This window comes from Bidens hawaiensis, unplaced genomic scaffold, assembly GCF_021521415.1.
Source record: "Bidens hawaiensis isolate Kalapana, Puna unplaced genomic scaffold, B.hawaiensis_p1.1 tig00018221_1, whole genome shotgun sequence".
NCBI classification, from domain to species: domain Eukaryota; kingdom Viridiplantae; phylum Streptophyta; class Magnoliopsida; order Asterales; family Asteraceae; genus Bidens; species Bidens hawaiensis.
The window spans coordinates 99529-243707 of NW_027492756.1; the positions used below are offsets into that span (position 1 = coordinate 99529).

A 144179-nucleotide genomic window follows, 5' to 3' on the forward strand; every position below is an offset into this window, starting at 1 on the left:
ATCAATGTCAAAAGGATCGTCATCCTGTCTGGGCCTCTTGTTGTACATTTGGTGACCCACTAAAGCTCCTGCCGCCTTTTATCTTTTTGAAAGTTTTCCTCTTATTTTTACTACTAACGTCCAACTCATCCCTTCCATGTTGAGAGACACTCCCAAAAATAGTCTCCTCGTAATTGGAAACATTCCCTGCCAATACGGGATTTCAAACTAGAATTAGATTCCAAACGTGGCTCACCGTCCCTACCGGAGAATCCTCCGGTACCATTTACGTTCGGATTACGACCACTATCCCCATTCCGATCAACTTCCATATTCAACGAAGTCTCCTCCTTACTCTCAGATTCAACGTCAAAATCAGCGATGCAGTCTGGTATCCATTCACCACATTCTTCCTCTACCCAAACACGATACATCGAATCATTCCACCTCAATTTCAACATTGCATCAATTCTGGTCGAGTTATTGCAAAGAATCGCAATGGTAGTAAAAGAGAAATCTTCCACAGTGTCATCAATTTGAGCCTCTAAGACCACCTTACCAAACTTCCTGCCTACGTCATTAAAAACCGAATTAAGAGCTAAATGTAATGGAACACCATGAATTTTAAGCCACGCAATGCGTTCATAATCAATAAATTGACCCTCCCATCTACTCAACTGATCGAACCACCCTTTCCAAGCGTCCTCCGTATCTTTAAAGTGTGCCATTTGCTCCAAATCATCAAATGATAAGAGAACATGAAATCCTCCAAGATATTTGATGCCAACTCTACAATAACCATACTCATTTAACAGTCTTCTAAGAGATGTCAAAGTCTTGAAATCCACCACCCTACCCACCAGTGCATTCTCGTACCAATGCGTAAATGCCCGAACATTGCTATCAATCTTAATCGTCTCTATTACTTCAACCTATTTCTTGTTATTAACTACATCGGAGAACGACTGTTTCCCAACATACCCCGCGCTCACCGGAACTGAAACCCCCTTGACTCCCCCCCCCCTCTCTTTTCAACATACTTTGTCTTCTTCTTCATATTATCCATCTTTGTATCCACCTTTTCTCCATCGAAAAATCTCGCAATAGCAATGAACAACTTATAAGAGTCAATCCAACATCTCGCATCTCATTCTCCAACCTCTTAGGATCTGAAACATTACGGAATGTAACGAATCTGAACCTCTTCCCCAGTTTATCTAATTTACGCGCTATATACGTATCCTCGATGTCCCCATACTCCTTTAACAGTCGGATCAGGTCTCTTGATGAGCATTTCCCCGGCAAATTAGAGACAAAAAACTTTGTGACCATGTCTTTCTTCTTCGCCGCATTCCCGTTACTCATGTCTCTGCCTTTCTTGAACGGAACATCATACCAGGCATTCTCCTTCATACGTGATTTCGGTGGCGGCATTCCGAAAATTTAGGAGAGGAAACCTATTCGCCTTTTGTAGAGAGAAAACCTTATTAGATGCAAGATTGAAGTGATGTTTATAAAATATTTATGAAAGTATAATATCTTAAAACGTTAAAAGATGAAACATTTTGATATCATCATGTCACATGTGTTTTATCTTTAAACTTACAAATATATATCGCTTTCACATTACGCCAAAAACCCAAATAGTCACGGATGGATGATTCTATTCTTTGCCCCAGCTTGAGAAATCGGATTTTAAACTTTCTAAAATAATAATAATAATAATAATAATAATAATAATAATAACATTAATAATAATAATAGTAAATTAAAGTAAAAGTGGTTTTATGTGAAGAAAAACAAGCGACAGTTTTGTCAGATTAGGGTTCTTATTATGTATTCAAACCCACCCAGAGAGATTTGTTGTGATTATTTAAGCTAAAATTTATTCCTTCACAACCATTTGTTTATCATTACACAGGTATGGAACCTTCACTTTCACATTCTTTATTCAATTTGCTCATAAATTCAAAGCAAAACCCAAAACCCCATCTGGGTTTTGAAGTCCATAGCTAATGTGATCTGGGTTTTGTTTCAGTTTAAGAGATTTAACAGAATTAGATCTGAAATTTGATGGGTTTGTGTAGATTTTACTAAATGGAGGATACTATTCACTCTGAATTTGAAGATGAGTTCCGAAGCTGTTGTGGAGATGAGGATGAATTGGAAGAAATTGATGAGTTTTCGGTTCGATTGCTGTTCAAGGGTATATCGGTTTTAGGGGTATCTGGAATTGGGGTCATGATGGAAGGACCTGGCAAGGATCATGTGATTCAGGTTCAGAAAAAGCTTGATTTTTTTGTTGAAGAAGATGTGGCTGATTATCTAGCTTTAATGGATGGTTTATTCGAGGCGTTTCGGAATAATATCAGAAGGGTATATGCATTTACCAATTCCCAAATCTTATTTGATCAGGCGAGTCAAGTTTTTATTGATTCTTGTATAATTGTAACATCTTTACATTCAAGATTTTAAGCATATGAAATCTTTATATTTTGCAGATTACGAATAAAGAAACGCTCGAGAGTCCGCTTCTCATGGCATTGAAGCAAAGAATACTAGAACATGTTGTAAATCTTGAACATTTTGTGCTAAAACATGTTCTTGATGTCAATCTCGACCCTCCATTGCATCTGGCGCGAGTGGCAATTGGGGTCGTTTGTGATACCAGTGTCGATCCAGCGGTTGAGAAGTGTTTAATATGCTGTGAAGATAAACCGACATTCATGATGGTCACATTGAAATGCTCACACAAATGTTGTTCTCATTGTATTAAGGATTATGTTAATGAAAAAGTTGGGTTATCCGAGGTCCCCATTAGGTGCCCGAGCCCGAAATGCAGATATTACATTTCTACCCCTGAACATAAGGTGTTTCTTCCTGTTGGATCTTTTATGTTGTTAGAGGAAGCTCTTTTGGAACCGATTGCGCGTGTGTGTCACAACTTTTACTGTCCTTTTGATAATTGTGCGGTTCTTCTTGATCCTAGTGCTGATGTGGACTCGACTGATAATTGTGTTAAGTGTCCTGTTTGTAGAAGGTTTGTGTGCGTGAAATGTGGGGTCCGTTGGCATTCTTCGGTTAGTTGTGATGAGTTTCAGAAGGGCTTAACGGAAGAGATGGATGCCATTGATGCTGATCTTGCTTTTGACTGTCTTATTGAGAGTCGAAGATGGAAACGTTGTCAAATGTGTGAAAGGATGATTGAATTAACCCATGGTTGCTATGATTTGACTTGCTGGTATGATCTTTTTGACTTTTTTTATTTTGAAATTATCGGTTATTCGCTAAAATTAAGTAAAATCATATTATGATTGAAAATGTTTGACTTTGAAAGTCAAAAGTTTGGCAATTGACAATTAACAGAGATAAAGGTGTCAATGAAGATGATTTTACTTGTTTAATTTAGGCGTGGCAACTCTTGACACGACCCGAAACACAACACGGAAATAATCAAGTTTTGGTTTGTCGTATCTAACCCATTTAGTGTCTGGGTTGACCTGATTAGCCGTTCAATCAAACAGGTTGACCTGTCAACCCGTCTAAAAATTTTTTAACACAGTTTTTTTAATCCCAATAGCCCTTTTATGACCTGTTTACACCTTGATTAGAACCCATTTATATCCAGTCAACTTGTTTGACTCGCTTAGATAAACAAGTTAAATGGTTTGTGTTCTACATGATTGTAAGCATGTCCGCATAGGAGGATTCTTTGACACAAATCAATACATGGGCCGTGCACAAGTTCAGATTTTGTTTTATAAAGCAGAATAATTTAACAAACTCATTATCCCACTTTTTCTTGAAAAAAATCATATTTTTCTTAAGAATTCAATATTCATACAAGAAACTGGTGCATATGCTACGCAGGTGTGGACACGAGTTCTGCTATTCTTGCGGTGCCGAATATCTTAACGCTCAAAAGACATGCGAATGTGCATCGCGGGTCGACGAAGAAGAAGAAAATGACCAAATCACCCTTACGTCCACCACTCCTTCCGAACCTGGCCAGCAGTTTGAGGAATGGGCATGGGAGTCATTCGGGTCTCTTTCAAACATAATGGATGCTTACTCTGATCAAGAAAGATCACAACTTGCATTGATTCAAAGATTTCTTGCAGGTGGGTTTAGCCTCAGCGACCACCACACGAACCCTTGTGAATCACCACCATCATCATCATCATCATCATCATCATCATCATCTTCAGGTGCAGATGATGATACTTCGTATATTGACAACACAATTAAGGACCTGCACCAGCTTCCTTGGCTTGAGCGGTTTGTTTCTGTTATAAGTGATAATTACTATGATGAATGCAGTCAATGAAGCTGTTTTCGCGCTTTTGACTATTGAAAAAAAAGTCAAAGTGTGATTTCAGATGCTTTAGGTTCTTATTTTGCCTATATGTGAGGTGTTTCCTTGTCTGTTGTTTTGAATAAAAAGGAGGACAAGGATGATGGTGAAAATGACACTGATTATTGCATTGTTGTTGAATTTTTATATAATGTATTTTAAAGGGCATATAATTTTTAAAAATCTATTATTATATGACTAAATTTGTTGATAAAGGAAGTTTTTTTATTTTGTTTCTTGATCATTTTTAGAACTCTTTAGTTGGTTTAGTATGGATCACTAACTACATGTTTTATGTTTAAACTTTAAACAGGGTGAAAAGTCTTCACTTTTCAAAAGTAAACAAAACACTCCACTAAACAAAACCTCCATGGATGACAGACATGTTCACCTTTCGCATGACGACAGAAACGGCGCAAAAAATGAAACATGGAACTTCTTTTTAAAATGGAATTAGTATTTGCGACTCGGTGTTGTGGTGAAGCCGTTAAAACAGTACCAAAAACAGGCATTAAGCGAACAAAAAAGTGTTACAAAATGTTAACTAGCATAATTAGACCTAAACGTAAAACATTATAGTAAAAAGGAATAACGAGTCAAAATGAAAAAAAAAACATCCTTCAAGTAGCCTTGAATAAATATAGAATAATATTTTACTTTTACTAATGCTCTAAGGTGAAGAAAAGTAAAAATTATCATCATGCAACTAAGGGTTACATAGAGCTTAAAGAGTTAAAGGCTTATACATATATATTAAAAAATAAAAGTATATGATTTATTAAAACTCAAAACAAAATCATGAGAGTTATTTTGTGCATTTACTAATAGGAAAGAAAACTTAAATATATAATAACACTTATAATGCTTTAAGACGCCACGTTAGCCGCCCAAATGGTGTTTTTGTGTATTAAGGGCATGTTTGGCTAAGCTTATAGAGAGCTCCTTATGACTTATGAAGAGGTAAAAATTGTAACTTATAGTGACTTATGGAGGGGCATTTTTGTCTTTTTTACAAATTTGTAACTTATAGTGACTTATAGAGGGGCATTTTTATCTTTTTACCCCTCCATAAATCATAAGAAGCTCTCCATAAGCTTAGCCAAACATGCCTTAAGTATATACACTTTAAAGACTTTACATATAGAATAAAAAAAAAACTAATAGTGGAATGTGGATATCACGTGACATCCACAAAGAAAAAAAACCAAATGATGTTTTTTATTAAACCAAAGTTGCTAAATAATAAATTATAAATATTTTAACTAACAAAAGTCCTTGGGTTTTAAATTTGAATCAAATGAAACAAATATCATGTTTGAATATTTTAAAATACTTGTCGCCTGTCAATAGTAGTAAACCTATAAAAATGACAGATTTTCAATAGTAATCAACCTATAAAAGTGGTAGAGAGAGGAGAGAGAGGGTAGGAAAATCCTCGGCTAAGGCCGTTCTTTGTGGTTAACGCCAACCGACGTTATTCAACATCCATGCCACCATAGTGCCTCACATTTTTCCCCTTATGCGGCCATCCATATGGCACCTTCTTCTTTAAAGCCTATGAAAGTGACGCCACGTTAGCCGCCCACGTTCCCCATGACGCCTTTTTCTTCCTCCCCACAACGCACAACCTAAGTGCATGCATTTGTGATGTTGTGAGAAAGAAAAAAGATAGAAAATAAAGTAAGAGAGAGAGAGAGAGAGTCTAGAAAGATGATATGGCATACATATTTTGCATCGGAGATGATGCAAGAATTACATATAACATGAAAATAGACCAATAGAAAGAAAGGACTAGTGAATATGGATCAATAAGAAGCCAAAACAATAGTAAATGTGGTTGTCTTGTAGGGGCCGACCCTATCACCTTATATGCTCCAACAAAATATGTTTCATCAAATCACACTCCAACATCATCAACGGGGTATCAACCCAATAACGTTGAAATTGTTTCAATCACACTTTTTCTAGTTTTTTTTTTCCTTTTATTTAATTTCTTTAGGTTAAACCACGATAAGCTTGTTAAAGGATGAGTTAGTTAAAACTCACTGCGTACGTGATAGGGTTATGCACTTTTTAGTTAAACCATAATGCATAGTCAGAGGTCATGGCATCAAGTTTGGTCGAATATGGTTGTCTACATAAATAAATGCTTGAATATGGTTGTAATGGTGTCAAGTTTGTTGGTCATGGCTTGTATATGTACAAGCGAAACCTGAGAATTGTGGAACCGAAGGATTCGTTTCATATAGGAGGGTTAAGAAGCTAGTATCGCATGAACTGATGAGGAGGTTCGTTAGTGATATGGATTGGTGGATAGCATTAACAAAATGCACTTGTTGAACATTTTGAAATCATATCATCCTCGTTAATTGCAAGGCCAGGTCAATATCCATCCATCTTTCTTTTGGTATGTAAATAATTTGCCGGTAAGAGTGTCCATGGTCTAGTTTTATGGGTGTTGAAGAAAAATCTTGGTAAAATTGTTAACTTTGGTTTACAACGAATCAAATTGACTTAGTTAATTTTGTCGGCCAGGCGGTCCAAAATGGTTTGATTCAACGGTTTAATAGCCTTTTCAATTTCTTTATATTAATGCTTTTCATCCGATAAATCATGAACGTCATACATAAACATAACATCATATTTCAAAACTGGAAAAAGCAATAAAAGGTATACATATAAATGTTAGAATATGTTATGCAAAAGCTTGATTCATTACAAAGATACAAAGGCTTTAAATAGCCTGCTACAAGAGCTATAACAGGAGAAAAGAATGGAAACGAGAGAAATAAGGCTAGGACTATGGCTAGGACTATGGAAACCTATTGACTAGAAATTATTGTCTAAATATAGACTGATCATATAAACGGAAATATACATTGAATATACAATTACGAATTGGTATCCTTGATATCCTTAATATGCCCCCGCAAGATGGAGGATCCATCGGAGACTCCGATCTTGGACCGTAGTTGTTGAAACGGACTCCGACCAAGAGGTTTAGTTAACATATCAGCAAGTTGATCAGCTGAGTGAATGTGAAGAACCTTTAATGAGCCATTAGCTACCTTTTCCCGAACAAAGTGATAGTCGAGTGCCACATGTTTCATGCGCGAGTGGTATACTGGATTGGCACATAGATAAGTAGCTCCAGCATTGTCACAAAATAATGTAGGAGGCTTAGTTGGTGATAGACCAAGTTCCAATAGTAGGTTCTGGACCCAAGATAGTTCGGCAGCTCCATTTGCTAATGCTTTATACTCCGCCTCGGTTGAAGATCGAGAGACCGATTTTTGACGCGCTGAGCGCCAGGAGAGAACGTTTGAGCCAAGATAGATGGTGCCTTTCATCTGCAATAGGTTTCCATAGTAATACCACCCCATCTGCAATACCACCCCAGTCAGAGTCGGTAAATGCGGTTAGATTAATGGGAGACCCACGGTTAAGAAACAAACCGTGATGGATGGTGCCTTTCAGATAGCGGAGAACACGTTTTAAGGCTTGCCAATGAAGTTGAGTTGGGGAATGCATGTATTGTGAGAGCTTGTTGACAGCATAGGAGACATCAGGTCTAGTGAAGGCAAGGTATTGGAGAGAACCCACCAGTTGACGATATGGTGTAGGGTCAATCTGAGATGAGCCATCAACGGGAGAAAGAGACTCAGTGGAACTGAGTGGTGTGGCAACGGGTTTAGCGCCATCCATTTTGAACTTGGTGAGGAGATTTTGCACATGAGCATGTTGAGATAAAAACAAACCATCGGTGGTGGAAATGACTTCAACACCAAGGAAGTGGTGTAGCATACCGAGATCTTTAATAGAAATTTTTTCAGATAATGCACGAATGGTATGTTGGAGAAAAGTATCATTGTTGCCGGTCAAGACAATATCATCAACATATACCAAAATGTACGAGACAATGCCATCCCGATTGTAGATGAACAAAGAGGGGTCCGCGAAGGATTTTCGAAAACAAGTTCAAGGAGGAACGTTGCAAGCTCAATATACCATGCACGCGGTGCTTGTTTGAGCCCATAGAGAGATTTCCGTAGGCGACAAAGGTAGTGTGGAAGATCCGGATTGACATATCCCGGGGGTTGAGTCATGTAAACCTCTTCATGCAAGGTGCCATGTAAGAAGGCGTTGTTGACATCGAGTTGTCGAATGGACCAATTTTGAGATAAGGAAATGGCAAGGACGGTACGGATAGTCACAGGCTTGGTAACTAGACTAAACGTTTCAAAGTAATCCTTCCCATATTCTTGTAGGAAACCTTTGGCAACTAAGCGAGCCTTATATTTTTCAATAGACCCATCGGGAAGCCGTTTGATACGAAAGACCCATTTACAACCGATAGGTGTGCGTTGGGTAGGAGGGACAAGTTCCCATGTGGCATTTTTTAATAGGGCATTAAATTCATTGTCCATTTCTTTACGCCATTATGGATCTTTTAGAGCTTGAGTATGTGTTGTTGGTACAAGGGTAGGAGAGATTGGATGAAGTGTGATTTGATTAACAAAGGCAGAGTTATAGTATTTAGGGTTTGGCTTACGGTTACGTGTAGGTAAGGTGGAGGTCGTTGGGCTGGTGGTGGTTGAGTTCAAAGGAGGAGATGACTGGGCAGTGGAGGTGGAGGGTGATGGGAGGGGTGTAGATGGGGAATTATTGTGAAATTCGGTGGATGATTGAGAAAAATCAGATGTATGGTCAGTAGAAGTGTGAGCCACGGATGGTGTGGTGAAGTGTGTGGAATGCAAAGGGTGGGCCTGGTTGTCGGTTGAAGTTTGGGCCAGGTTATGGGTTGTGTGGTGATAGATTGGGTGTTGTTCTTGCTAGGTTACAGGTGGGCTGAGAGGACTGGAAGGAAAATTAGGTTGAGGGTTTGATTGTGGTAGTGGGCCAGGAGAGTGGACCTGTGTTGTGGGGTTAGATATAGGAGAAATGGGTTGTTTAGGTAAGGGAGTGGAGTGGGTCTGTGGACAACCAAGGAATTCATCAACAGAGGAGGTGGTCAAAGATTTGGTTGGAGATTTGAATGGAAATTTTGACTCAATGAACTCCACATGTTTTGAGTGGTATAAACGTCGGTTGGTGTAATCATAACATTTGTAGGCTGATTTTGATGGTGAGTAGCCTAAGAATACACACTTTTCCGAGCGTGGATGAAGCTTGGATTTTGCATACGGGCGAAGCCATGGATAGCATAAACTTCCAAATGGTTTGAGTTTGGTGTAAGTTGGTTCTCTCTCGTAGAGGATAGAGTATGGACTTTGAAAATTTAGAACTGTGGTAGGTAGACGATTGATGAGGTAAACAACGGTTTGAAAAGCATGTGTCCAAAACGAAAGAGGGAGTTGAGCGTAATGAAGAAGAGCTAAACCGGTCTCAACAATGTGACGATAACGGCGTTCGGCCACGCCATTTTGCTCCGGGGTATGCGGGGGAGTGGTGAAGTGTGATATGCCTTGAGATTGAAGGTAGGAGGTAAGACCGATGTATTCTCCACCATTGTCAGTGAAAAGAGAAATTAATGGGGTTTGAAAATATTTTTCTACTAACAATTTAAATTGTGGGAATAATATTGAGACATCAGATTTGTGTTTCATTGGATATAGCCAAGCATACTTAGTGTGAAAATCAACAAAAATCACATAATAGGTGAAGCCATCAATGGACTTTTCCACCGGACCCTAAACATCAGAATAGATTAGTTGTAGAGGTTTGGTAGTATTAAATGAGTTCATACCAAAAGGCTCTTTGTGACTTTTATTAATCGAACACTAGGTACAATGAAAATTTAGAAGATTAAACTTTAACCCTAAGCATTTGGCTATTTTCTTGAGAATCCAAATGGAAGGATGCCCAAGTTTATGATGTCAATCAATCAGCGATGTGGTTGAGACCGCATTTATTTGAGGTGAGGAAGGAAAGTTGGCATAGTAGACATCAAGGTAGTTCTCACCCCGCATTAGACGTGCCCCCGTGTGAAGATCCTTGACAAAGAAATGGGTTGGAAAAAATTCCACAGAAACATGATTAGTTTTACACAATTTAGCAACAGATATTAATTTATTTTTGAAGGAAGGAACACACAAAACATCTTTTAAGGCAAGTGAGCCATTAGACGTGTGAAGGTGTGTTTGACCAATGTGAGTAATAGAGAGAGAGTTACCATTGCCAAGGACAATCTCATCCGGTCCACCATATTCGGATATAGAGTGAAAGGACGTGCGATCCGGGTCGACATGATGAGAGGCCCCGGTGTAAAACATATAGGACGAGGAAGAAGTAGCATTAGCAATTGGAGAAGCTTTATGTTGAGTCATAGAACTTCCTGTTGTAACTTGATTATCACGAAGAAAGCGAGCCAGTTTCCTGCATTCTTTTGCTTCATGTCCTGCAAAGTTACAATATTGACAATAAACATTGTTACGATTACCGCCATGATTTTGATTAACGTTGTGAGACCACTGATTGCGAGCAGGTCTGTTGCTGTTGTTGTTTGGGTTGCGTCGATCAGATCGGACGCCAGACCGCGGTTGTCTCTGGGTGTAATTAACAGTAGCCATGAGTGGTGGTGGTGATATTATGGTGTTGTTTAGTTCCCGTTCGAAATCAACGAGTTTTTCGAAGAGTTCCGAAAACGTGAGCTTTGTGTTAAAGTGACGTAGTGTTGTTCCAATGTTCTTGTAATCATCCCCCAACTGACAGAGAATATGAACCATCAAGTCTTCTTCTTTTACCGGTTCTTGAACAAGGGCGAGTTCGTCCGCGATAGATTTCATGTCGCGAAGATATTCGGTAATGGTTCGGGTGCCTCTAGGGTTTGACGCCAGCTTAGACTTCAGAGAAATAACTCGGGAACGTGACGAGTTCGCGTAGCTTGTCACGAGAAGATCCCAAGCTTCACGAGCGGTGTCGGCCGATGCGATTAAGGGCTGAACAGCCGGTGAGCAACTGCCCAGAAGAGCAGCCGAGATGCTTTGATCTTGTCGATACCGTGTATGGTATTCCGGGTTGGATTTAGTTGCTTCTTTGTCGGTGAATTCTGGTGGGGGAGCTTTGGTTCCGGTGATGAATTGAACAAGATCCAAACCGATTAAGGTGGAATAAACATGTTTGCGCCATATGGAGAAGTCATCACTGGTTAGGGTGATGTTGAAATGAGTTGAAGCTGTGAGTTGAATGACTGTTTGTGATACCATATAAATGTTAGAGTATGTTATGCAAAAGCTTGATTCATTACAAAGATACAAAGGCTTTAAATAGCCTGCTACAAGAGCTATAACAGGAGACAAGAATGGAAACGAGAGAAATAAGGCTAGGACTATGGAAACCTATTGACTAGAAATTATTGTCTAAATATAGACTGATCATATAAACGGAAATATACATTGAATATACAATTATGAATTGGTATCCTTGATATCCTTAATAATACATGCAACTCGATTAATAGGTTTACTTGGTAAGTTTCATGTATCAACGAAAAGCATAATTGTTAAACCATAAAACTAACTGTATAACTCTCAAACCGGTCAATTTCCTTCAACCTAAAAGGTTTAGTCGGTTACAACAGTTTAGTTCTTCTAGACACGTTAAAAAAAAAAACAAAAAAACTTCCGGGTCATTATGAAAGTAGCCATAATATAAAGGGTATATTCGCACTTAATCATTAATGTAAGCCCAAAACCCTAAAATCAGGGCTTTACAGTTTAGACGAACCCTCCATCTCAGGCTTCACCTTCAACAGATGAGGTTACACAATCAAACCTTCTAGATTCAAAATGTCCTGTAAGTCATAATGTTGATTCGTATGCATTCATGCTTTCTTTCAATTATTTTTTCTTGTTTAATTAATATCAATTTGGTCGAAAAACCATATGAGAATGATTAAAGCAACGATTTTTATCAACACCCTCTTAATATTTAGCAGAATCCATATCTGGGTATCGTCAATTTTGCTATGCTGATTCGTGGGATCAATAATAACAGGCTATTTTGGATCTCTAACATGATTTCTGAACTTCATTATGTGCTCTGCCCACCAACTGTTTGTAAAAATGCCTGTACCGGAAATGGACCGTCTTTTGTATCGGTTAAAAGGAGAAACTTTTGCACTTCAGAGCCTACAAATCAAGTAAAAACCAGAGTCGTTTATTCCCATCAAACACAAGGTAGTGTCAACGGTAATCGAGTTTCACGCCTTGTGCGAACCGAGGCACAAACTGCACTTTTTGACTATTTGCATTTTACCAGAGGCTTCCATTTCACTGATGCTGAGTACATGAGCAAGAACTCGCCTCATTTTATTCAAAACTTGTTGTCTGTGGTTGATAACGAGCAAGATGTGTCACGGGCTTTGTCTAAGTACTTTCGTTACAATCCGATTAATGAGTATGAACCGTTCTTGGAGAGTTTAGGTTTGAATCCTGTTGAGTTCCCGTCACTGCTTCCTAAATCATTGATATTTTTGGGTGATGACAACCTCTTGCTTGATAATTTTCATGCTTTGTGCGGTTACGGGGTCCCGAGAACAAAGATTGGCAAGATGTATAAGGAAGCAAAGGAGATATTTGGATATGATCATGGTGTTTTATCTATGAAACTTAAGGCTTATGAGAAATTAGGGTTAAGTAAATCAACAGTAATCAAACTAGTAACATGTTGCCCGTCACTCTTGACCCACATTGATGATAAGTTTCTCACGGTTCTTGATAAGCTGAAAGGTTTCGGGTTTGGAAACGAATGGATCGGTAGTTACATACCTGAGAGAACCACTTTGAATTGGGATAGAATGTTGGACACCATGAGTTTTCTCGTGCAAGTCGGTTACAAAAATAAACAGATGAAAACTCTGTTTCTTGATAACCCCACGTTACTGTTTGAAGGCTCGGGCAAACAGATATACGTGCTGGTCGGTCAATTGCTAAAGCTAGGGCTCGAAATGAACCAAATTTACAAACTCTTTTCAAGAAACCCCCAAATTTTATCATCAAAGAGTGCAAAGAATCTTTCGACAGCAGTGAGTTTCATGGTTGAAATCAAGATGGAAATGGAAGTAATTGCAAGCGTTGTTACTACCCACATGGAAGTTCTTGGTTCTAATTCATTAAAAGGGCCGTTAACCGTTATGAACAGTTTGAAAATCAAAGAAGATGAGCTACGTGGCGCTATAAAGAAAGACCCTTTAATGTTGATCAATTTGGCTACTAAATCCGACACTAAAACAACCGATAATCAAGATTCAAATACATTTGTTGAAAGAAAAAACTTTTTGCTAAGATTGGGTTATATTGAAAACTCTGATGAGTTATCAAAAGCTCTAAAAAAGTTTCGTGGCAGAGGAGACCAGCTGCAAGAAAGATTTGATTGTTTAGTGCAGGCAGGACTCGATTATAATGTGGTTTCAGGTATGATTAAGCGGGCCCCGTCTGTGTTAAACCAGACGAAAGATCTTCTTGAGAAAAAGCTTGATTGTTTGCAGAATCGGTTAGGTTATCCACTGGAAGCGGTTGTGGTGTTTCCGTCATACTTGTGTTATGATATTCAGAGGATTAATTTAAGGTTTTCTATGTATTTGTGGTTATTGGAGAGAGGTGCAGCAAAGCCTAAGTTATCATTGAGCACCATTCTTGCATGTTCCGATGCCAAGTTTGTGAAATATTTTGTTCATATTCATCCCGAAGGTGTTTCCTCATGGGAGAGTTTGAAAAGTACATTTAATTCGAATTAATATCTGATACCTAATTTTAGTTTCTCATGTTATATACAATTATATTGCTTATTTTCTCATAGCTTGTTGTACAATTTATCCCTTTAGTTCATTTTCCTTGGTGTTAGTGTGTGTGCGCGCGCGAGCTCGAGAATTACAGGTTTCAAAATCACGCTTAACATACGTTATTTTAACGTAATAATGACTGCCGTTAAGCACTTCAGTTACTTTATAAAATTACAATTTTACCCTTACCCCTAAAGAACCAATTCTGTCTTTTTTATAGTTTTATTATTTTTATTGTAGTTAGTGTAAAATTACAAATCTGTTTTTTGAATAAGTTTCGATAGAGACTTGGATACTTGATATAAATTCAGCTTGGTTCGAGTTTTTAGCGAAATTGGCTCACTAGCAGCTCCGTTGTTTACAATGCTATTTGGAAGTGAAGTTTCGGTAGGAGAGGATGTGAGGTGGGTTAGGCCTTAGAGCCCGGACCGCATCTAGGCTCAAGCCCAAGCACTACACACGTCATTAATATACATCTTGTCTTGTAGTCTAGGCTTCAACTTATCAATCTATCACACTTTTTGAACATACGAGTATTTTTTTGATTCATCTTCAAGTAACATAACTTCACTTTTGAATATTAAATTGACATACATGGCTTCTGTGTTACTTGCAAATTTGCGATTTTGACCATCAATTTGAATGCTTAATGAGAACGAGGGCATTGGAATAAAAAGTTTATTCTCTTGTTTGTTTTGCTGCTTTTGGAATGGAATCTTAAGTTGATGGATCTGGAATCTATTTATATTTTATAAACTTTTAATAGCGTGTCGAACTACCCATTATTACTACTCATTACCGGAGTGAGTCTTTCTGTGATAGTATGTCAACCGTCCGTTTGAAAAAGAAATACACTGCTACACCCATTGAATCATATTTCAAATATGAGACCACAAAATTCTCAAGCATTAGCCGGTAACTCATGCCATTGGACTAATTGACTATTTATGTGTATGTGGCTTTTTTCTGAAGTGAGAAACCGTGAATGGCATGCGGCTTTTTTCTGAAGTGTAAACCTTTATATAATGAATAATGTAAATCTTTAATCTATTTAATTATTTTTAATGTTCTTTTTTTTTTCTCTAATAATTTACGTTTGTTAAGTAATACCTTTAATTAATTTTTTATTTCTTAACATCCCCACATAAACTAAACTATAAACCCCATATATTTAGTATCATATATTATACTAAGTATCATTACTGTACTCATATCATGGCGAACCGAATTGATACCGAACGAATAACATCAGTACCAGTGTTTTTATCGAAACCAACATTGTTGTTTGTTTCTATGGTATTCAATTGATGTGAAGTACATGTTGATATTCCACCGTTAGAATCTTCTAACGAGGAGGAAAATGATTCGCCTAAGCCAAAATTCATGAAAAAGGATTATGTGGAATCATCATTGAGGTTTAATAAAGAAGTGTTAGGGTGCGGAGCCCGAAGTCAATGAAAGGTAGAAAGAAGAAAGTGAATACGATAAATGCCTCATAAGATAGAGGGGAAGGTAAAATTAAAGAAGCAGTTTCACTTGATTATTTGGTCCAACGACATGGGGAATGAAAGGTAGAGCTTGGACCTTTTAAGGTCATAGGTTTGATCTTGACTCCGGGGGTTTTACCACAATTGTGTGGGTTCTTCTAGAACTAGGTGATGCGATGGTGGTCAATGCACTGATGTACGAGCTTCCCTTATGGGGACGTCCGGTGTATACCCCTTCGTTGTGGTGGTGTAACTTCAGTCGATCTACTTCGCCGTTAAAAAAAAATCAAAGAAGATATCATGTTCTATCGTAGCAAAACAAGTCCTATGAAACATTACAATTTACAACACCGAACTCTTAACCTTCTATGATCCTACAAAGAGTATACTCACAAAGAATATTAAAATAATAAGTTTATCAAACCAACCTAAATATTTTATTCACAATGTGTGGTTACATATACTAGAGAAAAGACTAAGATCAAGACATAATAATAGGCCAAGATCAAGCAAAATAAAGACAAGCATTAACATGTAAGTTACAAAATTCAAAATATATTACATGGGAAACCGATTCTTAATATGCTCTCTAATATAAAATACTATAAAAAATGTTTGTAAAGATCAAATGAAGCATGGAGATTTGAAAGATCAAAACAAGTTTTAAGTTTAGGTGAAAGTATTGGAAAAACCACCAAAAGAGGTTTGATATTGAGTTTATCTAATCTAATTAATTAAGGCATAAACAATCCGAGTTGTTTGTGTCAAACTTAGACCTTCAGGTGTGTTTTTAAACCATCACTAGTTTTACCAATATACTTGTGTTAAATAAGACTTTGTCAAATTATACTTGAAATATATCTAATATATAATAATATACTAGCTACGTGCCCGCGTGATGCGGCGCGGTATGCATGCAAATATGTTATTGGATGCGTAACCGGTGTTACCGTTTCTGTATGTGCGTGGCTTCAAATAATATGTGCGTAACCCGAAGATAGTATGCTCGCATTGCGGCATTGGAATCTTAGCCGATATTAGTAAGCACGTCACACAACGATTGTACGCGTGCAATCAGGTGTTGATGCGCACTTAACGCTGCATTGAACTCGTCTTGACCCGCAACCAGTTCCGTTTGACACTGTTCTAACCCGAAATTCGTTATGACTTGACCCCTTTCAACCCAAACCCGTCCCAAACCAAATTAACATTTTTGTATCGACTCATTCCAACCTTAACCTTGTAGACCAATAACCTGAACTCGCCCGATTTGTTTGCCGGTCTTTAATTGTAATTACGTAACACGTTAAGTGTTTAAAATAGAAAAAGTATAGCAATACCATACTCAATTAAAGATAATAAAATACTCGTTTTTATGGTATAATGTTTTTTAAAAAATATTAGCGTGTGAAAAAGTTATAAACGTTTAAACGTCGTCGGGGTAGTTGGTTTAAAATAAGGGGTATGTATGTAACTATTATATAAGTTAACAAAATATGGTTAAAGTTAAATGACTAAACTTGTAGTTCATTTTGAATAACTTAAAAACCAACCGTATGATTTTACTTTTCCTAAAAGACAAAATTGTTAAAATACAAAATTGTCCCTAAAATGTCTTAATTTTATGCAATGTAGTTTGTAGTAAAAGCAACAAGTTTGGTACCTCTTAAAAATTAAGAGGTTCCTCACTCATGCTTTATATATAGTATAGATTTTTAATACTAAATAATTACAAAACTAAAATGAATGCAACATTTATGCTCCGGTACGGTTTCATTAGGTATAAACCGCAAAGCGCAGCGCTTGCTCTGGTTTGAAAAGTTTTGAAGCCAACCGACTAAAAGTTAAGTGAGTATAAAATACGAATGTTTGGGCGTCCAAATTTAATTACTAGTTTTATAAAATACATTATGAGTAAATAAAACACTATAATGTTTAAATTATAAACTTGTGTCGATGAAATTAAGCCAAGAGTTAAAATATGTTATATTCCACTCAAGCTTTTAAAAATAAAATGTATGGTAAAACTAGTGATGGCTGTGTAACTTTTTAATGCTCATATGTACCGGATTCCCCTAATTTTGGAAGTTCGTTGAACCTTATATTTTGTATTTATGAGATTTTGTTTGATGCATGAATACTTTAAATATTCAAGGTCTTGCAAATTGCAATACCATAAATTTAGTCATTAAAATATTAGAAATCACTTTGATTGTTTCTTTGTATACTCGAATTGTTAACGTTCCGTACATTCCCATCCAATGCACGAGTCCCATACGTACGTACCGTTTTGATTTATAATGCATTTCTAGAGCAATGAATCTATATTTCTAAAAGCATGCATCTTGAACATATATCAAGTATTACGAACAAGAAATTAAATAATGTAAATGAAATTATCAAGCTTTCCGTAAAAATGTTAAATCCGAAAATAGGGGTTATCATATTCTCCCCGTGTCCAAGAAATATCGTCTCAAAATTCAAGTTACGTTATATAAAAATTGAGGCCAGTCATATACAGATCATGATCATAAAGATTGTGAAGATAGATAGTCAATACTATAGATCTAAAAAGCACATATACAAATTAATTATAACAAGTAGCTAGGATTATAGCATTTAACTAGGCAAGTTTCCTATAGTTAAGCGGATTCTTAAGGGAAGAAACAAATGAACTACTGTTGCTAATTAATAGATCGTTGATCATGAACCAAATTATAAATACATGTCGATTGCCTATATACGAAAGATGTTTTAGCCGGTCAAAAGAATTAGAGTGTTCTGAAGGGGTACGGCCATAATAAAGAATCTATATACTATGATCTTAAAGTTGCAGGATAGCTAGGATAACGTTATAGATATGAAGCGATACTATATATAGTCAAGGAAACAATGTATGAATTTACAAAGCTTATATTACGAAGAAATGATGCAAGTACACGGATTCTTGGAAGAACAAGCTCATGAAAACATGAGAGTATGCACAACCGTTTTAGGATAATGATGCAGATTGAGTATGTTAGAATATCATAGTGAAATTTGTACACATATGATTAATCTGCAAATAACGCATACTTAGTGTACTGGTTCAAGATGGGAGCGATATCCCGATACTGGAACTAAGGTTTGGATCGAGATTCAAGCAGTAGGCTCATGGGGTGACATATTATTATTCATTCCATGATCCGAGGTTAGTTTGTTGATCAGTTTCTTCTATTTGATGATATAATGGAAACGAGTAAGGATGTAATACCTGATAATCCAGTGATGTTGGAAATCGACATCTTCTTAATCTGATTCGGTTCCCCTTTAGGGTGTATCGGTTAGGATGGAGTTATGTGTTCTTGATGAACACGATTTGAGAGAGAGAGTTGTGGGGTGACTCTGAGGTGTTATGATTAGCCAATTAACCAACCTTAGACTCTCTAATTATCTCTCTATATATATACACCCAAGGGGAAACCTTTTAATTAGTCTTAAGGGTAAAAGCGTCCATCAAGCTTTTACCTATTATCTAATAAGGCTTATGATATTATTTGATCAATTATAATAATATAAATAATCATAAGGGCCATAAATAAATATATAAATATATTTATTCTAACATTCTCCCACTTGGCCGAGTGATTATTTATTATGAGCATTAGGTAAGCCTGCGCAGGAATTAATACTCATTTTAGTTCTAAACCCAAATGTAGCAGAGAAATACAGTCATTGAATCAGTAATCGAAACAAGACCCCCATTAATCATACTACAATCCAAATTTAAAACTTAACATTAGGATCAAATCATTCCCTTAATTTTGACTTACATATTAGTGTCTATATGTCATTAGGCTAGCGTGAACATATTAAGAGACAAGTAAATCAAGTAAGTGAGGAAACTTTTATTAATAAACGTAAGTAAGTACAATATGCCATTAAATAAGATTTTAAATAAGCCCATTCTCGAAACAAATTCTTCGAATACTTTAGATGGGAGACCTTTTGTCATCGGATCCGCAAGCATATCTTTAGTACTTATATACTCAATACAAAGATTATTTTCCTCAATTCGTTCACGTACGAACAAAAACTTTGTATCAAGAAATAGTCCAGCGCCAGTCGAACTGTTACTGTTCGAGAAACTAACGGCAGCTGAGTTATCACAGTAAAGCTTCAATGGTCTAGAAATGGAATTGACAATTTTGAGTCCAGTGACAAGATTCCTAAGCAACATTCCCTGACAGGTAGCGTTGTAAACAGCTATGTATTCTGCCATCATGGTAGAAGTTGCAGTCAACTGTTGTTTATGACTCTTCCATGAAATAGGTCCGCCTGCTAACATAAAGATATACCCTGAAGTGGATTTCTTATCATCTTTGCATTTAGCAAAGTCAGAGTCAGAATAACCCACCACTTCCAAATGATCACTTCTTCTATAAGTCAAATTATAGTCTTTCGTCCCTTGCAGATATCTTAAGACCTTCTTAGCTGCTTTCCAATGAGCCAGACCAGGATTAGTCTGATAACGCCCAAGCATTCCAGTGATGTAGGCGATATCTGGACGAGTACAGACCTGAGCATACATAAGGCTTCCAACTACTGATGCATAAGGTATCATTCTCATTTGCGCCTTTTCAGCCTCTGTTTTCGGACTTTGGAATGAGCCAAAAACATCTCCTTTAACTACTGGAGCTGCAGAGGGGTTGCAATCTTTCATGTTGTAACGGGTTAGGACACGCTCAATGTAGGCCCTTTGGGATAGACCTAAGATCCCATTGTGTCTATCTCGGTGTATTTCGATGCCAATAACGTAAGAAGCCTCTCCGAGATCCTTCATGTCAAAATTTCGCGAAAGTAAGCGCTTCGACTCACACAACATGTCTAAGCTATTACTTGCCAGTAGAATGTCATCTACGTAAAGGACAAGAATAGTAAAATTGCTCCCACTCATCTTGAGGTAGGTGCATTGATCCACTTGATTTTTTTCGAAACCCTGTTTCTTCATGACTTTATCAAACTTTAGATACCATTGACGCGATGCTTGCTTTAGCCCGTATATAGATTTCTTTAACTTGCAGACTAAGTGTTCTTGCCCTTTGGGTTTGAAACCTTCAGGCTGTGTCATGAACACGTCCTCATCCAAGTCACCATTAAGGAAAGCAGTTTTGACATCCATCTGATGTAGCTCCAAATCATTATGAGCTACTAGAGCCATGACAATCCTTAAAGAATCTTTTCGAGAAACTGGAGAAAAGGTCTCTTGATAATCGATTCCCTCTTTCTGAGTATAGCCTTTTGCAACCAATCTCGCCTTATAGCGTTCAACGTTTCCATTCGGATCCAGTTTTGTTTTGAAGACCCATTTACATCCTACGGGTTTGACACCGCTGGGTAATTCAACCAAATCCCAAACGTCATTTTGCTTCATGGATTCAAGCTCGTCAGTCATAGCTTTATTCCAATTAGAAGATTGATCACTGTTAATGGCTTCATGATAAGAGGTAGGATCATTAAGCTTTCCATCATCCATTTCTTCAGCTACAGCCAGAAAGGTTACATAATCACCAAAATTAGTAGGCTTTTTGGGCCTAGATGACCTTCTGGGTTGATTATCGGGTTCAGCATTGTGTTGATATTGATCGTTTAATGTGACTTCATTTTCTGGTATGATAAGTTCTGTAGAATTTTGTGCAGTGACATGCGGTGCAACATTGAGTACAAGAGGAGTAATCGGAGTTAATGTGAGCGAGGAATCCCTCTCCCCCGCGTCTTGTGCTTCTTGCAAATCAGCATTAGGATTTTCACTGCTCCCACTGACCTTAAAATCCTCAAGGAATGCGGCACGCCTGGTTTCTACAATTCTAGTAATGTGAGAAGGACAATAGAAGCGATAACCCTTTGAGTGATCAGGATAGCCGATAAAGAAACAGCTGATCGTTTTCGGGTCAAGTTTCTTTAGAAAAGGATTATAAAGCTTTGCTTCAGCAAGACAGCCCCATACTTTCATATATCTTAGATTCGGTTTCCTCCCTGTCCAAAGTTCATAAGGAGTTTTAGGGACAGATTTGGAAGGAACCCTATTTAGTATATGAACAGCTGTCTTTAAGGCCTCAGTCCAAAGAAATTGAGGTAAATTAGAGTTGGCCAACATACTGCGAACCATGTTCATTAGGGTTCTATTTCTTCTCTCAGCAACACCGTTCTGCTGAGGAGTACCGGGCATGGTATATTGGTTCACAATCCCCTGGCTTTTACAAAATTCATAAAATGGGCCAGGAGCTTGTCCAATGTCAGTATGTCTACCATAATACTCACCTCCTCTATCTGATCGAACAACTTTAATTTGAAGACCTAATTGTTTTTCAACTTCAGTTTTATAGTCTTTAAAAGTTGTTAATGATTCAGATTTTTCCTTAATGAGATACAAGTACATGTAGCGTGAATAATCATCAATGAAAGTGATAAATGAATTATGTCCAGTTATTCCAGCGATAGTGTAAGGACCACTGATATCAATGTGAATAATTTCTAATAAATTAGAACTCCTTGTAGCACCTTTCTTATTCGCTGATGTCATTTTACCTTTAAGGCATTTGACACAAGTTCCAAAATCAGTGAAATCGAGAGATGGTAAGACTTCATCCTTCACGAGTCGAGATAATCGTTCTCGTGAAATGTGGCCTAAACGTTCATGCCACAACTTAGATGAGGTTTCTAAGTCTTGTTTTCGTTTATTCTTTGTTAGTGATTCATTAAGATTATATGATAACAAAGACTTGGTAAAATCATCATCCAATTCTAATTTATAGAGACCATCCAGATAGCCAAAACCAACAACTTTAGATTCAAAACTAATAGTAAGTTTGCCATGACCATGAGAAATTACATAACCGTCATTGTCTAACTTTATTCCTGATACAAGATTCCTGGTAATTTCAGGAATATATAAGGTATCATAAAGTTTAATACAAAACCCAGTTCTCATGCGTAATTCAAAAGTTCCCACAGCCTTGACTACTAGAGGCTTTCCATTAGGCATCTTTAGTGTTCTTCGGTTTCCCTCCAGCTTCTGGATTGTAAGGAATCCCTGTAAAGAATTGGATACATGAACAGTTGAACCGTTATCAACCCACCAAGTATTAGATGGAACTTCTAAATTAAAGGACTCAAGTATCATAAAGAGATCATTACCTTTCTTAGCCAGCCATTCCTTAAATTTTGGGCAGTCCTTCTGCTTATGATCTGTCAGACGACAGAACTTGCAGAAAAACTTCCCTGAAGGATTCTTAGAGCTGGAGGCAGTGCTTGTACTTGGATTGTTTTTCTGGAACTTAGAAGCAGCTTTCTTTTTGAAACTTCCTTTCCGCTTCTTGGAATTATCGGTAGTCATAAGGTAAGCCATCTCAGGTTTGTCCACTTTCTGACGTTCCTCTTCTTGGACACACATAACGATCAACTCACTCATTGACCATTTTTCTTTCTGTGTGTTGTAATTGACTTTAAAAGTCTCATAAGAAGCAGGAAGAGAAGTCATAATGAATTGGACTAAGAAACCCTCACTGATTGACATGTCCAAGTCTTTAAGCTTGTTCGACGTGTCTTGCATCATCATGATGTGCTCACGAATACCGCTCCTTCCATCATACTTTGTAGTCACCAACTTAAGCATAAGAGTGCAAGCATGTGCCTTAGACGTTCCCTTGAATTGTTCCTCCACAGAAGCCAGATAAGTCTTGGCGATAGTTGATTCAGGAATGGCTCCTCTGATGGTAGCAGTAATAGAGTTCTTGATCAGCATAAGTGACATCCTGTTACACTTCTCCCACCTTTCATGAGCAAGTTTTTGTTCAGCTGTGCTCTTATCAGTAAGAGCAGGAGGAGCTTCATGTCTGAACGCGTGATCATAGTCCAGCATACCAAGTGTCAGCGTAAGGGAGTCTTTCCAAGCATTAAAGTTAGCGCCAGTCAAGGTTTCAATCCCACAGTTGGGAGCTGGTGGAAATAAGATGAGAAAATAAGATACTAATCTAAATAAGGCATCTAGTTGGAAACTTAAGGAAGAATTTAGAGTGATCTAAGGGCACTTAATCTAAAGCAGGCAAACAAGTAAGGACCATTATATAAGGAAGCTGTGATATAGTCTATTATAAAACACCAAAATAACAGACTTAAATTAAGTTCTACTTAAATAAAAACACATCACCGTTGGGCAAAAGTGAATATATTCAAGCAATTATGAAAATTAAAGTTTTGTGCAAAATTAATTGTAACACATCACCGTTGGGCAGAAATGAGACAATTAAGATTTTAGGCACTAAGTAGGTTCGCAATGCACCAAGTATAACACATCACCGTTGGGCAGAAGTGAAAACTTTTGTGTATTTAAGGCAAAACTAAAATCACGCGAATGTCTGATAATGTTAGGACATACACTTTTAAGTGACATACTTAATTAGACTTAAATAACAATATTAGGTTACACATCACCGTTGGGCAGAAGTGAACTAGAAGTGTTATTTAAGTTAAGTAATTTAACGGGGGGTGCGGGGGGCAGCGCCCCCTGCTTGGGTTCGGGTGCATAAGGGTCCCTTAATCAGTTAGGTTATCATAAGGGTTTCTGATCATCTCGCAACATCTAAGATATAAGAGAAGTTGCGATTACTTCGAAATAATGTTGCGAATTTGGTTAGGGGATTTTAGATGTTGCGGATAGTGAGGTCATAAGTAATGTTGCGATTGATGCTTTATAAGAGATGTTGCGAATGATGTTGTTGCGATGTAATCAGCATTGTTGCGATTTGAAGTACTCGCAACATAATTGTTGCGATTAAGAGTACTCGCAACATAAGGTAATACTCGCAACATCTCAAGGCTGATCGCAACATCCATAGGTAATACTCGCAACATCTTAAGCACTCGCAACATTAGTAACCTTTCACAACATGTGTCCCTTTCGCAACATTTTGTGATGCCAGGTTCTGATTCGCAACATAATTAGTGGATAATCGCAACATGTTACTCGCAAGATTTAAAGCACTCGCAACATAGTTGTTGCGATTAAGAGTACTCGCAACATAATGCGATTTCGCAACATCTTGTTTGTTGCGATTGGAGTCCATTTGTTGCGAATGGATGCCTTGATTCGCAACATTAGCAGAATTCGAAAAATTAATTTTAATCAACCTGATAACCTATTTCCTAATTTTAAGGGATTTGGGAGATTCTGTTAAAATTTTAGATTATCTCAAAATTTAATAAGATTTCAAAATAATATCTTTTATTTTATTTAAAAGATTTTGAAATTAAATTTAGAGATAACATTATCTCTTTAACAGATTTCAGTTTCCCAAGTTAATCCAAATTAGTGTTAGTTTTTTCGAAAATTATGATGTTCATCAAGAACATCTTCGAAAATAAGAACAGTTTCAAAAAAAAAATGAAACTGATAATTCGATTATTTTATCAGATTAATAACACTGGAATCGAAATCTTAACGTTTTGTAAAACAGATTTCGAAAATAATCAGGTTTTGATAATAAACAGGTTTTAATCAGACCTGACAATTCGTTGGAAGTAATACGAACATCAAATCCAATCAATTTTATGATGATGATCAAAACCGTAAACATAAGGGTTTTAAACAAAAATTCGTTTCCGATTTTAATTCCAGTTTTATGGACATCGAAGAAACTGATTAATCAACATCATGCTCTGATACCACATGTTAATCAGTTTCTTCTATTTGATGATATAATGGAAACGAGTAAGGATGTAATACCTGATAATCCAGTGATGTTGGAGATCGACATCTTCTTAATCTGATTCGGTTCCCCTTTAGGGTGTATCGGTTAGGATGGAGTTATGTGTTCTTGATGAACACGATTTGAGAGAGAGAGTTGTGGGGTGACTCTGAGGTGTTATGATTAGCCAATTAACCAACCTTAGACTCTCTAATTATCTCTCTATATATATACACCCAAGGGGAAACCTTTTAATTAGTCTTAAGGGTAAAAGCGTCCATCAAGCTTTTACCTATTATCTAATAAGGCTTATGATATTATTTGATCAATTATAATAATATAAATAATCATAAGGGCCATAAATAAATATATAAATATATTTATTCTAACATAGTTCCATCAACCTGGTTTTTTTTTTGTCTTTTTTATGTATTTAATTGATATGGAATCGGCATCTTCTTTTTATGATGTGCAGCATGCTTTACATAAAGGAAGTACATAGAGAAAAGTAAAAACATTTATGAAAAAGAAAAAAAAGGAATGAACAACATCGAAAGCTAATGAAGGAAAGATAGAAAGTGAGCATTTAATTTCCTTATTTGTGTGTGGTGTGGTCTGACACGTGGAAGCGGTTTAACGTAACAAATCCAGGGTTTGGCCGTTGGCCTTTTGGTCAATTGGACGGGGTGATGCTTAAAGCTTGCGATATTAAGGTCTTAGTTTTGAAACTTAACACAAGGGGGTTTCTACAATGGTGTGGGCTTTTTTCCTTGATGGTGTTTGAAAGTGAGTAAGGTCTACAATGTTAAAAACGGTATAGATAGTTGACATTCCGTCTTAGAAATGCTCACCTAAGTATCGAGGATGGTTCTAAACATTGTTTTAACAAATGAAAAAAAAAACAGGGGTTTAAAATCCGGAAAGTACCATTCGTAAAAGCATAAAAAGTATAAAACCAAAATGAAAGACATGTGCTTAGCACCAATTTAGAAAAAAAGAAAAAACTCCATTCTCACCGGTCTATATTTAATTAATAAACCCATAATACACATGTGTATTATACATAAACAGAATCATTTAAAGCTGACAATATATTGGGTATAAATGTATAATTTGATTCTCCACTATCTCACAAAGCAGCTGTAGAAATTAAGCGTTCTTTTTAAGTTGATTAATTCATAATAACCGAGCAATAAATTTTAGAAGTGAGTTTGGGTAGTAGCTGAATTGGGTTTCTATTTGCAGTTCAAAAACACATGGCTGACAGTGAGTTTAAGAGACCACTTTTGGACAAAGTATACTACAAAGACTGTCCTGGATGCATTGTTGATCAGAAGAAACAGCTGCAAACCGGGTTACCGATTAAGCAAGTGTTTTGTATATGGATTATGGCGCTCTCCGTTAGTAAGCAACTCTTATTGATCATATTCATTTTCTACTAAATTTATCTTGATCATTTAACACGCCTTTCCGTTTTCTTCTCAGCACTGCCGATATCATGCCTCTATCCGTTCCTATATTTCATGGTAAGTATGTTCATTTCTGCATTTGCTTATTTTGATTTTATACCTATATATATATATATATATATTGACATGTGAAAGTCTTTATCTTGATTCTACGGTAGATAAGGGATTTCAACATTGCGGAGAAAGAGGAGGACATTAGTTATTATGCAGGCTATGTTGGTAAGGAAAATGTTGATTGATTGTGTACTGAAAGCATATCTCATATGATGCTTAATTAATTTTATCAAGGGTCTGCATATATGATTGGAAGGGCACTGACCGCTGTCTTATGGGGAGTGGTTGCTGATCGATATGGTCGAAAACCAGTTATTCTTTTAGGCACTTCATCAGTGTACGTTCGTAACTACTTAATTCCTCAGTAGTTATTATATTGGCGACTATGTTTCATACATATAATACTTATGTTCTTATTTATCATCTTCAGGGTTATTTTCAACACACTTTTCGGTTTTAGTGGCAACTATTGGATGGCTATCATTACAAGGTTTTTTCTTGGCTTTTTGAATGGGCTACTTGGAACTCTAAAGGTAATCCTTTTCTTACATCTCAATACTGATTTTAGATTTTGTTTATTCATTTAACGTTTCTGCTGATTCGGTACATTCCTATAAACAGGCATATGCATGTGAACTGTTCCGTGAGGAACATCAAGCTTTAGCGTTGTCATCTGTAAGTAATCATGCACTTTTCTTTTCTATAATTTCCAATGACATCAGCTTCAAGTTGTTTCTTTTCAAAATAGTTATTGTTTAATATTAGTATATTACAACCCATCTCATATTTTCTATAGTTTTCTTACATGGAATTTTTATAAACTGATTGAGTGATATATATTTCAGATTAGTACATCATGGGGGATAGGACTGATCATTGGTCCGGCTTTGGGAGGTTTTCTTGCACAGGTTTATACCTCCAAATGTATCTTGATAGGCGATATGCATTAATTATATATATGATCTTCATATAAGATCTTGAAATTTGATTAAAAGAATAGTATTTTTCTAAATGAGTAAATAAACGATTTAACCCTCGGTTTAGAGCAATCCTTACTTGAAAAAATGACTGATTGATAGCTATGACTTATCTAAACAATTTAACAAACAAGTTATCATAAAATAATTACAACTTAAATTGTAATGAAAGATGCATTCATGATGACACTGATTGGGAAAAAAGGTGATTGTTTTGCTGCTTTATAGTTTATTCTGTTGAGAGTCCGATGAACAGTTTTGTCTTTTACTCGCGTCTTTTAATTTTTGTGCTTGTTTTGATATTCAGCCTGCAGAGAAATTTCCAAGTCTAGTATCTTCAGATTCTCTATTTGGGAGGTAGTTTACCCCTTTCTTAACTTCTTTATTTTTTAGATAGTGATGACGGTGTTCGCAATTACTGTTATAGTTATGAAAGTTCAGATTTGGGTGACAACAAATATGATTTGTGATGCAGATTTCAATACGCATTGCCTTGCCTTTGCATCTCCACTTTTGCACTTTTTGTGACCATCATTGTAATTTGGCTTCCGGTACAGTTTTATGCAGTTAACTTTTTTTTGGGTCTAATTACTTAAGATGCATCTTAACATGATATTTGTTCAATATTTTGAGTCAGATACTACTTAAGTCTTAAAGTCTCCATTTTCTATGAAGAAAAAAATAAGTAGAAATTATGACTTATGAGCTGTTAATGAAATATAAGTTTATTTGGTAATACCTGAATAACCATGGACTAACAAAAACCGAAGATTAACATGTCATAAGAATCATACTTGGGTCCTTACATTTTACCAACCAGGATATATATAATTGACTTGAAGCATCATTTTTGACATTCTAACTAGTGCATTCTCATTCTTTTTTGGTACTGTTTAATACTCCTAGCTAGAAATAACAAATACAATTAAATATTACTGAAGCTCATACCATATTTTATTTATGTAGTCTCTCTTGATTTTAAACCTGCAGGAAACTTTACACTTTCATAAACAAAGTGAGCTGGAGTCCGCTTCCGAGGCACCTGATGCTGAGGAAAAAACAGATGAGAAAAAAGATTCTAGTTTGATTACCCTTCTCAAGAACTGGCCATTAATGTCTTCTATCATTGTCTATTGTGTTTTCTCTCTTCATAACATGGCTTATGCTGAGGTAGACTTTATTATCCGTACTTCCAAATTACGGAGTCTTTAAAAAAACTAAACGATTCTAATTCGTGATGAACCGTTAAGTACTATATATGGCTTAGAAAGTGATCACTCTGCAAATGTTTGAATACTATTTTGCAAAACGATTTCTTTTTTATTGTTGACAGATTTTCTCATTATGGGCTGTGAGTCCTAAGAGTTTGGGAGGACTCAACTACACTACTAAGGATGTTGGCACAGTTTTATCCATCACAGGTGATAAGTACTTATGTTACCAAATTAAAATGTTAATTAAGTACTATTAAACGGGGCTAGCTATATATTGACTCATAACTTGTTGTAGGGGCGGGCCTTCTTCTATTTCAAACTCCATTGTATCCTGTTGCAGAGAGGATGTGTGGGCCCATTATGGTAGCTCGCATCTCAGGAGTAAGCACTTTATTATTCATTTTTTTTTTACCATTTTTCTTCCTTTTTTACTTTGAAAGTCAACTTATGTTTAACAAAATTTTAATTAACTATCATTTGTTTTTTCTGAATTTATAATTCAGATTCTTCTTCGTTTAAGATAGTTTTTAATTTCATTGTATATATTTCCAAAGTAGAATAAATATATTCAAATAAATTAGACTAAGTTAGAGCGTCCACAATGCAAGGTTTGTGGGTGTCGTCCGTGTTAGGATTAAACACACACACACGAACCGAACACAAACACGAAAGCAATAAACGAACACGAGGATTTAACGTGGTTCGGTCTAAATTGACCTACGTCCACGGGTGGCAACTAGATATTCTTTATTGAGTGACAAAAGATTACAAATACATAACGTCAAATATATAGAGATACGACTAGGGTTTGTATCTTATTAAACAAGAAACCCAAATTGGGTCGGGCTTCGGTCTGGCCACCATACACCCGTCTGCCCTTTGGACTTCAAATAATAAACCGGGCCAACAAGGCCTACGAACCCAACAGTCCGTCCCATGTAGCAACACAACAAACGAGCATCGACAAACTTCCATGTTGTGGTCCAGCAAGTGGGGTTTGTGCATGCAAACATGTCCATGGACGGGACTGGTGACCCCCCTCTCTTTCACTCTCTCTCGATGTGTGTGTATATATATATATATATATAACACATTATATATATAGTTTTAATAATTTTTAATGGGGTTTGTATAGTTTTGGTGTTGTGAAAAAAATAAAGGTTTATGAGAGAAGTTTGAAATATGATGTGGCGTTGATATGATAGTTTATGGACGTTTAGGGTGTTCTTACTTGTCGTATTTTGGATTTTCGGTCAAGTGTATAACTATTTGTTGTTGTGTAGGTTTTGACTATACTTCTACTCACAAGTTATCCATACATAGCGATGTTATCTGGCTTCATGCTCTCCTTTACGTTAAGTTGTGCATCGATAATGAAGAGCATCTTATCAGTAAGTTTTATAGTGACTATATATCTTTTACTTCATTAACTGATATTTATCACTTAAATTATGATATGAGTGCGTTAATAGTGCTTGATAAGAATAGGAGGTACTATCATCACACGCGCACACATACACATATAAAAGATGGACTAAATCCCTTGCCTCTTCTCATTAACCAATGTCAATATATATACATAGAATCTCCTATTTTAGAGATATATATACGTATATTTGAATTATGAATAACAAGATAATTATCATCTATTACACCCCCGCAGTCGAAGCGGGAGGTGATCGAATGCTGAGACTGGCTCGGAAGTCATCAAAAAGAATTTTCGGGAGTCCCTTCGTGAAGATATCTGCAATCTGATAGTGTGTCGGTACATGTACGATTCGAACCTTTCCTCGTTGAACCTGCTCGCAAACAAAGTGTATATCTAGCTCGATGTGTTTCGTTCTTTGGTGTTGCACTGGATTACCCGATAAATATATTGCACTTATATTGTCACAGTACACTAAGGTCGCTATCAATAGTGGGCGATGTAGTTCGAAAAGTAAGTTCCGTAACCAACAAATTTCCGCCACGACATTGGCTACACCCCTATACTCAGCCTCTGCACTAGAACGCGATACGGTCGACTGACGTTTTGACGACCAAGATAAAAGATTATCCCCCAGGTAAACACAATAGCCGGATGTCGATCGTCGAGTGTCTGACCAGCCCAGTCCGCGTCAGTATATGCCCGTAGTGCAAGTGTCCGTGTCGGACCGAGTGTGAGTCCGAAATCCGAGGACCCTCGGAGGTACCGCAAAATCCGAAGTAACGCATTCCAGTGAGAGACCTTGGGTGAGTGCATATGAATGCACACCTGCTGGAAGGCGTAAGAGGTAAATGTGAGATATTGTAGAGCCCCGGCCAAACTTCGGTAGAAAGTTGGATCTTTGAAGTCGTACCCGTCATTATCACTCAACTTCGGTTTTGTATCAACAGACGTGGGTACCGATTTACATGTAGACATACATGCTCTTTCCAAGATTTCATTCACATAATTACGTTGAGATAAGAACATAGAATCACCGTCTCGTTTGACCGAAATCCCCATAAAGAAACTAAGCGGACCAAGGTCTTTCATTGCAAATTCAGAAGCAAGTTTGGCCATGATGTGAAGTCTTAGAGCTTCTGAGGAGGTGGTGAGAATTATGTCGTCAACGTAAATAAGAATATAGGCTGTCTCGGATCCATGCTGATACACAAAAAGTGAGTTATCACACCGGCTTTAGGTGAATCTGAGTGTGACAACAAAATCTGTAAATCTTTGGTACCACGCCCTCGGTGCCTGTTTTAACCCGTATAAAGATTTCTTTAGTCGACATACATGGCCCGGATAATCGCGGTGACGAAACCCCATGGGTTGACGCATATATACTGTCTCATGAAGCGTTCCGTGTAGAAACGCATTCGTCACATCGAGTTGATGAATCGACCAAGACTGTGAAAGTGCCAACGATATTACCGTGCGAATAGTGGCTGGCTTTACGACTGGACTAAACGTTTCCCCACAGTCGATACCCAGTTGTTGGTTTCTACCGTCACAAACCAACCGCGCCTTGTATCTTTCTAAGGACCCGTCCGACCGAAATTTATGTCGGAATAACCACATACTTCGTATTACATTCATCTGTGGTTGGCGCGGGACTAATTCCCATGTTCCATTTTTAATAAGGGCATTAAATTCCATATTCATTGCTTGGCGCCATTCAGGTGTAGACAAGGCAACAGTCGGGTTACGGGGAAATGGAGCGATAGCGGTGGTATTTAGGTTAAATTGTTGTTTCGGCTTCGAAATTCCGTCCATGGATCTGGTACGGATGGTGCGGGTAGTAGGAAGTGGGGTTTGCACGGTGGGTGGGTTTGGATTGTTCTCCACAGTAGGGATAAGATCAATTGTTGGGTTTGGGTTCTGGTTAGTTTGGGTCGTAGTAAGTGTGGTGTTAGTATGGGTGGGTTTGGCTATAAAGGTATTAGGTGTTCGGACTGAGTTTTGAGTGGTGTTAGGTGGTCGGCGACTATAAACTCGCAAAGGAGTTGGTACAGTAACCGTAGGAGGTGGGGGAGCCGATCGGGTAGGTGGATTGTTAATGTGGGGATTAGGTGAGGGAGTGTGGTCTGTGGTTAAGTGCCAATATTGTGGGCGTATTGGGTCGGTTAGAAAAGTGTAAGTTTGAAGTGTGGGTTTGTTTAATGTTTTGAATGGGAATACGGTTTCGTCGAATTTTACGTGTATACAAATAATTATTTTGTGTGTCGAGAGGTCAAGACACTTGTAACCACGATGTTGGGTAGGATAACCAAGAAATACACAAGGTTTTGAGCGAAGCTCAAGTTTATGAATCTGGGTGTAAGGAATGAGCGGGTAGCATAGACAGCCGAACACTCGAAGGTGGTCATAGGAAGGTGTCCGTTTGTAAAGTAAGTAAGTGGGGGTTTGAAAATTATGATTTTTACTTGGAAGAATGTTGATTAAATAGGTAGCCACTTCTAGCGCATGGTGCCAAAGGTTATTTGGTATGTTGGAGTGGGCTAGAAGGGTGCGAATGATGTTGTTGATCGAGCGGATTTTGCGTTCCGCTTTACCGTTTTGAGAAGAGGTGTACGGGCATGAAAAACGAAAGGTCATGCCGTGTTGGTTGCAAAATGATTGAAAGGAATTGTTAGAGAATTCCTTTCCGTTATCACACTGAAACTGCTTAATTTTGCGTTCAAACTGAGTTTCAATTAGTTTATAAAACGTTTGAAAAATAGTGTAAACTTGTGATTTGTTGCAAATGGGATAGTTCCATAGAAAATTTGTCACGTCATCAACAAACTATATATAATAACGATGACCACCGGTGCTAATTACCGGTGATGTCCATAAATCACTGTGTATCAAATCAAACGGTAAATAAACATTAAAAGTAGATTGAACAAAAGGTAGTCTAGTACTTTTTCCCAAAACCAAGATAATTATCATCTATTAACATATATATGAGATAGTTTAGATAAAAATCATTAAGATAGTTGAAACTCGTGAAAACTATTTTAAAGATATTTAAGTTTTCAATTTCTAACTTTTTCATTATTTCTATATGTTGTTAATCTTTGACAAAATCAAAAAAGAAATAATAAATATATAGGTAGTTCGTGAAAGTAGATATGTAGTTCGTAATCTACATATATTTACTTTGTATGAGATACATATATTTACTTTGTGAGCTACTTAAGTTTTTTTTAATTCCTTTTTAGTTTGGGTAAAGATTAATAATATAAAAAGAATTAAAATAAACTTTTTAAAAAATATAGTAATATTTAAAAGTGGTTTTCACGAATTTTCAAGTTAAATGCGGTTTTTGTTGAGCACTCCCGTGTATATTAGATACACCAAATTCACAAAATGGTAAAAATATGTATGCAGTTCTACCAAACCGTTTTAAGCATCCTAATTTAGATTCTGAACTTCATCAGGTGTCGAGAATAACTGGGACCTTCATATTGCAAAATAAAGCTGTGGTAATGTTCATACTTACTATATTTTTTTAGTTTTATCTTTCAAAAGTGTTTTAGAAGGCATATGCGTTAGCTTTTATATTGATGCAAATGTACATGAATAACAGGATCAACATCAAAGAGGCACGGCTAATGGTATCGCCATGACTATGATGTCAGTTTTTCAAGCAATTGGTCCCGCATGTGGAGGTGCACTGTGAGTACTCGTTTGTTAATTGTTTGTATTTTTTTTTGTTAGTGTTTCATATCGCGATTTTTCTCTTTATGTAGTTTATCATGGTCACAAAAGAGACAAAATGCCGCATTTCTTCCTGGTACATGCTTTCACTAGATTTCCATTTTATGCAAATGAGTTGTTTTGGTTATTTTTGTTTCTAACTGGTGCAAATAGTTTGGCCTAAAATAAATAAAGAACGGGTGAAACAAGTTGAAAGAAATCACAACTTATTCAAGTGATGTCATATTCCTTGTAAATTTAATTGCAGGCGATCAAATGATATTTTTCATCTTGAACGTGGTCGAGGGAGTTGGAATTCTGCTAACATTCAAACCATTTTTGACTACAAATCATCACTAATTGGGAGAACCAGAAATCTGTAGGTTCGGTTAAGATCCCCTATGTAACGAAAATGCAAACTGCAAGTCGAATGATTTCTGTACCAACCGATTGTTAGACTTTGAATTCGAATTTATATAAATTACACATATATTTTTTATTCTACAAAATTAAATTCATCTACAAAATATAGGGTAATTATTATTACTCAATAGTTTTAAACATGATTTTAAAATTTTTGTTTTGAACAGCTAACGAATCCTTCAAATGAGCTACGTACTGGCAAATTCACCACATCGGGATACACTCGTATTTCGACCCAGTGAAAACCCTTACCTAAGTCCAACGCCCAGCACGACATTGTGGTGAGGTAAAACTCGTCTAGTTCAAGGATACAAATAGTGAGTGCCACTAACTCGTATAGTCTCCCATCATCACTCGGTGCTACCAAAACTACATGATGGGTGACAGGAATCGAACATGGGTCACATAAAACACTAAAAATTGTAGAATAAGAACAATTAATCAAGTGTTAGCATAATTATTCTTGTTATCTGTACGTTCTCTACATTAAGAGTTGTTTTTATCTTATCATAACACTATATATGCTATATTATAATACATATAAATAGAAAGATAAAAAAAATAACTTGACATGATTTTAAGGGTTCAAATAATTACAACTTTTAAAACTTATGCTACTATCATTTTAAACATACTCTATGAAGAGGTATGTACCCGCTTCAACAACGAGCGAGGCGGGTCAACCCACAAGATATAGACAAGAGGCTTGAAATCAAGACATTATGAAGGCACAAGGCCAAAACCTATGCGCATGGCGCATATCACATATGCTCACGCATATCACATATGCTCATGCATCACATGCTCAGGCATCATATGCCCAGGCACCACAGATGCTCAGGCATCACATATGCTCACGCATCACATATGCTCACGCATATCACATATGCGCGTGGCGCATCAGCGCGCGGCGCATATCACATGCTCGTGCATATCACATCTGCGCATGAAACATCTGCGCGTGAGAATAAAGAGAAGACCTCGCGCATCCTCAGGATTGGCGCATATCACACATGCACATAATCAACCTCGTCCTTATCCAAATCAGGATTAGGGCAACCTTGATTGTGCACGTCAGACAACCTTTTAGAAGGTATCTTTTTAAGGAATAAGAATATGCTGATGTTGACAGCTGCCAATGAAAGGTGGACAACTCAGCATAAACCATGTGCTACCACGTGATTATAACCAATGAAAAAGCACCAGGTGTCCCCAAGGACACGCGGCGCAAAGCAACTGGAAGAGGCCAACAAAACCCTAATTGGGTCTGAGCCCAATCAGTGGAAACCCTAGCACTATAAATACCACATCAACTCCACAAGGAAGAACATCAAATAATATGCAATATCATCCAACTACACAGTATTCAGCTATATCAAGCAATACTCTCCAAATTTCCTTACTATCATATTATTATCTTCTCCTACAAACACTTATTCTCACACCGGAGGGTTACCCCAAAGAGGACCCCTCTGTCCCTTTCTGAGGGGTAAGTTTACGGTGCTGTTCATTTTGTAGGTGGAAGAACCCAGATCCCAGTGAACCATCGGTGGAATAGCATAATCACACCCGAGGAAAGTAGATCGTCTACCAGTGAGTCGATCCACGTTTCTTCATTGGCGCCATCCGTGGGACAACGGCAACAAGATCTCATCAGATCTATAAAAAAAAAAAAACAATTTTCACCATGGTTTCTGGCGTTCGTAACGTTGATCAAGTTCTGGAGGATATTGAACGTGAGGATGTTAATGGGGGACAGCAGTTTCTGAGGGTGCCGCGTGATTCTACGCGCACCACCAGTAACCGTCCCTTCATCACAACTCCTCATGACCAGACTGAAACTCCTCCAGACGATCTTACGTTACAAAATCTTGCCGGCGCGAAACAAAAAGGACCAATGGGTCCAGAAGATGAAACCAATGACCCCAAAGAATGGCTCATAAACGAGCAACGACGTCTAATGGACAAGTACAATGAGATGGTCAAACACAAAAAGACAGCCGACTTAACACAAAGGTTAGCGTTTGACAAGCAAATCGTCCATGGAACAAAAAGGGCGCGCGTGCCGGAAGATGGTCATTCCGTTCACACTGCACACACTGAGTTTAGTGATGAAGAAGTGCACAGCATGAGGAAGACGCGAGATACTCATTCAGGAGGCTCACAGCCCTGCGCGCACGTGAACATGGCGCCTGGAGCCAAAGCCGATCTGGATCTGCACATACCGTACAGCCCACCAGTTAGAGGGCAAGTGGACGTAACCACACCGTACAGACCAGCCATCTTGGTGAAACATTCAAAGTTCACCGAGCGCATCGCGAAGGCCCCTATTCAGCACAAAACCAAGATGCCAAGTGGTTTGGGCAAATATGACGGCACAACAGATCCAGACGATTTCTTACAAGGTTTTTACAACACTGGAAACCTAGAAAGCTGGACGATGCCAACATGGTGTCACATGTTTGCTCGCTGCCTCACGGGCGCGGCGCGTGTCTGGTTCGAGAGCTTGCCGACTGGGCAAATCGATGGGTTCGAGGAACTGTTGGAAAAATTCTAAGCCCACTTCGTACAGCAGCGCAGACACACGCGCGACCCTTACGACATCATGCACTGCGTGCGCAAGAATGATGAAACGATTGAAGACTACATAACTCGTTTCAATCAGGAGTCTCTGGCAATCGGAGGTATCACTGAGCAACTCTTGCGCGTGGCCTTTATACAAGGCGCGCGCAGTGATCAACTCCGCCGAGCTCTCGTAAGCAGAGATGGCATGCCAACCACTTGGGCCAAACTAATGGAAGCATCGCGAGTCTTCGCGAGAAATGAAAAACAAATTGCCCAAGATAGGGCAAGAGAAAGAGCGCATCAAGCTGAGACACCGCGCAGCAACGAAAGAAGGGGCAAACAGAACTCTGTATGGTCCAGGTTGCAACCAACCAGTTTTTCTTCAGCAGAAAAGCAGGCGCAACCAAGCTCACCCCAGCCTCAAAAAGACCTTCGTAATCGCGGGGAGGGTGACAAGAGGGAGGGCGGCAGAGATCCTAACAGACCTCTGCCAAGAATATGGACTCCCCTCACTAAAACGCCTTCACAGGTGTTAAGCACTGAGAATGTCCAATTCAAAAGCCCCAAGCCACTACACTACAAGGGACCATCAGACAGTGGCAAATACTGTGAGTTTCACAAGTCCACAGGACACAATACTGATGCATGCCACCACTTGAAGGATTCAATTGAAAAAGATGTGAAATCAGGCAAGCTGGCTCACCTGGTAAAAAACTCAAGACCAGAAAATGAACAATCAGGAGCCTCAGCCAGCAAAAAGTACAAAAGAATCTGTGTAGCCGAGGGAGGAAGGCAAGGGCAAATATCAAGAAAGAGAAGCGCGCAAATCCAAGGAGATTGGCGCGAGCAACAAGTCATCTTCCCAAGAATCAGGGGAGGCCCTTCCATCAGCAGTCCTCTTGTCATCACTACACACATTGCTCATTATGAAGTGTCAAAAGTCCTGGTGGACACTGGCAGCGAATCAGACATCATGTATGAGCAATGTTTCAGGAAACTGGATCCGGCAGACCAAGCAAGGCTTGAAATTGTGAATGCACCAATCTCTGGTGTTTCAAATGAAATCATTCATCCCCTAGGTCAAATACAATTTGAACTAACCATGGGGGATGAGAAACACAAGCGAGCCGAAGTTGTTAACTTCTTGGTCTTGCCCACCACTTCATGCCACAATATGATCTTGGGTAGGGAAACGATTGCCCAATTCAACGCCATACCGTCGCCAGCGCACGGCGCATTGGGGTTCCCAACACCAACAGGTGTAACTTTTGTATACCGAGATCATTTGTGTGCAGTGACAAGTACTCCGCGGGAAGGGAGAATGAAACTTCCAATGGCAGACAACGCGCCAGAGGAATGGATTCTCAACCCGAAATTCCCTGAGCAAAAAATCACAATTGGCGCTACGATATCAGACGACACGAGGTTGAGAATGAAAAGGTTGATCACAGCATATATGTCGGTCTTCTCGTGGCAACACTCTGATATGACTGGGGTTCCGCGAGACCTGGCGCAACATTCTCTCAACACGTTCAAGTCTGTAGAGCCAATTGCTCAAAATAAGAGAGTCATGGGGGATGAGAAGGCGAGGGCCATGAATGAGCAAGTTGAGGATCTATTGCACGCAAACATCATCCGCCCGATACGATACCAGACATGGGTAGCCAATCCTGTGATGGTAAAGAAAAGTAACGGGTCGTGGAGGATGTGCATTGACTTCAAAGACCTCAACAAAGCATGCCCAAAAGATTGTTACCCCCTCCCAAACATCGACGCAAAGGTGGACTCCGTGGCGCCATTCAAACTCAAATGTTTCCTGGATGCCTACAAGGGCTATCACCAGATTCAAATGGCACCACAAGACGAGGACAAGACCGCATTTAGAACCGACAAGGGTGTTTTTTGCTACACAAAAATGCCCTTTGGCTTGAAGAATGCGGGCGCCACCTACCAAAGACTTATGGATGCCGTTTTCAGCGAGCAAATTGGAAGAAACCTAGAAGTCTATGTGGATGATTTGGTGATCAAAAGTAGGGAGGAAAAGCAAATGCTCAAAGACATCGAAGAAACCCTTGGGCGCCTAAAGGAAGTTAACATGAAGCTCAATCCGAGCAAATGCACTTTCGGCGTACTAGAGGGAAAATTTCTAGGTGTAATGGTCACCAAGGATGGTTTCAAGGTGAACCCTGAGAAGGTGGAGGCCATCCTTGACATGCCCTCGCCATCCACCATGAAAGAGGTCCAGAAGCTGAATGGTAGATTGGTTTCAATCAACAGGTTCCTAGCGAACCATGCAAGCAAATCTACCCCATTTGTCAACACATTGAGGAATTGCTTAAAAAAAAGCCAATTCAAATGGACTCCTGAGGCCGAGCAAGCTTTCAGGGAGATAAAAGAATGTTTGATAAATCTGCCCGCGCTCACAGCTCCACTTCCTGGTGAAACTTTGACATTATACCTATCAGCAGGAGAGCGCGCCATCGGCGCAGTATTATTGGTGGATCGCAAGGGAATCCAAACGCCAATATACTATGTGAGTCGGGTGCTGACAGATCCTGAGACGCGCTACTCCATCATGGAAAAGTTAGTTTTATCACTAACACACGCGTCGCGCAAGCTTCATAGATATTTCAATGGTCATCCCATTGAAGTTCTGACTGGTTACAACATCCAGCAAGTCTTGCGGCGCCCCGCGCTCTCGGGAAGGCTAACAAAATGGGCGCTGGAATTAGGAGAGCACACGATCGCCTATAAGCCCCGTCCAGCAATCAAGGGACAAGTCTTGGCTGATTTCATTGCCGAAGTCCCCGAAGGAAAAATTGAAGAGGCTCAGCGCGAGGCAGACCCTTCGCGAGCCAATGATGAAGAAAATGGTTGGAGATTGTTCTCTGACGGAGCTTCAAACAACGAAGGGTCCGGCGCATGCCTAAAACTGGTGGATCCAGAGAATCATGAATATACTTACGCCATCAGGTTGGACTTCAAAAGCACCAACAATGAGGCTGAGTATGAAGCCCTGCTGGCTGCGTGCGCATCGCGCACAAATTCGGAGTTAAAAAACTAGAGGCCCATGTTGATTCATACTTGGTAGCAGCACAGGTCAATGGCCTTTATGATGCCAAGGAGAACACCATGCCTCTATATCTAGAGCAGGCGAAAAAGCTCATCGAGCAATTTGACTGCTTCAGAATCATTCATATTCCGCGCAGTGAAAACAAATCTGCTGACGCGCTGAGCAAGATGGCATCAACCAGCTTCGATCACTTTGGCAAAGATGTCAGAGTAGAAGTAATGAGCAACCCGTCGGTGGGAGCGAAGTCTGTCCTTGTAACTCATACAACCCCTTCATCATGGATAACTCCAATAATGGAATTCTTGAAGGAGGGAAGAGTACCAGACGATCGCGCACAGGCGAGGAAGATAAGACACAAGTCGCAGAATTATGAACTGCTTGATGGTACACTATATCGACGCTCTTATCTTGGACCGCTCATGAAATGCCTTGATGCTGAGGAAGCAAGCTATGTGATTAGAGAGATACACGAAGGAATCTGTGGAATACATGCTGGTCCGCGCATGGTTGTTACCAAGGCAATGAGCGCAGGTTACTGTTGGCCAGGCATGTACTTGGACGCTTTAAATGAGATCCAAAAATGCAAAGCATGTCAGAGCTATGCGCCAAACACCATGCGGCCAAAGAACAACTTGATTCCGGTGACCTCCGCATGGCCTTTCCACAAATGGGCAATCGATATTGTGGGTCCCCTACCGCAAGCGCAAGGGCGAGTAAAATTTGTGGTAGTGGCAGTAGACTATTTTACAAAATGGGTTGAAGCCAAGCCACTAGCAAAAATCACAGCCGAAGCGATGAAGCAGTTTATCTGGAGCCACATCATATGCCGTTTTGGCTTGCCCATGGAAATTGTGAGCGATAATGGCAAGCAATTCACTGACAAGAAGATATCCAGCTGGCTCAAGGAATTGCGCATCAACCAAATTTTCACTTCAGTTTATCACCCTCAGGGGAATGGCCAAGTGGAACGCGCTAACCAAAGCTTGCTGAATGGGCTGAAGAAAAGGTTAGAGGGAGAATCCCATTCTTGGGTCGAAGAGCTACCTAATGTCCTGTGGGCACACAGGACATTAAGCAAAACCAGCAATGGCGAATCCCCGTTCAGCCTAACCTATGGAACAGAGGCAATGATTCCAGCAGAAATTGGATGCCCATCCCATAGAGTGCTCATGATGAGCAAGATTGATAACGAGCGCGAAAGAAGGTTGGATCTCAACTTACTCGAAGGGCGCAGAGATGCGACTATCATCAGTGAAGCCAAATACAAGAAAAAACTGGAAAAATATTACAACCAGCGTGTGAAAGAATGCCACTTCAAGAAAAATGATTTTGTCCTTCGAAACAATGAAGCTAGCCGCGCGATACCCCCGGGAAAAATGTCCCCCAATTGGGAGGGACCTTATCAAGTCTCGGAAGAATTGGGAAAAGGCGCATACGCTTTAAAAGATTTGAATGGAAAGAAGATCCCGCGCGCATGGAACGCGGCACAGCTTAGAAAATGTTTCATGTAAAAAAATGTCAAGTTTGTAATCAAGGCTTTTTAAGCCATTATGAATAATGATACGCGCTATCTTCTCTTAATGTGGATTCTATTACCTTTTGCATACATGTTTCACACTTCCCTTTATTAATTTTGAGCAATATGACAACGTTGTATTGACATCAAAACGAAATAAAATGGAAGTAAAACATACATGCGCGAGCTTCAAGCTCAAACGCGTTAACGAGTCTTAACTCTAAAACGTCAGGGCCTTAGCCCAATTCTATTACCTTTGCATACATGTTTCACACTTCCCTTTATTAATTTTGAGCAGTATGACAACATTGTATTGACATCAAAACGAAATAAAACGAAGTAAAAGATACATGCGCGAGCTTCAAGCTCAAACGCGTTAACGAGTCTTAACTCTAAAACGTCAGGGCCTTAGCCCAATAATGTGAGCCTTAGCTCAAATCACTCACAACATCCATCCTACATACTGTGCAGCCTGACCATAAAAATACCTAAACACAACTAAGGCAAAGCAAATGCCAAAACATAGTTGTTAAGGTCTCAGGTCGAGGTCGCGCATGCAATTGTAATGGATATCTGAGCAACACATATTGATACGTAAAGGCTAAAAAACTCATAATTCCATGTAATAAATGCGCGACAACGTCGCGCAAAAGAGGAATAATGAAGACGCCTAGGCACGTGTCAACATAATCAAGATATGGCAAAATCACTTACAATATGACAAGGATTAAGTATAATAATTTCCTTACAACCTTGTTCTTATTTCAACGTGCAAGCATATCTTATATTCAACAAGCAAACATGCAATATAAAGAGATGAATGGGGAATGCGCAAGATGCGAAGAAGGGAAAAACAAAATTTCATTCCAAAGCATTGAAATTTACAAGTTTACAAGATGATAAGATACAAACTACAAATAAAAATAAAAAACATGAAAGGCTTCTCAAGTCTCCACGTCGACGTCAGCCTCTTCATAGTCATCATCATCGCCCTCAGCATCTGGCGCAGCCCGCTCCTCGTCATCTCCAAACTGACCATAGTCAAGTTCTTTGTCTTGAATGGATTCTTCTATCACAATAGTGTCAGGAGCGGATCCTTTGGCCACGCCAGAGCCGCTAGCAACGCCAGCATTCCCCGCGCCATCATCGCCGCCACCAGCCCCTTCGCACTCGTCAAGTAATTTCTTTAGCGCGCCGAGATCGGGCTGGTCAGCAAGCACGGATATCTGCAAATCATAAGGAAAAATATGAGTACAAAAAGACTTGGAAAATAAGTCAAGGTAATCTCATTAAGGTTAAAATACCTGCGCAAGGATGGGAATGAGAGTATTCATATACTTCTCCCCCATCGCGGCCATGTCCGCGCAGGCAACGTCGCTCTGATAAGGGTACTCGGATGGGTTCTTCTTCAACATGCCATATTCATAGCCATCAAACCCTTCAGCTCGACCCACCAAGCGCGCGGCAGCGTTGAAGTCCATCACAAGGGCCTGAAACTCGTCTGAGTATTTCATCGCGTAAGCGCAACGAGTCATGCCCTGTGAGATTAGCCATTGGCGATCCTGCGCGAGGCCAGCAACAGACGTCTCGAGGGCAGGAATCTGAGAGTTTAATAACTCAACAGTTTCCTTCGTCCGTTTCAGCTCCTCTTTGTCGGACGCTGCTGCCACCAGGACTTCTTCTTTTTCCGCTCGCGCAAGATCGAGTGCTTCCTGGCTAGACGCTGCCGTCGCCAAGGCTTCGTCTTTCTCGGCCTGCGCGGACGCCAGCTCCTTCTTCAGGCGCGCAACCTCACTCTCCAGTGATGATTTGTCAGTTATAGACTGGACAAGAGCTTGGTCACGCGCCTCCGCGTCCAGCTCCAAGTCGCGCACTCTACGCGCGTACTTGGCAGCGTCCGCCTCGGCCGCCTGCAGCTTCTCCCGCGCGGCCTGTAGCTCATGCCCGCGCTTAACGAACGCGGTGTTGGCACTTGCTCTGTTCTCACTGAGCTCTGCTTGGAGCTTCTCAGCTCTCTCTCGAGCATCAGAAAGATGCGAAGCAGATACTTTAGCCTCTTGCTTGGCTTCCGCAAGAGCATCACGTACCTTTACGTAATCATAGCGAAGCTCTTGGGAGGCAGCAAAGAAAGCCGACCCAGCAAACAGATGGTCTTTGAGCAAGTCATCGCGAGCGCGGGCCTCCTGAAACCTCCTTTCAGCTGGAGGCACAGAATGAGCCCAGAAGTCCTCACACACGCCCATGGACTGAAATGAGCTGTCCTCAGTAATATTCCATCTCGGGCGGTAAATGTGATCGGCTTCCTGCAAACACAAAGTAATGCTCTAAGTCATCAAAACACTAATATGAAAGTCCGTGCAGCGGAGCAAAAACGAACTTATACCTGCGGGGACGAAGCAGAAAAGTCAGCGGCAGGCCCACGAGAAGACGGCGCCGCGAAACCTCGTGGCGCTGCAGGGCTGCCGCGGCCGCTGTCGGAGCCTTCAGCTTGAACCTCCTCATCCTCCTCAGAAACAGGCATTTTCTCCTGCGACCTAGAATCAAAATCAGTCTCGCGAGGAGGGCTGTGCGCAGGAGGAGGTGAGGGACGTCGCGACGCCGCCAGATCGGCGCGTAAAACGGTCTCCTGCTCCTTAGTAATCCCGATGAGGGGAGATTCATCGCCTGCAGGAGCAGGAGCAGAGCCAACGGCGCTGGCACCGGCGCCAGGAGTGCCGCCAGCAGCTTGTACGCCAGCTACGACTCCTATGAAAAAATCAACAAAAAGAAATGGTTCATGACTTGATCTAAAAGAAAAAAGTCAGAAAATAAAAGCACAATACGTACCTTGGCGCAACTCCGTTCGCGAGGCAAACATCGCCATGAAGTCCATTCTACCCTTTTTCGAGGGTAAAACAGGGGACTTCGAAGCGACCTCCGGCGCAGCCTCGGCATCTTGTTGCGCTTGAGGTTGATCCACCAAGGTCGCCGGCTCTACAAACATTTGAATGAGCAAAGATTCATTAGTAATTCTATCAGAATCACGCTCATAGAACCATGAAAGATAAGCAAAGGATAACCAAAGTATACCTGTCGAAGGCGCAACGCCGCTTCCCTTTTCCACCGCGCGAAGGGAGGAGGTAGTAGCACCATACCTCGTGTGGACAGGAGGTCTGCCCACTTTTTGAGGCAGGGAAGATAAGGAAAACTTAGAGGGAAATTCCTGGGTTTTCTCAAATCCCCTCGCCTGAGTAGGAGGATCCTGAGCAACAGGGGCAACATCTTTCTTCTGTCTCTTACTGGCCCCTGCGCCAGTTTTCCCCTTAGCTTTACGCTTTAGTTGGGGCGCCTCCTCCTCCTCCTCCTCCTCCTCCGCGAGCTCCAGCTCGTAGTTTTCAAGCGCATCTACAATACATGCAACAGAAATGTTAGCCAAATTTGGTATTATAAAGGAAAATGCATAAGTACAAAGGCTTACCAGGCGCATCGCTGTCAAAGATAAATCCCAGATCAACAGGGATGAACATGTCATCGAAGCGATCGGGGAAGCCAACCTCCCCAGCGCCCAGCTCGACGGAGCCACCCTCCATATGCTCATCATAGGCGGCGTGGACATACTCCTTGACGACTGCACAAAACAAGTTAAATGATATCAGCAAAACGAATTATATTCACACAGAAGTAAGGCAATGAGATTAACTTACACAAGCCGTCAACTTGGATAACGGGCTCAGTCGCGCTGTCAGCCCACCTCCTGCTCATACCGACCCCCACCAGCGCCTCCTCACAAATTTTCTTGGCGGGGGATGGTTCGGCGGTCAACTTTTTAACCCAGGCGCCAGTTGGGTTCTTGAAGACACCCACATCCGCAGGCGCAGAAGAGATCGCGCGCATGGTCATGCGGATGGGGATCACACCAGCCCTGATGTAAAAAAACCTCTCAGACCAGTCATGAAGGCTCTTGAATGAAACAGTGGAGCACTTGACCTTCTGACTGCGAGGAATAAATGAGAACCAAGAATCTTGGATCTTGGGCTTATAAAAAAACTGAAAGCGCCGAGGGGTGGGCTCCTCGCGCTGAGATTTGCACATGAACTCAAAATGAGTCATGCGCACGAGTCCAAACGGATGGACTTGGGATATATGAATCCCATAAAACCTAAGCACCGCACCCACAAACCTTGTCATCGGAAGACGAAGGTTGCAGTGGGTGAAAAAATGGCAGTAAAGGGATATATGACCGGTAGGCGGGTCCGCCGCCGTTTGCCCGGCCCCAGGCAACATGCAGCCAAACTCAGGGAGAAAACCATGAGAGGCGATAAGGCTGTCAAGATCGGCCTGCCTCAGTTTGCAGGGGATCTCATCCCACCTCTTCACTGCCTTGGTCCTCCCTACCTCCTCCGATGAGGCCTCAGCAGCCCTCTTCCCCTTGCCGGTCTTCTTCAACGTCGACATTACTAACGATTTAACACGGCGATAGATAGGGGAGGTTGTGTTGTCTGAGCTATCAGACATACAACTGTAAAACGGACAAAGGATGATCTGAAGAACAGAGATCTGGAAGCAGAAGACAGCTAATCGGAATAGAAGAAAAGAAAGAAAAGAGCTCAGAATAATAAACAAGAAGATGAAGGATAAAAAACTCTAAGGGCTGGCTTTTATAGGCCCAGGAGAGAGAAATATTGGTGCTGATCGGACTTCACGCGCCCCCACTCGCAGGTGTAAGCCAACGCGAGCGCGACACGTGTCCCTGACACTGTGTGAGGGGACACGAAAAGAAACTCTACGGCTGTTGCCAGAATTCACGCGCCACCACTCGCACGAACGGACCAACGCGAGCGCGACACGTGTCCCTGACACTATGTGAGGGGACACGAAAGGCAACTGTAGCACCTCGAGCACACGAAAGGTCTGACACGTCTCCATCACTGACGCATGTCAGCAACAACCAACCACGTACAGGGACGATTCGTTTTCAACTAAAAGGATAGAATTTCGCGCAACGATGAATAATAAGAAGAAAAAGACAAACCCCTACTAAAAGAGCAAACTGTTAAGTCTAATATCTATCTTGCCTCGCTCGCGCGAAGACAAGACACACATTAGACTGGGGGGGCTTGAAGAGGTATGTACCCGCCTCAACAACGAGCGAGGCGGGTCAACCCACAAGATATAGACAAGAGGCTTGAAATCAAGACATTATGAAGGCACAAGGCCAAAACCTATGCGCATGGCGCATATCACATATGCTCACGCATATCACATATGCTCATGCATCACATGCTCAGGCATCATATGCCCAGGCACCACATATGCTCACGCATCACATATGCTCACGCATCACACATGCTCACGCATATCACATATGCGCGTGGCGCATCAGCGCGCGGCGCATATCACATGCTCGTGCATATCACATCTGCGCATGAAACATCTGCGCGTGAGAATAAAGAGAAGACCTCGCGCATCCTCAGGATTGGCGCATATCACACATGCACATAATCAACCTCGTCCTTATCCAAATCAGGATTAGGGCAACCTTGATTGTGCACGTCAGACAACCTTTCAGAAGGTATCTTTTTAAGGAATAAGAATATGCTGATGTTGACAGCTGCCAATGAAAGGTGGACAACTCAGCATAAACCATGTGCTACCACGTGATTATAACCAATGAAAAAGCACCAGGTGTCCCCAAGGACACGCGGCGCAAAGCAACTGGAAGAGGCCAACAAAACCCTAATTGGGTCTGAGCCCAATCAGTGGAAACCCTAGCACTATAAATACCACATCAACTCCACAAGGAAGAACATCAAATAATATCCAATATCATCCAACTACACAGTATTCAGCTATATCAAGCAATACTCTCCAAATTTCCTTACTATCATATTATTATCTTCTCCTACAAACACTTATTCTCACACCGGAGGGTTACCCCAAAGAGGACCCCTCTGTCCCTTTCTGAGGGGTAAGTTTACGGTGCTGTTCATTTTGTAGGTGGAAGAACCCAGATCCCAGTGAACCATCGGTGGAATAGCATAATCACACCCGAGGAAAGTAGATCGTCTACCAGTGAGTCGATCCACGTTTCTTCACTCTGGACTTTTAAACTAGCTTCCCGTATAGTTTTTTTTAATTCCAAAAGAATTAACAAGTTACGTGACTGCAGATGCTTGTGTTCTCTCAGCCACATTGCACAGGTCCAACAATATATCTCAACCATTTAATTATTATAATCAGTGAGTAAAACAATGATGACATTATCATAATTTATGATACATTACGAGTTATTTAAACAAACAGAAAACATAGAAAACACTAGTTTAGGTAAATTAAATAATCTCTCTTTCTACCCCCCCCCCCCCTTTCAAATAAATATGATTCTAAATTCTCTTTCTAACTGTCTAAATTAAAAGTAGAGGTGTTACGGTTAGGTTCGAAACCGTGAAACCCTCCAAAACCGGTCACTGGTTTGGTTTCGCGGTCGTATCGGTCATTTGGTTAAAAGAATCTCAAAGCGTAACAAACGGTTTGGTTTATGATTTATGCCAAAAACCGGCTGAATAGACCGGACCGTAAGATTTATTTATATTTTTATAAAATATTCTATATTAGATATATTCAATTCTTATTAAAGCCATATGTGACTATAATACATACCTGGATTTTAATTTGTATGCATGCATACTCTTACTATATGTTCAAGTGTCATAACTTTTCCAAACTATTTTGTATGCATATACATACACTATGTAGACATATATATATATATATATTTGATAAATCAATAGAGATACAATTATATCTATTACATATAGAGGTATAGTTAAGCCGTTGGTTTTTATGATAAATTCAATTAATTATTGAAGCCTAAACTTTGAAACCAAACCAGAACCAAATCATTAATAACGGTTCGGTTTGGCTTTAATTTTCAACGGTTCGGTTTCGGTAATAAAACCGTTATAAACGTTTTGGTTCACGGTTTCACCTAAAAACCGTGAAAACCGGATTGTGAACACCCCTAATTAAAAGTAGCCACCATTGGTTTATAAATTAAATTAAGAAATTATCTCTTTTATTAAAAAAAAAACAATAGTTAAAATTTTAATTAAATTTAACGGTTTAGATAATGACTAATTAATCAATTGTGACTTGAAATATTAATAGTTTATCAAAGATGCTATTTAAACAACATACAAATTCTCTGAACACTTGTGAATCATCTTTAATCATCATACAAATACGATTTTGACAACAAAGAGTTAAATGAAGATTTGACACCAAAGATTGAAGATTGAAGATGATATAAGCTAAATCCGTAAGTCATTCATATTGTGAATAAAGAGAGTTATAAAGAACTATAATGGGAAGTTTTATACTTTGAAGAAGTTTTATAAACCTATTTAATCAAAATTGTTTAAATAAATGTTATTTAAAATTCATAAACATTTAAAGAACTAGTTGGGTGTCCGCGTGATGTGGCGGGGTATGCACGCAAACGAGACATCGAACGCGTATATACGCGTGTCAGTACGTGCGTAACATTGCAACGGTATGCACGAGAAAAAGTTGGGTCTTAAGTAAAAATGGTCCTTTCTAATTGGATTTAAACAATTAAGTTTTTAAATAAGCTTATTGGATTATTATTTGATTTAAATGGGCTTATTGGTTTAGCTGATTACTCCTGCAAGGTCGGTTGATAAGTCATAAAGTGTTTTAACCCATCTAGTTGAAATACATGAGCATATGGTGCAAGGTCAATGTGTAGTAATTAAGACACATAAAGGCATGTGATAAATCCATATTTGAAGGCTTAAGGATGAAAAATGACATCTCATAGCGTTCACATTCACAAACCTCAAGAATCTGTGAACTAGTTGTCCATAGTCGCTGCGATCGACTGCCGTCAATCACTATCACAAGTGTCTTATGCTTTGGACTATTAATGGATGGCTTGTGTGACATTATTTCTAACCTGTTTAATTAGTCAACAAAATTACATATAAACATCCCATAAAATCCCTATTAATTGAGTTGTATTACATATAAACAAAATTACATCTCATTTATGCGATAAGAATTCTTTGATCATCACATGTGCTTTCGCTCTGCATCACAGTATGCATTTAACTACACAATATTGTATTATCCACCATACCTATATATATATATATATAGGATTTGTATCATTTAAGAACTCTAAAAAACTTAAGAACTCTTAGGAACCCTTAAAAACCAAACAATTTTTTAATTTTTTATATACTAACATTATTTAAGAGTAGTTTTATCATAATTTATATAAAAAAATTTGATTACATATATTAATTACAAGTTTACATATATGTAAAATTTATGTACTAACAAATTTACATATGTGTAAAACAAAACATAGATATGTATAAAAACTAATTTTCAAAATTGGAATCGTAGATATAGATATAGAAAATGATAAAACTACTTTAAAAAACGTTAACATACAAAATTTTTTTATAAAAAACGTTAGTTTTCAAGGGTTCCTTCAAGTTCTTAAATAATTTAACAGTTCTATAATGATACTCATCCTATATATATATATATATATATATATATATATATATATATATATATAACATGTATATAAACGAAACCATAAAAATCCTACATGTCGCGATGTGGTTTCACCCCCTTTTTCTGGAGTCACCAGATTTACTTGATTTTTATATGGAGACTTCTCATTCATTTGACCCGAATTCACGGGTACGAGTCTCATCAAACCCAGATATTTCATAAACGGGCTATAATATCTCATTAAATTAAAAACTAATCTAACCAAATATTTAATATAAAAATCCTATAAAGTAGGGATATACTAAAAGTTAATATCTAATTTATTTTAAAAAATATATAAATTATTTATAATAAAAAACCAATATTATAGTAAAAAAATAAACGGGTCTTGGGTCTCATCAAACCCATATAGCTTTTAAACCGGGTTATAACGTCTTATTATTTTTGTGAAACAATTTATCATCAAACCATAAGTATATTATTAATTTTCATACAATAAAAAAAATAAAAATTCAAAAAATAAATAAATATTAGAAAAAAATAATATAAAACAAAACCCGTAATACGGGGGATAAAAACTAGTATATATAATAGTTTTCTAACCGTTACACTATAGTCAGTGTTGTAAAAATCGCTAGTCGGGCGGTGGGATGAGGACTAACGATTAATCGGATCGGACTTTAATATATAATTTTCAATTTTATATATACATGCACACATCTTTATATGTAATTTTCAGTTTAATAAATATATAAACACATTTTGGCATGAAATTGGCTTGAATCTCGCCGAAAACCGCTGGTTTTTTATGGAATCTCGTCGGAAACTGCTAATTTTGGTCGGAGTATCATCGGAAAATGCTAATTTTGGTCGGAATCTCGCTGGAATTGTCGGTTCTGGCCGGATTTGACAATTGACCGATTAGCCCAAAATTAATCAGTGAAGTGGAAACTATCAATTAATCAGAGATTAATCAAAGCCTAGTCGGAATTTTTGCAACACTTACTATAGTTACTCACCATTATGCACAATTATGCATATCTAGGCTTGACATTTTTATTATTTTTATTTCTTTTAGAATATACAAGACTATCTTTATTTTATAGTTGGTGTTAGATAACATATATAGCTAAACCGATATTATCTTTAATTAAGTTTTATTGTAATTATTTTATTGATGAAAGATGCTAATATTTTTACGCATGAAAACTTATTTATTACATCTCATAAATTAAAACAAAAATTCAATGTAGATCCAATTTTCGATTCACTCATGGGATCCGAGCGGTCCGGGGGGACCACCATGGCTCCTCTCTTCTCGAGAATCCATACATCCCTTATCAATGTATGGACAACTATCTCTTGAGCACATGTTTAGGTTCGGCCTCAATGGGAAAAGAAAATGGAGCTCCTAACAACGCATCTTCACAGACCATGAACTACGAGATCATCCCTTTCATTCTGGGGTGACGGAGGGATCATACCATTCGAGCCTTTTTTTATGCTCCCCCCCCCCCCCCCCCCGAGGTTTGGAGAAAGCTGAAATCAAATGGGATGTGTCTATTTATCTATCTCTTGACTCGAAATGGGAACAGGTTTGAAAAAGGATCTTAGAGTGTCTAGGGTTGGACCAGGAGGGTCTCTTAACGCCTTCTTTTTTCTTCTCATTAGAGTTCTTTCACAAAGACTTGCCATAATAAGGAAGAATGGGGGAACATGCACACTTGGAGAGCGCAATACAACAGAGAGTTGTATGTTGCGTTCAGGAAGGATGAATCGCTCTCGAAAAGGAATATATTGATTCTCTTCCATTTGGTCGGACCAAAGGTGTGATGATTTACTTCACGAGCGAGGTCTCTGGTTCAAGTCCAGGATGGCCTAGCTGCGCCAGGGAAAAGAATAGAAGAAGCGTCTGACTCCTTCATGCATGCTACACTTGGCTCGGGGGATATAGCTCAGTTGGTAGAGCTCCGCTCTTGCAATTGGGTCATTGCGATTACGGGTTGGATGTCTAATTGTCTAGGCGGTAATGATAGTATCTTGTACCTGAACCGGTGGCTCACTTTTTCTAAGTAATGGGGAAGAGGACCGAAACATGCCACTGAAAGACTCTACTAAGACAAAGATGGGTTGTCAAGAACGTCAAGAACGTAGAGGAGGTAGGATGGGTAGTTGGTCAGATCTAGTATGGATCGTACATGGCATGTTTAGGTGTACTGGCAGTAGTTTCAAAAAGAGAAAACTGATCCTACCAGAAGAAGAAGATTCACCACCATCTTCACATGTCAAAAGATTCAACCAAAGAATTTTTATGATCTGATCACTCATCAAGAACAAGAGGTAGCAAAATCCTTGGCAGAAGCAACCAAAAAATGTCTGACGAAGAATTTGCAAGAGTATATCTACAAGAGCTTCTAAAGACAAAAGATCTTGAACAACATGCTTATGAAAGAAGCCTAGCTATTTCTAAAAGGCCAATAGCTGACAAACAACTATTGATGGAAGCTAAGAAAGAATCTCTTTTATGGCTAAAAGAGCATGCCAAGTTCAAAGTTACTCTCTACAAATTCAGAGGTTGGACTTATGAAGAACTGCAAGCTGAATGTGGAAGAATCGAAAGGCTTAATGAACTAGATCCTAATCAAGATCATCCTGAACCTAGTTGGGAGGTAGTAAGGGCAAGGATTTCTGAAGAACAAGCAAAAGAAATCTTAAAGATAAAGATGGAATTGGTTGAGGCCAATTTTCATACAAGAAAAGAGACTACAATATGGGGGATTGATAAGCTAAGGGTTGCTTACAGGATCTTGTACAAGAAAGAAATAATAACCCAAAGTAAGTTCCATACACTTAAAGCTCTGTCAACAATCAAGCTCCCTGATGCGTGGTGGGTGTAGTATGAAAATGTGTTAATTTTTTCAAAGGTTTGTTCAAACAATGTTGAGTTTTAAATTTATAAAAACTATTATTATCTTAGTTAAACCACACACAAATAGAAAAGCGTACCTATCGTATATGTAGTAAAGTATATGTAAGAACCAAGTATCGATCCACGGACACACTTATAGATTTTTACTACTAAATTGTTGTATTTATTTAATCGAAAGTGAAAATCATTTTGGTTTTGGTAAATGAGTTTTAAGAAACGTAAATTAAAAGACAAAATTTTTGGGTTCTTATGTTTTTAGATAGAGAGAAAATCAAAGATAAAAGTGTATCATCTTGGTTAAAACTCCCTTGAACTTGGTTTAACAAATGATTAGTAAACATGTGATATGAGCTTACTATGGTGATTAAATGTGAGAATAACATCGTTAGTCATGTTATTCAATGATAATTAAAGAAAGAGATAAATCTCGACACCTTTTACTAAAACATCATTTTATAGCAATTACGAGCATGGATTTCTTCGATAAGTATGATCATACGCCCTCCCCCCCCCCCCCCTTGCACTGAGGATCGTGTTTCTAGTGGAAAAAGGACTATGATCCGAGTACGTTGGTTGGCACTAATGGGAAAGGACCTTCATTTATTCTTTACACTCAGGACCTTAATTCGAGTGTAAAGAACCCTTACTTGCGCTATTATTTCACAAGTTTCATGGAATTGTATGGTTTTTATGTATTATATCAAACTTGTGTGAACTCACCAACTATTCGTTTAGTTGACTTTATTTAATATATATATGCTACAGGTACCGTTATTAGAGACACTTGGAGAAGACATTAGAACTTAGGGTATTTTAATAAATGGACAAGTTGTTAAATTGTTCTTGTTTTTCTTGTATTTATTTATCTTCGAACTTGTGTATTTGATGTTTAAATTAATTAATGCTAATATTGTCACTTAATAATGTCACATGTATTTTGAGCAATTTTTTACGTCACAAGCAGGCGCATCTGCTTAAGCTAGGGTGTTACAAGTATCATGCTAACATATTTCACAGGATCTTAAGGGAAAGCTAAGATTAGTCTTCTCAGAGTCGATTATCTCCAAATCTCAAGTCCCTAACCTAGATCATAAGTCATATTAGCTTAGAATAGTATAAAAATTCCTTTTTACTTTTATGGAATAAGTAGTGAAAAAATAGTTTTAATCAAGCTTTTGATTTATTAAACTATATATTTTTTGATAATTTTTTTTCACATTCTTAAGACATTTTTGCAAACATAAAAGTAAATTAACTCAAAGGAAATATCCATGACTTCATCGTGGAACCCAAGATCCCTCCATCAGAGATATCGAAAGATTTCCATTTCCAAATAGACTAGAAATGCCTAGGGCTTCACCCTAAAACTCAGGATCCCTCCACCCCAGCCATTCATTGTTCAAACATTAAACAAAATTGTTCAACATCACCACTACACCAAAAAAAAGTAAATTGTTTTACAACCATATCGAATAAACATCAACATAAATCATCAGATAAAGACGGGCTCGGGTATTTTATATCCTTCACCCCCCCCCCCCCCAAAAAAAAAACGTTGCAACAATCTCAGCATGCACCACATTATCACCATCACCAGCCTCATCCTTCACCTCCCCACCCTTATCCTCTGCAGCCTTGCTCGTCTCGACGTGATTCTGCTTGGGATCCTGACATGTTTCTATTTAGAGCTCCACTGCCCTTACCTTCAAACCTTCTATATCCCAAGAAGCACTGGCAAAGTCCTAATTGTTAGCCTGCTCCATCAAGTTAATCTTGGCTGGACAGATGGAGAGAGTAGCAGTTAATTGAAGAGTGGTCTTGTAATGCTCCATCTCTTTGTCGTGTGAAGCTTTGAGTTCTTTATGATCCTGCTTCAACATAACATATTCTTTAGCCTTCCTCTCGATGAACAACGACTTTTCCTAGGCAATCTTGATGAGGTCTACGACCTTTTCCTTGTGTTCAGAGTTCATGGATGGTACTGTTGTGGATCTTGATGATATGCTCAAGGCCCTACAAAAAACAGGTATGCTGGCTAAAAGATCTAAAAAATGCAGGATCAAGCTGAAATTAAAGTATTCAGGATCCCCGCCAAGTGAACAATCGGCTGGGGGTTATTAAAGTCCAAGCTTTTAAAGGCGTGTCCAACAACCTCGACACCTTTCCTCTTTTTCAAAGAGGAAGGCTTGCTCTTAGAAGGGGGAACATGTGGCTTCACCACTTCAAAAGTGGTTAGTTCTTTCTTCATGATGATGCTCTCAAGATCGTCCAATCCTAAACCTTGAATGGCTACAACAAAATAAATAAGTTATTATAATTTCATTATCACCTAGGAGTTTTAATATATGATATTGAGAATAAAACTCCAGACATACTCTTTGAGATGTGACTAGTGAATGAGGAAGAAGGGTTCTCTAACCGCCTAACCGGAATGTTCGTCTAACCTATGGGATCCTCAACAAGGTAGGGATCCTAATAACTGCTTCTCTAGTTGGATAGGCAAGGTCTTCAAACTTCGGTGATGTAAAAAGGAAGATAAAAGTTAATACCTTAAAAATGTTTGTTTCCGTCTTTTTATATTTAATATCCTACCCTCGATAACCCATTGGAAAAAGGAAGATCTTTATCGCTAGTGATGGAATCCCTTTTGAGAAAAAAGAATTTCCTATTCCATTCCCTGTCATTTTGTGTTATTTTAAGATCATGTGAGTTCGGACGGGAGATAATTGAAATACTAATCGACTAGAACCATGGGTTCTTAGTCTATAAACAGAGGCAAGATTCGAAACATCGAACTCAAACATCTGACTTGTAATGACTTTGTTTAACATGAACCAGATTCTTCACGCCATTGGCATCATTTAAGCATAGCTCAAACCATTGATCTCGAATAATTTCAAGATAAAAGGAGGAAAATGATCAGACACACAAAGAGAGAATGGATAAAACATGAAACAAACCCTGGGACCCTCCTTGGGTGCCTCCATCGGAATTTGTAGCTGACACCCTAAAAAGAGAGAAAAGATCTTTTAAACAAGAAATTCAAACTTCATAAGGCTAGATCCGGACTAATTGTAGCTTATTCTTATGAAGAAAAGTAAGCATGAAGCAACGGCTGGATCCTCACAGTAGGCAGCTTAGCTATTTTTAGAGATATAATCAGAACACATGTGCTCATCAAAAGGCCAAAAAATAGTTCCCTTTAGAAAAACTTTATCAGCCTGAATTTGACTGAGTTTCAAATTAGAAAAACTACACGTTTCCAGACTCGGAAAAGCGAGGAGTTCATGGCTAAGAAACTCATCGGAAGAATTTTCAGCAATAGACGGAGATGAAGTGGTTCTCTTATTTCCCATTGTTGCAGGAACTGTGTAAGACCTTATAAAAGGTGAAAGAGGAATAAGAGAGCTCTTGGACCTCCGAAATGGTGTGAAGATAAATAAACTTGTTTGAGTAATTATAAGCATTTATCTCCTATAATTAAGATGTGGTGGTTGTATGCTTGGAAAGTTGCACCACGTCCCATCAGATTAGCCACACTTAGAGCATTCCTATCCCATCCCCTAAACTCATCCCCATCCTTATAATTCAAGAAAATTAGTTAAAAAGCTACTCCATCCTATTCTCTATCCCTTTACCCCATTTCTAAAATTTAAGAAAATACCAAACTTGACCTCATATTTAGGAACAAGAAAGTTTTCCCCTATTTCCAACTCCCGCTCGTCTTTCCCGCCTATCTCCTCTCTTTTATCTTCTCCACCTCAATCTTTTTACATTACCTCACCAAAATGTCTTCTGATATGACTTCACCAAATGGGATAGTGTTAATCGAATTCACACATTCGTTCTTTGGCCAATGATCGATCAAACGGTCCACTCTCTCAAAAAAATGTCTTCATTCACGGGTAATTCATCTTGAGTTTCATATAATTAATTCGTATTCTTGGTTTATATATTCCCAATTCGATGCAAGCCCTATAGTACAATTTCTAGGGTTTTGTATAGGGCAATGTTGTCCACTGAAAATTATATATAGCATAATACTTTGATGCCCACCATGTGTTTGATATATTAATCGTGAATCAAACCGTTAGTAATGGTTTTTGATAATTATAAACCAAAACCGAACCGTTGATATGTAAAACCGAACCAAACCAAATCGCTACCAACCGAAATGACTGTTCAGTTATGGTTACGCTTAATGTGATTTCGTTACTCGACTTTAACCGAAACTGAACCGAATCTTATATGTTTGTATTTTACCAAATTTGAATTCATGCTGCAACTGCATATGCCTGAGCTTTAAAGTAACCAAGAGTTAACTGAACCAAACATTGTTGACTATCATGCCATGAAGTATGATTCTGTTTGTTGTATTATTGCATTATGAAGAATGAGTATGTTTGTTGAATTATTTCATTATGCTTGTGACTTGAGTGTAAATATATGTGAATTCAGTTATGGTTAATGTGTCTTCGTTGCTCGACTTTAACTGAAACTGAACCGAACCTTGTATGATTATGTGTAAATATACTGTCACTAAAGTTTTCTTAACTTACCAGTATATGAAGTTCATGGACTTGTAAGTTGTAAGTAGATATACCACTTTTAGCTTGCACTCTTCCACTTTATTCCCTGAATCCTTGGTAAATTGTAAGACAAGTAAGCACCTTTCAACTAATCCAAAACTTACTACAGGAAAATATCAATAAATAGCAACTAACTTCATATAGTTTCCACATGTATACACCGGACATCAAAAGATAGTTTTTAAAACCACTTTACATTAAACAAATGGGCCAAAATTACAAATTTATAAACATATTATATGAAAATGAAAATGATATAGGTCCTTATTATACTTATATAGTTATATGTCACCTGTTGGAGTAACATGAAAATGATAAAATGGTCGTCTGCTGTTCATGTTATAAACTATAAACTAATTTAAACATGTCAATTAGGTAGCCTGCTAAACAATATAGTCTTATCTTTTCATTTCATATATATTGTGTGTGAATCTTTTAGATATGGAAAGTCAAGATATGGACTCACAAAGCCAATACTACACCAACCTTCTTACTGGAAACTCTCATATGACCCTAGATGACTCTCCTCCCTTGCCTCTTACTTATCCAACCAACGTCAAGAGATCAGTGAGGGGTACTAACTTCGTCTCTGAAGAAGACAAGTTGCTTGTCTCTGCATGGCTAAATTGTAGCGTTGATGCCATTCATGGTACTGATCAAAAGCAATCTCAATTTTGGGAAAAAGTCTTGGAATACTTTGACCAATATAAAAAAACCACAACCGAGCGGTCATTGAAGTCTTCAACACATCGATGGTCATGTATTCAAAAGGCCACAAATTACTTTTGTTCGTACCTAGATCAAGTTGAACGGTTAAATCAAAGTGGCTTGACTGACCATGATAAGGTAGAAATTTCGTTCTTACTTGTGTTGAGAGTATTTTAATTTATATTTTGTTTTTTCTGACATGAATTTTATTGGTTTAAATAAAAGTTTGACAGGGCAAAGATTATGTACCAATCAATACGTAAAAAAATCTATCCGTTCGAGCATTGTTGGCACCTATTAAAGGACCAACCTAAGTGGATTTCATATACCACAAAAGATGACACAATTAAAAAGAAGACGACGGTACCATCCCCGACACCGACCACAACCTCATCCCCCACAGAGAATGTTATCGAGTTGGACCGACCAATGGGTAGGAAAGCTGAAAAAGCAAAACGAAAGGCCCAAAGCATTCAATCGAAGGAAATAATCCAACTTAGAAAGATGAAGTATACCCTTTTAGAGGAGTCGAGTGCTCAAGAGAAAGAGTATTATCGTCTTAAGGCTGAGAAGATGGAGCATGACAACGCAAATGAGCAAAAAAAGTTACATCTTGAAGATGAAAGGTTGAAGTTAAAGAAAGAAAAGTTGAGGATTGAAGCTGAGAAAGCGGAGCTTGCAAAGAAGGATTCAGATCAAAGAATTATGATGATGGATGTGAGTGTCATGTCTAAAATTCAACGACTATATTTTGAGGGACTTCAAAGGGAAATCATAATGAGGCATCACCATGATTTAGATAATCAACTTTGAAGACCGAAGACTATTTTTTGAATGTTTAGTAATTACTTGATGCTAACTATTTTTTGGTGGTTTTTTTAAGCGTCATCAAGTGAAGCGTTAATCGATGTTGACGAATTTAGATAACCGCAAGTTAAAAAGGCAGTCTTTCTTTTGGTGAAGTTATAATATGTTGTCGAATTTAAGTTTTTGAGTATTAATGCTTTTATGATCTAATTGTTTGCATTCTGTGATATAGTTTTACTTTAATTGTATGGTTTTGAATGATTAGCCTTTCAATGATCCGTTTTCCTATTTATATAGAAATTTTAATAGCAAGTATAATATCTTTTTTTATGAGTAGCGCAAGTCGGTTTCATGGGTTTGATTGTTTGACAAAATAGACAATAAGACAAAATAGATAGTGGTTAAGGTTGTGAATGAAAAAAGAAGAAACAAATAATAAAAAAATAATATAGAGATAGGAAATGGGGGATTGGATGTGGAAGGTTTTTTAAAAGTGAGAAATAAATTTAAGGAATATGAGTTTTTAGCTAAATTATAGGGATGGGGATAAGGGATGGGATGAGAATGCTCTTACATCACAAGCTGAGAAGTATGGAAAATATAACCATTGTAAACATGTTTACAGCTGTGTATATTTTTTGGGACAATTTTTGTGGGTCAAGTTCTTGCTTGGGATCCTAAATGATAACCTTCTGCCTAGGATCCCTAACATGTTCAGAATCCTGAACCTCTATATGTTTTTACTGATCATTATACTTGCATGTTACACCTATTGATTAACAAGCAAATGGCTAGTATACTTGCTCAGCCTAAAGAACAAGATCTCCAGTCAATTAACACGTGAAAACAAAGAGAATAAGTCTACAACGGTCACATGAGTGCAACTCAAGTTGAAGACCTAATAACTAGGCATATTTTTAAGGATATTAGTACTTTTGCTTTATTATAAAAGGAAGCTGATGTAAACGAAATAGGACACTTACTTCATTCACTACACTTGCAACTGTACCCTAGCTTTAGTTTACAATCAATTCCCGACTTCTATTCAAACTTACTTAATAATATTTCAGAGGCAAGCATATATAATCCCCTCCCGAGATTTTATGCTGGAGATCCTGAAATAGATCAAGGTCTTTTCTCGTATATCCTGAGCCGTTTACTGCTTTATTTCACACACACTTGCAATATCTTGAAAACACACTGCACCACTTACTAAGTTTGATCACGAAATTGCTTCGGTAATTTTTGACCAAAATCAGTATTATCTTTGTAAATACAAAAAATAGTATGGCCACACATATAATTTACAATATAAAAAGAATATAGTAAACGTCCCAAAAATGAATATCAAAACTTATATAACTTATGAAGTACAAGAAAAAAAAAATCAGTAAATGACTAATAAAATGGCATCATCACTCATATAGCTTATTATAAAGAAAATAAAAAATTAATGTATGCTACAAAAAATATATACCAACACTAAATACAAAAAGATAATTAAGAAATGTTCAAAAGTGTATCTACTTTCGTATAACTTATGATACAAAAAAAGAATAACATATTTTACAAAATCACAAAAAGTAAAAAATAAAACAATTACATGATGATGTGGTATACTGAGGGTTGTGGCCTTTTAGTTACGTCAGTAGCATGTAAAATTGTAACTTTTAGTCCACTTGAGGTTAGTGGAGGTTAAGTAGGCTTTGATGTGCTACGGAGTTCAATGCTATATATAGGCATAATTCTCATGAAGGTTGAGTATTAATGTATTATATAGCGCGATAACGACGTGGTGATTTGACAACACCAAGTTGAAAACGCAACACGGGAGATGTGGAGTGCGGGGGAGGAGCACCGCAACACGTCGAACACAAACAATGATGGATTTAAAAACTTTTTTTACGGGAGCAAAAAAAAAAATCAGCTTGTATTAGGCAAGCAGGGTTGGTTTGAGTCAATAGAAACAACAAAGATATTAGATTAAATTAGAGTATAGCATCATATGTGCTTTAGATGAATCTTTCTTTAAAATTTATCTCATATTTTTAAAAGATAAATACCAAATAAACAAATTATGCATTATAACATTTAAACCTAGTTGAACAAACAGATAAATACAATTAAACATCAAGAAAAACAAAAAGAAATATTTAACTAAGCTAAATTAAAATTAGAGAAACAAGAGTCGTATTGACTTGAGTGAAAAAAATAAAAGAAAAGAAAATGAAAGAGACAAAAAAAAAACAATCTAGAAATAAGAATCGAGAGTCTTACATATACACTAGCACATAAACATTAAACATAAACATTAACAAAGATTGTGAGCCTAAGGGCGAAGACAAAGACAAACGAAAAAAAGATGGGGTGAGATGGAGTAGGTGCAATGAAAAGACAAAGAAGAAAGATGGCGCGAGGTGGAGCAGGGCAAGATGGAGCAGGTGGAGGGAGAAGCTGATCTGGGGTGTTGGAACTAGGCGTGTCCAAAATACCCGAACCCGATTAACCCGACCTGACCCGAACCCGAATAAGCTAATTAGGGTCGGGTTAAATATTAATCGGGTAATTCGGGTTAACCCGAATTACTAATAGGGTCGGGTTTAGGGTTAGTTTTTGGGAAATAAATCGGGTTTCGGATTAACCCAAATAACCCGACTAGTGGTGTCAATATATATTAGTTTTTTAGATACTTTATGTTACTTATATATATTTGGTTTAATTAAAATATAACATGGCCAAGTAATTAAATCAGATTGAATGGTTGAAAAGTAACAAATTGTTAGCACCAGCTTAAATGCATTTAAATACAGTAATGATTTTCTCAAACGAAGCATGACCATAAGTTGTTAAAAGTTACAGTCTTTGTTCTTCCTCCCAATACCCATCATTCACATAAGCCACTATACCACAAACACATGATTTTATTTTACTTTTTTACACTTTTGCATCATGTAGCTAGTAGGCTACTGTATCACACGTTGCTAAACCAAATGATATTTAGTTAAAATATTTCAATATCATGACACCTTCTTATACGTATACTTTTAATTGCGTTAAAGAAAAGTAATTCTTAGGATAAACAATTGGTTGTTTAGATAATGTATTATTGGTTATATAACTTATACCTCTCTTTGCAACCCACCATTTACCAACACAATAACTAACTTAAAAATATAGAGTAACCCGATTAACCCGACTAACCCAACCTGACAAACCCGAAACCCGATTAACCCGAACCCAACAAACCTGAAACTTAATAGGGTCGGGTTGCGAGTCATATATTTTTTTTTGTTAATCGGGGTTGACCCGATTAACACCCCTAGTTGGAACACCGCCACCCACGCGCGGTGTGTTAGGTATTAAACAGAGTCATTACGCAGCGGAAACACAAACACACACACGCAAACGAAAGTAATAAATAAGAGACACGAGATTTTACGTGGTTCAGTCAAGGCGACCTACGTCCACGGGCTGCAACTAAGGTATTTTATTAAGCACAGTACAAAAGATTACAAAACATGACTAGGTATATGTAGATAAGAATTAGGTTTAATAGAGTAAGGACCAAGAAAACTCTAAATGGGCCATCCTCCATAATTAAATGGGTCGCCCCATTTTGTCTTCTAATTGTCAACCAACGAACCCGACCCAAAGGCCTTCACTAATCCTAACGATCTCCCACTTGAAGGCCTTGCGATAAACTCCAGACCGCCATTCAAGTACAAAGCAACCCAGTTATCAGTAATATCAGTAATCTTTATTAACAAGTCTTCCAAGCATTCAGTTCCCATAAACAAGCTAAGACTTACCACCTAGTTGCAGCAACCCCCTTCAACATCAAGCACTAAGCACTAGAAAGGACAGTTGAAGCTCCAGCGAGCTCCAACTCATCAGCCAAAACTGATTCGTCCTCTATCTCAACTGATATGCACGATCCACCAGATCCATAGATAACCCGAGAACCACTACCACTCTCCTTTTTCAGCAAGAGTGCTTTAGGAGAGATATTATCAAACGGCATAACGGTATTAAAAACCCAACGTTGTTTTGTAACGGTTCCCGGAACACAACCATCGATCCCACTGTCACCAAACCCCTAACCTGTTTTAGACCTCCGACCCCGCTCAGCTTAAATCACCTTGGCACCAGGCTCCACTCTTGCAAATTGAACCTTATTTTTCCCCTTCGACTTAGAGAACCCGACTTTGTTTTGAGGGACGGTCATACTTCCCTCAGTAGGCACTTACACCATATATAATGAACCACACATGTTTCCACGTGCAATAACCAAACTACCTTTAGTTACCTTCCATTTACTTCCACCAAACTTGTCGGACCGGTGCGGGACACGGTTTCCCAACGATTCACGGGGCAACGTGTTAGAGTGCGGAATCCTCTAACACGGCGATTCGGTGGTGATCAACAACGCACGGTTACGATTCCTAAGACGGTTTGACACCTAGGGACGGAGGAAAAGACCGACACGACGAAGATTGGCAGAGAGGATTTTCGGCAGTAGCAGGTTCGTGACTGTGTGTAATGTGTGCTCTCCCTTGTGAAATTTCCTAAGTTTCGTTTATATACCAGGACTGATTCGATCGAATGAGTATCTCATTCGATCGAATGAGTCCTGGTTCGATCGAATCAGTCACTGATTCGATCGAATCAGTTTCTTTTGACATTTTCAGTCCGTTAACTTGGTTTCACGATCGTTATTTTCATATCGAACCATCCTGATAGAACTGGGGACATACACATGACATTTCATGTCCTAACAAACTCCCCCTTGGAGCCAGTTCTATTTACTTATAATCAATCGAGTTCTCTTGCTCGATCGTAACTCCCCCTTGGAGTTATCTCACTCTCTCTTTTCTCAAAGCTAGTGGTGCGCACGTTGCATCCACGAACTCCTTTCTTCATGAAGTTCTCTCAAGATCAAATGGTTCAGTCAGTCAGACTTACCATAGGTTCCGCATATCCTGAGAAGCTGTCAATTGGAATTTTAGATAAACATTTAAGCATAATCTATCACAATGTTCCAAAACAAATTACATTCAACTCAAGAACAATTACAATCAGAAGATTAAACATTGAATTACAACAAGAAACAAAATAAACATGACAATTAAGCTTCAGTTTCTTGTGCATACTTCTTCTGTTGCTCTTTCCAGTTTGATCCTGCATGTATGTCATAGGCAAAGCAAATCCTAATGACATTTCTATACGTTAATGCTTGCTCTCTGTCTTCGGGGGCATAAAGAATCTCTGTCTTGTATAGTGTATAGACATCCTCCCGTGACAAGTTTGTGAGCCACATAGGATCAAATATGCGAATTGTGCTCCAATTTCCATTGTCGTTGAGCACGATAACTGCTTCATGCAGTCTTCCATCATAGTACCAATGCCTGAATGCTTTGTAGAAGTCCTGCTTCATCTTTCTTAGAGGAATCTTCTTCATCGTGAGTGGTGGCATGTACTTCAAGATAATCATTGGCCTGTTGGTGATCGGATCGATCTCCTTTTTACTTGTATATCTCTTTGGCCTCTGTGGAGTGATCATCTTCCATTTTGAGTTGTATTCCTTTCGCAATACACTCTGATAGTACGTGGCAAATGGAGATGAACTGGCGTAAAGCATATCAAGATAGTTCAGACGGTTTAGATCATAAGTAGGAAGAGTCTTCAAGTCAGTGATACGTTGAAAGTACTCAACCCCTTTTTCTCTCTTGATAGCAATGCAATTAAGATCCTTCAGACACGCCCAAGCAATAATCTCTCCTGAAGTTCTACGACCCTTCATCTTATAAGACGTTGTGTGAGGAATGGTCGGCTTTGCTTGTCGTCTGGACCTTATCTTCTCAAGAATAGCGTTGAAAGCTTTCTTGCATTCTTCTGTTTTCTCAACGAATTCGGCTTGATCTGCTTCAGAAGGCTGTTTCATTGTGTTTGACCTTTTGTCAGCCTTCTTCTGTATTTCCTCCTCTGTTACATTTTGGAAGAAACTTGCAGAGTTAGGAAGATTGTCAGTTTGAGACGTGTAGTATTCTGGATATTCTTCCTGTGTCAAGTCTTCCATTTCAACTTCATCAAATTGAGAGGGATCAGCGGTCGTAGATGATGTTGAGTCAGGTGTAGCAGCCGAAGAAGATGTTTGTTCTGTTGAAGGCAAAGCCAGATACTTGCCTGTTTCTTCATTGTATAGCTCAAACATTTGTTCCAGTTCTTCTTCTGTGAAATTGTGTGAAATTTCACCTTCTTCCAAGTCTCCACTTGCGAAGTTTTGCTGCTCATATGGATTGTCCAGTAAAAACGTGAAATATTCCGCTGCTGTTTTTGATTGCAGCGGTTGGACATTAAACGGATCAGCATCACCTGGTTGATTAAAAACCACAATGTAACACAAATTTTAAATAAACATATGTAATATCATAAACATGAAATACAATACCATTACATATGAAACTAAGTTTACACACAAATCATTAATTAAAAAGATTTAACATTTAAGTCCTCACTACATTCACTCAAATTCCTCTTAAATACCTTCACCTCCATCATCAGAAGAGTCCAGTTCGTCTGTGTCCACATCGACATTGGTTGGACCTTCCAGACGAAGAATATCTCCTTTCAGCTCGGTCATTTTTGCTTCAAGGCTTAGATTTGACTCTTTCAGCTCGTTGATCGAAGATCCTTGTTCAGCGACAGTAGCATTTAGCTGACTGTTTTCAAGCCTGAGCATTTCGTTCTCAGCTTGAAGTTTAGCAATCTGCTCATCTCTGAGTCGATTCTGTTCTTCTTGCTCTGTCTTGAACAATAACATCTTCATCATAGCCTTGTGAAGATCAGCAATTTCAGATGCAACCTTTTGAGGTATAGACAGAGTAGGTTGTGGTGCTGACTGCGGTGTTGGTGGCTGTGCTGGTTGAGCAGGAGGGGCAGCAGAAGTCCCGACTGATGGTACCATTGAAGGACGTGGTTGATCGGAAAATAAACTCCGATACTTTCTTGTAACCTTCTTCTTCTGCCTCTTTGCAGGCCTTTCTTCAGTCGCATCTATCTCAGCCGGTTGTTTCTCGGCTCTAACTTCTTCACCAGCCTCCAGATCCTCAACATTTAAATACCAATCAGCCTGTTTTTCCTCTTCTGTCCTTGTGTCTTCCGGGACCGCCACCTCCTCAGTGTCAGAATCGTCGCTGGATTCCTGATACGGTAAATTCTCGACGTCTGAATCACTGGCAGCATTTCTCCACTTCCTCTTCGGAGGGGCCCTGTAGGACGGATTGACTATATGCCCGAAGCATCGTTTGAGTGGTGGCCTGGTGGGACGTTCTTTGTAGGATTTGAGACGGTTGAGAGTCTCATTCTTCATGTGGTCCAGTTTCACCACATCACCTTCATTTTCTTTCAGTAGACCCGGTGCTTGAGTATCAACTATCATCTGAACGAACCTCGGGTACTGAAGAAACTTCTCGCTCTTCCCTTGTTTCAACGTGATGTTTTCCACCATATGACCAAACGTCATTTGAGAGAAGTTGTAGGGGCGGTTCATCACTAGAGCAGCTACGGTGAACTGCATGCTTTCCCTCAGCTTGTCAAAGCTAGTTCGTTGAGGCCCCAAGCAATGCATCACCACGTGTGCCAGATACTTGAATTCGAGGCACAGGTTGGCTTTGTGAAGCAGACCGGCATTGAGATCGCCGTCATACTTCATTCTTGCGAAACATCCTCTAGTTGCCGCAGGATGTAATGATGTAGGGTCTGATTCTAAGTCTACAAAGCCGCAGACTTCTCGGATTACCTGGGCAGATATTACGATGGCATGCCCTCTGACCGTGGAGCGAATAACCGACGGCACGACTGTTTTGTCGTGCGTGGCATTCCTCCAGAACTCTTGTTGAATTGACATTATAGGCTCAACGATCCTCGAGATAGGTCCAGAAATCCTTGACCTCTTCAGAAATTTGATAACTGTTGCAAAATCCTTCCCGTGGCTAGACTTTTCGTCCAGGAAAGCCACGATATTGTGCTTGATAGACGTTTTGAATGGAGCAACCACTACTGCAACTTCAGCCATTGAATCTGTAAACTTAAACGTGTTAGAACGAACAGATATCGAAACGACTGAATGCGTTTAAAATTTTCAAATTTTCTGGACTAGTTCGATCGAACGTGCAACACATTCGATCGGGTGAGCTATTCATTCGATCGAATGAGATCAGGTTCGATGACAGACAATCGAATGAGATAGATCTTATCATTTACTTCTGATTCGATCGAACTACTAATCGAATAAGTCACATTCGATCGAATAAGGAACTCGTTCGATCGAATAGACTGATTCGACTCATTCAAGCAGAAGCCCAGAAATGAAGAACACCCGAACCCGGAAAACCAAAACGACCAAAAACCCGATCAAAACACGGTTAAAAACAAGTAAAACTTACATTTTTGTAATCTACGTGAAAAACTGAATAAAGTGATCGGATCAAAAAGAGGGTTTGAGAAAAACAAATTTGAGAGAGAAAATCCGTAATATTTTTCGAATAATTCCGTCCGATCGAATAAGTTTGAATATTTATACTGTTTTTGGACTTATTCGATCGAATGGACTTGTTCGTTTGGATCATTCGATCGAATGAGATTCTATTCGATCGAATGAGTCTCTTCACAACTGTTCGCATTCTCTCACACACTGATTCGATCGAAACAGTCCATTCGATCGAGTTATTCATTCGAATAGCAACCTATTCGATCGAATGAGGGAAAACATTTGAAAAATAAAATTTTTTTTTTTTTTTTTTTTTTTAATTTCTTATTTCCCGTCCATCGATCATGATGCCTTTGAACCTGCACGAAAACATAAACTTTTGACACTTGGTTAGTTTTCTTAGACATTTTCCAATCCTGAGAGCTTCGTTCCTACAGAACATATAGATCATAATACATTAGTAACAAATGGAAAAATATCAGGCTCAAACATCTTTGGGTTTTCTTGTCACTTCATTCTTTCTTTCATGCACAGCCTGTTGCACAGATGAACATTTAGCAACCTGCATGAAGTTTTCTTTCATTCCTACACACTGGATAAACATTTAGTAGGAACAGACAGGGATCAGACTACCTGTCACGATGATTTCTCATCAACATTAAAGCAGAATAAAATTAAAAAAAAAAAATTAATTCAGAATAAAAATCAGACTACCTGTCACGATGATTTTTTTTTTTTTTTTTTTTTTTTTTTTTTTTTAATATTCAAACTGAAATAAACAACTGTACAAAAATTTAAAACACATTATTTTTGGTTGAGAAGGATCTATAATAAGAAATCATACAGACGTATATGACTATCTACTGAGACTTTTCGAGATTTTTCATTTTTTTTTTTTTTTTTTTTTTTTTTTTTTTTTTTTTTTTAACAGAATATACGAAGTTAAACAAGACATAATGAATATTCTTTTTGTGAGAAAGATCCGAACAGGAATCATACTAATTACGTGACTGTCACACAGATCCGTGTTTAGCTGTATTATGACATAAAGAAACAGGTTGTGAGCATGTAAATAACTTAAAATGGTTTTCATCGTTTCTGTGATACGAGTTAGGTTCAATTATGTCTCAAAATTTAAGTGGGTAACAACTCAGAGATTATGATGCCTCCTATCTATTCTCAAAGCGTATTTGGCTTTCCCCAAGTCACCCCGAATTGACCTTGACCCATAGTGTCTGATTAAGGTTGTAAGTGTCTTCATCTGCTTCCCGTTTTCTTTCTTACTCCATGATTGAGAAGTCTTGACATTGTTAACTCTAGAATGTTTCAATCACTCATAAGGTAAAATTTTTATTTATTTTTTTTTTTTTTTTTTTTTTTTTTTTTTTTTGAATGTTACATAGACTTCAGAGTAGTAAACAATTGCAAGTCCCGAATCTGGATCACTGCAGTTTCTTCACACACTATCTTTACAGGAATCAGAACACTTATGGGCTCGTGTATGACTGGGTAATCGCTTTTCTGCCTATCATTTGGAAAGATATATATGAAGACATACAAAACTCTTAAGGAGTTTCCACGTAAAATCGAGTAGATTTAGTTTGTATCACATCTACTTTTACGCACCATAAAAAGCTACCATGACACACAATGACCGTTCTAAAGCCTTTTAAGCCAAATAACTTCACTAGTTAAGCACACAGAATCAGTGTATCTATCATTTTCCAAGGTTGGATCAATTTCTCATTTTCTGAATATATATGAATGTCTTTTAAAAAAAATAACGTTTAAATTATTTCGCCCCGATCAAGTCAAAGTCTTCAGGTAAACGGCTATCCTGAAGATCCAATGGATCAACTGGACCGACCACATACGAGTATGTGTCCTTCTAACTAAGTATAACCGACTATTTTTCAGCGAATGAATAAAAACCCATCAAAACCCGCCCCGATCACTTTCAGTCATCTGGTTAATGGCTATCCTCATAATCTACTAGTAGAAGTAAGGACCAAAACACATCCGAAAATGTGTCCATCAAACTGAGGTAACCGACATAATTTTAAGCGATAGTGATGTATAAAAATTTAATATAAGAAAAATGAAAATAAGCTGTACCGAAATAACAAATCTTTTTGATGTCTCAGTATGATAGCGTCTGTGTACTATCACCTTTCTTGTAACAAGATCAACTTCTCAAAATTTTGAAATTTTTTTTTTTTTTTTTTTTTTTTTTTTAAATGTTTTTGGGTTTTTGTATTTTATATTGTTTTTGGTTTTTCTTGAAACCTTTCTCCCCCTAGAATTTATAAAAAACAAAATCTTTTTGGATTTTTCAAATTTTTAAGAAAAGAAAAAATGAAAACAATTTAAATGATATCTTCAGGAACATCATCTGATATACGTTTAACGCCGTTGATCTCTAGTAAATATAAAAACCGTGGTTTATCAAATGCTTTAGTGAAGAGATCAGCGCGTTGTTCCTGAGTGGGGATTTTTATCACATCGATTAACTTCTTTTCATAGCAGTCACGAAGGAAGTGATATCGAATTTCAATGTGCTTCGTTTTGCTAAAATGGACCGGATTTTTGGTAATTGAAATTGCAGCAGAATTATCAATATATATGGGAGTAGTAGAACATTCAATACCGTAGTCACGCATTTGTTGCTGAATCCAAATAACTTGAGAACAGCAACTGGCAGCCGCAATATATTCCGCCTCAGCTGTTGAAGTGGAGACTGACGTCTGCTTTTTGCATTGCCACGTTACTAAACGACTTCCAAAGAACTGACATCCTGCTGTTGTTGATTTGTAATCGAGTTTACAACCACCATAATCCGAATCACTATACGCATGAAGATCGAAGTTGTCATCATAAGGATACCAAAGACCCCAATCTGGAGTACCCTTCAGATAACGCAAAATTCTTTTGACTGCAATCAGATGGGAGACCTTCGGCTTTGACTGGTAACGTGCACAGAGACACGTAGCAAACATTATGTCTGGCCGAGAAGCAGTCAGGTACATTAGAGATCCGATGATCCCTCTATAGTGAGTTGGATTGATCAATTCACCCTTCTCGTCAGGATTAATCCCGTGATTAACCTCTAAAGGAGTTCCCTGTGAAGAAGAACTCAACATCTCAAACCGTTTCAAGATGTCATTGACGTATTTTGTCTGGTGAATGAAGATACCGGAATCTTTTTGATCAACTTGAAGTCCTAAGAAGAACTTCATCTCACCCATGGAGCTCATTTCAAATTTTTCTTTCATCACTTGTTCGAACTCCTTACAAAGTGTTTTATTCGTGGACCCGAAGATGATGTCGTCCACGTACACTTGTACCATAATTAGATCTCCTTCTTTTTCTTTTGAGAATAGCGTGCAGTCAATGGTTCCCCTTCTAAACCCGTTGTTCAGAAGGTGTTTGGATAGTTCTTTATACCAAGCTCTCGGGGCTTGGTGAAGACCGTACAAAGCCTTGTTGAGCAGATAGGCTTTGTCCTTGTGATATGGGTCTTCAAAACCTGGAGGTTGTGCCACATATACGGTCTCTTCGATGTGACCGTACAAAAAGGCACTCTTGACGTCCATCTGATATACTTTGAATTTCTTGAAAGATGCATACCCCAAGAACATCCGGATTGCCTCCAAACGAGCAACCGGAGCATATACCTCATTGTAGTCTAGGCCTTCGATTTGCCTAAACCCTTGGACCACCAGGCGGGCTTTGTTGCGAACAATCACTCCACGATCGTCACGTTTACATTTTAGTACCCACTTAGTGCCAATTTTCTTCTGTCCTTTGGGGAGATCCACCAGCTTCCACACACCAAGTCTTTTAAACTGCAATAATTCCTCTTGCATGGCTGAGACCCAGTTGGGATCTTTCAGCGCATCGGTGGTGCTGTGTGGTTCTTCTTGTGCTAAGAAGCATTCATGGGCATTAAGAGCAACTGATCCTGACTCCATCATTTCTGTGTAGAGACCAAAATTCAGCTGTCGACGAGTTTTGACACCCTGTTGAATGTCCCCTATAATGTTGTCTTGTGGATGATCACGTTCAGTCCTAACAACCGGATTGTCAGGAACGACAACATTTTGTTCCAAGTTAGTTAAGTTCGGCTCAGGAGCTGGGGCGGATTGTGGTGCCTCTGAAGTAGACGTTAGAGGCTGATCTGCATTCGGCACTTCTTGATTTGACGATGAAGGTTGTGAAGTAACCTGAGTTGGTGCCGATTGTACATCATCTGCTGGAGATTCATCTTCAGATTCAGATTCGGACGATTCTTGAACTTGATCGCTAGACTCTGTGGAGGAAGATGATGACGGACCAGGATGAGTTGAAGATTGCAAAGATTCATCAGGAGGTGCATTTTGCGCCTCATACATCATTTGAATAGCAATCTCATACAGATTGAATGACTTGAACAATTTGTCATAATCAAACAACCAGTCTTCTCCTGTCCCCTTGGCTGGTTCTGTGTAGCGTTGAACATCGACATGGTACCATTCTTCAACTAATTTTGTTGTTCTGTTGAAGACCCTTTTGAGAGGTACGCTGTAACCCAGAAAATAACCCTTGATAATCTTCTCCTCGAACTTATTATCAACGTGCCTTTTAAGTAACGTGCAAAGAGCTCCGAATGGTTCCAGGTGCTCTAAGTTAGGCCTTCGTCGTTGAAGAAGCTCGAAACTTGTCTTGCCGTGGCGCTTGACAATGCCTACCCGATTTAATGTGAAACAGGCGTTGGCAATTGCCTCACTCCAAAACGTAACAGGTAACACTGAGTCGGCTAACATTGTTCTTGCTGTCTCGATTAACGTACGATTTTTCCTTTCAGCAACCCCGTTCATTTGTGGAACATATGGGGCACTGAACTCCTGAACGATCCCTTTTTCTTTGCAGAAATTTTCAACATTCGCATTTTTAAATTCTGTACCGTTATCTGACCGCATTCTTCGAACCTTCAGATTGTATTGAGACTCAATAGTTGTAACCAGCAGTTGTATACATCCAAACGTTTCTGATTTTACTTTCAAGAAAAACACCCAAGAGAATCTAGAATATTCATCAGTAACCACTAGACAGTATGAGTGCCCAGAGATACTTTTGACGCTTATTGGGCCAAAAAGATCCATATGAAGGAGTTCCAACGGAATATCAATCGAGTGGAAACTCTTAGACTTGTGGGACCTTTTTATTTGCTTTCCGGCTTTGCACTGCACACACGAATCAGGGAGACGAAAACTTCTCAGATTAACTCCCTCAACTAGTCTGTTGTGCACAAGCTTGTTCATGTTCCTGACATTTATGTGTCCCATCCGTCTATGCCATAAGACAGTATCACGTTCGGATGCCTTGGACACAAAACATGTCGCCGTTGGAGACGATGACCCTGCCTTAGCCATATCCAGAATGTAGAGATCACTCTGGCGTGCAGCTGACATTAAAACCTTGTCTTCAGGAAAGTTGAAATCCTTAGCCAAGATGTGGCAATCTCGGTCGTCAAACATAACTTTGAAACCTTTGTCGCAGATTTGACTTATCGACAACAGGTTGTTCTCCAACTCTTTGATGAAATTAACTTTCTCAAACGAAATTCGCCCATTAGACACAATTCCTTGGGCCGTGATATAACCTCCTTGATTTCCTGCAAAGGAAACTGCACCTCCTTTTATTTGTCTGACGCTTGAAAGGAGATTCATGTTTCCAGTCATGTGCCTGGAAGCTCCTGAGTCTATGATCCACATGTTGAATCTTGGATCATATAGAGCAACCTGCACACAAAAACAAAAGGTTTAAATATCATTGGAAACCCAAGCCCTTACGGTCTTGGGTTTTCCATCTTCATCACGAATGAACAATTCAATCCATTTACCCTCATTAACACTGTTTTCAGATTTGACGTTGTTATCAACAGTGTTAGTTTTCTTTGGTTTCCAAAAGTCAGTCTTCTTCTCAACATGTTTGAGATAGCTGGTTGAAGACTGAGTTTCACTTGTCGAAGTGGAAACATTTGGATCTGAGGGGTTTGGGGATTGGTGTGGTGAGGTTGGCTGAGGTTTCCGAGGAGAAACCGACCTCGGTGTGTGAAACCGTTCTTGACCTTGAACGTCAATGGTCGGTCGCCTCCTAGGAGGTGACTTGGCATACCTCGGATCCGGAGTCGATATGTACTGCTTAGGATCCGTGTACTTATAGCAAAATCTTGCTATATGCCCTACCTCTCCACACGAAAAACAGTAGTTTCTCCCCCTTTGACTTGGTGGAGAGAAATAACTCTGGTTTTGTCTGTTATCATAGTACCCCCTGGATTTGACATTTTGGGGTGTAGTTCGTCTAGGAGGGTGTTTTGGGAAATTATGTTTTTCATTAACGTTACCCTCCTTTACAAACTGGGTACTATGTTCCACATAGACTTTCTCAGATTTAGGATTAAACTTTTTCTTCTGAGAATTTCTTGTTGTTGTTGCCTTTGACTTAGATGGTGGTGGGCCCGATTTAGTTGTGGAACCTAAGTCTGTGGCAACAACATTTTGTTTGGACTCAGGAGCCGGGTCAATGACTTCTTTACCCTTAGACTTAGAAATTTGGTTTGTGTCCTCGGGTATATAATCATTTGATTCATCATCCGGCACAGCTCCTGGTGTGCTTGCAAATTGATTCAGGATCGGGGGTGGGACATAGTTATATCCCACGCCTTTTTCCTTTTTGCCTCGGAACTCGGGAATGATGTGTTCTAATAAATAAGATGAATTTGAGTAACTTTTTAATTTGAAATTCAATGATTCAAAATCAGCTTTCAAGTTTTCCAATTCCTTTTTTAAAACATTATTCTTATTTATGTGAAAATTGATAGAATCTTGTTGATTCAGAACACATATTTCAAGTTCCTTGTTCTGACGCTTAAGGCTATCAATCTTTTCTTTAAAAGCAGACTCTTTCTGCTTCCAAGCCTTATTCTGTGCAAGCGCGTCAGTCAGTTCCATTAAAGATCTTGAGGCTGCTTGTTTGTAAGCCTCGAGATCTTCAATTCTCTCTTTTAGAGATTGAATTTCTTGTTCATACAATTCACATTTTAAACATTTAACATTTTCTGGTTTGGGAGTTGATGGGTTAGAACTTACCTTGGCATTTGATGTCTCTGCCATGAATGCAAAGCAAAGATTCCCAGCTTTTTCCAGAAACGATGCAGAAGTTGCTTTAGACTCTACTTCGTTGACTTCTTCAACTTTAGCAGCCTCTGCGGGAATTGTCGAACATGTAGATATTTGAGGAACATTTGACTCTTTATCGTGATCCTCCTTAATCTCCAAAGATACCACTTCAATCTCAGGTTCTTCTTCATGGACTTCAGCAGCTGGTTCATCGACAATATATTCTTCATTGGTCGAGGAAACAACAGACTCGGTTTCAGAGTTTCCATCTACTATTGTGACATCAGCCATGTTGATGCTGAAGTTCCATGTCTCGCCTTCATCCCCTTGAACTGCAAGAGCAGTTTCATTGTTGATGTTGTCGTTGTTTGCTGCGGTTTGATTTTGAGGGACCAGTTGTCTCTCAAGGTTGACAGTTGCAGCAGCTGCAGCAGGAGTGGATGATGATGAAGTGGTTCGGAAGGGATATTGGTGACCTTCCCTTCTTGGCTTCGAACACTCCTTGGCAAAGTGACCAAGTTCGCCACAGTTGTAGCATTTTACTTTGTTTTTATCAAAGCCGAACTTGGATTTGTTGTTTATTGAGAGGGCCTGACCTGTTTTCTTCGTCCACTTTCTGGCCCTTCGGAACGCACTGCCAAGAGCCCACATAATGTCTATGCGTTCCATATCATCTTCGTCAAGCTGTTCATAGTCATCACTGTCCAGATGACTATTTCCTAGCTTACCCGCCACCATTAAACTGTAGGACTCAATTATCGTGCCTAGAGTTGCCATGTGTTCTTTGGCAACCTCCACTGTTACTGTTCCCAAGCCTTCAGTATTCAACGTTGCTTTCTCCGTTGACTTGGGTCCGGAGTTAGTACTTGAGTTTCCAGAAGTTGATAGTGGGACGGAAGATCTCGTTTCAGTCCCCTTTGATTGATTTGACGTTGAGGAGACAAAAGCAGTCTTCATCGGAGCATGATCAGTTGAATCTGACATAGGAGGTTTTGACATGTAAAGTGATTTGTCAGAAGTTGATCTCGGTTTTCTGGAGGAGGCTCTTAGCTCAGCCTCTTCTTGTCTGATTTCTTTAATAAAATCAGACAGGAGAATCGTCTCCAGCTGATGACTTCTTCTCATTACTGTCAGGAAGGTGTTCCAACTGGTTGGAAGTCCTTGAGCAAGACATCTAACCTTTTCAGTCCCTGTTGTTTTGACATTATAGGACTTGAGTTCTGACATTAGATGATAGAATCTCGACAGTAACGATTCAATGTCTTCTCCCGATTCTGGACCAAACAAATCAAATTCACGCTTGAGCTCCCGTGCGTGAATTTCTCTAAGTGAGTCAGATCCTTCACATCGTTCAACCAGTGCGTTCCAAAGAGTTGACGCTGTTGTAAACTGGTTAAACTGATGGAAGAGATCACTTGAAAGTGCTTGTGACAGTAACGAGAAGGCTTTCTTCTCAGCATCGAAGGCTATCTTTTGTTCTTCAGATAGCCTAAAATAGCTCAACGGCTCACCATCATCATTCGTTGGATGCACCCAAGTTGTCTGGACAGCTTCCCAAAGTCCAGGATTTACACCTGTTATATGAATTTGAAATCTTGTCTTCCAGGTTGTAAAATCGTTTAAAGTCATTAGCTTTGGTGGCTTGTTATAGCTTCCCGATTCAGAATCACTTTCGAGAATCGATTGAATCCTCTTGTTGGTACTCGAACTTGTAGCCATCTTTGTTTCTTTGCTTTAACGTTGAACTGTTAATCGAATGGGTTTGATTCGATCAGATGAGTGACCTATTCGATCGAATGTGTTCTGGTTCGATCGAATGTCTCTCTGAAATACTGATCTGATCTTCTGAAAGTTATTCGATCGAATGTGAATCTGGTTCGATCGAATGGGTTGAGAGGTTCGATCGAAAGAGTTTCTGGTTCAATCGAACGGGTTCTGACAGTCGAATAAGACAAAGATCGAATCGGCGGATCGAATAAAAGACTTATTCGATCGAAAGGTGACTAATTCGATCGAATGAACAAATCTGGTTCGATCGAATGAACTAGGAGTTATTCACGGCGGGAAAAACTGAGTCGGTCAAAGTTCAAACTTGTTCGATCGAATAGGAAGGCTATTCGATCGAATGAGTTCCAAAAATAGACACGTTCGATCGGAAAATCTGGAAATTCCAAAATTAGAAGATTTTGACGGATTTTCGAATTTTGAATCAAAAACACGAATTTTGAAAGATCAAAAGGCAAATTAAGATCGAAATATGACTTTTAACACAAAAACAACTTAAGACCAACCAAAAAACGGATCAAAACCACCAAAAATACGAAGAACACGAAGAACGCGAAGAACGTTCTTGACGAAACTCGAACTTTTAACACACAATTCTAAGATCAAAACACCAAAATATGACAATTTTAACAGTTTTTGACAAGAACACGACGAACACCAAGATCAAAAACACCAAAAATTCGAAATTTTCCGGCAAAAATTACGATTTTCGCGAGAAAAACACGAATTTCACCACGAATCTAACGTGAATCAAGAACCAAAGGCTCTGATACCACTTTGTCGGACCGGTGCGGGACACGGTTTCCCAACGATTCACGGGGCAACGTGTTAGAGTGCGGAATCCTCTAACACGGCGATTCGGTGGTGATCAACAACGCACGGTTACGATTCCTAAGACGGTTTGACACCTAGGGACGGAGGAAAAGACCGACACGACGAAGATTGGCAGAGAGGATTTTCGGCAGTAGCAGGTTCGTGACTGTGTGTAATGTGTGCTCTCCCTTGTGAAATTTCCTAAGTTTCGTTTATATACCAGGACTGATTCGATCGAATGAGTATCTCATTCGATCGAATGAGTCCTGGTTCGATCGAATCAGTCACTGATTCGATCGAATCAGTTTCTTTTGACATTTTCAGTCCGTTAACTTGGTTTCACGATCGTTATTTTCATATCGAACCATCCTGATAGAACTGGGGACATACACATGACATTTCATGTCCTAACAAAACTTTACTTCCATGCCTAGTTCATCCAGTTGACTAACAAGATAAGCCTTCTCTTCAATGATGGAATGACCCTAACATTCTTCAAGTTCCAAACGGTTCCCAATGGAGTTACCAAATTAACGTCCCCCATGCCCGTAACATTAAGAACATCACCATTAGCAATACGTACCTTCCCAAAGTTACCAACCTTAAGATTCACCATCGTCTCCCCGCTGTGTGTAGCGTGAAACGAAGATCCAGAAGCCATGACCCAAGAGTCTACCATGTTATCAACACTAAAAAGTAACGCATCGGCATCACTAACGCCTTCATTAACATGTTGAGCAGTGTTCACCTCAGCAGCCTTTACCTGTAATCTGTTTGGAATATCACTCTTAACATGTCCAACTTCATTACACCTCAAGCACTTCACATTCTTTCAAGTTCTAGACGAACTCCTCCCCCGACTCCCACTGCTCCTGTTATTTTCCCTTCCCCTGCCAGCATAAAATATATCAGAAGATGATATGCCACTCGTGCTTTTCCGGCGAACTTCTTCACCCAACACAATGTCTCGGACCCCCTCAAATGCCAAACCATCGGCCCCCGTAAGTTCCACACCAACTCTCAGGCAAAGAAGATAACAATATCACAGCTTGAGTCTCATTATCCAACTTCATGCCCACAGAAGCTAACCTAGACATGATCGAGTTGAAATCATTAATGTGACCCGTGACTGAACTTCCCTCATGCATCATTGTCATAAACAATTCTCTCATCAAGAACACCTTATTGGCTGCAGACGGTTTTTCATACATAGTTGACAGAGCCGTCATCATACCACGAGCCATGGTTTCTTTCATAATATTAAATTCAACGCTCCTCGTCAAAGCCAATGTAATTTTACCTCTAGCCTTCTTGTCTTTTGAGTTCCAAATTGCTTCTTCGGCTTTATCCATTTTATCCGGCTTTTCTTCCAATAACATATCCAAATCACGTTCACCAAGCAACGCCTCTATTTGCATTTTCCACCATGCAAAATTAGTCACGTTAAACTTGTTGATTCGAACCTTCCCGTCTTCAGACATCGCAAATGAGAAAACAAAGAAAACCAATAAATAAAACTCTTACCCAAAACCCGAAACCTTTCTTGCAACCCGAAATTTCTGTCAACAAATACCCGAACTACACAATCAAAGCAAACCCGAAACTTGAAGCACCCAAACCGAAACAAACAAACCCTAATAAACAGAACTTTAATAATAAAACAAGAACAAATACACATGTCTCTTGCATCTCCTGATGTTGGCTGAAAAAAAAATGGTTGTTGTTGAACACGATTCGCGGTGATGAACAAGCGTCAATATTCGAATCTGAATCGACAACTGGAGCAGGTAGCACCCGTGCTTCCCTTTGATTGACGGTGACAGCGTAATTCCAATGACAGATAATAACGTCTCCAAGGGTTTGACAAAAAAACCCTAAACACTTGAGAAATAAAAAAAGATTTTTCCTTTCTGTTGCGTCAAACAACCACCCAACAAAAACAAATAGGACCTAATTTGTTTTATAATCTAGTGCCTTTTTTTTCTTGCAGATCACGATAAACCAAAAAAAGGAATATATGCACCTCTTTTTTTATGTGACCAAGTGAAATAAGTAACCCAAATTCACTCTTTAATTATCGTGCACCAAAGCCAAAAAGGATTCCATGGGTTTTACGAAAAGAGGTTACAAACCGAAAATATTGCCGCTCTCGTCTCCGTGCAACCGTGTATGTAACGCGGGATTATACGTGGTTCAATCAAGGAGACCTACGTCCACAGGCTACAACTAGAGTATTTTATTAAGCACAGTACAAAAGATTACAATACATGAGTATGTATATATATAGATAACAATTAAGTTTAATAGAGTAAGGACCAAGAAAACTCCAAATGGGTCATCCTCCATAATTAAACGGGTCGCCCCCTTTTGTTTTCTAATTGTCAACCAACGAACCCGACTCAAGGCTTTCACAAATCCTAACACGGTGGGTGTCGGATTGGTGAGAGGCCAACGAATAGAGCACTACACATAGCCTAATAAGAGCATTATCAACCCATTCTCTAAAGTTGTCAAACCCATATAATTTATGGTAAATTTAAGAAAACCATCAAAATCACCTCTCCAATCCATTCTCTATTATATGGATGAGTTATATGACAACTAAAGTAAATCCCTAAATATAGGGACTCATTTTTTATCCATACCATATAATATATCACATATCTCCCAATCACGGCCATTTACTATATAATAAGACAAAAGAGAAAAAAATAATAAAGAATTAATTTATGGATATGAATAAGGAATAGAATGTGGAAGAATTTTGAAAAATGATAGATAAATTTATGGAATAGTGTTTTTTAGCTAAATTATAAGAAAAATATATGGAATTGGATGTGAATACTTTAAAGAGACCTAATATACTTAAATTCATACATAATTCGCTCAAAGAAAAACACACTCATTTTTTATACATACCCAAAACCCAACAAGTAAGGAATCTAAAATACCAAAAAGAATCACCATATCTTTACCAACTTTTACTACTTTTTTTATAAAATGTATAAAATTATTTAATTACCAATCTTTATTAAACTTGAACACTTAGATTTATTTAAAAGTTTTTAAAATCTAAATTAGGTTTAATTATCTTGAATTTCTGACATTTAAATGTAATAAATTCTATTGAATTTCTGACATTTAAATGTAATAAATTCTGTAGATTATGTAATAAATATATTTGTAACATTTAAAGTTTTTAGAATTCATAAATAAAACTATTTTTGTACATATATGCGTGTATACAGATAGTTGTATGCAATCGCGGATGTATGGCGTCGCTTTTCATTATTTGGTTACCCGGGCTTTATTCGTCGCTCATTCAAAAGAAATAAAAAAAAATAGACCTTGCAAATGAGTAAAAGTGGATTGTTGGAGAAGCCCATACGAAAAGAATGTTTAAAATTAGAGTAAACACACAGACAAGACAGGACAGACAGACATGTTATCATAGTTAAAACACTCATCTTTTATAGTAGTATATAGTAATTATAAGTCATGAATCATGATGTCTTGCTTTCAAGTTAGGCTAAGGGGTGTGGGGGGCTTTAATGGGGGCTCCAGTGGGGGCTCCAGCCAATAATATTATGACGTGTGGCAAAGAGAGAAACTGGATAAGGGGGTGTTGGAGCCCCCGTTGGAGCCCCTGGCCCTGGTGTGGATGGGCTCCAGCAGGGGCTCCAGCGGATTTTTTTTTTATTTTTTTATAAATATATTCAAAAAACGTATTATTAAAAAAACTCATAAATTATTAAAAAAAACACACATTAATGAAAAAACACATTAATATCTAAAAATAAAATAAAAATAAAAGTACTAAAAAAACATTATTCTTATTCTTCGGCTTGGTCTTCTTCGATCAACCTCTTTTGGATACGTTCCTTTTGCTTTTCCATTAGCATTTGATCGACCGGATTTAGGTTACTGAAGTCTCTAGTAAGGAAGTCCAAATCTCTCATTCGACTTTTTTCCTTTTTGTCATTAGAGACCACCTCCATGGTTTTGTTGAATTTATTGAGGGATTCAACAAGATTGGCGATGTTTACGGCTCCCCCCTCAGCCGGTTTTTTCCCCTTGGCGTCCCTTCCCAATGGCCGCCTCCTCGGCGGTGAAGACGTTTCCTCCCCCGCAATGTTTAGGTCGAATCCAACGCGGCAATCCGACCCGGCGGAAGTGCGATACGCTCCAGACGAACTAGTTTTAGTCCGTTTCGGCCCTACTTCCGCATCAAGGTCCGGCGCCACCAGCTCAACCCACTTGGAACACCTTTTCAACCTCTCCCACAACTTTAAATCGTCCCACGTCTTCACCATCCCATACCTCCGCAAACACTCCTGCCTCCACTCTTCGACCGTGAAATTGTAAACCGCCAAATCATCACTGCCACTTGGTCTCATACGACCGCCGTTCCTGTTGAAAAGATTAGTAAACAAGCCGACAAATTTTCTGATTTCGGACCACCGACCCGAAATCATATCGGCGTTTCGCTCTGTACTCACAACGAGCGTATAGAACGTCTCCCTAACCTTTGTTCAAAAAATCTTGCTTTTTTGGTAGTCGGCTGCAAAATGAATAATTAAATTAGATTTCCAGTTAACTTTTTTATTTAACTTTTTTATTAAAAATCATTTTTAAAAACGTTAAAACAACTACCGCAACGCCGATCCTCAGAAATGACTATCCAAGCCCGACACAAGGCTTCCTTCTCATCCGATGACCACGGAGTGGTTTTCCGTTTCGTCCTCGGAGTCGAAGCCGGTCCCGGCCCGTCCGTTGCAAGTTGTTTTTTCCGGTGGACGCGTCTTCTTGCTCCCGTAGCATCATCGTGTGATTCTTGTGTCTCTGGAACAACAAAGTTAGGAGACGGTTGTATGTTGGATGGTTGAAAGCCGGATGTTTCTTGCGGCCCCGAATAAAACATCGGTTGGTCTGGTGACGACCTTAAATCATCGTCAATATAATCTGAATCTAGGTTTGTGTACCAATTTCCAGACATTTTGGGGTATTATATAGGAGTTTGGGGTATTATATAGGAGTTTGGAGTTTGAAGTTGTGTTTTGATATGGTTGAAATGGGTTGATTTTGGGGTATTATATAGAGGTTTTTAATGTTTTTATTTTTATTTTATCCGAGCTCAACGGCTCTTTTTGGTATACCCCACACCTTTTTCTCTCTCTTCTCCCGCGACCACACTCACGCCTGCCTGGGGGCTCGCGCTCGCGCCCCGTTCGCGCCACGGTTCGCGCCCCGGTGGTGTGGGGTTAGCGCCTGGGGGCGCGAGCGGAGGGGCTCTCGCGCCCAGGTTAGCGCCCCCACACCCCTCAGCCTTATATGTCTTTATCCATGGCCAATTATGACACGTTACGTAATTTGACACTTGTAGAAGAAAACATAATAGTGTGAAGTGACTGTGAGGCGGCAATACACTCACACCAATCATCAACCGCTGCACCTTTATCTTCATCTCATTACATGCACACCATATAATGTCTGAACCACCGTCTTCCAGGTAATAATAATAATAATAATAATAATAATAATAATAATAATATATGCCATTCAATCAACATCATGCATCTGATTCTCCATTAACTTTCTTTCTTATAAAGTTGAGAGCATTAATTTGTAACAATCAATAATTTTGTAAACCATGGGTGGCAGTGAGGTTAATAAGCCACTTTTGGACAAACTAGTATATCATGAAGGCTGTCCTGGATGCTATGTTGATCGGAAGAAAGAGCTGCAAACCGGCTTACCGGTTAAGGAGATGTTTTGTATATGGATTGTCGCGCTTTCGGTTGGTAATTAAGCAACTCTTTTGTAAAACAATTAGATTATATATGGTAATTTTATACAAACTGATGTTAATTTGATTAAATGTTAGTACATATATATACAGAATATGCATATTTTTTCCTTGTTAGACCGATGCAGGAACAGAAGCAATCGAATGGCTCAAGAACGAAAATCAATTCATAGGTTTTAACGAGCCATATGGTTCAAGGAAATCTTAATTCAAAACTAACTAAACAATGAATAGAAATAATCTTCACTTCAAACTTGTAGATAATAATAATAATAATAATATTCCTGCATCAAAACCTTAGATTAAAAACAATTTCTTACGGCTCGTGGAGCTTGGAATAGATTTAGCTTGATGTTATAAGTCTGACTTGTATTTCATCATTTTCTCTCAGCACTGCCAATATCGTCTCTCTTTCCGTTTCTTTATTTCATGGTAAGTATAGTATAGCATGTTGACAATCCGTATTTGCATTGTTTTCCAATTTCGATATGATTATATTGTAGATAAGGGATTTCAACATTGCAGAGGAAGAGGACATTAGTTACTATGCAGGCTATGTCGGTAAGCAAGTTTTGGATGCATTGAAAGTGATTATGTGATATCTGTAGTTAGAATGATATAGTATTAATATAATCAGTTGTACTAATATGAGCTGTGTGCGTAGGATAGTGTTTGGATAAATAAATCAGATTTCCAAATTGATTACATGAATGAATTTGAAAGCCTGCATATCTCATATGATGATCAACTTTATGAAGGATCTGCATATATGATTGGAAGGGTGCTGACGTCTGTCTTCTGGGGGGTCATTGCTGATCGATACGGGAGAAAACCAGTTTTCATTATAGGCACTTTAACAGTGTTCGTAACTACTTGAACAGTTATTATTTTGCCCTTTATGTTAATTGTTGTTATAATCTAGTAATTTTTTTTATCATATTCAGTGTTATTTTCAACACACTTTTCGGGTTTAGTGTCAACTATTGGATGGCTATCATCACAAGGTTTCTTCTTGGCTTTCTAAATGGGATACTTGGACCTATAAAGGTAATATTAGTTTAGATGTTGTGTATTCATGTAGCTTCTCGGCTGATTCGTTTACTATAAACAGGCATATGCAATTGAACTTTTCCGTGAAGAACATCATGCTTTAGGATTGTCATCTGTAAGCAATCAGGCCCTTTTTTTTTCTTTAGTTTCCTATGGCGTTAGCTTCAACTTGATGCATTTTTAAATAGTCATTACTGTCTATTAATATAGTCCATCCATGTTTTAATATGGTTTTCTTACCTCTGATACAGATTAGTACAGCGTGGGGGGTAGGACTGATCGTTGGTCCGGCTTTGGGAGGTTTCCTTGCACAGGTTTCATTATAAAATTCATATTGCCTTGAGGAAATTACACTCTTATTGATCGTTTTGCATCAGTTTTAAATTTTAACATGCTCCTTAAAACTGAGCAATTAATGAGTATATGAATAAGGATGTTGCATCATTTATCAGATTCAAGGCTCAAACTAAAACTGATTGTTTGATAAGTGTTACAAATGAAGGAAATAAAAAAATGTTATTTCTACCGCGGGTCTCGAGCATATAGTACTTGATAACTAATTGACTGACAATTGTTCTTGATGACAAAAAAAGATAAGAAATAAATAATACAACTTTCACCTTATAAGTTATCTTTAAGTGAAAAAATGCATTCATGGTGATGCTGATTTGAAAAGAAATACTATTATTTGTTACGTTTTCTCTTTTACTCTTTCCTTCTAATTTTTGTGCTTGTTTTGAAATTAAGCCTGCAGAGAAATATCCAAGTCTAGTATCTCCAGATTCACTATTTGGGAGGTAGTGTACACTTTTGTTATTTGTTAACCTTGTTAATGCTAAAAATAAAACAATAAAAAAAAATTGTTGTTATATTTATGCGAACTCGGTTTTGAATGCAAATTAACCAAGTTAAACTGTGACTTGTGATGCAGATTTCCGTACTCACTGCCTTGCCTTTGCATCTCCATTTTCGCACTTTTTGTGACCATCGGTGTATTTTGGCTTCCGGTACTGTTTTTTTCCATTTAACATTTCCTTACTAATACCTACGTTTTAGTGAAAATGAGGAATTATTTTGATCTAAGGAAATATTTTCGAGGTTAATATGTTAAGATTGTTTGGTAAAACCATCAAAGTCTGAACATGTTAAAAACAGATTAAAGCTTTATTTTTGTGGCCTCTCTTTATTTCTCTGAACTTTCATGTTGTACGATTTCATAATCTTAATTCAAATCTTATCATATAATGTTCTAAAATTGTAGGAAACATTACACTTCCATAAAACAAATGAGTTGGAGTCTGCTTCCAACATACCTGATCATGCCGAGGAAACAACCGACGAGAATAAAGATTCTTCTTGGATTAGCCTACTCAAGAACTGGCCATTAATGTCCTCTATCATTGTCTATTGTGTATTCTCACTTCATGACATGGCTTACACAGAGGTACATATAAAAATATGATTATTGCAAATAATTTCTACCTTATAAATATTTCTTATTTATGATTTTGATTGTTGATAGATTTTCTCATTATGGGCTGTTAGTCCTAAAAGTTTGGGAGGACTCAACTATACTACTGAGGATGTTGGCACGGTTCTATCTATCACAGGTGACAACTTACATACCAACTCAAAGTTTTAATTACTGAAACAATAACTATCAAAACTTGGAATGTCATTGCAAAGTAACCATAATTTAGTGTTGTTGTAGGGGTGGGCCTTCTTCTTTTCCAAACCGCATTGTATCCAATTGCAGAGAGGATGCTTGGGCCCATAATGGTAACTCGTATTTCAGGAGTAAGCACTCTTCCTTCTGACTTTGGAAGTCAAATTTCTGTTCTACAAATTTGTATCATTTTTTCTACACTTATAACACATATTCTTCTTCGTTTATAGTATTAGATAATGTGATTAACACCGTATTTGTTTTGTAGGTTTTGACTATACCTCTACTGACAAGTTATCCATACATAGCGATGTTATCCGGCTTCATGCTCTTTTTCACATTAAGTTGTGCTTCGATTGTGAAGAGCATTTTAACAGTAAGTTCTCAAGTGACTAAATATCTTTTAATCTGGTACTTATTTCTGTAAATTTAATTCATTAGCTGCTATTTATCACTTAATTTAAGATATGAACACATTAATAGTACTTGGTTTGAAAACGAGGGACTCACTTTTGTTCTTATAAACAGGTACACGTGGATCATGTGATTTGAAAATATGCTGAATTGTGCTATACTGCTATATATTATTAATAACGGGTCGCTCATAATACTCAAAATTTATGTGAAAAGAAAATGGGTAGACAGTTAAAAGTCTTGTGTAAATGTTGTTATAACAGTTTCTTTCAATCCCAATAAATTTATCCGATAATAGTATATATATTTGTGGAATTCATAAAATGGATAAAAGTATGTTTGCAGCTCTACGTAACTGTTTAATCATTCTAATTTTGTTTCTTTATTGACCAGGTGTCCATCATAACCGGGACCTTCATGCTGCAAAATAAAGCTGTGGTAATGTTCAAAGTTGCTAAACTTCTTTTTATCTTTCAAAGGTATTTTAAAATGTATATAAATTCGCTTTTATATTGATGCAAAAGTACATGAATTACAGGATCAACACCAAAGAGGCACGGCCAATGGTATTGCCATGACTTTGATGTCCACTTGTAAAGCAATCGGTCCAGCATGTGGTGGAGCACTGTGAGTACTTTTTTTATATATAATTTCTTGAACTGCAAAAACGTACGTACTTTAATCATGTATTTGTATATTCTTTTATCAATATTTGTCACATTGTGTTTAATCTTATTTTTCTTTTTCTGTAGTTTGTCATGGTCTCAAAAGAGACAAAATGCAGCATTTCTTCCAGGTATCTGCTTTCACTAGCCTCATTTATACACAAATAATTAAATAAGTTGTTTTTGTTATTTTTGTTGCTAATAATTGTTTAGCCTAAAAGATTAACTAAAAAAGCAAGTCAAACGAGTTGAAAGTTGTCTAGAATTTATTCAAATGATGCCTCTTATTCCTTGTAAATTGGATTATATTTAATGGTTTATGCAATTGCAGGTGATCAGATGATATTTTTTATCTTGAATGTGGTTGAGGGAGTTGCGGTTCTGCTGACATTCAAACCGTTTTTGATTACAAACCATTACTAGTTCATCACAGACCATGTATTTTTAGTCAAAAAAATCATTTCATTTGATAGCTTAAGTTGAAAAGAAAGGGTTGTGCTGGAAAAAAAGATACATTTTAAACCATATCATACTAAAACAATCTAATATGCAAGTTTGTGCATCAACTCTTTCACTGTTTTTATTGTCTACAACATTCCCATGTCTCAGCTCACCTGCTACTCGTGTTTTGTTGCAGTCTACACTCGTTTTTGGCTGAACTGTTGCTCATAGTGAGCTCGTTCTTGTTCTCTAATTTCTGTTTATATTTATCACCTTGTTTTTCTCATTAATATTGTTATCAAATCTCATGCTCAATTCACTTATCAAATTTTATTGCATTTAAATCGGTCTTGTGTCGGGTCACATGTTCGATTGGGTAATCAATTAATTTGATAATTTCCAACAAGCCATTATAAACAACCTTTCAAAATCGTCCCAAGAACCAACCCGGCCAAATCTATTGACGTTAGACATTCGATTGGCGATGTTGAACCACCGCCAAAAGTGGACAACATATTGTCGTCGGTACGTCCGGGCACCCACAATTCCAGATTGGCATCACTGTAATTTGATCCACCACCGTTGCCAACTGTAGCTCATCTCCACCAGCACGACTTATAGTCATTGTCGCTACCGCAGGCCATTGAGGTCCCTCTATGGTCTTCACCCTGCCAATTCCCGCCTAGCCAGTCATTACGTCAATCAGTCGAGTTATCATCCCTTATCACCATTTAGCGTTGTCGATGTTGGGACTTATATTTTAGACCGACGCATCGAATTAATCTTTGGGTGAAAAATATATTATTTGGTCTCAAACCAAGGGTGGATGGCTTGAAGACCAAGTCATGCTACACTAATATGAGTGACTGTATTGTGTATGTGTGAGATTTAGGGTTTTATCCCTTTGAGAGAGTCTCTGCTGCCAGGATGAACTCTCCTGGTGACGGCTGAGATATTTTTTAATTGATTGTATGTATGAATGTATGTATGAGTGTTTCATCTTAATGAGAATCATTCGGCTAATATTTCATACTACCTTTTCTATCTTGTTTGTGTTTTGATTACAATTGTTCATCCTACTTTATTGTTGATTGTTAATCAAATCACGCTCTCTCCCAATACACCTCGTCCGTCCAACTGATATCATCATTCAAGAGTGAATCTGAGTTAGATTCGATCCTAACCCTGGTTCCGAGCTCCACACCGTTGATTGGTATTGACAATATTTTTCACGCTTCCGCACCGGGGCTCGGAACTAACAGTCGATCACCTAAAGAGCTGCCACAATCATCACATCATCCACTGTTTAAAAGTTTACAAATAAATCACCCAAATTTCAAGTGTTGCAGAATCACCTTCTGCTGCTTCTAAAGCTGGCTCTCAAGCTTAAATACTTATTGGTCAATTCATAATATATTAACATTCATTCACTCCAAAAACCAACCATGTAACATTTAAGTAAAGCACGGTAACCAAAGATGCAATTTCTCAAATCTATGAGCCAAAAAGTAATATTAACATTCCACAAGGACAATCCATGTATTTTATTATTATTTTTTTCATATATAGATAATACATGTTAGGTTTAGGGATCAATATGGTGTTTAGATCACAAGCTCAAACTCATTTAGGCTTGAGCCGGAATCTATTTAAACTCCAAGCATTTAAAAAACTTTCATGAGTGTATATGATCATGAACATGGTCACTTTCCATACTTGTTACCAATTTTAAGAAAATGTACCAAATAAAGATTGTATGATGAATCATCTTAAAACACACCAAGTGAAACACAGAAAATATGCACATAACAACCCCGGTTAATTTCATCTCCAACAGTTACCCAAACAAAACCGGGTGACATTCAGGAAGATCTGATGAGTCGTAGTCGTTTCAGAGTTAAATCCGTAGCACCAAAACTATCAAGCACAGCCTTTGCAGAAAGAAACTCGGCCCTAGATGTCAATCTGTAACATAATCCAGGGTCACTTTTGGAATTGACAAAAGTTGGTTACTTGGTTCCTTGCTTTATATATATATATAAAAGCAAGTAATCTAAATATATAAACTTAATTATCAACTTCAGAAAACCTGCTGCGAAGAACGACACATGGCATGCCGATTTGCTCGGCTGCAGCGACCCCGGGAAGACTTCCAGCAACAAGAACACAATCGGGAACGGATACTTGTGCATATTCAGCTCCTGCTCTCAGTGCAGCCACAATTTTCTGCATGCTGAATGTATAGATACATCATACAAGACATCTATATGTAATTGCTAAGGTTTTATACAAGTCGAACCTATAAACAAGGAGCAGGAAAAACAGGCCTGTAAATGAACCAATCAACAGGAAGTTCGTTTATCTAGTAAACAAACCAACATGAACAAAAGTTGTTGAGTTAGTTAAACGAACGAACATGAACACAACTCTAGTTCATTCATTTATGTTCCTTATTACATATGTTCAAGTTCGTTCATTTATACATTCATTTTGATTTTTTAAGACCATTACAATTTCATCTAATTTTATAAAACTAAAATATCACCAATCACAATTTAGTCTAGATTTATGAACTTTTTAGGCCCAGCAGACTAATGTTCATGTTTATGTTTACTTTTAATTAGTTTCCATTCAATTATGTTTGTTCATCTATGTTCAATTACATTCATTTGTTTGTGTACATTTACATTCGTGAACCATTAGTTTATACCATAAAAAAACGAACATGACCACTCATTTTCTTAACAAACAAGAAAACACTATTAGCTTATTTGTTCATGTCCGATCGTTCGTTCGAATGAAGTTAAACAAACAAACATGCCCCATTCGTGTTTTTTCGAATCATTTACAAGCCTATTCTAATATCTAAGGGTGTGTGTAGTGGGCGGGAATAAGGGGCGAAGAGGGGCGATTTTTTGGAGGAACACCCCCCCCCCCCCCCCGGCGATAATTGGGCGAAAAGGGGCGGGGGCGGCATATATTTGTCGGTGCGGAGAAGGAAAGAAAATAATAATAATGCCGTTGGGTAACGGCTATTTATAAAAATAAAAAAAAAAAATTTAAAAACTTAATATATATATCAAACTTTATCTAACCATTTTCATCTTATCATACACAAACACAAACATAAATATACCAATCATTTTTATTATTTTCATACTTCTTCAAACTCAATGAGTTACTCGGATTCCACGAACTCTGCCGAGATTTTGGATCAATTAATAAACGAGAGTCGAAAAATTCATCAGATTCACCGACAAGTGGCGGAAGAGCATTTAGAGGTCACGAACGCGGTTCGGGCCGTCGTCAATAACATGGTGTCCGGCTCTGCTCCATCTACGGCACCACGTAGACGGTCATATATCCTTCGGGATCGGACGCAAGCGAACGCTCGTTTGATGAAGGACTACTTCGACGACTCACCTACATTTAACGACGCTATGTTTCGACGTCGTTTTCGGATGTCCATGCGTTTATTTTTGCGCATCGTTGGAAATATGGAGCGGGAGTATGAGTATTTTCAACAGAAACCCGATGAAAGAGGATATTTAGGATTCTCCGCCATCCAAAAGTGTACTTAGGCTATACGCATCCTCGCATACGGCAACACGACCGATATCAATGACGAGTATTTAAAGATGGCTGAGAAAACAACGAGAGATGCGTTAGAGAATTTTTGCATCGGTAATATTTAAATTGTTTGTATTAACTATTGTTTTTAATATAAATATTGTTTAATAATTTATTTGTATAGGGATAATACAATTATACTCTCGTCGTTATCTAAGTATTCCTACTTCAAACGACCTGACTCGCATATATGATGTACACGAAAGCAAACATTCTTTTCCAGGCATGATCGGGAGTATAAATTGCATGCATTGGGAGTGGGCCAACTGTCCAACCGCATGGCGAGGTCAATACACTCGTGGTGACCATGGAGTGCCAACGGTTAGTCTTCAAGCCATTTGTTCACACGACCTCTGGATTTGGTCAGCCTTCTTCGGCTCAGTCGGGTCCAACAACGACATAAACGTTCTCAACGCGTCACCCATGTTAGAGTATTACATCAGCCGTAGCATACCGGTCTTACCGTTTTATGCCAACGATACCTTCTATCGTCACGGATACTATTTGGGAGATGGGATATATCCAGAGTACTCGATCATCGTCAAGACGTTTCAAGACCCTATCAAAGAAAAAAGAGATTATTTTAAGAAGAAGCAAGAGTCCGCGAGAAAGGATATCGAGAGGTGTTTCGGGGTTCTAAAAAAACGTTGGTATTATGTGAAAAACCCTTGTCATGTGTGGACGTTGGCAAAAATGAGCGATGCCATGTATACGTTTATCATATTGCATAATATGATTTTGGAAGACGAGGGAAAAGCAATATGTCAACACTATATACCAGGAAGCGTTCCAGAACAGTTCCCTGAATCAACCCAAGAACAACGAACGTATAACATTCACCAGCTCACATCAAGTGATATACATAACCAACTGAAGGCGGATTTGGTTCAATACGTGTGGGATAATCGTCCCGTTGAGGAGGAGGACGAAGACGAGGACGAGGACAAAGATGAGGAGGAGGACGAAGACGAGGACGAAGATGAGGAGGAGGACGATGACGAGGACGGGGACGAAGACGAAGATGAAGACGAATAGATTAGTTTTTTTATAGAAATTTTTATGTGTATTTTTATTTTGGTGTGTTTTTTTATTATAATTTATTTTTATTATTCGTGTATTTTTTTTAGTTATGTTTTTTTTGTATTTCTTTTTAATTTTAATGCATTTTTATTTAATTATTTAAATAAATTGGTTTTTATTTAATTAGTTTAATTGTAAAAAGAAAATAATAAAAAAACACACTGTGGGCCCAACTTGTAGCCCCTACACCATTACACCCCAAAAACAAATTTCCACTTCATGCTGACTGGGCGCCACGTGTCACAATTTGCCCCCAATTGTAGCCCCTCCACTACACATAGCCTAAAGTGAAGATACACCTACCTTTCACTTGAAGTTGTATCAATGTCAACACTCAGTTTAAGCACGGACGCGACCTCTTTAGCAACTTTTTGCTTCTCAGTAGATGCTGTTCACCCAAAAATAACTTTCTCATCATCATCGAAAGCTTCTATGAATATATGTGTGCGTGTGAGCATAGATATATATTGCAAAAGCAATTAAAGATTACCTGCTTTTCTTGCTTCATTAAGTAATTGTTCATCCAAACTAGAAGTCACTCCTTTACCGAGTACAAGCTGCCCATAAAAGCTCTGTTCCGCCTCTTGTTGACCAACAACTTTTATCTTTGACATTCGATCCTCACCAAGTCTTTCAATAATGGGCCTGGAAATCATTTAAACAAGAAAAGATTAATGCTTTTCGGTATCCCTTTTCCCCCATTATTATCTAAATAATATCCCCGTGCATCATGTTTACAAGTTGGAAGAATCAGAAACTTCAAGTAATCATATGAATGTAAATACGAGTATTGACCTTGCTACATTTTCACCATTTCTACTGTAGGCGGCTAGTACAACAACAGGTACATCTTCGTCAAGTGCATCATCGATAAATCTGTAGATGGAAGAAAAGCCATTATTATATTAAAAAGTAAGGTTATCATTGCAATATAATGGCTAGAAAAACAAATATTTTATCAAAAGCCATACAGGATGACAATTCCGAACAACCTAAAACAGAACAAGAAACCCCACAAAAAAAAACAGGTTCTCGATTGCCATAACTAAATCGTTTGACAAACATGTCTTGTTAGGGTTGGCCTGTTTAACTCATTAAAAGGATGGTCCTTGGGTTGACATGTTTAAACCGTTTAAACAAACATTTTGAGTTTTGACCCATCAACCCGTTTGAAATGTAAATTTTATATGATTAACAGACCAAACAGGCCCATCAATTACAACCCATTTACAACTTGTTTCACTCGCTTACATCAATGCCTTACACAATGTAAGTGTGTTCGAGTTAGATTTGATGTCTTTGACACGAATAAATATATGGATCTTGTTCAGGTTCATCAATTCAACTTGCCAACCCTAAATTATTCCCATATCTATGACCAAGACATACACGACTCGACAATAGTGGGAACAAATCTTTGTAGTCATAAGTCATAACTTACTGCTTTACAATATTATATGGTGGAGCTATATAAAAAATAAAAAAAAATAAAACTTAAATCATATTTGTATGTTGTATAGAATCATGTCATGTTTAAAATTGATCAAGTAAAAAGCATGTTCATATAAGGATGAGATCCTACTAGGCTAAACTTTAAAGAAAATCATCTCGTCTTACACTAGATCTCTATGGTTGCATTCAAAAAGCAATATACACCTACACTATTACTATATATACTATTGGAAACGTGTTAAGCATATCATGAGATTTAACAAACTACAGTAATGTCTTAATGGCAAAAAATAACAACCATAGCTATCATCTATAACAGAGGCACACTTGATTAAAATATAAACATTTGTAAAGAAGTGCTAAGACAACTCACTCTTCAGCACCAGGTCTTAGAGGCAAAGATTTTGACATGACAAGTTCTTCCAATGCGTTTTGCTGCCAACAAGTCCCATTGTCTTGGCATATCAATAACAAAAAGAAAAGCAATAACCATATAATAAAAAAATAAACTTTGATGAGTAAAATTATAGAAATTATAGATATTTGTGAAGTAATCCTAGTTAAGTAGACAAATGTCAAGTGACCCTCTCATAAATATCATATTATGCGCCTATAGGCCTGTTATTACAAACTACATAATCATTTATTATACCACACTACACATGCAACATGATGAAAAAACATCCAAATGATGTGAATTTTTTAATCACAACCGAGTAAAAGGATAATGTTAAAGTCAAAATACCTTATCTTTGAGAACTCTTTTCATGAAACTTGGTTTTTCATTAGTGGGGAGCGAAGTAGGCCAACCTATCTGAGGAACGGATTAGCAAAAGCAAACGGCAGGCCGCAAAACGACAATATATGCGAATCATATTTTGAAATATATATATCACCTTATTAAAGTAAAGAGTTAGCATTTCCTCCTCACCACCAAAGCATTTCCTAGAAAATATAAATCGGTACGTGAGATTAGAATGAGGCAAACACAAATAGATGAGGTTCGGGTCGGGTGAATGGAAATCAGACCTTACGAGATCTAAATAGATAGGTTCGGTCCAATTAGCACAATCCAAGCCCATTTTCTTAAATGCTGGAGAAACAGAAATCGTCAACAACTTAACTTAGTTATGAAGTTGCTAAACTAGCAATTGACTGGCTCACCTAAATTGAAGGCCTGACGGTGGCAGTCGCGGTGTACATCCATCAGAACCCTGAAAAAACACAAGTTAATTAATATCAAGATTAAGTTTTTAGTTAAAATAATAATAAGAGAGTAAATGGAAATGAAATACCCTTCGACTTCAAGAAGAAGGGCGAGTTGTTGTTTAGTTGAATCATCGGAAACATTTGCAGCATTAACCCTAAAACTCTTGGACTGTTTGGTTTTGTGGCGATAAGTTGTTGGAGGCGGTGAAATAATAATACTAGTAGTAATAAGACCGCGCTTTCTGTTGTATGATGACTTCAACAGACCGCCGGTTGGAAAACGGAGTTTCTAAGGCCGGTAGCCGCATATTTTCCTACTCTTACTTTAGATTACGCTACGCAACCCATCTAAAATAAAATACCCAAATTATTATTTTTTTTATTTTACTCTATATAAAAAACTATCATAATTAACGTAAATCATGAATTTTTTTTATGTTTTTTTAGTTCAATTATAATACTAAACGTAATAGAAACCGACTAAACGTTAATTTTTTTTGTTTAGTTCCGGTATCATAACAAACCGACCGAGTTCGCGCAAACCCGCGGTCTTTTTTAAAGCTCGTGATCGACAAAGCTCGGGTTTTACCAATGCGCAAGTTTATTGGTCCCCCCCCCAAAAAAAATGGTCGTTGGTCCACCTTAATTTTTATATTTTTTTCGTTTTAAGTTCCGGTACCGTAATGTACGTAATCAAAACCGACGGAATTCGTGTCAAGTTATCGCCTCAATGATCGGGATCGACAACACTTGTGTTTTACCACACTCAAGTTTGCCAAACAAATAAACATCGTCTTAAATATTTTATTTTCTTATATGTTAATGTTTTTATTATATGTTAAATTGCCGAATTAAATTTTTGGGTTTTAACGCTCAAATTTTACCATTGGTGTCTATATCGTAGCGAACGTAGCCGGTACTACCCGAATTTGTGTCGACTCATCGTTGTTACGCTCGGGTTTTACCAACGCATAGGTTTCAATGATGGAGTTTTAGCAGCATGTTGTGGCGCAATGCGCTGGGTACGAAAACTAGTTATGGATAAATTACAATTTTTGTTCATGTGGTTTTTTGCTTTGAGACCCTCGAATGAAAAATGAATTGGTTGACTCTCTATGGTTTTCTCTCCGTCTATTACCGTTCATTTTCGTCATTGCGTCCACCGATCATCATCGTCATTATGATGTGTTCAGCTTCTTTTCTTGCTTTTGCCATGCACGGTTTCGGTGTGACCCGCAAAACAACTTCCGGGAGGTAAGTTGACTAGCCAAGACCTTACCTTTCAAAAAATCTTTCTTTGAAACTCGGAAATCTAAACCAAGGTGGTGCTTGTGGGCGTGCTTTCAACATCAAGGCCAACGACGACAAGCCAACTAAGATGTCGTTAACGGTACGTTCCTCATTAATACCCAATATTTGTTTATTATTTTCAACACCGGAGTTGATAGGAATTTTGTGGCCTTTGGATTTTAACCTTTGCTTGCTAAGACTAGATTTAAGTTAGGGAAACTTTTACGGTTGAAATTTCAAATGGAAATCCAATCGTTGTCAAATTCGTCATTCGCGATTGCTTACTAAACCTTAATGAACGCACATTCATCCTAATGCAACATGGAAGCTTTGATATCATAATAGTCATGGATTGGTTGTCCTAACATCGTGCTGAAGTTATTTGTTTCAAGAAATTCATTCGAATCCCTCTTCCATTGGGCCAAATAATAAGAATATTTGGTGAGAAACCTAATGGTGGGCTTAAACTTATGTTGTGTGCTAAGGCCCAAAAGTACCTATGCAAGAGGTACATAGATTTCCTAGCCCATGTTATGGAGAAGGACCAAGAGACGAGTATTCAAGGCATCCCCATCATTCGATACTTTCCCAAAGTCTTTCTCGAGGATCTTTCGGTCTATTTGTGAGCTCTTTGTGGGCAAAGCGAATAATGTTGGTGGTATGAGGGGTCGAATGCTACAATTTTGAAACTTGGATTGAATTCTTTTAAATCGTATTTGGTTATAAACGTCTAGTATGTTTGGACAGTCATATTTGAGCATTTGTACGAGTTTCATTATGGATTGCCATACGTGAATGTCACACGTTACACGTTATTACTTGTTAACAAAAATCAAGTGTTCATGAATAGGATACTATTTAAACATGATGCTTGTATATTAGAATTTACGTGTTCCACTACCCTCCCATAACGTTTACAACTTATGTTTACACTATTATCACCATCTTATAAATGCATAATGGAATGATAGCACCCTAGTGTAAGATAAATTGACGATTGTGGTTAAAACGCAATTATGAATTTATAGGTACATTGGTGTGAGATCGAATATTGTTATGTAACTACTCCCCTAAAACAAACTCCAAAACTATATTCACTGTCATACAACGTTAGGATAGTAAACTATATTCTCTGTCATCCAATGTTAGTAAATTTTGGTATGTGACTAATACATTTCCGAGGTACCAAATGTGTGGTAGGTTTGATGCGGTACACCTTATATATAAACACCGATGGTGCATTAGAAATGAGACTAGGAGTCTGACTGAGAACTAGCCCTAGTCAACATACAACATAACTCATTCTACCCTAGTCTTTACTAGTTGAATTTCAGGATGAAACTCCCTTAACTAGGGGAGACTGTAACATTCACAAATTTCAATTTTAGTCATAAATATAATACGTTGAACAATTGGGAATGGTCAAATATGAAAATTACATCCAACAAAACTTAAAGCGCACCCTACATACCATGATCATGTAATCAGATCCAAAACGCCTATAATTTTCTTAATTGGAAGCTTGAGTTGTAAACTCCAATAAAATGTTACATACATCACACTCTTAACAAAGTTTAAGGCAAACTAATTAAATAATATATTTAATTAAAATTTAAAAACCAAAACAATTTGTTGGGCTAGTATTAGTTTGGTTTGTATTTTGTTTTGGGCTTGTATGTGAACCGAGATCCAAGAGATATCGATGGGCTTTTAGTTTGTTTTGGGCTAGGGTACCGTCTTATATTGAATCATCTCTTGTTAATTTCCGCTTAACAACGAGATTGTTTGGTATCACATTGAAAGATCCGTTCAAAGGACTCACAATTGGTATCAGAGCCTATTGACCTATTCTAGGCTCGGTTAAGGTGATGTCATTGATTCAATAAGTGATTATTGGTTCTTGAGTGTTTGAAGAATTCTGGAGATTGAAGAACAGCTGTTCTTCGTGTTCTTCGGGGTTGTTGAGATATCTTGGGGAAGGATTTTGTTTGTTTTAGGCCTTAAAATCAAATCCCAGAGTTTTCGGGATTTATTATGTTTCCAAAATACCTGGTCAAAGCCTCCTTGGGATATTTGGAAGTTCTCGGGAAGATTTCATCATTCTCGGCCACTTTTGGACGTTCTCGGGTCCTTTTGATCGTTCTCGGGCAACTTTATACGTTTTCGGCCAACTTTCCTTGTTCTCAGGAAGTTTTCGGTGGGTTTGCATAGTTTTCGGTAATCTTGGATAGTTCTTGATCAAAGAATAGTGTTCTCTGTTGATTTTTGGACGTTTTCGGTCAACAGATTGAGTTTTCGGTTGATCATCTGGGTTCTCGGTTGGGATTCTAAAAGCTGGGCCTGATCTCATTTGGGTTTTAGGATAACTAATAAGTATTTGGACTTAATTACTGGACCAGATTGTGATTATTATTCAAAATAGACCAAATAACCAATAGCTCAACTAATGTTGCACTACATCAAGAACTGAATTCTATAATGGGAACTGCTACTCGTGTACCCTGTTTGCTCTCTCATGAGGGGTTTGCCGAGTGGAAGTTCAGGTTTGAAAAATATGTTTGAAAGATTCCAAGATTTTGAGGAAGTATTGTTAGAGGTCCTCAAGCTATCATGTATCAACGTGAAAATTCTGAAGAAGTTGTTGTGAAACCTGTTGAACTGTAGATGATATTGACTTTGAAAAGGTTGAAGAGGACGACAAGGCACTTGTTACTTTAACCATGGCATTTTCACCTGAGATTGCCTTGGGATTAAGGGAATTACAGTCTGCTAAGGCGTTGTGGGAAGCCCTATTGAAGTGTATGAGGGTAATGAGGACATGAGGAGAAGTCGCCAAGATCTCTTACGACAAAAGTTTAACATGTTTAATCATGTTATGGGAGAATATTTGGAAGCACAGCTGCAGAGGTTCATATCTCTAGTGACTGAGATGAGATCTGCTAATATTAATCTAACAGTTGCTGAGACAAACAATAAGTTGGTTAATTCCCTGCCTTAAAGCTGGGGTATGAATGTTGCGGTGATTAAGAAGACGAAGGATCTCAACATGCTTACTTTATCAGAAGTCATGGCAATCATCAAGGCTTGTGACATGGATGACAAGCAACGTGCCATAAACCATGCAAACTCCTACAATGCAACCGGTTATAGTGCTACTTCTAACAATGCACTCATCTCACAAAACAGCTTCTCAATGTTCAAGGCTTCTCAAGGGCAGTATACTCCATAGTATCAACCTCATAACAATTTCTCTATGTTTAAGTCGGCTCAGGGTAATTTCTCATAGGCACCACCACAACCATCTCCGGTATTCTTTCCACAACCTACTCAAACATATGCATCTACTATTAAACCTCAGTCATCTACTGCCTCTTCAAGTCATCATCCCAGTCAAATTCCCTCTATTTCAAAGGAGACTCAGGAAAACATCGCCTTAATGGCAAGGTTCATGAATTGCTACAACGTCTTTCTTGCTGGAGATCTGGTTCAACCAGTTATAGCTGCTGAGCTGGATCAAATTCATCCTGATGATGTAGAGGAAATGGGTATCTCCTGACAATTTGTCATCGTAGTGTTTCGCGCAAAGAAGTTTACTAAAAGAACAGGCAGAAACAACTGGAATGGGCCAGCAAATCAGAATGTGGGATTTAACAAAGATTCTCTAAGGTGCTACAACTGTCACGAGCTGGGTCATTTTGCTCGTGAATGAACTAACCCAGCCAAGGAAGAAAACAGAGAATGGGTGTAACATCCCAAATTTCAAATAATAATATTTTATATATTATTTCTTATAATGGAAAAGTTTACTTGAGTTAGTAAATAAATAATAATAAAGAGGGAAAGATAAGTAGGCTAATTAGATGGATTAATCATGGACTAAAAAGGAAAAATGGGCATTAGGTCTATGGGCTTAAGGGCGTATAAATACCCCCTTAAACCCTAATCCTTTCCATTTCCATCCATTCTACACCTTTGCCTACACCTTAAAACACACACATAAGCCTACATCTTACGTTCGCGACCAAGAGAGTGATTCAAGACCTAAAACCGAGCATAGATCTTGATAAACCTTAACCATACAAGCAAGGTACGAGTTAGAGATATATTGGAACTATCCGCGACCTAGCAAACGATTAAAGGTATGTTCTTGATCTTAAAGCTTAGGTTTTTATGAATGGTTAGCCATGAAACTTGAACATAGACTAGATCGGGTCTAGATAAAACATAAAGTTGACAACTTGATGATTAAAAATGGACATAATGGACTCATGGTTAGATACGGTTCATAAAGGAAACCCTAGATCTAGTAAAGAACGTTTTATGGTTAAAGGTTCGAGCTTTATGCTAAAACGAACTAGATTTTGATGATGGAATGCTAGCAAATGTAAAACGGTTTAGGAGCCTAAGAAATAGGAAGTTATTAACCGTAGTATAGCCTAAAATGGAATTTGAAGAATGAAAATATGGGTTGTATGCACCAGACAAGGGAGTCTCGGTGACCTGAACCTCAACCTTGAGTTCTGGGTCAACGCGAGAACCCGGTCAACAAGGGTTCTTGGCCAGAAAAGAGTTCTCGGCCAAAAAGGGAGATCTCGGTCAACATGAGATCTCGGTCAAACCTGAGTTCTCGGTCAGATCAGGGTTCTTGGCCAGGACAGGTTCTCGGTCATCATGGTTCTTTGTCAAGAGTTCTCGGCTGACCAGTTCCCTGTTGGGTTTGGGCCCGAGTCCAGTTGGGCCCAGATAGTGGACAGTTGGGCCTTAGTTAACTAAGTCCACAAGATGCTAAGCCCATAACCTAGTTAGAACAAACAAACCCGAATTAGAAAGCGCGTTGGTAACTAAAATACCAACTTAATTAATTATACGGTTAATTAACATATATATATTTAACCCTAAAATAGTAGCCCCCCAAGTCCTTCTAATTGTTTTCCATGAATAAACCCTAAAAAACTCTATTTATAGCCTAATAAATAATAAGGCTGATTACATTTAAATTCTAAAATATTAACTATGCTTGTCACAACAAAAAATATATATGACCGGAATACTATCTCCTTTTTGAACCTTCGTATTTGACTTAAAGACATTAACAATCATTGACTTGACTTGATTGTCTTCATAACATTTACAACTTTAAACCCAAAATAATATCAACTTATTAATAGGGTAGTATCTTGTTGAGATTCATCGTCTTATGAAGAAAAAAGAGTTATTGCCCAATATGAATACCATACAGGTTACGATAGTACATATAGAGATTGTTCTAGGCCGATTAAGATGTTTTGAAAAATTGTTTATACATTTGATGTAATATCCTTTGATACTATGCATCGATCAAATAGGTTTGCTACATAACATTAGTTATTTAGTTATTCATTGATACATTACATGTATTTTAACTTTTATTTAAAAGAAAATTGAATTTTAACTATCTAAAATTTTTGTAGTTGACCGATAATAATTTCATCTTAGAATATTCTTTCCATTAGTCCCACATTTTACATTATTTTTTCTAATTAGACATCCGTTAAAAAATCTGAATTTCAAACTGATGTTAAATTTTATCCGAATTTTAAAATTTTACAAGTTAATAAAAGTGATTATCTAGGAATTCCCGGTTCAACATGTTGCGTTTATGATTACGCACGTAAGTGAGACAATTAAGCTTAATTCACACGTTTCACGTAAAAAGTGATCATCACCAACTCCATATGATTATAAATATTATGATGTATGATATGTTTCACACGTGAAAGCACTAATAGATTAATCAATAATTGCACATATGTTATTAATATCAATAAAATATTACAGAGACTACTTACGAATTAAAAGTTTGAAACTTCACGAATGTTACACCTATTACCTATTGATGATTAATTTGAAGGAAGAAAATAGTTTTGTCTTTTAAAGAAAAAAATGACGATCAACTAAAAAGAAATTTGAGTTTGATTTAAGGTATCTTATTATAAATGGATGAAATATATATTTGATTGATTAACTTTATATACGATTAACTTATATTTACAAATGTATGAAAGAAATGAAATTAATTGCATTAATTATGTTTGTATAGCGTTGAACTAAACTGATAATTTAGTTAGAACTTTTTTTATATTGTTTACACGAATATCTGAGAGTCAAAAGAAAGTTTTGAATATGTTATAAGATCTTGATTGAATTTACACTTGTAAATACATCAAACCTTGATAACCGTGTCATTGTATTGCTCGTCCCTCAACACGTGTCTATTTGTGGGCCATGCACCTTATTAATTTGTTTTATAGAATTGGCATAAACTAAACTCCACCGTCACTGACTAGTAAAGAGCATTAGTTATAATTTGATCATTTAGTTTCACTACTTTTCACATATAAGCCTTGAAGTTTCAAGAATGTCGTATAATCCCTTATTGTACATATTCACTAATCATAAACATATTTGATGATTGTAATATTCCAAAACTTCATTGTATTGTTTATTAGCATTTTAATGAAAGATCAGTAGATGTCAAGACGTGGAGTTATACTTGAGATTATTAACTAGTGTACAAAATGATAAAATAATCAAAGTTATGATGGGTTAAAGTATCATTTAGCTCAAGAATCGTATGTGAATGTGTGTATAAATGGAAACATTTAGTGGGGTCGTTGGGTCACTAAGGAGCACCAGATAATTTTGTGTAGTTAAGGATGAACACGTGAAATAAGGAAGGGAAAAATCGTTAAATTTTATTGCTTCACTTTAGAAACTGTAATTTCTACTAGTTCAAGTTGTTGGATTTTGTATCAGACAATCTTCGTATGTAGTGTCTCATCCAGCTCTAAAAGATTTATGTTGGGGTATGTGCTCATACAATGAAATCCTGCTTTGAGCCAAAAGTGGTATTTGGTAGCTTAGAAACGTTCTTAGTAGAGAAAATGTACATGCTCTAAAGAGTTAGGTTATATTACTAATATGTCTAAAACTATATACATTTTCTACACATAGTTACTTACAGTTATAACGTTTTACTAATGAAAATGTTGGACAATGTAAATGCTTTCATATTTTTATGCTCGTATAAATGACTTCAATACTGGAAGATGAATGAATAATGAAGAAACTCATAAAAGAATGAAGAATTTTCAAGATTTATAGAAGTATATGGCTAAGGATTTTTACCTAGCCTTGTAGCATTGTAGCAATTCACGCCCGAAATCTAGTTTACTCGCATTGAGGATACAAAACGTTAAGTAGATAACTAGTTTAGTTAACTTTTAAGATTTTGATTTGTTAACTAATTTATGATTTAAGACCAACCTTTGTTTACATGTGTTTTGAGTTGATAATTCTAATACATTCATCATCATAGTTGACGGTTTGATGGTAATTTTACGGTAGATTGTTTACAATTGGTTGTTGTATCTTGTCAAGAGAATTCTTGCTCGTAATTGAGATAATGTATATTTGATCCATTACATATGAGTAATTGCACTCAATTATTGGTTAGAAATTATTTGGTATAAAATCAATTTCAGTTTATCTGATTTCATGGGATTAGCAAAAAGTGATAATTGAGTTAGTTTTCAATAATTAGAGGTGATTAGGGTGACTAGGTTGAATTCCATGCTTATGTTGATTTAAATTTTTGGAATTAGTGGTAATACAAAGCAACTGAGTTGATTGATAATAAGACAAGGCTAAGATAATGTAAGGGATGAGTTAACGTGTACTAATGTTTGTGGGTAGTAAAAGTGAGTTGATGATTTCACAATCCAAGTATATTAACAAATAACAATACTAGTTAAACAAACATGTATCAAACAACAATTACATGGGAATGATAGATAAGTTAGAACCTCCCCATCACCATTTTAATTGGATCCTTGTTCATGAATCATAGTTTATAACATTTATGATTGAATTAATTTTTTTTTGAACGACTAATTTATTAAGAAACATAGATATTACATCAACATAGCAGGTAGGCGGGCAACAAGCTGCGCCGCTACCCCTTTCTGAATTGCAAACCCTAACCTGCTAAAGACATACCCCTGCCCCTTTGGAGTCGACACATTGCTATGCACAACCCGTTGGACCATGGTTAGGAAACGGATAGCTTCCAGTGCCAAGGAGCCAAAGGTATCAAAAGCCAGAGGGACAAAAACATGTTGGTTCTCTTTGCAGGCTTTAGCATGTTTCTCCACCTTCTTCGTTTCAACCCTTTTCATTGTTTGCCCAGCTACAAACCCATTATCCCTCAAACTAGCTAAAGTAGATACCCCTGTGAGGTCAACACAAGCGTGTTTTCCCCCGGCCCAACCAAAGACGAGCAAATCTGCCGGTCGTAGAGTGGATCTCCCTTCCGTGGGGTCTGTAAGGAAGTTTACGGGGGCTTCCTTTTTAGCTGATATCCCAGCTCGCCTTAAGATGTCCCAAATAACGTCCCGCACCCAATCATGTCGGTATTTGAACCCAGGCATCTACTTGCAATAACCGCATGCTCTCTGAATTTATCCAAGCAAGCCTTATGGCAGATCGGACATGTTTCGTCTTCTGGGTACATTGGGACCATCAAACGGTACTTAAGAATGGCCCTATACTCGACCGCAGACATGTTTTGGCCCAAGCCATCAATCGGGATAACGGTCAGAAAATCTTGGGCATGAGGACCTTGTAAGCATTCAGCAACCACCTTCTGTCGGGGAGACAATCCAAAAACTTCTCCCAGGCTCGAAGCGATTTTGCCAAAAAGGGCATTCGCCAAAGTTTTTGAGGCTTTGGTGGGGCGGTGTCCTTATTAGAGAAACCGCCAATGTCAAAGTCTGGGAGAGCGCCATTTAGGCGTTCCAGGGCCTGCACGTAGTCTGAGTCCAGGTCGACAACTCCGCTATTCCTTAAGATGTGATTCTGTAGCTTCCAAGACTGAGCCCTCGACGCTACAAAAGCGTAAACCCCAACATCATGAGCCGAAAGAAGGCCTAAACCCCCCAAGCGCATCGGTAAAGATGCAAGTCGCCACTGAAGATCACCAAAGAACGGGCCTCCACATACAACTATGTCTTCGATGGCTTCTCGAAGCTTCTTATCAAAACAGGATACCGCATCATCCGTCATATGGGGGTGGCATGTTCGTAACCCAAAAAGCAACTTAGCAACCCCCATGCAAGACCTAAGCAGGAGGAGTTCGATCTGGGGATCCCTAAGGCAAGGTAAGAGTTTCATAAGATCAACCGCACGAGATGCTCTCCGCCTCGCCAACTCCTTAATAAAGTAGGGATCTCGACTAACAACCCCTCCAATGAGCTTTACCCTTCTCTCTGGTCTACCAATCCCACTAGGGAAAAGCCCATCTTTAACTTTCACTCCATTACACGCTGGCCATAAAACCTCGGTTTTCTTAATATTAAGTTGAAGCCCCAATGATGGCCAACACAAAGTTAAGTAAAATTTCATTGTATCATCCACTAGTCATTTCATCTATTATCATTCGTACAAAATACAATTTCCACGCAGACATTTAACTTAGCACTAACCAGTGGCCGTGTTTAAATTCATTGAACTATAGGTTCTAGGTTTTATCTAATAATAACATATATGTAATTTTCCATCTAAGGAGAAAAAAAATCACTTGCATTATGAGTAGAAACCATAAATCAAAACTTTGAGTTAAAAATACTACACAATGAAAGTTAAGGGTCTTCTATGCATATAGTTTATGAAACTCAATTTGGTTAAAATCTAACTTAACCCAAGTTAACCAATATATAGACCCCTTTAAATTATTTGGTTTTTGTCCATTTTTTTCACAAATTTTTTTACTCACTTGTCTCTCTAAAAAGATGAAAAGAAAATCACCACCTTCTTCCTCTTCATCTTCTCCATGCATCAACGACCAATCACTCACAATCCGCGAAACCAGAAAAAGGTCGAACAAACAAATCGCTTCGTCTACCAATACTCCAGCTCGTAGAACCTCCATTTTCAGAGGTGTTACCAGGTAAATATTCTTCAAAAAGATTTTGAAATGATCAGTCTAACCAGGCAAGAAAAAAGTTTAAATATTCTTGAAATCAATAGCTTTTTTTGTAATTAATATCTAATATTTTCATGCATGGGAATTGAACATGCACAGATTGTCTGGAAGATGTGAAGCTCATCTCTGGGACAAGAACATTAAGGCCATCAACAATAAGAAGAAGAAAGGGAAACAAGGTTTGATTTTTTTATTTTCATATTGATTTCCAGATTATTAATTAATTAAGGGACAGAAAGATACGCATTTTGTGTTCATTATTTATTGAGTTTAATTTGCATCAATTATGAATTTCTGACTGTTTTTTGTTCTATTTTGGGTTGTTGAATTCTTTGTTACTCCACATGCTGATGGTGGTTATATGATGATAATGTTGATCATCATCATGATCTAGTTTACTTGGGTAAGCTTTCTCTTACTTTCTTAATTTTTTTTTATTTAACTACTGAAACTTATTTTTTTTATTGAATTTATGAAATGATCCCAAAACATTTATGGATTTTATAATTTAATCAGATTAAGTTCTTCTTCTTTTTTTTTTCCCTTTTTTTTCTCTCTCAGTTTTTTTCAAGTGTACATATATAATGAAATGATTGCAAAACTTTTTTTTAGTTTAATGGGTTTTGATATGTTAAATGGTGTCTCTCTCAAACGTCATAGGTTTGAATCTCGTTGTAGATTTTAAAGAAAAATTATGAGAAAACTATATGTGTGAGTTGATCTTCTAAAAGAAAAGAAAAAAAAATGTACGCATACGTCACTCAAATACGTCATTCAAGTAAATCAATTTAACGAGCATTAATGAAATGACCGCAAAACATTTATGGGGTTTATAATTTTATTTTAATGATTAGTTTTTTTATTTTGAAAAGTAATTTTAATGTGTATATATGACCACACCATTATTTTTATTTTTTTATTTTTTTATTTTCGTGTTACATACGTGTATAACGTTCAAGTAATTAGATCGGTTTAACCCGCATTAATGAAATGTTCTCATAACTTTTATGAAGCTTTTTTTTATTATTATTAATGAAATGTTCTCGTAACTTTTTTGTATAACGTTAGCGACCAACAAAAGTATTTTATTATTTATTATTTAGGTAGACGCTAGAAACCATCAATTACGAATTTTCTAGCGTACATGAGTTTTTTTTATTTTTGAAACTTTTTTGGTGTTCTAACAAAAGAAGAAAAACAATTATACGTCATTCAAGTAAATGGAATTCAACGAATATTAATAAAATGACTGCAAAATTTTTATGAAAAGAATAATTTATATTTTAAAAGTTTATTTAAAGTATACATAACTGCATCATTACTTGTTTTTTATACGTGTATAACTTTCAAGTACCATCGGTTTTTAACCAATATATGAAAGACAGAATTACAGAAATTGTCATTTATGTTTACTCCAAATTTCACTCGTGGTCCTTTATCTTCTAAATTGATGTTTATTGTCCTTTACGTTTCAGAATCTTACAACGTTTGTCCTTTAGGCCTAACCCCATTAAAAATCTTCGTTAAGTTGTGTCACGTGCTGCTCACATGGGGTATAACCGTAATTTCATACCCCCTTCACATTTTCCCCCATTTTAAACCCAATCCAACATCGATAGTTCAATAATTTATTACAAAAAAGTTACAGTTATACCCCCACGTGAGCAGCACGTGACACAACTTAACGAAAATTTTTAACTGAGTTAGGCTTAAAGGACAAACACTGTAAGATTCTAAAACGTAAAGGACATTAAACATCAATTTAGAAGATAAATGACAATGAGTGAAATTTGGGGTAAACAAATTTTTGTAATTATGTCATATATGAAATGATCCCATAACTTATATATATATATATATATATATATATATATATATAGGGTAAGGATCCTAAGAGAACCCTTTGCAAATTGAGAACCATTTTGGACCACTAAAAACACCTTTAAAAAAATTATTTAAAAAAAATCATAAAACAAAAAAGAACAAAAATTTTTAAAAAGTAAAAAAACCAAAATTCTTATATTTCATTCCGGTTTCATTAAAAAAAATTAAAAAAAAGTCGTATTATACACATATGTATAATTTTATTTAATCTTTAGTTACGTAATATACACATATATACAGTATCATTTATCTTAAATTATACACATGTGTATAAAAAAACATGTAAATGTACATATATGTATATATTATACATATGTGTATATAATTTAGCTAAACCAAGTTTTTTTTGTTTTTTTTTATTTTTTTTATGAAACCGAGATGTTAAAATAAGAATTTTGGTTTTTTTAGTTTTTTCATTTTTGTGTTTTTTTTATGATTTTTTTTTATTTTTGGTTTTTTGTGGTCCAAAATAGTTCTCAAAGTTCTCAATTTCAAAAATGTCCTCTCATGATCCTGATCCTATATATATATATATATATATATATATATATATATATATGGTTTCTTCAAGTTCTTAAATAATTTAACAGTTCTATAATGATACTTATCATATATATATATATATATGTATATATATAGAGAGAGAGAGAAACACAAATACATTTTATTCTTAACATGAAAACAGTGAGAAACAACTTGTTATTATTAGGTCTATTTTTATAGGTGTTTTCTGTTATTTTTTGTTCATATCTGCTAATTTTCGATTATGAGACGTTATAAGTATTTGCTTGTTTATATTTTATTTTTGTTATTAGATTTTTTCTTTTGCTGTTATAAGTATTTGTTGCTATTATTTTGTTCTTGATTTTGATTCTTTTCTTTGTGTAATTTTTAGGGTTTTTTCTTTGTTATTACAAATGATTGGTAATGTAGTTGGTTTTATTTCTTACGTTCTCAATTTTTTATAAATTGGTATTATTTCTTACGTTCTCATGTTAAGATTAAAATGTACATAATACTTTCCATATATTTATATAAGGGTGGGTTATAACAAAAAGAAATAGTTTTATAGGAAGAGTAAGAATAAATCTAAGCCCTTGGCTCTATGATCTAGTGGTTGAGATTGGTAGTTTTTAAAATACCAAATAGTTTCCTAGGATCTAGGATTTAGGCTAAATAGTTTCTTAACTCTAAATTTTATGTTATTCATACTCTTTCTACAAAACTATGTCTTTTTATTTTAACCCTTTTCTATATATATATATATATATATATATATATAGGGTTAGTATCATTTAAAAACTCTATAAAAGTTAAAAACTCTTATGAACTCTATGCAACCAAACATTTTTTATTCCTTTTTTAAATATAAACATTATTTTAGAGTAGTTTTATCATGTTTTATATAAAAATTATCAATTACATATATTAATCACAAGTTTACATATGTTTAAAATTTATGTACTAACAAATTTACATAGGTGTAAAACAAAACATAGATATGTAAAAATAACTAATTTTCAAAATTGCAATCGTAAATATAGATATAAAAAATGATAAAGCTACACTCAAATAACACTAACATACAAAATTTTTTATAAAAAACATAAGTTTTTAAGGGTTCCTTTAAGTTCTTAATTTAACAGTTCTGTAATGATACTCATCCTATATATATATATATATATATATATATATATATAGAAAAGGGTTCAAATAAGAATAAAGAGTTTCCTAAGAATGGTAAGAACCAACAAAAAATTGACATTTGGCATTTCAAATGATGGTGAAAGAACAATTATAGGAAACTATGTCGGTTATAATGATAAAAGAGTAATTCTAGGAAACTATGTCGGTTATTGGTAATTTTAAATCTCAACCATTGATTAACATGATCCAATTGCTATGATTTATTTCTAGTCTTCCTAAGAAACTATTTATTTTTAGGATAACCCTCCCCTATATATATATATATATATATATATATATATATATATATATATATATATATATATATATATAAGGGTTAAAATAAAAAGACATAGTTTTGTAGGGGAGGGTTATCCTAAAAATAAATAGTTTCCTAGAAAGACTAGGAATAAATCATAGTCATTGGATCATGTTAATCAATGGTTGAGATTTAAAATTACCAATAACCGACATAGTTTCCTAGAATTACTCTTTTATCATTATAACCGACATAGTTTTCTAGAATTGTTCTTTCACCATCATTTGTAATGTCAAATGTCAATTTTTTGTTGGTTCTTACCATTTGTAGAAAACTCTTTATTCTTATTTGAACTCTTATATATATATATATATATATATATATATAATATATATATATATAGAAAAGGGTTAAAATAAAAAGACATAGTTTTGTAGGAAGAGTAGGAAGGGCATAAAATTTAGAGTTAAGAAACTATGTAGCCTAAATCCTTGATCTAAGAAAACTATTTGCTATTTTAAAAACTACCAATCTCAACCACTAGATCCTAGATTCAATGGCCTAGATTTATTCTTACTCTTCTTAGAAAACTATTTCTTTTTATTATAACTCACTCCTATATATATATATATATATATATATACCCTAAAAATAAGCAGTTTCCTAAGAAGACTAGGAATAAATCATAGCCATTGGATCATGTTAATCAATGGTTGAGATTTAAAATTACAAATAACCGACATAGTTTCCTATAATTACTCTTTCATCATTATACCAACATAGTTTCCTAGAATTGTTCTTTCATCATCATTTGTAATGCCAAATGTCAAAATTTTGTTGGTCATTACCATTTTTAGGAAACTTCTTATTCTTATTTGAATCATTTTATATATATATATATATATATATATATATATATATAGAAAATGGTTCAAATAAAAAGAAGTTATTTCCTAGGAATGGTAAAAACCAATAGAATTTTGACATTTGGCATTAAAACCTATGGTGAAAGAATAATTCTAGGAAACTATGTCGGTTATAATGATGAAAGAGTAATTTAGAAAACTATGACAGTTTTTTGTAATTTTAAATCTCAACCATTGAATGATATGATCCAGTGGCTATGATTTATTTTTAATCTTCTTAGGAAACTACTTATTTTTAGGATAACATTCCCATATATATATATATATATATATATATATATATATATATAGAGAGAGAGAGAGAGAGAGAGAGAGAGAGATGAGGGTTAACGTACAATAATAGGTTATCGTACATTAGGTACGCGAGACCCTGCACCACCAGATCCTAATTGCAATTAAAATTACGCGGTGGCATAATTGTAATTAAATCAAAAAAATACTTCTCGCACAACAAATCGTCATTTGCTGCAAGCCTTCAACCATAATCAAATCATCCACAAAACTAAAGCATAATCAAAATCGATAAACCCATTATCGCTATAGTTTAATAATCTTCAAATTGATAAAAAATTGTTGATTTAATCAATAGAATTGATGTGTAGCAGGCTTTAGAATCATCAATCGATTATGAAATTGCATAATAATACACTTAATTGAGCTATGATTAGGGTTCATGTTTAAACTTTCTGCACAAAAACTTTAAACGTTCTGGACTTTTTTTACAGAACTTCTAAACTTTTTGTACAGAACTTCAAAATTTTTTGTCTAGAACTTCTAAAGTAAAAAGTTTAGACCAATATGAAGAAAAAGTTTAAACGTTCTGACCAAAAATGAACAAAAAGTTTAAACGTTTAACTAATACGTTCTGATTAAAACTACAAATTTAAACGTTTGACCAAAATGAACACATTTAAACGTTCAAGTTTAGATGTTCTGTACCAAAACTTTAGAAGTTCTAACAAAATGTTTAGAAGTTCTATACAAAAAACTTTAGAAGTTCTATACAAAAACTTTATACGTTCTGTTTAAACGTATTATACGTTCTATTTAAACGTTCAGATCAAAAATCAATTAAACTTTAAAAGTTCAGTACAAAAAAGTTTATACGTTCTGTTTATACGTTTTAGGTTAATGTTAATACGTTCAATGTTAAAACCCAGAACTCAAACTCAAAATTGATAACTGAAACTTCAAATTGATGATTAATTGGATCAATTTCAAAGTTTAATTGATCAATTAGTTCATAAATTTCAATTTCAATTGATCAATTTGATAAACTAACCTGTGAACAATTTGTGACGGAGGAAGATGGGGTTCACGACGGTAACGTCGATGGTCGCGACGGAGAATACAATCGTTGGACGGTGACGAATTGATGAACGGTGATAGTGAAGGCGGACGGAATCGATGGGAGCAGTGGATCATAGTTGATGAAATTTACAATATTGCCATCGCGTGATTTTGAAATCAACAGTGTAGGAACTCGCGTACGTATAATGTACGATTATGAATTATTGTATTGGATCTTTTATCTATATATATATATATATATATATATATATATAATTATTTTGATGTTCAAATATAACAAAAATAAAATAAATGTATACATCATTCAAGTAATATTTGTTTAACCATATAACTTAAATGACCCCATAACTTTATGGGGCTTAAATTTTTTAGTTCTCTTTATTGTGATTTTATTTTTCAAGTATACTATACATGGCTTTCTTTATTATTTTTTTTATTTTTACTTTCTTTCTCAAGTATAGATGGCTGCATGAATACTCCTTTTTTTTTTATTTGTGTATACGATATTCAAGTTACATCGATTCAATGAACGTTAATGAAACGATCACAAAACTTTTATAGGTTTATAGTTTGGAAAATTGGATTTTAATAATCCCAACTTAATGCATTTGGCCGATAATAATTCCAACTTTAAAAATAGCTGTTACTGGTCCCAACTTTCACCATATTTGTTTTCATTGGACCATCGTTAAAAAAAACTTAACGGCGTTAAGTTTTTTCGATATTTCAAATTTATATTTTAGGGCTTTTGATCGAAATGAGGATACGAGTCGATTAATGTAAAACTTACCTCCAAATGGTGGTCAAAACGACTAAAGGATGCTTCAATTCCGGTGTTTAAACTTTTAATTAACAAAAATCAAGATGTTTGAAGCGTCATTTCAAGTTAAGTCTTACATCAATCGATTCACATTCTCATTCCAATCAAAAGCCCTAAAAAATCAATTTGAAATTTGGAAAAAACTTAACGTCGTTAAGTTTTTTTTAACGGAGGTTCAATGAAAACAAATAGTGTGAAAGTTGGGATCAGTGACAGCTATTTTCAAAGTTGAGATTATTATCGGCCAACTGCAATAAGTTGGGATTATTACAATCCAATTTTCCTTATAGTTTTAGTTTCAAGAATATAGTTTTGTTTTTCTTTTTTAAAAGTTCCTTTCAAGTACACATAGATACACTAATACTTGTTCTTTTTTTTTTCTTTTGTGTATGCACATTTACGATAATTTCCTTTGCAAAGATTTTATTATTTTACCCATGTTTTTTTTTCTTTTAGAAATTTGACTAATGCTCTTTATTTATCAAATCAACACAAATTAATTTCATAGTAATTATAAAATCATCAAATTATCCTTCTGTTTATATGAAGTTGTGGCTGTATTTCATTTGAATTCATTTTTGGTTATAATTGTCCAAAAGGTTTATTCTGTTTCCAGTTTTATATTTAATTTGTACTTAACTTCATTCTGGAAAACTGGTAAGAAGCTCATTGTGTGTGTGTGTTTTCATGTGTATAAAATATTAGTTTTCAACATAATAATTTACGAAGAAAAGTCTAAAATCATGTACTTTAGCACTTGTACTTTCTTAATTAACTACTTGTACATATATATATATTTAATTACTAGTTTTTATTATATATTTTATATACAAATCAGTTTATTCTTTCAATAATTTATTTAATATTAATATATTGTTATAAATTATTTGTAAATAAGAAGTTGAGGTGTTTGTCGATTTAGGGGGGGGGGGGGTATGCTAACGAAGAGGCTGTTGATCATATATTTATATTATCTCGCTGCTCTTAAGTATTGTGTCTGTTGATTTAGGGGCATACGATAATGAAGAGGCCGCTACTCGTACTTATGATCTCGCTGCTCTTAAGTATTGGGGACCTGAAGCCACCCTTAACTTTGAGGTAAGGAAATTAATCTATTAAAATGACTAGCTTTTGAACCCCGTGTATTACATGTGATTTTTCAAATGATAAAAATTAAATGAGGTTCGTTATTTGAAAGAAAGAAACAAAATTAAATATAAAAATAAATGAAATATATAGTACAAACAATAAGAAGTTTAGAACATACAATTTACAAATTTGACCAAAATGATTATGCAATGTGTAACCTTCAAATGTGCAAACCAAGTAACAAAAATCCGACCTGAAATAGATTAATTTTCCATTTCAAATCTTAATAAGTTGTACCAAATCTCCCTTTGTACCAGCGTACCAAAACGCATCTGCATCCAATTCAAAACTCATAGGCACTGTCTGTCGACAGTTTCTATTAACGCAAATTTGATGACTCGTTTGTTCAAAATCAGTTTTAAATGAACTGAATTGTTGACTTTTAATCGTCAAATGTCCCAAAATGCTACAGTATACTTTTAAAAAAACAATTTTTGAAATTCTGACACCACTCTAACACCACTTGAAATGCAATATGTGAGAACTTGTTACTTGACCTGTAACCCAACAACTAATAGATGCAAAATGACTTGGAACCCGGTTGATAAAAGCTTGACTTCAACCTATTATGATAGCAAGTAACCAACTTAATCGACCTAACAGGTATGATTCAATAAGCATTATCAATAGTCGACGAGAAAAAATACAATATAAGACCTAAACAAAACTAATACACAAATCTGAATCAAACAACAAACCAACCCTATCATGAAGAACAAATCAGAGTCACAATGAATAATCAAAGTTAATCGGAGAAAAAGTAAGATTGAGAATCAATAATCAAAGTCAGAATCAACATGAAAAACAAATCAGAATCATAAAATCGAATCACATAATCAAACAAATAAGAAGTAGTTCTTTTCTTCTTTTCTTGAAATACTTTGAATCAAATCTAGATAGAAACGACCCTCTACCCCATAGCGATAGTAGTTTTGCATCAAACCTTGGACATAAGGCACATAACACTCAATTATCGGGACACCGACTGATCGGTGCATTTACCATTGTCTTTCGGCTATCAACGCCACAACATGATGTCTGATTAACCTTCCGCCACTTTTAACGTTATTTTCACGAGATTAGTAATATAACGTCAAAATTAGTGCAATTTCACTTTTGTCCACCCAAGGGTTCACACATATATACATTATATGCGCGCACCGCAAGCAGGGCGTTAATTTTGAAATAAGATTCGATTAACCTATATTGTTTCATGATCAGCTAACTATGAAACAACATAAAAATATAATCAGTTATCAAACAAAAGAAACATTTAATCAGTCCTCGTTAGATCAAATGAAAAACACCACCTGCTCGATCGAAGGAAGAACATCGCGATTGTCACTCGATTGGAAAGTATAAACCTCCATCAACTACTATTGAACATAAAAATTTTGATTAAACAGCAACGCTTATAAGAATAGAAGTTAAGAATCATATGAAGAAGATGAAGAACGCGATATCTGAACAAAGAGGATTTTGAAGAATATTTTTTATCATATAAAATTATATGAATAATAATTTAATGACTAATGTGGTCAAATTTTTATGGTGTATTGTTTCACTTAAGTAAAAAAAAAAACACTTACAAGAGCACGTATGCATAGAGTTTCCGGAAACTTATCATTTTATTATAGTATTACAACATCAAACCCCTGCTGTAAATTGTCACTGTCATATTTCAAACAATTTTTAAAAAAATAAATATTTTTCTAGTAACGCTATATAATTTTTAAACGGCACACTATCATCTTAATTTTATATAAATCAACTTAAATTTATAATTTAATTTATAATATTTTAAGTTTTTATATTTAATATAGGTTTAAATAATAGAATATATTTTAAAGCTAAGTAAAAGTTGAAAATAAAAAACAAAACAAGACATTAATAAAAACAAAAGGTTACAAAAGTAAAAACATTAAACAAGACACTTATAAAAATAAAACTTAAAATAAATAAAAGTTACATAAACTAAAAGGTTGATTACTTCTAGCAGTAATCGTCATTTGATCGGTATGAATCCTTCTAATCTTTATATAAATTAAAATATGGTATGTAGGGTTTTGATCAAATAAAAATAAAATGAATGTGCTAATCGTGAGAATCAAGTGAAATAGTTATATATACAAGTAGAGTAATTATGTAATTACATTATAGAGTAATTACATAATTCAATAAAAATATTACTGTAGATGATAGAATGGAACAAAACATTTTAGATAAAATGTAGAGCTCCCAGAACATTATTTACTTTTAAGGGAGAAAAAGGTGCAATTTTGATCGGGTGGGTCAAGAGACATGGTAAATTCTATTATTTTGTAAACTGTAGTTTGCATTCATTTTGAATGCAGATGAGTAGGTACAAAAATGAGATGGAAGAGATGGAAAAAATGTCTAAAGAAGAATACATAGCATTTTTGAGAAGGAAGAGCAGCGGATTTTCAAGAGGAGCATCCATCTACCGTGGAGTAGCAAAGTAATAGCTAGCTACACCCTTTTTCCCAATTTTTGTTTGTCTTATTTTTAAAACCAACACAAATTCGAGCATAACTTGAACCCGAAAATTATATAATTACGTTTTCTTGTTTTTTATTTGTAGGCATCATCATAACGGAAGGTGGGAGGCTCGACTAGGACTTCTCAAAGGAAAGAAATACACATACTTGGGAACTTTCGGTATCAACACTTTACTCGTCCTTTTTTAGAATAATGCTTTTACACGTAATGTAATGTTTTTTTAATTTATAAAATTCACATGAATTAGGGTTGTTTAACCCGTCAACCGAACCATGAAACCATAAATTAAGTCGGCCTTTGGCCGATTTAAAATATTTGTTGCCCAGCACATGGGTCAGTTTAAATAGTTTGAAATTTGGAGCCGGTTAAACCAAATCAAACATTTAACATTTGTTATTTTTATTTTTTTCATTTTAGGAATATAGATAAAACCGTTGAAACCGAACCATCAAATTGTAAAACCATGAAAACTGGTCGTTTAGCTGATGCAACCAACCGGTCAGTTAGGTTTATCATATCCCAAAATCATAGTTAGCGATTCATTTCAGAATTTTTATCAGAACTGGACTATTTGGTCCTTAGATTTGATTATATTTTAATATGACCCTATAAAAGAAAGGAGAAAATTTTCATGATGACTTGACATGATGCTAACGTTACACATGATGAAATGGCATATTAATTTAAGCTAATCTTGTAAGGAAATGCATTTGTGTTCACTAAATATAGTAAAGATTGTAGGTTATTACTTTGGGTTAGCCAATATTTTTAAAAAGACAGTCGAGGTTATGTTTGATATTGTAGATAGTCTTGTGAAAAAAAGCATGCATGATCATGAAACTAGAACTAACAAAGCTTGGTGGGTAGCTGTTCCTCTTTGGGTTCGTAGAATTGTTTGCCACGAAAGTTAAAAAACATACAATAAAAACAAGTTCATGTAGCTTAAAAATCCAAATAAACATGCATATATAACATGTTTCAAGGAGAAGCAAACTTTGAAAGTTGTTCTTATAATGTGGATCACCACCAATGAACCAAGAAGCTTCCATAGTTCCAGTACAAGCTATGGCGGAACATTATGCTTGAAAATTATTATGGGTTTTTGTTTGGGCTTAGAACATGCTATTATAGTCCATTTTGCTTAAAAATTATTATGATTTTTTGTTTGGGCTTTAAAGTGGTTTAAGCTTAGTATTTCTTTTACTAATGAGCGTTTATTTTTTATTTTTGTTGATACAAATTAAATTAGGGTTTAGTGTTTGTAATTTTTATTTCTTTGTCTTGTCGTTTATGTGTAAAAAACGCTTTTGCTAAGACAAGACTTGATCCTAGTGGTGTTATACTTGATACTTCCAAACCAAGTAGAAGTTGTGTACGTGTGAGAACTTTAAATAACTTTCTCCCTAAACATTTTAACACTTGAGAGAAATGCATGTGAGTTCTATACATTCTTGTGTTCTCAACAATGAAACCAAAGAGTCAAATAGCCTATATCAGCAAGACCAAAGACATCAAAAGAACATTGTTAATTGTTTTTTTTTCTTTTTCTTTTGTTCTTCAATTTCTATCTTACATGTTTCAATATATGTGCTTTGTACAAAGGAATAGGAGACAAGAATAAACAAATGGGAAGTTCATTCCCATGAGACCGGTTAATGTGTGTGTGTAAATCTTTATATAAAACTTACGTATATATGCATAAACAACAAGTACATTTTTAAATTTACTTGGATCGAGCGCTTATATATTTGCATTTCATTACATGTTATTTCTCTGCATATAATATATAAGCCATGTATAATTCTCTCTAATATATAACTGTATATGTAAATAACATCAAGACGCCATTTCTCGTATTAATTTACTTCTGATATACCTTATATCAAATATTACTTCTTTAAATAATATTTTTTTTGTCATTTGGGATCTAATATTGTCCGTGTCTACTATTTTAACTTGAATAATAACACGTATAATCTTGACAGTTTTGTTTACATTTAAATCATATTTAAACGTGTACCTCTAGTCTGCATATGTTTGTTTTAAACTTGTGAGTTATATTTGTGTTTTCAGCTACACAAGAGGAAGCAGCTGAAGCATATGACTTGGCAGCCATAAGGTACCGAGGGGGAGCTGCGATTACAAACTTCGATTTAAGCCGTTATTCTGAACGCATGGGCACTTCTCCTATTGCTCATGATGATCCACCATCATCTAAAGATGGTGACACACAATATCAAAAGCAAGAAAATGAAGTGTTGCCCGAGAGACAGAATCTCAAGTTTGAACAAGATGATCGATGGAGCTTAGGTATGGAGTTAGGTTATGCTCCATTTGAAGACAAGTTGGATTTGTTTAATGATCATGGACCCGAAGCTACCATTGACTCAATATTTAACAAGCCGGTCTGCAAAGGATCGACTCCGTCTCCTTTGTTTGCCTCATCCTCCAGGATGAACCTTGGAGTTTAGTTTTCTTTAACCTTTTATAGGAACATCATACCAAACCAAAGTCCTGACAAAATACATATGTTTGCTACTCCAATAGAAACTATGTTCTGCATAATCTTGTTGAATGTTTTTATAATGTTGGGTTGTTTTGTTTCAGTTTATTTGTACAAGTTTGCAGTCATATAAGCTTTTTTTAACCCATTTTTCAAAGAATGGGTTGATTTGGACATGTCAATTAGGGAAATTAGATAACAGGTCAAACCGTCAACTATTATAAAACTAATTAACCCGGCTCCATTTTAACCGGAACCTGTTTTGACCCAAACCAAATTGATACTCTTTCAAAACAGTCCGTTTGACCCAAACTCATTTGGCTCCTAACCCAAATTAACCCAAACCGGTTCTGACCCCTCACCAGGGCCACCCAGTACACCAGGCTTAATATAACTGTAACTAATTAGTTGTTGGTAGATGTGATTTTGGGTCTTTCACAGAGATGTAGCTCCTTACATGTGCATGGACAGTTAACATTTAGACTGGAATTAACCAAAAGAACTTTATACTAGTGATGGTTGCTAACAACAAACGATTGATTGATCTATCTGGAATCCTTCCTACATGTACTTTACCACTAATGACTGACTACTTATTTTTCTTGCCACCGGCTAGAATACGTTGGATCTGTAGACCTCTGCTAAAAGCTTGGTTGAACAGAAGTCTGGTTTGGAAATCGTACACCATCGGGAACCATGCAAGTATCGCGACCGGGGTGAAAATCATTACGCCCATTATATACTCGTACCCTCTCCCCAGCGCTTTCACCGAACCCCACATTCCCAACGCCTTAACTAGCACCCTGCATGCTTGTGCTATCTGCATATCACATTATCACATCTCATCTACTAAACTCACTAAACTGTTATTATTAACAAGATTACAATTTGCAAAAACCGAGTGTGCATGTGTACCTGCAAGATAGCCCATCCAGTTGGCATGAACGCAAGTAAGCTTGCAAAGATATCCCCGACAGTAAGTCCAAGGAACTGGAAAAGAATCACAAGTGTGACTATGAATCCAATAAAGAGGAACAGTTTAAGCAGTCTGAACATTAGCTGGAAATCAGCACTGAACTTCTTCCGGCCCATGGATACTATCTGCAAATACAAAACATAAATCACTTGATAGAAAGGTAAATTGGTATTTAAAACAAAAAAAAGCAGTGTGGCAGATTGGCAAGAATTTGGTTTCAGAACAGACCTTCAAGATGACTATAACCGCAAGAATTACAAGCCAAGATAGAGCATACACCTGCAATCATTACAATAATAATCAAAATCTTTCAATGACATTAAAAAGAGACATTTGACATGTGCCCTTTTTTTATTTTCTATTTGACCCATTTAACCTAGAACCCAGCCCAAATTGGCCCGTTGAAAAGTAAGCGAGTCGAAATATTTACCATTATGCTTTTATCATTTTGGGTGACTCTAAGCTGATAAACAATCCCATACTGGTAGATGAAGAATCTGAAAGAAAGAATTAGTTCCATTAAACGTCCAACAGGGCCCGTGAACTGAAGGTGCTCTTGTTCCTCCTCCCACCATGACTCCCAGCTTTTGTTAGCAGGAATACCAATACCACCCCGGTTACTAATCCATGTTGACCAGTCTTCCCAGTCTTCCACTATTTTCTGCCATTCAAACCCAGAAGGGTTGAAAAGGAAAGGAGCAAACAGCCAAGAAACCACGAGAAACCACATGGAAGCAGTTAGAAAAAAGTAGGCAGTACTGCTGGTAGCCGCCGACCCGTATGCTTGATAAACCACTAGCAAAATGAACAACTCCATGGCTTTAGTAAAATGACTCCTTGAATACATTCTGTAATTTTCAGCAAACTTCTCGTGTCTCACAACAAACCCACGCCCGGTGGCTCGGTACTTGGCCCCACCATGCAAAATCGTGCGGCCAAAATAGTGTAGCTTTGTACCAAGAGAAAATGTAAAGAAGACAGCTGCTAACTGGAGTTGCATGATGATCATGTCACCCATTGCGGTTCTGAAGCCTCGCTCTAGTCCAATCTCCATGATCATGGGCAAAGCCATTAAAAGACCCAATTGAACTACAGATTGAGATGCCATTACTGCCTTCAGAGCAGTGTCTCCTCTTATTCTTGCAGATTTCATTATTGCTCTTTCTAATCCACTCAGAGTGAGGTATAATCTTCCATACAAGTATGCATACACTGTAAGGACCACCAGCTGGATGGTATTATCAACAAAAAGAGCCCATGTCAGCCTCAACCCAACATTTTAAAAATCTGTTGACTGTAATTTTAATTACTACAACTACATTTACCATTGAACTCGATTGTAAACAGAAAAATTAAATTATAACCTAGAATATGCGCTTAAGTGTGCAGATTAGTTATAGTGGGTGGTGGATTATTTTTAAAGCTACATAGTGCATTGTGCTAAAAGCTTACCATAGAGCTGACATAGAAGCCAGTAGTCGTGTAGTAACATGATAACATCCGGAAAAAGTCAAAGCGGTGGCCTAATCTGTAGATATCCCGACTTAAAGTCTGCTCCCCGTTACCGCATGCAACTTTAGCTTCGAAAAGTGAGATTTGGTTGAGGCCAACATCTCTTCCCTTGCCAACTTGTATGTATTCATGATGAGTTATATTACCACGTCTCAATGTTGAGTTGAACCCTAGATATATCACAATGAGTCTCAATACAGTTGTCATATATCTAATGAGTAAATCATGGTGGTTCACTGTTCATCAAAGATACATATACCTGCAAAGATGTCCTCACTTAGGTTAATGCCTTTTGAAGCTTTGCTAATGCCTCCTCGTGTAATGTGGAAAATTCTATCAAAGACATCCGGATGACCATAGTGGAACCGAACCCTGAAAGGATGTATAAGTAGTTCAGTATAGTAGCTTCTCAATTCTAATATCAACATCAAATAAGTTTGGCCAACACTTCTCGATTCTTATATCAGCATCAAATAAATTTGACGAACAAAAGCTAACTTTTGTCTTTCATGAAAGATCATGTAAATTTAATGGTTATATTGTTTACTTAAGTTACTTCAAAGTATTACTCTAGGCCAATCACAGCACTAGAGATCATAATTATATGTCTCCCTTGTTTCTGAATCTAATGAACCCAAAATATGAACTAGGAAATGCATCTTAAAACTAATATGTTTACTTTTAGTTAGGTTTCAAATAGGTCACATACTTCAGTGGCCTTGCAAGTACACGTTGACCAATGGTAACAAAGCTTGTTTCCTGATTTGACATGAACCACGCCAAAGAAGAAACACTGCAGCAAAAATTTGACATCAGATGCGAGTCTAGGTTCAAACCAAAACAGAAAAGAAAAAGCAAATTTTAATACTTAACCTTCCTGTAAAGATGTGTTCGCGCACACCCAAAATAGTTGGGGGCCTGACTCCATGATCCTCATTAAACTCTTCAAGTAGGTTACGCATTTTGAAAGCTTCCTCCAAGTAGTTGTCCTGCAAAATGACACCAAAAACAATAAAAAACTATTTGGTTGAATTGAAGTGAAAACAATAACTAATAGGGATATATACCTGGTTCATGTCAATAGTCTGAAGAGCTTCCCCTCTTGTGAATACTATGGCATGGTTTTGATTCTCAGGCTTACCTTCTCCTATTTTTGCAGAGCCAGGTAACTTTATCCTGTAAATTTCCTTTAACAAGAACAAGATGCAGTTAACACTATGAATATTCTAAGCAAAATAATAAAGTTGGGTACCTGATCAAGATTATCTGCAGCTTTAATCAAGACAGAATAGAAGGCCTTATGTGATTTTGCGCCTTCTCTTTCTTCAACTTCATCAATGTATGCCACACGAAGAGCTGGATTGCTGTACACAAATAATGCAAGGGAGACAGTTATATTATTAAGTCAAAAAACTACGTGAGCACATACTTATCGTCCCATGAAATACTTACTTGACCATTAAATTTAAGATGTCAGTTGCACGACGATCACCGCTACGCTTCTGGTTTCCATAATTTTGGCATGTTGCAACGTAAGTAAATTTCATATCAGCTACAGCCTCTAGTCGAGCATACAAGGATTTCTGGTTATTCTTGTCCTCCTCTGATGGAATGGTTACAGCTTTATAACCTTCCAGTATTTCTGAATGGTTGGCCAACAAAGAATGAGGGTAGGATATCATTTTAAAAAGTATGTTACATAAGATTATCTCCAAAGGTAAATCAGAGTTTTATATTATTATTATTTCCTCAACTTAATAACCTACATTCGGATATCCGATGCTAAGGTAAACTGAATTCACATAGTTATGGCTTATATGTATTAAAAAATATTAAATGGATAGTGTTTGATTATTGCAGTTATTATTATTGATATTATTATTTCATATTTGACTAAAAAAATATTTTACAGGGTTAGCCCTTTACCTTTCTCATTGGCCATGTCAAGAAATGCCTGAAGCTTCAATGCCCTTCTATAGTACATCATCCCTCTAACTGGAAAGATAACATCAATTAGAAATGAGATAAAGTAATTGGATTATCAAACTTTAAAATAGTACGGAGTCACCTGTTCTGCAGAGTGTCTGTCCTCTTAAGGAGACCCAATGACGAAGCTGTAATATGTTTTCATCATTTTCAAAAATATCCACGTCTTCTTTGCAGTTGATGCGTTCCATGAAGTTCTCCCATTCATCTGAGAAAGATATAATTTCATTCCCAGATAACAACATAAACATATATGCATACATAAGAAGTTATATACTACTAAAGAGGTAAGGTTTAGATTATCAGAACCTGGGAAAATCTTTCTCAGGTAGTATTTGATAGATATACCATCCTCATTTTCCATGTCAAGGTCACTCTTTGAGTAAACAGTCTCTTCACTGTAGTAGGGGGTCATGACACTGCAATTCCAGTTGATTATAATTATATCATCACATTAAGTTTTGCAATACATTTAGCTTTTTGTAAACTATTGTACCTGAATGATAGCATTTTACGGACTTGAGGTGCACGTGGCATATCCATGAACAATGAATTTGTGAAGAATGTGATCCTCCGCCGTGCTTCAAGATTTTTAGGCACGTCCATGGCAGATTCATTTACTGTGAGAAGAAGATACAGGCGCTTTATCTGTAATAATAACAATTCAGTTATGAGCGTTCTAAGCTAGATTATTAAAGTCCTAAATCCTAATGTAACATTTTGTACACAATACATGCAATAGAACTATATGCATAACCTGTTCTTCCCATTGAGCAGTGACAGGAGTAAATGCAATAGAGGGTCTTGAGTCATTAGTTTTTTCAAAAAGCTGTGTTCCCGAATCCTTGCTACCATGTCCTAGTTCTACCAACTCACTAAAGCAAACATGTAGAATTTCATTATTCTGTATTGAGACTGTATCAGAAAAAGGTTATGGAATGCTGGAATCACAAACCGAATTTCATTGATCATCATATCACGGGTGACTACTTCTAACATGTCCTGAAGCAACAAAACTACAGTGTTGTGCTTCTTTTCATCACCCTCTTTCTGCAATATTGAAAGTTTTAACATGCTAAAATGATCAGTACTAAGCTAATCATAAGCAATAACTTCTAGAAGGACTCACCAGAATTTCCACCAATTTCACAAAATGGTTGCGTAGAGTAGGTAAAGAGCCCATTCTGAAGTTTGTAAGAAATGTGTTCTTTGAAATGTTGTTTTCAACTTCCTTAATAATAATACCAATTATCCTGTGATCATAACCACAATCAAAGATGAGGTGGTAGGACATGTTGCAAATTCTATGGGAAAAACTTGTATTGAGTTTAACCTCATTATAGCCTACTAAACTATTTTGGAAGTAACAGAAATTGAGGAAATTTTAAAAGATTTCAGAAAGGTAGCTTACACAACCTTTTCTCAGTATGTCCAACAACCAAAGCATTCAGGACAAGTTTGAAGGACTCGTAGCATTCAATGACAGCACACTTCATATATTCATCAGCACATATACGCTTCCAAAGATCAGTATCCTTGGATCGAAACTGAACTGCCATATCAAGTGCAATTGGAACCTGAAAAAGAACAGTAACAGTCAGAAAATGATAAATCACCTTGATACAGTAAGAGTATGTAGAAGGTGAAAGTGTAAAACAAACCTTGCTAGCAAGCAAAAATGGTGGCCACTGAATCAGGTTAAGGCTAGGATCTGAAGAATATGGAACTAACATCAAGTCCATCTCCCTGTCACTTATGAAATCTTCTTCACGGAAACTACATACAACTTCATTCCACAACTGAGCAAATTTTGCTGCTTCGGTCCTCCTGTTTGGTGTAACCTATTTATATGGTATGAAAACTTTTTCTATGAATCATTCCTTAAGAGTTAATGCTACACTTGAGATAACTTCAAATACCTCTGAGAATTTCTTAGAAAGAGAAAATCCCTTTCTCTTAGGCTTCTCAGATGGCAACAAACAGGCACTGAATGCACCGGGCATAGACTGGAAGCGGGACCTTAGCATATCCAATGTCCGTATCTGTCACAATATACAGGAACGTTAACACTCTGAACAAGCAAGACAGTTTACAGAATCAATGTTAATTTATTTAAACCAGAAAAAATATTCCATTATGTGTTCTTTCGGCCTTTTCAGCTAATGACGATTAAGAATACGACATCACGCAATGCAGATGCATGTCTTGATAACAAAGAAACATAATTGGATATTTAAGGAGGGAATATTTGAGTACCTCTCCTAAACGATCAAAAGCTCCAATAATACCACCGCACAAGGTTGAAAATATAGCATACCATATTTGAGCGTCCATGAAGTAAACCTGAGAAATAAATATGGAGCTCATCATCCCAGTGGACAATCAAATACGAAAATAGTATAGCAACAGCAAGGAAGAAAAAGATAATAAACAGAAACAGGAACAAGAAGGCTGGTAATTATTGAAATTAAGGAAAGAAATAACAAGGTAACACATACTAGAATAACAGGTAGCCAGAGTGCAGCAACCGCTCCATAGTTGTTCTTAGCTGCATATAATATACAAGTTATCTGAAATTCATAACATAATAAAAAGAAGTAAATAGATAAATGCGAACCGTCGGGGAAAAATTCATGCCATGCATACTGTACGCGTTTGATTTTCATGATATCTTTTGTTGGCTCGATTAAAGGTTTTATCTGTGGCGCAGAAATTTTTAATGTAACAGAAGCCATTACTTCATTGATTCCTCTCTAAAGATATATAAATGAGAGAGAGAGAGAGAGAGAGCAAACACCTGAACAAAAAAGCTGAATGCAAACTTTGAACATAGAAGAACCACCCAAAAGAAAGTATACCTGATATTGACAGATAGTTGTAGCAGTAAATTTCAGATAATTGTCTAGAAATGATTTGCAATAAAGACAATCAAAGACTGAACATACTTAATAAGGGCAAATTGACTTTCATGCATTCCTCTCCCAACATAAATTCTTGGCTGCAGAGAACCATATAACACAGAATAAAGGTTATGCTCAACATAAATGTGTGTGTGTGACTGTGTATAGCAGTTCCTTTTTGCTAATGGGCCACAAGAAATGTTTAAGGATTGAAATCACAAGCTAGATGAAGTTGATGCTACTGAAAGTTTCCCAAGTATATTGACAATAATACAACAGCATTTTGAAGAGTATACATTAATCTATCTGTTATACAAATTTACACATGTGTGTATACTAGTTGATATGTTTTAGAGAGCATGGAGCTATTTATCTACAAATATCAACTGTCAGATGGTTGAAATTTACTTTTAACGACTGGCTGAACAAAAATATGCAACTTTCCATACAACAAACGGAAACATAGCAAATGTATACAAATATTTTGAACTATCTTAAACAAGCATGTAAGTTAGGTAGACCTCATGAAACAAGGAAAAAGAAATAAAAACTTTTTAGAGTGCAAAATTACAGTAGCATTACATTTTTCAGAAGAAAGACTGTGTCACTTTGATATCTTGGAATGGAAGTATGACTTCCAAAATGATATGCATAATCATATTTAATTCATAAGATGGACTAATTATATTTAAAAAAATCTTATCATTCTAGCATTTTTAATGATAGAAATGTACTAACAGTATCGACATTTGGAAAGCTACGTTTTATAGTAACTGAAGATCACAATCAGATCATATGGCAATGACAGCCACAGTATCATACAAAACTAGTAAACAACAAGTTTGTTATTAATTAAAACACTAATAATGGGAACAATAGGAAAAAAATAGTACCTGTGACCACCATAGAAAAAATCTTACAATAAGCCAATCAGAGCTTTCAATCCAACGTCTAAGCATAGGGAAAATGAAAAGTGCAGCTGAGAGTAAATTCGGAAGCAAATACAATGCTACAGCCATGAGATATAGTGATGGAATTCTCTGAAATTGGTTAAGAGAAGAAAGAATATCTTCTACTTTCCCAAAGGGCAGTGAGATGTTGTCATTTTGGTGTATATAACATAGTGGAAGAGTGATAGACCATGCAAGGCTAGTAATGATTTTCAGAATGCTCCTGAATACATCTGTAAATTTCCATCTTTGATATCCAGGGAAGTTCAGAATAATGTCCAACAAACCTATAAACAAACAAAATACAATCATGAATAAGTGAGTATCCTGTATTACTAACAAGTTGAAGTACATAGAGAACCAATATCCACAAATCCACAATAAATAAGAACAAAAAAGAGCATACTTTGGATGAACCGGAGGAATGCTGCTGTTATGAAAATACTGGATGCTTTGTATATCACCTCCTTTTCAAAAATATCTGATATTGGAACATCATTCCATGAAAGGATAACCATTATCTGCAATTGAAAAGTACAATCAGTTCCAAAAAATGTCAACTTCAGGAGAGAAGTATTTTATGCTTATCTGCTTATTACCTGAAGAGCTAATAATAGGAATGTCCACAAACGGTCAAAACTTCTAAATGTATTCCAAAATGACCTCGTCTCAACAAAATATGATTTTCCAAGGCTCACTGCCATAGGAGATGGTCGTTTTCCCTGTCATCATTTACATGATTTCAGTAACAAAATCCGTTAATTATTACCACCAGAAATTATATACAGAAGAGGAGAACCTGTGTCATGTCACGTGTGGATTTAAAAAAATCACCATCATCACGCATAGGCCAACCCAGAGCAAAACAATCTGCTGACCTATGATAACAAAGAAAATATATTTTTCAGAAAATATATTTGATGTTTGGAGACCTTAGTCTATTATCGCTAACTGTTTTAAGACTTTACCAGAAATATTCATTAAGATCATCATAATTGCACCAAGCAGAGTGGGGAGCCTTCCCATTTTTGCTTCTCTTTGTTTCCTTCATCGTTACATAAAGCACCATTACACTAATTCATAAAAGGCAAAAAGTTATGTTTTACTATATGTGGCTATGGTTGCAGAAGAGTACCTTGTCTATGACTCGATATATTGGAGTTATAACCTTGCGTAGGAAGGCTTCATCATCCCCACCATAAGAAGGTTTGATATTTTCTCCAGTCACGATACTCACATTTCCAGCCAACAAACCATGGAGTTCATACGCCATCTGATCATGATCATAGCATGAATGGGTCATGAAATGTATAGCAATCTTCAATTTCATGGGTAATAGTTGTGATTACATTACATGTCACTTTAAAATAGTAATACAAATATGGGAAACTTACATTATGAAAGATGTAGCACAGACACTCTGGTAGAAAGCGTACATTAGCAGCCTCGCCCCAGATAAGAAGATAGAGGCCCATGTAGAGTAGCTTCCTCTGTCTCCCTTCTTCATTCCCTTGAGGCAGCCTAAAAGCATCAAATTTAGTTAATCTGTAAATAAAATGAGAATAGTACCTGGATGATATGACTCATCACTCACCTTAAGCTGTGCTTTCTTTCCAAGAACTTGCACCAGGTTTTATAATTTTTGAAGAGCTTGTTCATAACTACATCAATTGCTCGATCGTCAAGCTGCATCACAATAAGTTTAGAAATTATTCGTTAAACAAATTCCTTTGCGCTAAACATATATATATATATAGAAAAAAAATTTAAGACGACTAAAAATGTGACGACAATAAGTAAGGAATGAAGAAATATGTAGTTAATGCATCTGGACACCACGGCCCATGACCTCGCCAACTAAGTAAAAGCTACAAAGTGACAATGAGTTAGGGGTTTTGGATAGAAACTTAGGATATGATATCATAGTAAATACATAAAACAAGTGCAAGAGTCAAGAAGGTTCTGTCAAAATGAATAGAAGTAGGTTTTACATGAGGTGCATGCCTTGTTACTTGGCTCAGGCTTCGGCACCAGCCTTGCATGAGGATGGGCAAGTTGCAAGATCAAATGCTCCCTTTGGTTCCTAACATTGTCTTTCTGGAGAAGATCACCAAGAAAAAAGTAAAATATAATATAAGATAAATAGCCAGTTATCTAACAATAGAACTGGTCTTGAAACAGCACATGCCTGAAACCCAAACATTGCCTTTAGCCAATCAAGAAGATCAAGTTCTCCTGATTTCTGTTGTTGTTGATCAACAGATGGTGGCCAGTTTAAGCCACGTGTGTTCCTGAGAGCAAACACTGCTGCCTTAATCTGCGGTTTAACAAATATATACAATTAAAAAGTACAAACTTCACAATGGGAATAAAAGTAAATAAAATGTGGGATACCTCATCAAACTGCATTATGCATTGTGACTCCCCCGCAGAATCAAGAGGTAGGATGTTGTAGGGAGCATATATTACTTGCTTTGCCTCAACATCTCTTGCAGATGCAATGATCTAGGCATACAAAAACCATTTACGTTGGAGTAATGAATACAACTATAAAATAACCAATTCAAATAGAAGCGGGAGCTTACATCAGCAGGAACTTCCTCAGCCTTTTCAGACTTGTTAACAGCACAAAGGACTTCAAAAAGCACTCCGGCCACCTGGTAAGCTTTTCCCAGCTGGGCTCTGTTTACAAAAACAATAAGTGGAAGATGTGAATCAGTGTTTCAGTTTCTATTTTTTTTTTCTTTTTTCTATTCTAGTTACCTATCTGCCTTTTCTCCCTGATCGAGTGCCTTGACATAGTTTTCATAATACTGTTTATAGAAACTCTCAATTTCCCGTGCATCAGTCTTCTTAACACGAGCAGCAACACTGGGAGCATCATCCTGATGAATAACAGTCCCGATTTTAAGGCATTTGTATCAAATACATAGAAATTTGGAAGGGAACATGGCCATTTACAGCAAAACTTAGGAAGACAAATCATTTTTTATGAGCTCAATGGTCATGTAATGCAAGATTAAACTCCGAATTTGATTGAAAAACTTATGAGCCCTAATCCCCAATTGGCAATTCATGTTTCCATCGTATTGTTTAATTCTTAATGATCATAAGCCCCGATTGAGGAACTGTGGCACTGGCCGGTTTAATTCAATTTCATGGATCAGTTATCGAAAGTAATACGGAGTATGAGCTTAATACAGTAATTTAATAAATCTTTATTCACGCTTATTTGTGTTATTTTTCTTTTAACTGACTAAATTTTTGCACTTGACCCTACGTTATTTGTGTTGATAGGAAAATGCAAGCAAGTTTATAAAATACATTAAAAATAAAAATATACTATTTTCTAACTTATGTAAAAACTTTATACAAAAACGGATATGATTTTTTTTTCAATAAGTCTCATATATATTTTTTTCAAGAAAAGTTAGAAACTAAAATTCATCTAATATCATCTACTATTGTTATTACATCATATTTACTTTGGTTCATAGTAGGTTTAGGAGATGCAACAATGATGGGGATATTGAATTAATAATTTGTTGCTTTTTAAAAATAAGAAAATAAATAAAGGAGCATTTTATAGCATTCGGTAAAAAACAAAAAAGGGAGAATTTTTATACCCTCTCTAGACGTTGAAGGAGGGCGGTTTTAAATTGTCGAACACCACGACCAATAGAGCTTTGATCCAACCTGTGTGCTTTCTCACTTGCATAGAACCGACCTATTTACATGTGCGACAATATACACACAAAAATAATTTAATTAGTTCACCAAGACATAAGAATGAATCCAAACATAAATGGAAGAGGTTATGAAAGGAGTGTGGTGTAGTGTAGTGTGGTGTAGTGTGTAACAAGGGAAAATAACTTACAAAGATAAGCAACACGAGGTCGGTCATTTTGGATCTCAGCTGCAACACGAAGAATGGGGGCAATTTGTTGGAGGGACGAGGGCACGACCTCGTTATCAAAGACCTCCATGGAGAAGGTGGTTGTGGCAGCGCTTCGGGAAGGTCTCCTTGTCAGCCCTTGCAGTCCCGAGGGTTCGGGCCCATGGGAAGACGAAGATGTCGACTTTCCTATATTCTTTCCCACGCTGCCTTCTTCCATCTTTCTCCTCTTTTTACTTCCTCATACTTTTTTCCTAAGTCACATTTCACACATCCAGTCAACAAAGATTAATCGCTTTCAGCAAATTTGTTTCAAAATCATTAGTTTGTATTACTTGTTTAAATACTAAAGCGTGTTGATAAATAAAATACAAATGAATAATTTTTCATAGGCATCATATATTCCAACCTGTTGGTTAAACCATTAAACCGCCATAAGCCACATCGATCAATTTTCGGTTTCAACAGTTTACATACACTTGAACACAAACCAATCATATGCCACAGTTTGTTAAAGGAATATGCAAAAGTTGGTCAACTAAATATTAGATTCAACTCAAAGTCAGCTTAGTAATCTGTGTTCTGTATATTCAGTGCTAGAATTCATCTGAAATTTTCAAAACTAAAATCAAACTATAGTTGAAATCCTATAGAGAGAAAAAAAAACTCATGTAGGCGAATCGCAAACACACATACACTAGAACCTGCTCCAAACTAATCAAGATAAACCCTAGCTAGCATACAACTGTTAAGATATCCATTAAACCTTGGAGGTCAATATACATCATGCAAACAAACTATCCTGAAGATTGATGTACATGTAATGTACAGAATGTTATGAAAAATCGTTATTCTCACTATCTATATATAGAGCATGCATAACACAAATTCATCCAAAAAAAAATAAAAATGCAGTGAAACATGAACAGTTTATATAACTAAATAACTAATTACCTGTAATTAGGTTTTTGTGATAAAGTGAGGAGATAAAAAGAGCTCCTCCTGTTGAAGATAACGTAACCGAAAATCCGAACTTCTATCCTGCCATAATAAACACGTACAATCACAATCAAACACCTGATTCCATTCAAAATACATATATATATATATATATCCTGACGAGAGACAATCAGAGCATCAATTAAAGCATGCTTCAATTCAATGACGATACGTATGATCAGATTTTAGGTTTAAGATCGTACAAATTCATTCAATATTCAATATTATCCATACTCTGTTTACATTAAGCAAAACCTAATCCTAAATCACGAAATTAAACCAAAACGATAGGTAGAATCGGAAGATGTTACGAAGATTATACGGAAATTGAAACTCGTAAATTAGCTGAACGTAATTGATTGATTAGGTACCTGAATGTAGATATTTTGAAATGATGATCTTCTTCGGGAGGATAGAGAGAGAAACGGATGTTAGATTTTGGAGATGAATGAGAATCTCTTCATGATTTGTGGGCGGGAACAATGAGACGCAAATTCTGTTGAAACGGAGGACACGTGGAGGCACCTGAGAGGTTGATGGATCATCAATTTTGTGATACGGTTACGAATCTAACAATATGTACAGATGTTATTGCGTAGGGTACAATCTGATTTAACAGCTGGCCAAATATGAAAGGTGCTCACGCTACTAGAGTGCATGGTAAACTCGATAACAAACAAAATGTATCATTTACTTTAAAATAATGATTTTTAAAAGTGAAAATTTTCCAACAATTTAAAAAGCCAAGTGCTTAGGAGCACTACACGATGAAAATGAGTCGAGCCGAACTATTTGAGCTCGGATCGATAAAAAGCTCGAATCAAGTCGGAATTTTCGAGCTCGGGTATCAAATAAATTTCGTTTGGTTATATAGCATGGGCCTTGTATTGAAACCTCCAGGCTAGTCAAGCTTTATCGAGCTTTGTGTATTTTTAAGTTTTACATCGTTGACACTTCTATGTATTCATGTCACACTGCATAGTCGAGCTTTTACTTGTTTAAGGTACTGCACAAACTCGAGCCGAGCTTAGGCTCATTTACATTTTTTTCTCAAAATAAAAAAAATAGTTAAAAATATATAAATTAATTAATAAATATTAAATGATCCAAACTCAAGCGTGAAAAAAACAACTCATGAACCAAGCTTTTGAAGATGGAAAAAATATATATTAATTAATTAATATCAATTCAGGATTACATGATACTCTTTACTCTTACTACCGACATGTCACAAGTTTGTTGCAGACTGAGTCACTATCATGTGACGTCACCACTAAAGGGTGCATGTTCTTTAAATGTATTCCGTGTAATTATATATGTATATTTGTGTGCATGTGTGATGGAGTGTGCCATAGGAATTGTAGAGTGAGATCAAAGCCTTGGGGGCAATTTGTAATCATTCATGTGATTATTGAGAATACGTGATAACGAATGGTTATCAAATTACGTGTTCTTCAATTTATGTTGTTTGATTTAATTATCTAGTTTCAATTTTGTTACAAATTTATTCTCGAATGATCAAAGCTACAAGCTTAAAGTAACCCTAGATCCAACTACGACACATTTAAGACTTATGATGATTAAGGTGGATTTTGTACATGCCTTTTAATTAGATCATGTATGTGAAACAAGTATCAAATCTAAAGAGAAAAATGTAATATAGAGAGAGAAAGTAGTTATCTCATTATGTTATATTAACCATTCAAGTAGAGACAATCACTGTATATATACAGATACATAACAAAAGAGTGAGTTAGACTAACAACTAACTAACTGATGAAACAGAAAGTCAACTAAGTAACTAACTCAGTCAACATCTCTCTAATATGCCCCCTCAAGCTAAACGGGCGCAACAACGTGAAGCTTGGATTTAAGAGTGCCAAAACGAGTAGCAGACAACCCTTTGGTCAAAATATCTACCAGCTGAGTAGTAGTGGGAACATAACGAATGCAAATAGTTTGATTTAAAACCATATCACGAATAAAGTGCAAGTCAATCTCGATGTGTTTGGTGCGCTGATGAAACACAGGATTGACAGCTAAATATGTAGCACCAATGTTGTCACACCAAAGAGTAGGCGGACAAGATACCGCAACGTGAAGCTCATGTAAAACCGACATAATCCAACGAAGCTCGGCAGCAGTGTGGGCTAACGCTCGGTACTCGGCCTCTGTACTAGAGCGAGCAACCGTGTGTTGTTTCTTGGAACTCCAACTAATAAGGTTGGAACCAAGAAACACACAATAGCCGGTAGTGGATCGACGATCATTGGGACAACCGGCCCAATCAGCATCAGCATAAGCATGAATATCAAAACTAGAGTCTCGCTTAAAACTCAAACCATGTGAAATAGTACCCTGAAGGTATCGTAAAATGCGCTTGACTGCACCCCAATGACGGTCAGTAGGTGTCTGAAGAAACTGAGAAACCTTGCTGACGGCATAAGCAATCTCGGGACGAGTCAAGACTAGGTACTGCAAAGCTCCCACAGTACTCCTATATAAAGTAGGATCATCAAGAGGAATACCAGAATGTCGAGATAACTGTTGGCCAGAAGACACTGGAGTAGACAGAGATCGACACCCAGTAAGCCCGGTACGGTGCAACAGGTCATGTAAGTAACGTTGTTGTGATAAATGTAACACATCATCCGAAAAGGTAGCCTGAACACCTAGAAAATAAGATAGCTTCCCCAAATCTTTTAGCGCAAACTGAGAGTGTAAGCGCTCAATCAAGTCTCTAACAAAGCTGGAAGAGCTCCCGGTAATAATAATATCATCAACATACACCAAAACATAGCACATAATCGTGTCATGACTATAGACAAATAGTGAAGTATCTAAAACACACTGAGTAAAACCTGAGGAGATAAGAGCATAAGATAGCTTGGAAAACCAAGCACGCGGTGCCTGCTTAAGACCGTCGAGAGCCTTCTGCAGCAAACAAACATGATGGGGTCGATCAGAGTCAACAAAGCCAGGAGGCTGAGACATGTAGACAGTCTCAGATAAATCACCGTGAAGAAAAGCATTGTTGACATCAACCTGACGAATATCCTATCGTCGTGAAAAGGCAACCGATAAAACAAGTTGTATAGTAGTCGATTTAACCACAGGGCTAAACATCTCAGTGTAGTCAATACCCTCAGTCTGAAGAAAGACCTTGGCAACAAGCCGAGCTTTATATCTACTTACAGACCCATCAGGATTATGCTTAATCCTATAAACCCACTTACAACCAACAATGTTGGCGTGAGAAGGAGCGGGAACCAATACCCAAGTTTGATTTGAGTGCAAGGCAGCAATCTCAGTACGCATTGCATCCCACCATACAAGCCATCGTTGGGCCTGACGAAAAGTAGAGGGCTCAATGGAGGGAGTAATGGAGGTATGAAGAAGAATATGATCGGGAAACTGACGAGGTTGGCGAGTATGATCCCGAGAACGTGTGACCATCGGATAGTTGGTTGTGGTGGTGGCGGTGGTGGTGGTGGGGTGATACCGGTGGATATGGTAATGACGATGACGGAGAGGATGAATGTGAGATTGGTGGTGATGGGGTTGATGATGATGTAGGAGGGAAAATTGGAAATGAAAATGAAGCAGGGGAAGAAACCTCGGGGCAAGAAGATGAAGAGGGAATGGTAAAGATAGTCTCATGGAAGGTAACATGTCGTGAAATTAAAGTGCGACATGTCAAAGGGTCATAACACAAGTAGCCACGGTGATCCGGAGCATAGCCTAGAAAAATACATGGAGTAGATTTGGGTGAGAGTTTATTCGCTCGAGTATCACCAAGAAATGGATAACATAAACACCCAAAAGTACGTAAGATAGAGTAGTTTGGACTAGATCCAAAAAGAATCTCGTAGGGTGAGGAATGATGTAAAACTGATGAGGGTGGACGATTTACGAGAAAGGCTGCAGTGGCGAAAGCATCATACCAAAATTTTTCTGGAAGATGCGCGTGAAAGAGTAAAGCACGAGCTGTCTCGGATAAATGGCGGTTTTTCCACTCAGCAACCCCATTTTGTGGTGGCGTATAAGGGCAAGATATGCGCTAAGCAATACCGGCCTCAGCAGGGAATTTGCCATTTGGCCATGAATAAGCTCAGGAGCGCCATCACAATGTAAATGTTTGATACGACATGAGAACATATTCTCCACTAGTGGTTTGAGATGACGAAAACAATCAACTGCTTGAGAGCGAGTGGTCAAAGGGTACATCCAAGTAAATTGACTAAAATCATCAATGAACGTAATATAATAACGATATCCACTACGAGATGTAGTAGGTGAAGGACCCCAAATATCACAATGTAAAATATTTAAAGGTACAGTAGAATGAGAAACAATAGAAGTAAATGGTTTGCGAGTGGATTTAGAAATACTACAAGAATTACAATTTTTATTCAATGATTTAGACGAAAAATGTAAACAAGAAACACGCGAAGCTACATCATCAGATGGATGTCCCAATCGAGAGTGCCACAAGTCCCGAGAGGTAGAGTAAGTAGTTGATAGCGAATAAAGCTGATAAGGACTAGGAGGCGTGCGGTGGAGGACAACCCCTGCTGACGTCTGAATAGAAAGACAAAAATGTGAGAAAATAATAGCAATAGGATGGTCAATAACAAGTTGGGTAATCGATAACAAATTTTTAGTTAAAGCTGGAACAACAAGAACATTTTTAAGTAGTAAAGTCCGATGAGATAAACGAAGAAAAGAGTGACCAATATGAGAGATAACAAGAGCCATACCATTACCGACAATAACTTGCTCTGAACCCGTGTAAGGTACCGCACCATGTACCATAGAGATATCAGACGTCATGTGGGCGGTGGCACCAGAATCCGGAATCCATGATTCAACAGTGTGACACATATCCGATAACGTTGCGGAATATCCATAATGCGAATTATTACCTGCAGCCCAAGTCTGAAAGTGTGTAGGACCAAATTGTGGTGAGTCTACAAATGGATTTGAACTTGATGAGCCGAAACCCATAAAAGCAGCCTGATCAGTTTGTGAGTTTGGACCCGAACCCAATGTGTTAGAAAATGTAGCATCAGAATTACTTGGGCCTGGTTGATAAGATGTTGGGCCTGGAACATGTGAATAGGAGGAATGTTTTGGATCAGAAGGAGGGCCCGAACTACAACCAGAAAAATTAGGGTTGTTTCCAAATGCGACATTCGCCGATTGATTACCGCCGCCACCGTTATTCCATGACGAAATCCGTCCACCGGAGACGTTCCGACCACCACGATTCCCATTGTTACCACGCCAGCGAGAAAAATTACTATTACCTCGCCAACGATTTCTATTGTTAGATCCACTACCATAGTTAGAACCGCCACTGGTATCACGGCCTTGAGACGACGGCGTGTATCGATAATAACACTGTCGTGCTTGATGTCCGATTTTAGAGCAGATTTGACAAGGAATTTGAACATCACTATTAGCAGAAGAAGTTTGATGCGGTGGCCGGAGATTCATTGCCGCCATTGCAGCAATTGGTGGAGCTTTGTATGATGCTTGTTGCTTCATGCGAGACTCATGAGTAAGCAATTTAGCACGCAATTGATTAAAATTCAGTCTCAAATCATTATTCTCGATATTTGTTACAAACGATTCAAATTGAGAATCAAGTCCTTGCAACACTTGAAAGACTAAATGTGACTCAGGAATTGGATCATCAGCAACTTGTAAGGAGTCGATTAGAAATTTTGCCTCATTACAGTAATCGTTTATAGATCTTCCGTTTTGTCGTATCAAGTAAAATTGAGTTCGAAATTGATTTTGTTTAGCAAATAATTGCTGAGAGAATGATTCTTCTAGATTTTTCCACAGATCTGCAGAATTGGACGTACCTCTAGCGAGATGAATCAATGAGGAAGAAAGATGTGCAGTAATAAAGGCTGAGACATAGCCATCTTGTTTGTCCCATTCTTCACGTTCAAGTGAACCAATAGCAGGAACAGGCAAGTTTTTGTTCATAAATTTTAGTAATCCAAGAGTTTTCAAAATAGTAACAATTTGATACTTCCAGTTCAAGTAGTTGTCTTCATCAAGCTTTATTGGGGCCAGATTTGTAATATTTGGAAGTGTTGTTGTAGGATTAGTGTTTTCTCCATTGAAGGTTGAATTTGATGTTGAGTTTGTGGTGCTCATAATGTTTGCAGTTGCAGAAGATCACAATTGCAGATTGCCGGAAAAGTAAGAGACGATCACCGGAAAATTTAACGAAGATCACCGGAGCTAAGTACTACAGCTCTGATACCATGAAACAAGTATCAAATCTAAAGAGAAAAATGTAATATAGAGAGAGAAAGTAGTTATCTCATTATGTTGTATTAACCATTCAAGTAGAGACAATCAATGTATATATACAGATACATAACAAAAGAGTTTGTTAGACTAACGACTAACTAACGGATGAAACATAAAGTCAACTAAGTAACTAACTCAGTCAACATCTCTCTACTAGTATGTATTTTAAAACTTTGAAACGAATGTGCCAATTATCTACATGTAATCCCAACCATACGTAGGAACTTTTAGAAGGTACAACCTTTGAAAAGATGAATGAACTTGTAACCAAAAATTTTCACTCCAAAGATAATAGTCTTTCACGCCTACAATGTCAACAACTAGTATACAACATGACTATGACTTAAATATTTTGAAAATAGAATATGCAAGTATATGACCACCTTTACAAGTTAAAGTTCCTTTTATAATTTATACTCTTCACCATTTTGGTTCTTAAAAATGATTTTTAATATATCTATTTTCTTCTCGGTTTTCAAGTGTAAAAAAAAAAAGTTTATAACTTATATACTTATATTATCTATCACAAAACATAATATTATTGTCTCATCATTGAAATGGTTAGTAACAAAAAACAAAAACAAAAAATAAACCAACGATCCTTTGATTCTAGGCAGCTCGACTAGCTCTGTTCAAAAAGCTCGCAGCTCAAGGCTTATTCAGATTTAGTTAAGGAAAAGTTTGCTTGATATGGTTCGGTTTAAAACTGAGCCGAGATGGCTCAGCTCGGTTAGAAAATGGGCTTAGCTCGGCTTGGTTCGAACGAGCCGGACTAACTTGATTTGGTTCGCTCGTTACCTCGACTCAGTTTGGCTTGAATTATCTTACTTTTAATATATTTATTTTTATATACATATAAGATATTTTAAAAATGTTTAATAAAGAGGGGGATATATCCCTTCTAAATCCCAAATTTTGTTCAAATCCTAATTCTTATTCTAGACAATTATTAAAAACAAAATTTTCAAAAACTAACGATCTTATTTTGTAATTAGTTTTATGTGACTATATATTACTAATTTTAACTTAGGTGTTGTTTGTTTTTTAAGAGCTAAAATATCTGCAGTCTGCGGACCACATCTGCAGGCATCTGCAATAGAAAAGGTGGACCAAATCTCTGCAGTCTAGAAGAAGAAGAAGACTGTTTGTTTTTTAACGTCTGCAGACTGCTAAAACTTTCAATATTTAGCTTTATACCAAAAATAAAATTATCCAGCAACAATTCGAACTTATGTACCTACTAGATGTTGGTGATCTATTAAACTTCTCTAATTCGAACTTAGTATACCTTGTTCTTTAATTTGATTGAACACGAGATCACCTCTTCTCAATTGAACCGAGTAATAAGGCTCTAATACAAATTGCTAGAGATAATTCGGAATTGAATCATAAAACACATGAAGAACATCCGCAAACCATAAATGAATTTTTATTATTCAATCACTAAATCATGAAATCGATTCAGGGTTATTACATAATTAAGAAAAGAGAAACATGCAAGAAAAAAATGAAAGAAAACATTGAGAGAATCGCGAGAATCGAACTCGTCGTTTAAACCCGAGATCTTGAGCTTAGAACAAACACATATGAGGGGGTGGTGGCTGTCACACCCCCGGCTTAGGGCCTAGGCGTGTGACCACAAGTTGGTACCAGTTTTGTAAATATATCAGAGTTTATAGATTAATTTTAGCGGAAGACTTTAGGTTGAAATATTAATTTACATTGAAAACTTACTCGGGAATTAAACACCCGAGTATCGGTTTACAAAACATATGTTTTATATTACAAGGATTTATCAAAAACGGAGCCATCTTGTACGCGCTTCTATCTCCATATAGACTCCAATCCTTGCTAATGCTACTTATGCTTAATTACCTGCAATGGGTTGGAAAAATACGTCAGTTATATGCTGGTGAACACGTATGACTCAATAAAACATTTTGAATGACGATTATAATACAAATGTAGTTTTCTTGACAATCTCAGCGGAAGCATTTCTACTTCCGGTATATGTACCACTGCCCTACACACACAACGGTATTCCCCGAGCCAAACGGCCCTAAACTGAGAACTGGTCATGACCGTTTAAGCTCGCGGATTCATTGCCTTTGATTGATTGATTGAGCTTTAACAGTTATGTTTGGATCCATACACATGCGTATTCGGTCTGAGTTGATTTTATTCTCTACTTTGTATTATAACGTTTTAGAGATCATACGACCTCATGTAAACATTGATTGACTCGTTAAGACAAACACCCGTTCGTCTCATTGAGTATAAATATGTTTTGACTGATTGAAAAGGTTAACATATTCACCTGTACCGTCGGTGTTGAAAACCTTGACTGATTGATTGAGTGATTGTGAATGATATTAACCTATACATAAATAGGTTCGTATGAATGTTTTGAATGATGTTAAGCTATGTTTGTAAGCTTAACCTTGAAATCGTTTATCTTTGATTGTGAATGAAAAACACTTGTTTTATGTGACGTTTGATATAGCATGCTTTGGCCTAATAGGTTGTATCACGTTGGTAAGTTTCTTCAGGTAAGTAAATGGGTCCCTCGGTTGATTGGGATTTATACGAATTACTTTTCCTTAGGCAAGAAACTTACTACTAGTGATATCCACCTTCCAGTTACTACATGCCCGTCAAAATATATCTTTTGTTTAACATTACTTCATCATGAAGTAACGTTTATGAAAACATGATTGTGGATGATTTGTAAAATACGATCAAGGTTAAAGGCCATAGCCTCGATTGATAATCTAAGATATAATTCAAATAACTTAAACGTAATTCCTACCTTAGATTGAATGCTTGGATTAATAAAAAGGCAGGATCTTGATCTACTCGCTTATATGATTGCTAGCTTGATTATAACTTCGTTTCTTGCACGAATTATGAGAAAACAGCACGTCGGCTTGCTACGGCAACGGGGCACGCTTTCCAAGGCTATGTGTGTGTAAAGAAAGGTGTTTTTGGGATGAATGGAGCTCATGCCCGTCACCCCCCTTTTATAGCCAAAATTGGACCCCATCGCGGTACGCGATGGGCTCCTTGGGACCCGTTGTGACACCTGCCCGACCCGACCCGACCCAGGTACCCGTTTTCGAATCCGATTCTTTTTATGATTTAAAATTTGATTATTTAATCTTTGAAAATTTAACATTAAATAATTTATATATATTTTTATAATACTTACTAATAATAATAATTCCGTCCCGCCTCTTTCTCTTTCTTGTCGCCGTCCCGCCTCTTTCTCTTTCTTGTCGCCGTCCCGCCTCTTTCTCTCTCTTGTCGCCGTCCCGCCTCTTTCTCTCTCTTGTCGCCATCCCGCCTCTTCTTCTTTCTTGTCGCCGTCCCGCCTCTCTTTTCTCTCTTGTCGCCGTCCCGCCCCTCTGCTTAACCCTTAAGCCTGAAACCCCTTTTTCTCTTAACTCTTTGCTTGTCCTTTGGTTCTTCCCACCTAAGGATGTCTGCGCAGCTCCTCGCGCCAGACTCTTTACAAGGAAGCCTGCGTGAAGACCGGCTGTCCCTGCGTTACGCGAGACGAATTCTTCTCGCAGCGCGCTAAGAATTGTAGTTCTTCTCGCAGCGCGCTAAGAATTGTAGTTCTTCTCGCAGCGCGCTAAGAATTGTAGTTCTTCTCGCAGCGCGCTAAGAATTGTAGTTCTTCTCGCAGCGCGCTAAGAATTGTAGTTCTTCTCGCAGCGCGCTAAGAATGGTAGTTCTTCCCGCGACGCGCTAAGAATTGTAGTTCTTCTCGCAGCGCGCTAAGAATGGTAGTTCTTCCCGCGACGCGCTAAGGATTTTAGTTCTTCCCGCGGCGCGCTAAGGATTGTTCTCTGTCTGCCTTCGCCCTCGCGCGTGCGCTCGAATCTTCTCGCGCTAGACCTTAAGTCTTTTCTTCTGTTTAGGTCAGCCTGTATTCTTTTGTGATATCTTATCTTCTGTCTGAATAGTCACTTTCGGCGCAGCATGCGCACCAACCCCATTGGTTGGCAGAAAAAGTGACTGACATAATCTTTTGAAATCTGCTTTTCCCATGCCTTGACCAGTACCTTTATCTGACTCCTCCCATGCTTTATTCTGTAACCTGTCAGCCCTTTTTCCTGTTCCCCGGCTGCCATATCTTTTGGTATCTTTTGCTTTTGGAATCTTTTGCCTTTTGATATCTTTTGCTTGATTTGATAAGATCTTTTCCTCTTTTTAAGGGATTGTGTTCCCTAGGGTTTCCCTATATATAATACTATTTTCTTGTTATTTAACACTACACACACTACACTTAAACTCTCCCTAAATCTCTCTCCCTTTGCTCTCTGCCGAAGATCCTCAGCTCCTCTCTTTGCCTCCGTCTTCTCTTCTGTTCTGTCCAGAATCTCGGTAAATATAAATATATATTTTGTTTTGTTTTGTTTAACTAATCGATACTTAAAACATAAAAACCAACCGTTAAACCAATAATCTCTATTTATAGGTTAACTTCGCTTGTTGAAAGTTTGGTTCTTGCATTACCTTTCAACACACCGTTTACATGTGAGTAATCTCGTACCTAATCCCTTTTTATTTTTAATGTTTTGGGATGTTCATGTGTTCGTACAAACTTGAGTCTTAAACTTGTTTATGAACTTTTGTCGCGCAAAACCCCATGTGTTATGGACGTAGACTTGGCTGTTTATTTGTATGTGTGGATCATTAACCGTCTTGTCGGCCTATTCCGCAGTTTTCATGGATCCATTAGATGAACACGGGAGAACTATCGTTTATGATTTCTCTTTTGTTTACACTTGCACAGTTTTCTTGTTTTTGTGCTCAATTGGGAGCACGGGTTGAACTATGAGCTATGATCTATTAGGCTTGATCACAATCTGATTACACCCTTGTTGAACACCAGTTATACACATGATGCGCGCAGATATTGTTATCTATTTATATGTATTACACTTGATTTCTCACCGACACGCAAGTGTTGACGTTTTATTTTAACACATGTTCAGGTTTGCTGTAGCTGTTTCTGGAAGCTTGAGGACACATAGGATGTTTTCTTTTCTTTTGGACCTAGTTTAAAATGTAACAAGACAAGTTTATGTTATTTGAATATTTTGAGTTATGATATGATTAATTTTATGTTACTTCGTGAAATTGTGTTGCGCGTGCGCGGTAAATGTATTTAATAAATATTGACACCCAAATAGTGTCACGAGTAATGAAACAATACGTGGCGCCCCGATGTATAATCCGCCATCGGTCGGGGTGTTACACCCGTCGC

At 37.1% G+C, this 144179-nt stretch overlaps 7 protein-coding genes across 10 annotated transcripts; 4 read left to right on the forward strand and 3 right to left on the reverse strand.

Annotated features, from left to right (window-relative positions):
• Positions 1 to 1808: 1808 nt before the first annotated feature.
• On the forward strand, positions 1809 to 4508 carry LOC143555632 (E3 ubiquitin-protein ligase RSL1-like). Of its 2 annotated transcripts, none has more exons than XM_077045151.1 (4): positions 1809 to 1900; positions 2018 to 2394; positions 2481 to 3220; positions 3850 to 4508. In XM_077045151.1, the coding sequence occupies exons 2-4, from the start codon at positions 2077 to 2079 to the stop codon at positions 4304 to 4306; spliced, it is 1515 nt and encodes a 504-aa protein (XP_076901266.1). In that variant the 5' UTR covers positions 1809 to 1900; positions 2018 to 2076; the 3' UTR covers positions 4307 to 4508. The 2 variants fall into 2 exon arrangements, with proteins under 2 accessions (XP_076901266.1, XP_076901267.1); XM_077045152.1 differs by having other exon boundaries at positions 1834 to 1900; positions 2067 to 2394.
• Positions 4509 to 12201: 7693 nt separating this feature from the next.
• On the forward strand, positions 12202 to 14282 carry LOC143555633 (transcription termination factor MTEF18, mitochondrial-like). Its single transcript, XM_077045153.1, has one exon. It carries the CDS (start codon positions 12300 to 12302, stop codon positions 14067 to 14069), a length of 1770 nt encoding a protein of 589 aa, XP_076901268.1. The 5' UTR covers positions 12202 to 12299; the 3' UTR covers positions 14070 to 14282.
• A 12217-nt stretch (positions 14283 to 26499) lies between these two features.
• On the forward strand, positions 26500 to 88063 carry LOC143555634 (protein ZINC INDUCED FACILITATOR-LIKE 1-like). 3 transcript variants are annotated; one of them, XM_077045155.1, is made up of 18 exons: positions 83023 to 83080; positions 83233 to 83372; positions 83769 to 83809; positions 83881 to 83938; positions 84136 to 84238; positions 84322 to 84424; positions 84489 to 84542; positions 84679 to 84741; positions 85175 to 85224; positions 85359 to 85434; positions 85689 to 85871; positions 85950 to 86037; positions 86139 to 86224; positions 86362 to 86469; positions 86901 to 86945; positions 87046 to 87134; positions 87260 to 87303; positions 87504 to 88063. In XM_077045155.1, exons 1-18 carry the CDS (start codon positions 83058 to 83060, stop codon positions 87593 to 87595), a joined length of 1446 nt encoding a protein of 481 aa, XP_076901270.1. In that variant the 5' UTR covers positions 83023 to 83057; the 3' UTR covers positions 87596 to 88063. The 3 variants fall into 3 exon arrangements, with proteins under 3 accessions (XP_076901271.1, XP_076901272.1, XP_076901270.1); XM_077045156.1 differs by lacking the exons at positions 83023 to 83080; positions 83233 to 83372; positions 83769 to 83809; ... (13 more) ...; positions 87260 to 87303; positions 87504 to 88063 and adding exons at positions 26500 to 26730; positions 26812 to 26852; positions 26954 to 27014; ... (12 more) ...; positions 34243 to 34286; positions 34458 to 34608; XM_077045157.1 differs by lacking the exons at positions 83023 to 83080; positions 83233 to 83372; positions 83769 to 83809; ... (11 more) ...; positions 86901 to 86945; positions 87046 to 87134 and adding exons at positions 26502 to 26730; positions 26812 to 26852; positions 26954 to 27014; ... (10 more) ...; positions 33931 to 33975; positions 34080 to 34168.
• Positions 88064 to 89270: 1207 nt separating this feature from the next.
• On the reverse strand, positions 89271 to 96199 carry LOC143555638 (CBBY-like protein). The gene is made up of 12 exons (XM_077045161.1): positions 96123 to 96199; positions 95071 to 95226; positions 94940 to 94989; positions 94805 to 94868; positions 94672 to 94720; positions 94521 to 94589; positions 94149 to 94210; positions 93119 to 93199; positions 92814 to 92968; positions 92627 to 92711; positions 89703 to 89846; positions 89271 to 89578 (listed from the first exon to the last, which is right to left on the reverse strand). Exons 1-12 carry the CDS (start codon positions 96197 to 96199, stop codon positions 89476 to 89478), a joined length of 1095 nt encoding a protein of 364 aa, XP_076901276.1. The 3' UTR covers positions 89271 to 89475.
• Positions 96200 to 106024: 9825 nt separating this feature from the next.
• Positions 106025 to 119321, forward strand: LOC143555639 (ethylene-responsive transcription factor WRI1-like). Its single transcript, XM_077045162.1, has 7 exons — positions 106025 to 106259; positions 106389 to 106474; positions 106690 to 106698; positions 114191 to 114279; positions 116685 to 116809; positions 116933 to 117009; positions 118924 to 119321. The coding sequence occupies exons 1-7, from the start codon at positions 106102 to 106104 to the stop codon at positions 119319 to 119321; spliced, it is 942 nt and encodes a 313-aa protein (XP_076901277.1). The 5' UTR covers positions 106025 to 106101.
• Positions 119322 to 119396: 75 nt separating this feature from the next.
• LOC143555635 (callose synthase 5-like) lies at positions 119397 to 131899 on the reverse strand. The gene is made up of 41 exons (XM_077045158.1): positions 131555 to 131899; positions 131304 to 131404; positions 130441 to 130562; positions 130263 to 130359; positions 130072 to 130182; positions 129866 to 129994; positions 129682 to 129774; positions 129272 to 129363; positions 129072 to 129198; positions 128813 to 128950; positions 128646 to 128722; positions 128477 to 128555; positions 128277 to 128399; positions 128084 to 128198; positions 127621 to 127964; positions 126773 to 126825; positions 126625 to 126685; positions 126445 to 126526; positions 126326 to 126375; positions 126084 to 126170; positions 125747 to 125869; positions 125489 to 125668; positions 125244 to 125404; positions 124957 to 125080; positions 124783 to 124877; positions 124585 to 124702; positions 124324 to 124475; positions 124137 to 124246; positions 123910 to 124035; positions 123768 to 123836; positions 123294 to 123483; positions 123094 to 123205; positions 122909 to 123028; positions 122715 to 122830; positions 122551 to 122634; positions 122101 to 122213; positions 121782 to 122011; positions 120760 to 121557; positions 120558 to 120608; positions 120269 to 120454; positions 119397 to 120173 (listed from the first exon to the last, which is right to left on the reverse strand). Exons 1-41 carry the CDS (start codon positions 131790 to 131792, stop codon positions 119943 to 119945), a joined length of 5808 nt encoding a protein of 1935 aa, XP_076901273.1. The 5' UTR covers positions 131793 to 131899; the 3' UTR covers positions 119397 to 119942.
• A 4240-nt stretch (positions 131900 to 136139) lies between these two features.
• On the reverse strand, positions 136140 to 138880 carry LOC143555628 (uncharacterized). Its single transcript, XM_077045147.1, has 2 exons — positions 137332 to 138880; positions 136140 to 137152 (listed from the first exon to the last, which is right to left on the reverse strand). The coding sequence occupies exons 1-2, from the start codon at positions 138743 to 138745 to the stop codon at positions 137115 to 137117; spliced, it is 1452 nt and encodes a 483-aa protein (XP_076901262.1). The 5' UTR covers positions 138746 to 138880; the 3' UTR covers positions 136140 to 137114.
• Positions 138881 to 144179: the final 5299 nt, after the last annotated feature.

Coding starts and splice junctions, on each gene's coding strand:
- LOC143555632 (XM_077045151.1), top strand. CDS start 2,077: ATGGAGGATACTATTCACTCTGAATTTGAAGATGAGTTCCGAAGCTGT. Junction 2,395..2,480: donor CCCAAATCTTATTTGATCAG/GCGAGTCAAGTT, acceptor TATATTTTGCAG/ATTACGAATAAAGAAACGCT. Junction 3,221..3,849: donor TGCTATGATTTGACTTGCTG/GTATGATCTTTT, acceptor TATGCTACGCAG/GTGTGGACACGAGTTCTGCT.
- LOC143555633 (XM_077045153.1), top strand. CDS start 12,300: ATGCTGATTCGTGGGATCAATAATAACAGGCTATTTTGGATCTCTAAC.
- LOC143555634 (XM_077045155.1), top strand. CDS start 83,058: ATGTCTGAACCACCGTCTTCCAG. Junction 84,543..84,678: donor ATGCTTTAGGATTGTCATCT/GTAAGCAATCAG, acceptor CCTCTGATACAG/ATTAGTACAGCGTGGGGGGT. Junction 87,135..87,259: donor CCAGCATGTGGTGGAGCACT/GTGAGTACTTTT, acceptor CTTTTTCTGTAG/TTTGTCATGGTCTCAAAAGA.
- LOC143555638 (XM_077045161.1), bottom strand. CDS start 96,199: ATGGCAAAAGCAAGAAAAGAAGCTGAACACATCATAATGACGATGATG. Junction 94,721..94,804: donor ATCTATTTAGATCTCGTAAG/GTCTGATTTCCA, acceptor TATATTTTCTAG/GAAATGCTTTGGTGGTGAGG. Junction 94,590..94,671: donor TAACTCTTTACTTTAATAAG/GTGATATATATA, acceptor TCCGTTCCTCAG/ATAGGTTGGCCTACTTCGCT.
- LOC143555639 (XM_077045162.1), top strand. CDS start 106,102: ATGAAAAGAAAATCACCACCTTCTTCCTCTTCATCTTCTCCATGCATC. Junction 114,280..116,684: donor AAGCCACCCTTAACTTTGAG/GTAAGGAAATTA, acceptor TTTTGAATGCAG/ATGAGTAGGTACAAAAATGA. Junction 117,010..118,923: donor CACATACTTGGGAACTTTCG/GTATCAACACTT, acceptor TTGTGTTTTCAG/CTACACAAGAGGAAGCAGCT.
- LOC143555635 (XM_077045158.1), bottom strand. CDS start 131,792: ATGGAAGAAGGCAGCGTGGGAAAGAATATAGGAAAGTCGACATCTTCG. Junction 130,563..131,303: donor TCCTTCAACGTCTAGAGAGG/GTATAAAAATTC, acceptor GTTATTCATCAG/GATGATGCTCCCAGTGTTGC. Junction 129,364..129,681: donor AGCCTGAGCCAAGTAACAAG/GCATGCACCTCA, acceptor ATTGTGATGCAG/CTTGACGATCGAGCAATTGA.
- LOC143555628 (XM_077045147.1), bottom strand. CDS start 138,745: ATGAGCACCACAAACTCAACATCAAATTCAACCTTCAATGGAGAAAAC. Junction 137,153..137,331: donor GCAAGTTATTGTCGGTAATG/GTATGGCTCTTG, acceptor CTTTCTATTCAG/ACGTCAGCAGGGGTTGTCCT.